General features: G+C 36.0%; 1 protein-coding gene across 2 annotated transcripts; it reads right to left on the bottom strand.

Moving 5' to 3' along the window:
• Positions 1-128101: 128101 nt before the first annotated feature.
• Positions 128102-130405, bottom strand: LOC101251860 (uncharacterized). 2 transcript variants are annotated; one of them, XM_004252168.4, is made up of 2 exons: positions 130114-130405; positions 128102-129575 (listed from the first exon to the last, which is right to left on the bottom strand). In XM_004252168.4, exons 1-2 carry the CDS (start codon positions 130180-130182, stop codon positions 128475-128477), a joined length of 1170 nt encoding a protein of 389 aa, XP_004252216.1. In that variant the 5' UTR covers positions 130183-130405; the 3' UTR covers positions 128102-128474. The 2 variants fall into 2 exon arrangements, with proteins under 2 accessions (XP_004252216.1, XP_010314170.1); XM_010315868.3 differs by having other exon boundaries at positions 128102-129572; positions 130114-130396.
• Positions 130406-144179: the final 13774 nt, after the last annotated feature.

The raw sequence follows: 144179 nt of genomic DNA, 5'->3' as shown, positions 1-144179 counted from the left end.
CCCATCGTTTCAGATCTTGAGGTTAGACTTCCTACTCTTAATTCTAAGTTTCCTTATCTTTCCAAATGTTACTAGGAGGGGGGATAATGTAACAACCTTAAAAACTTATATGATAAATAATGCTTAATATGCCTAAAATGCATACGATTAGACCGGGTTCACATGGACTGATTCACGTACAACCAGACCTCTGAAACCTTACTACAGCCAAGCAAAATAATTACACTAAATATATAATTAACTAATTAGTTAATAAGGCAGAGGGACATTTTAGAGAGAGAGGGTAGAAAATTATCCCTTAGAGTGAAGTCCTTCTCCACCCGGGTTCGAACCTAGGTGGAAGCAATGAATTACAGTTGTTTTTATTTATGTTGGTAAATTAATTAAATTAATTAATATTATTAGTTTTTTAATGATTTAAAATAAAAGAAGATTAGATTTTTATAATAATTAACTAAACCTTATTTAACAAGGTCCTAAACTAGAATCCTAAGCCTAAGGTAATTCTCTCCTCTCACTCTCATCTTCTATCACGTGTCTATCACTCTCATTCACGTTCTCTCTGCCAAATAACTTGAAAGAACAGTAGGTTAACCAAAGTTCTTCACACTTGAAGAACTCAGAACGAAAAATAAAATCGAACTCTAAGCACAATATGTTAGGCAAAGGGAGGGTTTTCTGTCAAAATTTTGGTGTTGAAAATTTGTTCAAACCCACGACCTCTAGGCAGTAATTGAGAATTAAAAAAACATAAAGTGAGGTTGTGGGGGTTCTATCCCACAACCTCATGGTTAAGTAGAGCTGGTCAAGGAAAACTAACAAAAAAAAGTATTAATAAAAGGGGATGTGGGGGTTCGAACCCACAACCCCCCGGTAAAGGTAGAGAATTTTCAAAGGATAGAAATAAAAAGGAAACGTTGATGTTGGGGCTCTATATAGGGTCCCAATCTCATGTAGATCGAAATTAAATAAAAAAATGTAAATATATGAAACGCTTAAACAAACTATGAATGAAGCCTAGTGGCTTGTATGTGTAGATCCGTAAGTCAATCATACGTTTAAAAATAAGTGAACCTAAGATGTATGCAATGAAATTATGTAACCATAGAAGGGTTAAGTAATAGTGTAAACACACTAAATGCCCAAGTTCATTGGCATACGATAAAATGAATAATATCTATTGAAATGATGAAACCTTAGAAGGGTTAAGTAAGAGTGTGAAACACACAAATGGCCAAGTGCATTGGCATATGATTAAATTAACATTCACGTAAAAGAGGTGTGAGTAATTATCTAAAAAAATTGTGCTAATGTTTATGTATGTTGTGAAAACATGATATAAGGATAATGTAAAAGATGAGAGCAATCTCAAAAATGAGCCTAAGTAAATGTTACCAAAACGTACTCACCTTTGAGAGTGTAAAGTTAATGAAGAGAAGAGTCTCTATGAACACTCTAATGAAAGTATTGAGATTAACACACTTAATACTAATGATGATATGAGAAATGATCTATTGAACTATGATGTCCTTATATTAGCAGCCAACTTCAATGACGTATGAGTTGAATGTAATAGAAATTTATACTAAGCACCGATAGACTAGCTATAAGCGGTGATGCCTTCTTTTGGGAAGGGTGGAGGTTCACGTAACTCTCATAACATGAGACTGTCCGGCATGCTTGGTATGGGTCTTCATATATCTCCTAATCTTCACACCTATACTGCCAATATAGGGATCTGGCGAGGTTCAATTCCCATGTATGCTAGCATGTTTTGGGTCATGTTGGCCGGTGATTCCACCTTTTTTTGTGTGGGGGAGACACTGTATTTCATGATGCTCACATTATCTATGTCGGTTTAAGTTAAAGTTCCCAGTGAATGAATGAGGCCAGCCTCAAATGATCTACATAATGAAATGAATGATAACAAAGGTGGTCGGATTGGATGATCAAGAGGTTAAATAGACTAATGTAATGACTCTGGGTTATTCTTTATCATTGCAGAACAAACCCTATGAGAATCTTAAGCTACTTCATAGGTATAGGTGGAGTTCACACTAGCTTATGAATGAATGAAATGAAGTATGTAAGAATGAATAAAACAAACACTGTGCTTGCTAAAGCAGGCTCCCTAGTTAAGGTACCATATGTTGAGCCCTCATTTTGGAAAATCTTAATGTCAAGATCATGATTCCAAGATTTTATGGCATATGAACGAATGATATACGAAACGTAATGTGTTATATGCATTATGTCATGTGATATGTGCAAGATGTTATGTGTTGTGTGCAATATGATATGTATGATGATGCATGTTACTATCATGGTATGACTTTCCAAATCCAAATTTGGAAATTTCACTCACTTTCTTAATCGAAATTTGGAAAGTTTACTAACTTTCATAATCTCAATTTGGCAAGTCCACTAACTTGACTTTCTATAATCATGTCGTTAAGAAAGATTTGTTCTTACTCATGCGTGCCCTTGGTGTGTGCTTTCATATACCCATACTTAGTACAAGTGTGTACTAATTTTTATACAACTCGATATTTTTAGGTGCAGGCACAGGTTGACGCTAGAGCTCAAAGGTTGACGTTGCAGCAATCCGGACGTGGATCTTTCATCCGGACTAGTTAGGCCTTGATGCTTTCGAGTATGTCTACCGTTATTATATGGCTTAGAAGTAAACTTTAACTAGTGGAGAATGTTCCACTAGTTTTTCTTTCCACTTTCATTTTAGACTTTGTATTGGTGCCGTTTAGGCAAGAATACGTTTAAAGGAATTATGAACTATTTCTTTCATTTGATTATCTCTATATTTTGATAGCTTATTTGTGAACGCCTATGATGTAAAGAAGTATGTATGCATGTATGTTAAGAAAAAAAAGTTCAATTTTTTCGTTAATGTTAATCTAGATGAAGTAGGAATGATGTATGTAGGCTTGTCTGTGAACTCTGAGAGGTCAACGATGCCGGTCTTGTCTAGGGTCTAGATTCTGGTTGTGATAGTGTCGGAGTACAAACCCTGAAGAGGTCAATTTTAAAGTGATTTATAACAAGGAGGTTAAAATCCTAGACAACTGAGAAGGTGATAACCACCTGAGGCAACTTTGTGACCATGGTTTGAACAAGGATGATGTGGAGGGGGGAGACTTTGTTGAAGAGTTGAGGGATCATAACCCCATTTGGAAGGAAATTTATGAGGAGAATGTTACGACCAGGAGGTACCCCCTAGAAGTAATACGAGGTACTCAAATTATCAGAGGTCTTATACAATATCTTAACATTTATTTGTCACATAGTATAAAATGTAGTGCAAAATTTGAAGTTATTAACAATAAAGTCAATAAGGGAACTCTTTTATAAAACATATGAAGAACTAAGTCTCATCAAAAACCACCATAGACACATCTTATTATAATAGGGTCATGACCCTTACTTTGAAAAGAAACTAATGTCTAATACAAAGTCTTAAATGAAAGAAAACTAGCAAGAACATCCATGTCCTCGAACATATGAGGACATACCAGTTATGGAGAGAATTTTACTTCCCAAGTTTCAAGTGTAGGAATCCTCACTTGCCACCATCTACACTTGTAGAAATATAGAAAATATAGAATTAGTACAATTAATCACTAAGTATAATGACCATGAAAGAAATCATGTAAAAAGGGATATTTTAGGGTAAACGTGCTTTTCATGCCGTTTTTGTAAAAATGTCATAAAGAAAGTTCATGATATATCATAGAAGACCATCATCAAAAACATAAGATAATAGTCACATAATTTTCATGATAAGTGCATAATCATTAAGTGACCAATTTAACAATTTAGACCCTCTACCTAAAGTTATCCTAAGACCCACCTAAGTAAGACATGAAGAGACCGCCTATAAAACCTATTCAATACACACCTAATGGTTCATTAAGACTTCTAAAGACAAGGATGTTTCCTTTCCAATACAACCACAACACGTAAACATTCATTTCTAAAGATCCTAAAAGAGACATTCATGCATTTAAGGGACTTCACATAATGGTCATGGAGGACGTAGGGAACTCACTATGGCATCTTCAAATCCTACAAATGCCATGTGTTGATAACATCCAATTTCACTACCTACATGTTGTAGTACCTATCGAATAACTAGAGTGCATATCTCACATGATGAGAACATTAATTAACCGACGTAGACCACAATAGCAAGATATGGAATCCGGTGTCATAAGACCCCACACCATGGAAGGTGTTCTACTTTCCAATGGTAGAACTAGGACACATCCCATGTAGGCACATGGTTTAGGGTATATCAAAAGGTTTCTTTGTACTCTATTCTCATACATTAAGTAAAACTACGACCTTAAGCATATCCACTCGGTGCTTTGTCTTGGATATCATAGAGTAAGTTCATTCACACAATAGTATTTGAGAAGTTACCATCTCTAATTCCTACCAACTCATAATACCATTACCAAATAGGGATCCACAAGGGTTTATCGATCAAGGATCATTATGATAGCTTATGCTTGAAATGGTTACCATGCTAGGTCTATCTTATTAACTTTATTATAAACCTTCTTTTCATATTCAAGGTTTCAAATTCACTTAAGGTTATATACTAATACAGAAGGGACACCATATCAACACATAGAGGCTCCTCGTAGTCTTTCATCATCACATACAAACATTTTAAGTAAACATTATTTCACTCACATTATTACATAGCTTTATTCAAGTTTACCTTATCTTCTTATCACAACTTCAAAATATTCCTATCTCCTAACTAACAACATAAACAACCTTCAATTAACATCAGAGCCATCAAGATCCCAATCATATAAGAACAATAAGTAAGAACCTCCATTAGAAATGGATAAGACTATACAAGAGCAATTCCACATAAACTAGAATAATTTAGGTCAACTTAGCCTTCATCCAAAATGTGATCATCCGTTATCAATTCTCAAACAATTAATCATATTTAAGCATGAATATACATAGAGAAAAGTACTACAACAAACTGTAAACACAATTGTAACAATATCCAATCACATTCAACAAACCTACTATGTAACAAAATTTAGGAGATTTGAAAAAACATGGGTTCTTCAAGGAATTCCATTTAAATTATATTAAAAACCTTAATTCAACATTAATACATCAATATAATGACTTAGAGAACTTTTTAACAATTATGCCATATATAGAATAGAAGTTTGGACAATAGATCATTGATTCACTTTTGAAAACCTTTGAATCAGACTTCTTGAATGAGCGGTTATTGAAGAATGAAGGAACACCATATCTTATTAGTAGAAATATCATGAAAACTGCTGAAGAATTCACTTGAAACCTTTTCTCCTAGCTTGAACACCACTAGAAAACATGCCAATAATAACAATTACTTAGCAACCAATTAAATGAGTGTTACAATAGATGCTAATTCTCAACGGTTATAACCATTTCAATAGACAACTGGACCTAATTAAATACTTTAAGAATTAAATCATTTTATTAGTACTACAACCGTTTCCATAGTATCTTTATATTGCAATGGTTCTTACAAATCGTCGCCTTAGACACCCTTTGGCAACGATTCTGCGAATTATTTTCCCTAAATTATTTCCCTCATGTTATTTTACTACACTGGCAAAAATTTGTATTTTTTTAATTAATTGTAGAAGTAAATGAAAAGGTAAATATCACATTAGTTTATTTTTTTCGTATGTAACGACGCTATTCAATTATTTTAAACCACCATCATAATTTTGATCAGCCCGATTGAATCTTGTGTCAACTTTTTGAAGATAGCTTAAACATAATGCCATACATTCATTTTCAATTTATCCCTATGAAATATAACCTTTATGACTTGCTTTATTACCAATGAGACATTTTTAAAAAAATAACCATCGTTTTGCAGGATACATCCACTGGTAATGAATTGGTCCAGCAATCTTAACTTCATTGGCAAAATGGATAGGTAAGTGCTCAATGACATCATAAAATGATGGAGGGAATACCTTTTCTAACATGTAAAATATTATGGGTATTTTCGATTCAATATGTTCCAAGTTATCAATTCTCAACTTGTTTTATCCTAGTAAACTAAAAAATATACTTAATTCAATAAGTGTTTAACACGCTTCTTTTGAGAACATACCCGGAAGTGGACGAGGGAATAGATGTTGCAAGAGAACATGATAATCGTGACTTTTCAGTCAAGATATCTTGTGATATTTCAAGTTCATACATTTAGAAATATTATATGAGAAATCATCACGAACCTTTAGTTTCTTTAAATTAAAGGCATAACTTGTTGTTATCTTCTAGAGGCAATGTGTAGCATGCTGTTGGGCCTTAAATCTTCTCCCCCTTTTTGATGGGGTGCAATTCCCGCCTAATGTGCATCTCTTCCAAATCTAGCCGAGTTTGAATTGTATCCTTGGTATTTCCTTTGATATTCATGATTGTCCCATCATATTAACACATATATTATTTTCAATATGCATAAAATACAAATTATGTCGCAACAAGAGAGATTTCTAATATGGAAGTGCAAAAAAGATACTTTTCTTGTTCCAATTATCCTTTCGATTTTCATGTGATGTCTTCTTTCTTTTCTTATGATCCTTTGATAATTGTAATCCTTCAAGATCTTCTACTTGATTAAGTATCTCAATAACTAAACATATTTTTGTGGTGGCCTTTTTGCAATTGTATAATCTAATGAGTCCTTATCATTTCTCCATTTGTGATTCTCAGATAGAAAACATTAATGACCCATAAACACTCCTTGTTACAATTTCTCTATCGAATTGAGGAAGTGTCTTTATTGTAACATGGGCATGTAATTTTTACCTTTGTACTCCATTTAGATAAATTTCCATTTGCTAGAAATTCATTGATTGTCCACAATAATAAAGAGGCATGTAATTTAAAATATGTCTTAGTAGATGCATCATAAATCTCAATACCAACATTGTATAATTCGTTCAATTTTTCGATTAAAGGCTAAAGAGAGGTATGGAGTGTTTCATAAAAAACTAAGATGGTAAATTATATGGAATAAGACTAATATACCAGACGCTATGTAAGGTTTTTTATCTTCAAAATGATTGAAATCCATCATTAGCTAGCCCAAGTCGAACATTTACGAGGATCATTCGCAAAAGAAGGATGAATTTCATCAAATGGCTTCCTTTCCATTGAATCAGCTGGATGTCTCATAATTCAATCATCAACTCTTTTATCCTTTTGACATGTCATTAGAGTAGATGTCTTTCTAGACATAAACAACCTTTAAAGTCTAGGCTTTAAAGGAAAATAGTGTATGCTCTTTAACCTATCTTCTTATCTTTTTAATTCTTTGTTTCCTCACTATGTGTATTTATTTTTAATCTTAATTCACCAAAAACATTGAAAGAATCAATTAATCTATCCTACTTGTATTATAACATGCAATCATTAGTACAAACATCAATCTTGTTGTATGAAAGCCCGAGTTTTGTAATTATCTTCTTTGCCTCGTAATATGAGTTTGGCAAATCGGCTCTATGAGGCTACAACTCCTGTTTCAACATTTTCATTAACATACTAAATGATGAATTACTCCAATAACCCATACTTTGATGTGAAGAAATTTTATCAAAGCAGAAATCTTTGATGCTTTTGAATTTTGTATAATGGCAGCTCCATATGCTTCGATACGTTGTAAAAAAATTTTGCTACATCATTTGGTTCATCCTCAAGTAAATCATCACACTCACTATGTGTAGTTCCTCCATCAAGATCAGGATATAAATCTTTCAACAATTCTTCTACTTTATCTTCACTCTCACATTCTTCTACTTTATCACCATTTCATCTTCTGATGTATATTCAGATTCTGATACTAATTCTGACAATGGCTCACACAAACTTTCTCCATGGTGATACAAAAAAAATCTAATTGAATATTATTTCACATACTATCAAATGTGTCTCTCAATTATTTTACGTGTTCCTAAAGTTGTATTGTAATATTTAGGAGATGGACATCGTATTTTATATTTTTCTCATGTTTTGTGGAAAGCATAGTCCAAGAACTTTTGCAAATCATTAAGTAGATTTCATCGGGACGATTATCAACAAGATTCATCCACTGCTTACTAGGTGACATAACCTTTAAGATTACATATAAAATATTTTAAATATAAAGAATAACAAAAATATTAAGATGTAAATAACTTGTTAAGATCAGATACACACAATAGGGTTGAACTCTAAAGATAGAAAGAAAGAACTAAGAAAATTAAAAATCGCAATATCCACCAAAACTATATATTACAACCTAGAGAGGAAATTAGAAAAGAGAATGTTACTAAATAATTGATTTACTTGAATCCTCAAGCAATACATAAAGAAAGAACTAAGAAAATTACAAATCACAATTTCACACGAGAACTATATGTTAAAAGCTACAGGAGTAAACAAAAAAGAGAATGTTATCGTATATTCATATACAAGCTACAAGCTTTTTGTACTTTCTCCAACACATAATCGCTAGAACCCCATATACAGTACGCCCCACAAATTCATACGCAATACTTTCTATAAAACAAAAGTGCCTAATAGAAAATCAAACCAATAAGTCATTCACTGATTTACATAAGAAAACATATCAAATTAAGAAACTTTTAAACTATCGAATGCTAGAAAACAAGTAAAACAAGAAGAAGAGTAAATTAAATAAAACAATAAAAATCCATCAATATAGTTTATGGAATTCTAAACAATAGAAACTTTATGAGATGAAGAAGAAACCCAGTAAGATCTCTTTCAGGTGCAGCTGAGCAACAACTATACGATGTACAAGACAGAACTCCAATCCAAACAAATTTGTTTTTAAGATTAGGTTGATCGGACTATGTGTATAGTTTTGAAGAACAACGATTGATGGGTCAAACTCTATCGGAAGTCGCAACCAGCAGCCAAATTTTTTTTCCTTTTTACGTTTAGTTAACTATCGATTCGACATGAAATGAGGGAAATATTAAAGGACAAACGTGAGAACATACATGCTCGAAGCTTATGCAAGTGATGTTAGAAAGTAATTTGTTGTGTTCACTTGGTTGTATAAGAAAATAACTTCATACAGCAAAAACAATAAAATGAGAATGTTCATTCTACAAGCAGTAAGGCTAGCTATTTGTTCAGATTCTCAAATGTTTTACATATTAAATATGCAGAGTTCTAAAATAACTAGTATATAAATATCACATGCACATATTTCTCTTACTTAATAAGTTATATGGAAAAAGTATTGTATGAACATTGTTTAGTTGTTTATTTTTGGCCAATCATTACCCCTGCTTGAAGGACGTGTCTTAAATATGGTGATCTCAAGACGCTTTCCAATTAACTACCATTTAGGGCTTATGTGCCTTTAGTTTGGTATATATATACATTTTGAACTCTTTCAAATGTGAAATTCTATTTTTCTGGTCCTGGTTTCAATTCAGGAACACATTAACTTAGCAAGCGAAAATGTTTATAATGATCTTGTGCTGCTGAAGAAGGGGAAAATTGTTTGTAACCAGTTGTTGCATCTTCCTAAGCAAGTGTCTAGAATTTCGATTGCTGGTAGACAAGATTATAACTTAGGTTAAATATGAATGTGACTGATGGACTATTACTTTGCAGGGTTTTAGTTTTAATGATTCTACAAGTGGAATGGTTTTTCTTCTAATGCTTTTCACAATACCTCTAATACTACGTGTAATGACTTACTGCTCAATAGAGAACTTCTGAAATCAATTGATCTTATTATTTCTTTGAAAAATCTCTACACCCGCCACCTCAAAAAGTTAAAGGTGGAAAATGAGAATGACTATAGAAATTTCTCTAAGAAATTATAGTTGAAACGTACAAAATGATTTGGAAAATTTTATAAATTCAAATATATTTATTGTTTGATACTGAAAACTGCAATAGGTTAAGTAACTACCGTCGTAATGCATAAAAAACCTTATGATACCATAAATTTGTTTTTGTGTCTCGCCTCCCTACTTAACATAAGCATTACAGATATGTAAGTATATCTTACTTTAAAATTTACATGTAATAGGTCCAGTTCTTATTTCACTCTCACAATATCAACAGCAAAGACAAAATATGGAATCTTTACAAAAATATGCACTCTATAGAAAAGATGAATCTTCATTAGGCGCATACAACATAACCAAGTACAGTAATTATTAGAAACTCAACCCAATAAGTGATTCTCTGACTGTACATTAGAAAACTGATCAAATTAAAAAATATTTAACCTATCTAATGTTAAAAAAGAGGAAGAACAAGAAGAGGAGTAACTTAATTAAAGAATAAAAATCCATAAATATAGTTTATGCAATTTAAAATAATAGAAAGTTTAGGAGAAAGAGAAGCACCTACACGTACGATCTGTTTTACGAGAAGTTGAGCAGAAACATGTACGATCTGTTTCTCGATCAACTGAGAAGCAACTATACAATTAACAAGAAACAAATACGATTGAAATTATTTTGATGTTTAGCTTTGGTCGATCGGACGCTGTATATATTTTTCAAAAACAAAGATTGATGGGTTGGAGTTGTTTGAAGATGCAACCACTACTTAAAGGGTTTTTCCTTTTTACATTTGAAACTTACTTTTACAAAACTGAAGGTTTTTGCCTTTTTGGCTAAAAAACCTGGAGCCTAAATTTGGTAAAAAACTAGATGTTATTTTTAATATTTTCGTACAAATTTTTGGCTGAATGTGGCGCTTTATTTTTAAATAGAATTCGGGACTAGTAAGTATGTTATTTCGGGACCGCATTAAGTAGCTTCACAAAAGAATATACAAATAAAGGCCGCAATATAATCTTGTCCCAATACATATATCTTAAGAAACAAAATAAATAGCTTCTTCCTAAATGTTGTCTTAAATAAGTATTTTTCTTGTACTGGATCATCAATATGTAAAGTCATCATATGCATATAATTTACTTTATAAGAGCATAAGAACATAAAAACATCCTTCTAGGACTTCCCTCAAGTCCAACTAGTGCAATGTATAAGTATAGTCTCATACCCCTAAATAGACTAAGTCAAACCCCTTAAGTCATCTTTGTTAGAGTTCTCCTAATTATTTCATTTTTACTTTAAGGAACAGTTGCCTTACTGACATAGGCCACATGAGCTAATGTTGAACCTAGTGTCATGAAACCCTACACTGAAAGAATGTGGACTACTTTCAAGGGTAGTACCAAATCACGAACATAGCATCTTGATGCATCCACTAGCTAGTATTCCTATGGGTGTAACATAGTTCAAGAACTAGGAGACATTTTGACACCCTCATTATGTATTTGGCGTTGTAATATCTATCTCATGAATACAATAGTGAACCTATCTTCCCTACTTGAGAAGAGACACTCCTTACTACTAGTTAACTCGGTGCTAAGCTATGGTCCCTTTCGACATTCTTTCTTTGATAATCATAACTTCATTTAGGTCATAGGAGACTAATTCCTTGTATATTCATAGCCATTATCTAAATAGAAATTGCATGAGAACATCCTGTCAATACAACCCTCATATTTGAGTACATTAACATCATTATATCATGGTAAGTCACATAGGTACTTCATAACCAACCTTATACCATAACATCTTAAATCATAATATAACAATCCACATAACTAAGAAAGTTTAATTGCATCATTATTCCAATTCTGAAGGAACCCATTGGGGAAAATAATCCCAAAGGTGAAGGTTCTCATACCTTGATATTACATGAAGATTGATGGAGAAAAGTTGACTTCTTTCTGACCTAGAACCCTTATAAAATTCACTTCAATGGAGTCTTCTTTAGTAGAGAGAATGTAGAGTAATTTGAGTGTGGGAAAAATGAGGTGTTATGTTGGGTTTAGGTGTAGGGTAGTTTATATAATTGATTAAGTAACCTAATTAACCACCCCCTAATCCTTAAATAAACACCTAACGAACTAACTTAATTAAATAAATGGTTTAAGAACTGAACAGAAAGGTTGTAGGCCTGACCTACGAGACCCCGACCTATGGCTTGTAGCTAAATCGACGGCCATGACCCACACCATCCTGCATGTTCATAATCTTGATCAAAGAGTGTGCTATTTTTCCTTTCTAGAAAAATATCTAACTCATCAGAACATACCATATACAGAAATAAGTGCATTTCTAACAAAAGAGCATATTCCACAAAAACTCATTTTGTCATAAAACATTTACCATATATATGCTTATCTTTGCAAACAAATCAAAATCAAATTAACTCATTATTTTCATCATTAATAGGAACAACTAACATTATTTATCAAATACATGAGGATAATGGGACTTCATTGTCGACCTCTGCCTCCTATGTTACTCCCTAAACTAGGTGGTTTCTCCATAGGATTTTTATGGAGGCGACCTCCTTGTTACTCAATTTCTTCACTTGACTATCAATTATATCCACTGGAACCTTCTCATAGGAGAGGTTCTAATCCACACCTTGACCATCAATTGGAACAATCGACCCGGAATCACCTATACACTTCTTAAGTATGGAGACATGGAACACCAGATAAACCGAAGCTAGTTCACTAGGTAATCTTAACTCGTATGCAACATTAGCAACCCCTTGCAAAATTTTGTAGGGACCCACGTAACGGGACTCAACTTCCATTTCTTTCCAAACCTCATCACCCTTTTCATGGGTCAAATTTTTTAATAGACCTTATCACCTTCTTCAGATTCTAGTACACTTCTCCTAATGTCGGCATAAAACTTTTATCGACTGTAGGCCGCCTTCAACCTATCCCTTATGACACAAAATTTCTCCAAAGTACCATATACCATTTCGGGACCAAGGAGTGAAGACTCACAAACATCAAACCACCCAAAAGGAGGTCTACATATCCTACTTTATAGAGCCTCAACAGGAATAATGGATATGATCGAATTGTAACTATTGTTATAAGATATCACAATCAAATGAAAAAATTTCATCCTAACTTCCTTTGAAGTCGATAACACAAGTCCTAAGCATATCCTCAAAGGTTTGAATAGTACGCTCTACTTCACCATCCGATTGGGGATGAAAAATGGTGCTCAACTTTACTTTGTACCCAATCCTTTTTGGAAGGACCTCAACAATTTAGATGTTAATTGTGAACCTCTATCTGATATAATGGATGACGGAATACCTTGACGACACACAATCTTATCTATGAAGATCCTTGCATAATCCTCTGCCGAGTGAGTGGACTTGACTAGAATAAAATGAGTGGAGTTTGTCAATCTATCCACCACCACTCAAATAGAGTCATTTTTCCTTCTAGTACGAGGCAAACCCACTTCAAAGTCCATTTTAATGTCTTCCCTCTTCCAAGTGGGAACTTGCATTGCTTAGAGTAATCCAGGTGACTTTTGGTGCTCGGCTTTCACTTGTTCGCAATTTGGACACCTTGCAACAAATTCCGCTATATCCCTTTGTAATCATCCCACCAAAACACTTCTGTAAGGTCATGATACTTCTTAGTAGAGCCCCAATAAATAGAATAATTGGAACCATGAGCTTCCTCAAGAATCTGGTCTCATAAATCATCAACATTAGGCACATAAAACCATTCTTGATACCTCAAAACAACATCCCTCCTAAGGAGAATGACTCATAAACAGGGACACCGCACAAGCAATACCTACATATTTTCAATTCAAATTCAACGACCACTAAAATAAGATCATTAGTTTGATAATTTTCTCATGCATCTTATGCTTTTTAGAAGAGTAGGCTACTACTTTACAATGTTGCATTAGGAGACACCCTAATCCAACTCAGGATCCATCAAAATACAACATAAAGCCCCTGGTACCCTGCGGTAAAGTCAACACCGGAGCGGAGGTAAGCCTATCTTTAAAATTTTGAAGCTTCTTTCACATGCCTCTGACAACTCAAATTTCACACTCTTTTTGGTCAAGATTGTAACACCTTGAAAATCCAAGAAATGTCGTAAAGCCTAACATAGGTGTTATAATGTCTAAGTACTGTTTCTAAGTCCACTCTTAATGAATATAGGTCATTTAGGAGGTTGAAGAACCAAAATGTCCAAGAATGTCCATGATGTCCGGGAAGTTGGTTCAAAGGGGTTTTAGTGTGCCTAAGCCTATTTGACTAACTTTTAGCAGTTGCAAATGTACAAGAATTGGTGAAAGACTAGGTTATAGGTGTTTGAGTTGTTTCATGGTTCAAAAATCTGGGTACGAATCTTCATGGACCAACCAAGGGTCCTTCAGGCACTAGCATTTGAAGCAACACTGCCTGGCAGTACAGTTCTACGATACAAAAAACAACCTGTGTGTGGCCCAAGGGGGAATCGATGCCACCATATTCCCACACTTAGGCTTGTTGAGAATGTCCCATCACCCTCATAACCTTTTCACTCATTGATGGAGGCAAAGGTGCAGGCTACGGTCCGTGTGTGGATCAACGGTGTGTTGATGCCACCGTCATCCCATACTTAGCCAATGGATGGAAGCCCCTCGCCTACACAGTCTTTGAACTCATAGACAGAGTACTCAACCCATACTTAGCCAATGGATGGAAGCCCCTTGCCTGCACAGTCTTTGAACTCATTGATGGTGTATAGTACGGAGGGGTGAGGTACCATCAATTCACAGACAGCCCATCGATCAGGGTCTCGTCTGTGAGGGTCTAGTTTTCTAATTTATTTAAATTTGTTTCATTCAATTAGATAGGGGGTTAAATGATTAATTAGGCAGTTAAATGATTTTAATTATGTTGAACAAAATCCAAATATAAATACCCTCAACCCTTTTTAATAGAAATACAATTCACAAATAAACTCTCTTCCTTCTCTTTTCTTTCTCTCTCTACTTTAATTCACCATTAAAGACTAGCAAGGATTAGGGTTTGGGCGCTGGAAAGAGACAAATTCGCCCTCGAATTCTTTTCAAACGTTAAGGTATGGGATATAATTCACCTTTTAGACTCTTTCCTCAAAGGGTTCCTTCAAAATAAATTTTAAAAGTTGAGTTTTCTTATGGGTTTCATCCAATTACAAAATTGAAGTTATGAATTAAGTTGTTGATGATTTCTTTAGGTCATATTGGACATATTAACATGAATTTCAACTTGATTATGATAAATTGTTATTGGTTTGGTATAAATTGAAGAATATGATCCTACATCCCTAACCCTTGGTTGTGATCTTGACATGTATTGTATTGTGATCATTCAGTTGAGTTTGTTATTGATTAGATTAATATACTATGTTGTTATTATGATTAAACTAAGAAGAATTATAGGCTTATCATGGTAGTTTTTGAGATTTAATCATAATAACACCATCCTATAGTGTTATTATGATTAAATTAAGGAACATTATAGGCCTATCAGGCTAGTTATTGAGATTTGGTTTATGTTATGAATTGTATTATGAAATTAGCCAAAGGATTTTGTCTTGAGTTATAATCTAGTTTTGAATTATTTTATAGAGATTTAATTGGCCCTCTTAACTTATTTGTTATCATTGTGTGATGATGTTACCCCCCCCCCCCAAAAAAAAGTTGGGTTGAATTGTGGGTCGATTGTAAGACCTTGATGATAGACTATGAGGAAGACTTGGTAAGTCTTAGAATCTCTATCTTTATTTCCGAATGTGATTAATTGTTGTTAAGTGATGATATTACATTGGAGTATGCCTTATGCAAGGATTATAGGGTGGTTTGATTTTGAATTGAAATGTCTTAACTATGTTGTGAGGTTGATTAAGGCAAATTTGATATAAGGATGGTGAAAACTATCATGTACCTTGATATGTTGTGAAATGCTAATGTGTTAACCTCACTTATATGAATTGTGATGAAAGGACTTATACTAATACAATTCTTATTGAGATATTGATGATGATTATTATACATGGGGTAGACCCTATGACTTAAACAAAGCTATGATTGATGATTAAGGCTTAAAGACATTTCACAAAGGGACTCTAGCGTAGCACAGAGTGCACAAGATTGAGAAATATCCTTTCCCACATAAGGAAGGTAGGAACACTACATTACTCTTGAGATCTTATCATTTATGATGCATAAATAGGGTCCTAACTATATCTCCTCTTTCATGTACTATGTTTCCCTTATAGAAATACTAGATAGTGGATCGACGTACTTGCTATGTTTCATGTTTTCGTACTGCCTTGGAGAGTATTCCGCCTTATTTTGTTGTAGGGTCTGATTACAATGGATTCCACAGTAGCTCATATGGTCTATGTCGGTTAGGGAAAGATGTTCGTCGGTTAGGGAAAGATGTTCGTAAAGGTAAAACGAATTAAAGGATGTGAATTCTAACTTGGATAACCTAAGGGGTCTATGTTAGTCTAGGTAGGGTTATGGGACTCTACCTAAATATTGCCCTAGTTAACCTTGAGGGGAGTCTTAGGAGGAGGTTCTAATATATGTTTATGTTATGATAATAAATGATGTATATATGATAACCATGGCACATTGTGGATACTATATGTTGATTAGTTCATTTATGAATATGTCTTAGGTTACAATGTTAATATATGATGAAATGTAAACCTAAATGCGATGATATGTAAAGTTGGACATTTGTGATTTTTTCTTGTTGAGGATACATGATTGAGTAAGGTTAGGGCTTTGCTTGATCATTGCACTTGTTGACTTGATAAGGACTTGTGAGTAGTTGTCTTGCTTGTCCTGATATGATTGACTTTTATTCATTCTTGTGATGTTATTCCTTGATGTTAGGGTTTTAGCGAATCACGATTTTTCAAGCATGTTGGGATAGGTATTACAAGTTGAGTTAGTAAGCATGTTTGGTTTATTGATATGACTTTCTTGGCTTTGCACTAGGTCCCTAAAAGGGTAAAATGGAATGTTTTGACTAAAAGGTCCATTTTCTCATGTTTTACTTGTATATGAGCATAAGGTCTCATATTAGTACATGTGGAATACTAACCCCTTTTTCTTCTCCTTTTCGCAAACATTTTAGATTCTGATCATTGAAGAGTTTTGGAGGCGGCACTGTAGAAGATTTGGATTCTTCCTTCCATTCAAAAGGGGTAGGTCCTCAACTTCTCAGGGCAATGCCATCATCTAGATTACAGACTTGTTATGAGATTAATGACTCTTTCATTTCTTTGCTTTTCAATTATGTATTACACTTTATGACCAATATGTGGTCTTGATAGATTGATGTAAGGGATATGCCAATATTGTTATAATAATTTAGATGATATGAGATGAAATAATCATTGAGACTATTTTGTATATTTTATAGATATGTATGTGCAATAAAAGTAGAAGGCTATGTAAACTTTTTATACGAAGGGTCTATGTTTACTTGATATGAATATATATTATGTGTATGTAGAGGTCTATGTAAACCTCCAAGTATTGATAATGAATGTTTTAAATTTTTACACTTTTTTTTAACCTTTGAATGTTATGACATGAGACTAAGAGGCTAGTCTTAGTCTTTGAAAAGGACGACTATGCCAGTTACGTCTAGGGGTAAACCCAGATGTGACAAAGATAGTCAAGGGGGAAGTAATGGACGCAAACCATCGACAAACCTCCTGTATTACCCTGCTAGACACAAGAAACTTCTAATGTCGGTTGGAGTCAATTGTCTAGGCTTATTTTAACCGCATTGGTTTTCATTGGATCAACCTCAATTATCCTACTAGGGATGATATGACAAAGAAACACCACTGGTCTCAACCAGAATGCACATTTACTATACTTGGCAAATAATTGGTGTTCTGTAAGCACATGGAACAACACTCTCAAGTGGTCCATCTATTCACCGTTATTTTTTAAATATACCTAGATGTCGTCAATGAAGACAATGAGAAATGAATCTAGGCAACTTTGAAACACCCTATTAATTAGGTCCATAAAAGTCGTTAGGGAATTAGTCAGACAAAAGGACATTACTAGGAACTCGTAGTGACCATATCTAGTTCAAAATGTTGTTTTAGGTATATCCTTACCTCTTACCATAAGTTTGTGATACTGTGATCTCAACTCAGTCTTAGAAATGTAGCTTGCACTTTGAGTTATCAAATAAGTCATCAATCTGAGGGAGAGGATACTTGTTCTTACTGGTGACTTTAATGAGTTGTTGATAATCACTGCACATTCGAAGGGACTCATCACTCTTCTTTAAAAACAATTCGGTGCACCCCATTGAGAAATACTAGGTATAATGAATACTTGGTCTAATAAATCCTTGAGTTGAGCCTTCCACTCTTTCAATTCGCCCAGAGCCATCTGATAAGGAGGAATTGGAATGAGGTTTGTATCCGGTAGCAAGTTAATATAAAAATCAATTTCCCGTTATGGAGGGATTCAAGGAAGATTATTAGAGAAGACCTCCAAAAATTCCTTAAGTAAGGGGACTAATTCAATAGGAGGGTTTTCGGAGTCAAAATCTTTGACTCATACAATATGGTACAAACACCCTTTAGAAAACATCTTACAATCCTTTAGACATGAAATGATATGACCCCTAGGAATTGAATTACCCCCTTCAATTCTAAAATGGGTTCATTGGGAAAATTGAACTTGAAAATTCTTGTCCTACAATCTATGGAAGCAAAACAATCATGCAACCAATCAATCCCCATAATAAAATAAAAATCAACCATATCATGTTCTACTAATTCAACATGAGTAACTCTATTAGGAAACATTTCGGGACAATTTTTATATACCCTCTTTGCAACCACCGAATAACCTACTGGGGTAGTTACCATAAAAGGTTCAATTAGGATATTGGAAAAAAGTATCAAACTTCATAGCTATCAAAGGAGTAACAAAGGATAGCACCCATATAACGTAAAGCATATACATCATTACAGAAGACTTGTAAAATATTTTGTCACAAACCCTTTAACGATCGGAACCTAAAATGTTTTGGGAAAAGGGTGAAATAAGGGTTAGTACATTACTTGTACTATGTATAAAAACATATGCATACACAACTTAGAAATCACGCTAAAGGGACATTTGCTCAAACACCATGACATGTTGCTTGAAAAGCCTTATGCACAACAAAGAACACATATAAGACATTAATCATATACTCCTTAAAACAATAACATATTCAACACAACATCAACATCATCAAATATAACCAAGTAGACATGTGAATAAGCATCTTTGAGTACATGATCAATACAACTCCAACATCATGTTATAAAAGCAAAGAATATAAAAGAGTTCATAAAATTTAAACATATACAGGACCTTTACGAATAACATATCACATCCCAAGAGCACACTGTAGAAGGTATGGCACTCTTTGAGCATGACATGGCATACTTGACCTCTCAAAGGTCTTGTAAAAGCCCTTTGACATCATTCATTGCATATGTGTCTGAAAAGTGGTGTGGAATTTAAAAAATTTCACGCGAAACATCTTAAAATATTGTTCATATTAATATCATAGAAAACACTATGTCTCAACATATGCCAATCTTAGACTCAAGAATATTTGTGTCACATCTCAAAACCACACCCTAGAAGATAGGGGCAATGTCAGATTGCAATCGGCGTACTAGACCTCTCGGAGGTCATGCACAAGCCTTTACATATCATTCATCATATAAATATAAATAAAAGTAGTACGAAATTATAACCTTTCATAAAAATATCATAGTCTTTAAAAATCTCTTTCATATAAAGTCATAGGAAATACAAAGTCTCAATTTCATCAAACTTAAGACGTAAGAATACTTGAGACACGACCCATACTTCAAAATATAGAAATACTAAGTCTGTTACAATTCTTCAAATGAAAACATAAAAGACATATATTCCCTCGAGTCAAATGAGGAAATACTTCAACTTCTCTTGAACGATGATATAGACCAATTCTTCCTTCCCAAAAGCTCCTCACCTAGCAAAAACTATAGAGATGGATAAAAGCATGGAGTAAGTACAACCACATGTACTAAGCATGGCATAATGCATAAAATTCATGAAAACGGACATTTGTTAGAATTATGAAACGTTTCATTTCAAAAAAATCTAAATTTAATCATAAGAGTAACATTAAACAACTTAAAAACACATAAGATAACATTTAGCCAATTATTCACATTTTTTAGTGAAGTTCTTCTCCTTCTTTCTTAACAGTTCTTAACATGTAGTATTCTCACTAAAAGTTATTCTATGACCCACATAAGAAACACAAAGAGAGACCACCCATAAAACCTCCATAGGCATACCTAAATGACCCTCAAGAACACTTATAATAAGTCACATACACAATACAAGACATCAAACATATCAACATATAGATAATATGATATTTCCTCATCAAAGGCTATAAAAAGACTTACTTAAGTTGATAAAGAAGATAAAATCCATGATTCATAACTTCAAGACTACCTTAATTATCCTTAAGACTTACTAAGTTCTAACCCAGTCCACACAATAAACATCTCCCCTAACTAGAATCATTCTTAAGACTCATCTAAGGAAGATACGAAGTGACCATTTCCATGCCCCCTTCACACCTTAACTAGACAAACCTTAAATATTCTAGATAAGTACTTATTCCATTTACATACTTCATAACATAAGTCATTAGTTCATTAGTTCATTGAGACTCATGCATAACTACAATAATATTCAAGTAGTGGTCATGGACAAAACCTAGGAACTCCTAATAACAACTTAAAAGCCCAGTGTAGAATGACTAGGTAGCATACCATGCCACAACCTATACTTCATAGAACTTTTTAAATGCTAATAGGTATTACATATGATTAGAATAGGGAATAACCTATATAGACCATGATAGCTAGCCATGGAATCCGGAGTTCTAACCTACTCCGATGAAGGTGTTAACTTTCCAAGGATAGAATTAGGATACATCCCATACAGTCACATGGTTAAAGAATGTGAGGGGGTTTTATGCAGTCTAGTCTCATTCTCAAGTAGAGCTACATTGTACTCTAGTCTCATTCTTAAGTAGTGTTACTTCCCATATCATAATTACTTGGTGCTAGTCTTGGTTCTGATAGAGTAATTGACACTAAAGGATCATATGAAGAGGTTCCTTATCTAGTTCATAACCCAATCACATTCACCCTACCAAAGAGGTCCACTAAGAGTACCTTTCAATGCAGACTTATCTTATTATTACTTTCCTAAGGATTAATATGATGTTGTTCAACCATACGAACCTTTAGTCAACCATTTCTTAAGAAGAAGCATACCATTTCGGCTCTCGACTTAACCATTAATAATATAATACCACGTACATGATCTTCTTAAAATCCTTTAAGGTCTGATATATCTTTCATTCATACATGACAAGGATGCACTAACCCTACCTAGTCAAGACATATCATAATCTTATACATACATCAAGTAAGGGACACAAGTTTACCGGATAAGACACTACATTCTATCACCTTATCACATATAGCATATCATTCTTTAAAGCACATAGAATGACCCTTATCATCATTATTTCACCCTATAAATTACTTCAACATTATCGATATAATATTATAGACTCACATAGTCCAGTGGTAACAATCATGCATTAAATCTAAGACTACACATATAAACACATAGTCATACTCTAACATGATCTCCTAATATACATAAAACATTCACATTACTAGCATGTAGGTGGATAGATAATACTTAACATAATAAACTACACAATTACCTTATTACTTGAAGTAGTTTGCCGAGAAGGCCATGATCATCATAATACATAAAGGAACGCCGAGAAGGTCACGCCAATTGGAAGTAAAAAACATAACACCGCCACCATAAGTGTACCTTACCATTCACAATATAATTGAAGTCTTATTAACATAAAAATAAAGAAAACAGGGAATCTTAACACAACAACATCTTCAATTGGAAACAGAGCATCTTAACACAACAACATCCTCAACACCTCAATTCGACGCTAGATCATCCAATTCAATACCATAAGGCCCTTACCAATGGCCATGAACAATAATTCAATATAGAAACTATGATAAGCAATGAAACTGGGTCATTTAAATTAATATTCTTCAATATAATATACAAACTTGAATTAGTGCTCCTTGATGAAGAGAGTTTCAAGGATCAAAATTCATACCTTGATGAAGCTAATTATTCACTTTGATGATGAATATCCACTAATTTTTTCACACCAAGAACTTCCTTGACTTTGGACTTGAATGTAGTCTTAAGGAACTTCTATGGGATTTGGGGTTTTAAATAGGAAGAATGAAATATCCTAAGTATTAAAAACTTATATTTATATTTAAAATATTCAAAATACCCCTCAAAGTTGGGTGAAATTACAACTTCACCCCTAAACTTACAGGGAAGATGCGTGCAAGACATAGTGGAATCGACGGACACAAACCAACGGGCCATCGCTTGACCTACGGACCGTCCTATTGGTCCGTGGTCTGGGACTGAGGCTTGCCCCTAGTCCCTCTCCTCCCTTTTCTAAGTCCAAATCGACGAGACCCAATAAAGGGGGTGTCTTGGGCAGCTTTGACACCATGTTGGGGTGCTCCCTCAATCACCCTTGTGTGTCCTTCGGGATGTTTAACTGGATGTTTCAAATAATAAAATGATCATATATGAGCTTAGAACCTATGACATGTATTTCATCCAAAACGAATACGTAAAACTCAACGAAACATTCTTGGACACACAAGGTCGTTTCAAGTCAACATTTTGAACGTCATGGACGTTCTTGGACGTTGACCCTCCAAACTCCACGAAACGGACACACTGCCTATATATGCTATGTTAACTCAGTTGAAGACCTTAAAACCTCATTAATCACACATAAAAACATAAAATAACATATGAGGCATATGGGTGACTTAATCGTCGACGTTCCTAAATAGGTCTTTTATATGGTATTCTCCTCCCAAAGATTATCAAAAGTCCTAATTAAGTAATTCAAGAAGAGAATTCACATACACACTCTCCAAGATTACCTAAATAATCCTTACGACTACCTAAGTTTAGATAATGTCTACTTATTCATTTTACTTCTCTATCTAGAGTAAATATTAAGATTTCCCTACGTAATAGTGACAATTCCTATGCACCCTTCACACCCTAACTAAGCAACCCTTAAGCTACTCTAGGGAAGTCCTTATTCATTTAACATGTTTTCTAACTTAATTCTTTCTCTTCATTAGTTCACTTGAGAGAAATTTAACATATGAGGACATTCAAGTAATAATCTTGGAGAAGACCTAGGGACTCACTTATTAACATCTTCAAAGCCTAGCGTGCAATCTCAAGATAGGATCTCATACCACCATCTAAATTTCATAGAACTTCTCCAACACTAATAGGTATCCCATATGATTAAAATAGGAAACAACCAACATAGACCTTTGTAGCTAAGCATGGAATCCGGAGTCAACCCTACTCCGATAAAGGGGTTTCTACTTTTCAATAGTAAAACTAGGACAAATCCCATGTAAGCACAATGTTATGAAATATGAAGGGTTTCATTTTTACTCTAATGTCATCTTATCTTAGAGAAACTACCCTAACCATACACTATGTGTTAGCCTTTGTTCTCATAGAGTTATTTACATGAATAGGTTCCATATCTAGTTCACAACCTAATCACATTACACCTTACCAAAAAGGGTCCACTTATACGGCCTATAATGGTCAAGAGGATATCCAACCAACCTTAAGTACACAATTCACATAAGAAGGATACCATTACGACTTTCAACTTCAAGGATATCATATACTTATATCTAGGATGAAGGTTCAACATACGGGACCTTCTAATCACTGTTTATGGTCAAATGTCAATCACACATACAAGACTTAGAAGATTTAGAATACTAAATAAAGAAGTAATATTCATATAATACATGTATCAAGTAAGGAACACAAGTATAGCAAAATTAAGACACACACATACTTCACATATAGCTTATCGTTCTAGGCGCACATAGATATAACCAATATCATCTGTTGGGCACCCTATTTACAATTAAATAATCATAAATATAATTCTCACAAGAATCATATAATCTATCAACACACATCGTACTTCAGTATCAAGTAGTCCACCTAATGACTACATTATAGTCTACTAAAGACACATATCACAAACTAGAAAAACTCACATTTTGATTCCACATTAAAGCATAGTCCATCATGAAATTCATAGTATCAATATAATAAAGTTATGAAATGATAAATACCTAATACATTAATAAATACCAACGAGGCCACATCATTCACAATTTATAATGTAATGCTGACAAGACCGCAATAGTCACAAGTATAGCTCATAAGCACGTCTACCATAAGTGGACCATACCAAACATCATTACTATCTAAGGACTATACTACACAATACAAATAATATTAGGTGAACATACCATTGATCTAACCTCATAACTTGAATCCATAGAAAATTTATCCAACAAAATATTCCAAGACCCTTACCAATGACCATAGTTTACAATTCAACCCAATAATCACAATACATATTGAATCAAAGACAATACAACATGGTTTTATGAACCTAAGGATGATCACTATTAATTCAAACATGATTCTATAAAAATTCAATAGCCCTAATCAAACTACATAAGAATTCAATAACATTAAGAGATAATGAAATCATCCATAAAGTAGTCACATTTAGGATTGCATGAATAGCATGTGTTTATAGAGTTTTTAATTTATCATCATATAATTAAATCAATTTAATCAATATATAATCAATCACAATTCTTTATGCAAGAATCCTTGGATAGATATCGAAATTGGACAAGTTCATCTTTGAAAGATTTAGAAATCAATTTGATGTTTGGCTCCTTTAAGAAAATAGATTAAAGGATGAAGAAACATATTTAAATTGATACGATACCAAATATTTTATGAATAATTTACTTAGAATCACCAACCAATCTTCAATCCAAGATGTATCTTTAGCTTTTACTCCAATGGAGTTCTAGAGAGTTCATTACAGAATTTGGGTTTTGATTATAAAAAGTGAATTCTTCTAAGTGTTTTACACATACAAAAATATTCATAATACACAAAATATCCTTAGGAAACTACCCTTTTATTTATTTGGATGTGGAGTGAATTTACCAGTCACCCTATCACTTTATAGTGAGCTGCGTGCAGGTGCACAGCACCATCAAGGGTTGCCCATCGACGAGGCATTGGTCCCTTGACGGGCCATGCTTTCTGACCATCAATAAGATCATAGAATCCCAAAATGAGGCTTAATACCCCACTAAAATTTCCTAACCTACGCCCCTCATCGACGGGGCGTCGACTGCCTTCGTCATTTGAGGCCTATTTTTGGCAGCTTGGGTCACATGATGGGTCCTTCCTCAAGGACCCTTTGTTGATCCTTGGGGACTTTTTCCCAAATGTTTTCAACCCTAATATGCTCATATATTTGTGTAAGTACTCTCACTTCAATTTCATCAAAAACGAGCACGTTGGAGACACACTAATACACATAAGGTCGTTTCAAGGCCACCTTTCAAACGTCATGGACTTTTGACCTCCAAACTTCATGAAAATTAAACCAATGCCTTATAAACTCATTGTAACCCATTTTAGAACTTAAAAAAATTAAGACACAATAATTAGTCTCTAGTCTCACCAAAGTCATTTTAGAGGTGTTACAGTATCGTCCAATAGGACGACATTCATCCTCGAATGACACTTCCTTCATTTTAGGTACTTTCAAGAGACAAGAAACACAATACTAGCAGCAAATAACCATAGCACACAATACACAATTTCATAGGAAGACCAATTTCTCAAAATCAAGAGACTCACAACACAACATGAAGCTAGAAACTAATCTACAACTCATTATGTCATAAGACTCACATTCTTCATTTCCAATAGAAATAACTCCTTATACATTCATTATCATGCTCATATACATCAATTAAATACAGATTAAAACCATCTTCAATAAAAGCATAACTTAGCCAATATTTGGAAAATCTTACAATAAATTGCCAAGCAACACAATGAACCATGCTTAAATTTAAAAAAATACAACTCTTAGGAAATTGATGATAAAAGCATGAAAATATAATGGATAAAACCATATAAAGTCAATTTACAACGTAATTAAAAATTTCATCAAAATGCACAATGCAAGGAATTATTGAAATTCAATTCCAACATGACTCCTAAACAAAATGAATTAGTGCCTCGTGCTACTATAACATTCTAACTCTCAAACATTAGTTGAATAGAAGAGATGAGATAATCAATATAAACTATGCTACTCACCATAATCCTTCACTTAGAAGGAACTCAAAACGACTAGAATGAGAAATACAAAAACATGCCAACATCAGCATCCAATGTATTAAGAGAAACTTGCTTGCCCTTCCTCCTCTAGCCGCACTAGTGTGACAATCCCTCACCTTATGACCATGTTCACCACAACCATAACAAACTCTGGTACCATCTAGACACTTCTAGATATCCTTCTCCAAACAAGTAACACAAGTAGACTTAACAATTTGAGAACCACCACCTATCTCAAGTTTGACCTTTCTTGAACCAAGGTTTATTTTTTTTACTTGATCCAATCCTCTTTGAATTTCTAGAAATCCTACTAAGATTGGAATCCTCAATATATAGAGAATACATATAATTCTAAACAATTTCATATAGCCATGAAACATGGTCGTACGACACTCTTCTCTCACAAGGTTGGTAATAAGTTACAAAACTACTCATATCATCCCTAGGGTTAGACACCAAGGATGTAAATACCTATACAACGCAGTTAACTTCAAGGAATACTCCTCAAAACTTATATTGCCTTGCTTTAGATCAATGACCTCTTCAACTTGCACCTCCCTCCTTTCACGGGGAAAGTACTTCCCTAAGAAATCCTCCATAAATGTCACATCCCGAAACCACATCTTAGAAGTTAGATGTGATCTCAGATCTTAACCAGCGTACTTAACCTCTCAAATGTCTCGTAGAATCCCTTACATATCATTCATCAATCTCATAAAAAATTACTACAGAAGAATACTTCGGACACGGCCCATATACAATACTAATATTGAAATACTAAATCTATTACAAAACATCTAATGGAAACATAAAGACATCTATGCCCTCAAACCAAATGAGGAAATACTTTTAAATCACTTGAATAATGATACAGTCCAAGTCTTCACTTTCCAAAAGCTCCTACTATAGAGATAGATAAAAGAATTGATTAGTACAACCACATGTACTAAGTTTGTCATGATGCATAAATATCATGAAAATGGAAATTTAGTACAAATATGAATCTTTTAATATAAAAATCAAATTATAATAATATGAAAAACATTTAACAACTTAAAAACAGTTAAGTTAACATTTAAACAAATATCATAATTTTTGAGTCAATTTACAGTGAACCCATTTCACTGTACAGTGAAGTTCTTCTCTGTTATTGTGAAATGCTTTCTTTTCCATTTTAACACGTCTTAGCATGTATTCTCCTCACTTAAAATATACTAAGACCCACTTAAGCAGCAAAAGGAAGTACCGCCCATACAACCTCCCTAAGCATAACTAAATGACCCTCAAGAACACTTATAATAAGTTATATGCGCATTTACAAGACATCAAAGTATCAACACATAGATAATATGACATTTACTCATCTAAGGATATTTAAAAGACTTACTTAAGTAGATCTATAAGATAACATCCATGATTGACTTCTTCATGACTACCTAAATAATCCTTAAGACTTCCTAAGTTTTGATTATGTCCAGATATTGAACATCTTCCCTAACTAAATTCATTATTAAGACTCATCTAGGGATGATATGAAGTGACCAAACCTATGCCCCCTTCACACCTTAACTAGTAACTAATCTAGATAAGTACTTATTCCATTAACATACTTTCTTTCTGAACTTAAGTCATTATATTCATTAGTTCATTTAGGAGACATTCAACACATAAATGAAATTCATGTAATGGTCTTGGACAAGACGTATGGACTCTAACTAACACCTTCAAAGCCTATGGTTCAATGTCTAGATAGCGTCTCATATTACTACCTAAACTTCATCAAACTTCTCTAATGCTAGTAAGTAAGTCCTCTTGTTGCATCCCTCATTTTGTTGAATTTTGATCTAGTAATTGAAAAAATATACTTATTTATTTATTTAAAAAAATGCTAGTAAGTATCCCAAATTATGAGAATAGGCAATTACCGACATAGACAATGATACCTAGTCATGGAATACGGAGTTCAAACCAACTCCAATGAGGGTTTTTTACTTGCCAATGGTAGAACTTAGACATATCTGATGTGGGCACATAATTAAGGAATAAGAAGGGCATGCTTTGTAATTTATTCTCATTATTAACTAGAACTACTTCCCTTATCATTATCACTTGGTGCTAGCTTTCGTTCTCATAAAGTAATTCACACTTAAGGTTCACATAAAAAGGTTCCATAAGAAGTTCATCACTCTATTACATTTTCCCTGACAAAGAGGTCCTCTTAAGGCTACCTTCCAATGGTGACAAGAAGCTCATGATGACTTTCCTAATGATTAATTTTATTCTGTTCCATCAATTAACCATAAGTCCATCATTCCTTTACTTTGAAGGATACAATTACAGCTTACGACTTTAACATTCATAACCTTACCGCTAGTTTCAAGAGTTCACATAAAAGACCCTCTTAATTTCATTTTAAGGTCACATATCATTCGTACATCAAAGACTAAGGAATTTAACATCCTATGTAAATACATCACATATCCATGATCATATATACATCAAGTAGGGGATACATGTAACAATCCTTAAAACGACTATGCTAAATAATGCTTAATGTGCCTACAATGCCTATGATTAGACCGAGTTCACACGAATTGATGCGTGTAGAATCAGACCTCTGAACCCTTAATACATTCAAGCTAAATAACTTAAGAAGTTAGTTGAGCTAGGAAAGATTGGGTCCAGCCATATAAGACTCCCGAATATGATGATTTACTCGGATGAGTCTTTATCGGACTTAAAAATGGGAAATCTTATGTTAAGAGGTTCTAGGGTAATAATGGTATTTTTTTTAGGGTAAGGGTAGTATCATAATTACCCTAAATGTATAATTAATTATTTAATTAACAAGGTGAAGGGGCATTTCTGGGAGAGAGGGCAAACAATTGTCCCTTAGAGTGAAGTCTTGCTCCACCCGGGATTGAACCTAGGTGGAAGCAATCAATTAAAGGTATTTTTATTTTAATTTTTAAATTAATGAAATTAATTAATTTTACTATTTATTTACTGATTCAAAATGAAAGGGGAATCATATTTTTAAAATAATCAACTAAACCTTGTTTGACTAATTCCTAAACTAGACTCCTAAGCCTAAGGTAACTCTCTCCTCTCACGCTCATCTCTCTCTCTCACGTCTCTCTCACTTTCATTCACGTTCTCTATGAAAAATAACGTACAGAAACAGTAGGTAAACAAAAGTTCTTCACACTTGAAGATCTCACAATGAAAACAAAATTAAACGCTAAGAAAAATACGTTAGGCAAAGGGAGGGTTTTCTGTCAAAAGTTTGGTGTTGAAAATTGGTTTTGGACGTGAGTGTTTGGAGAAGGTTTGGGCAGAAATTTCAATGTTTGAACGTCATAAAAGGTATGGGTTCTCATATTTCTTGGTTCCTTTCCCAAGAGACCCCTTAAGGTTCAACATATTTACTCCGAAAACTAGGTTGTTCCCCGTTGCATGTCCCTGTCACTAACTCCCAATTATTTTTAGGTTGGGTATGTTTGCTTGTAGATATTAGACTTGTGTTATGTTTTCATGATGAATATGTTTATGTTTGTGTGTTTAATATCGTATGAATTACAACCTATGTATTTTCGAAATTATGTGTATGTGTGTGCAAGGATGTGACCGTGACTAATGTTCTCGGATTGATGCTCAAAAATTTTAATGTTATGGTTGTTATTTTACGTGCATTAATCTATGTAAATAGTGATGTTCATGTAATATTAAATGTGGCTGATTTCAGTTATAATCTCTTTGTTAAACAAATCTATGAAAAATGCATCCTAAAACGTGTTAAATTGTATACGAATTACTTTATAAGTTCAGGTTACAATGTTGAAGAAAGTGAGCTGAAATGTGACAAAATTTCCATCAACTTACAAGTTTTGTTTTGACTAAACGTAGATGACCAAATCTGAAAAATAAATTGAGTGTAAATCAGTTGAGGTCACTAGAATTCGAACACGCGACCTCACCCGTGAGATACACTCTAAACGTGAAAAGAAGTGGGGGTTAAGGGGATTCGATCTCGGGTGTATTTGGCTGGCAAATAAAATAAAAATTAAGAATGATAGGAGTTTGATTCTAACCCAAAACCTCTCGGTCAGAACGTAAGAATAACTAACCTAAAATAAATGTGAGGCGTGGGAATCGAACACACGACCTCTAGGCAGTAAAGGAGAATTAAAAGAAACATAAAGTGTTGTTGTGAGTGTTCGATCCCACAACCCCTCGGCCAAGGAAGAGAATTTTCTAAGGATAGAAATAAAAAGGAAATGTTGATGTTGGGGCTCGATCTAGGGTCCCAATGTCATGTGGATCGAAATTAAATAAAAATAAAAATGTAAGGTGTTGTCCAAGGGATTTGAAAACTGGGTTCCCTTGCGCAAAATACATAAATCATAACTGAATTGAATGTTCAAGAATAATGTTGTCTACTTATATCGAAATAGAGATCTTGGTATACACACAAGATGCATAAGTCTTGTACCACATAATCTTAGGATTATATGAATCGCTTAAACGAACTGTGAGTGAAGCCTCATAGCTTGTATGTATAGATCCATAAGTCTATCATACGTTCAAAAATAATTTAAACTAAGATGTATCTAATGAAATGATGTAACCCTAGAAGGGTTTAATAAGAGTATAAAACACACTAAATGAAAAAGTGCATTGACATACAATGAAATGAATATTCTGTAATGAAATGATGAAACACTAGAAGGGTTAACTAATTGTGTGAAACACATAAATGTCCAAGTGCATTGACATATGATGAAATGAAAATTGATGTAAAAAGGGGTAAGTAATTATGAAGAATAAATGTGCTAATGTTAATAAATGTGGTGACAACATGATATGAGGCTAATGTAAAGGATGAGAGAAATGTCAAATGAGCCTAAGTAAATGTTAGCAAAATGTACTCACCTATGAGAGTGTAAAGTTAATGAAGAAACCGGTGTCTATGAACACTCTAATGAAAGTATTCAACTTAACACACTTTAATACTTATGATAAAATAAGAAATCAACTGTTGAGCTATGATGTCCTCATACTAGAAGCCAACTTCCATGATGTATGAGTTGAATGTAGTGGAACATTTTACTAAGCATCGATAGACTAGTTATGAGCAATGATACCTTCTTTTGAGAAAGGGCAGAGGTTCACGTAACTCTCATGTGCTGAGACTGTCTGGCATGTCAGGTGTCAATCTCCTTATATCTCCTAGTCTTCGAACCTATACTGTCAATATAGGGATATGGCAGTGTTCAATTATCATGCACGCTAGCATGTTTTGGGTAAGTTTGGCTGGTTATTCCTTCTCTTTTTATTATGACAGAGGCACTGTATTTCATGATGCTCACATGACCTATGTCGGTTAAAGTTAAAGCTCCAAATAAATGAATGATGCTAGCCTCAAATGATGCACATAACGAAATGAACGATACTAAAGGTTTTAGGATAGGATAATCAAGAGGTGAGATAGACTCAATTAAAGACACTAGGTTATTCTTGATCATCCCATTGCAAACCCGATGAGGGTCTTAAACTACATCCTACGTATATATGTTTTTTACACTAGCTTATGAATGAATGAAAAGAAGTACGTATGAATTATTGAAACAGACTCTATATTAGTTAAACAAGGCTCCCTAGTTGAGGTCCCATATGTTGAGTCCTCATTTTGTGAATTCTTAATGTAAAGTCCATAATTCCACGGTCTCATGGCATATGAAAGAATAATATGAAAGATGTTATGTGATACATGCAATATGATATGTGCTATGTGTAAGGTGTTATGTGTTGTGTGCAATATTACAAGTATGATGATGCATGTTACTCTCATGGCATGACTTGAATTCGAAAGAGCGGGGTCTTACTTTTTCAGGGGCCAAATCTAAATTTGGGTAGCTCACTAACTTTCCTAATCCCAATTTGGCAAGTCCACTAAATTGATATTCCATAACCATGTTTTTAGGAAACATCTATTATTACTCATGAATGTCCTTGGTGTGTGTTGGCATATACCCATACTTAGTACAAGTGTGTACTAACCATATACACCTCTACAATTTTAGGTGCAGGCACAGGCGAATGCTAGAGCTACAGGTTGGCATTGAAGCTATCCGGAGGTGGAGAATTCATTCAGACTTGGTGGGCACTCATACTTTCGAGGAGACTTGCCATTGTATTCTATGTTAGTTATAGGATTGGGCTAATAGAGTATGCTCCACTAGTGTTTCTTTCGGCTTTTGTTCAGACATTAAATTGGTGCCATTTTGGCAAGTATACATTTAATGCTATATTAAGCTATTTCTTTCATTTGATTATCTTAATTTTGCATGGTCAATGGTGAACAATTATGAATCCAATAGAATAAGTAGTGTGTATGTTAAGAAACAAAAAGTTTTAAAATTTTCCGCTAAAATTAACCTATATTAAATAAGAATGACGTAAGTAGGCTTGTCTGCAACCTCTAAGAGGTCAATGACACTAGTCTCGTCCGGGGTCTAGGATCCAATCGTGACAAAGTTGGTATCAGAGCACTAGGTTAAGTTCTGAGGATTATAAGTTCACATCAACCACACAGAGTAGTTCATAAATCATGGTAGTTAAGTGCACAACTATCCTTAATTAGAGACTGCATGATGCGCCTGAAAATTTCCCTTCTTCTAATCTTATCGTGCTTTTTTATAATGTCTGATTTCTTGATGATATGAGTTTGTCTAACATCACTCCTTGTTTTTTTTGAGAAAATGAATACTAGGAGAACCGTTTGTCAAAGAAGAGGAGGAGAAGTTGATGGTGACAATTAGGTTCCACCCCAGACTCCAGTCGAAGGAGTGCCTATGCCGCTTAACCCTGCTGGGTTGACTGATGCTGAGGTTAGAGCATCTGTGGCCCAGATGGCACAACCCATCACTATGAAGGCCTAGACCATGACCAGTATGGCTGAGAGACTTTACAAGGATGAATCCACTTATTTTCACAAGGTCTAACACTTTGGCAAATCCTTAAGAGTTTGTGGATGATGTGAGTAAGATCTTGGTGGGTATGGGGGACACATATACAAAGAAAGCAAAGTTAGCTTCTCATAACCTCAAGGATGTTTCAAAGACTTGGCGCAAGATATAGTTGATAGCCGAGTTTTAGGCAGAGTTCCGATCACTTGGGAGTTTTTTAAGATAGCCAGTTTTGAGATATTCTTTCCCAAACAGATTAGGGAAGCCAAGGTTGACGCATTTATTAACCTTAAGCAAGGATACATGACAATCAGGGAGTATTCCCTACGGTTTGTTAAGCTTTCCAGGTATGATACTTCCCTTGTATCTATAAGCAGGGATGAGATGAGAAGGTTCCTCACAGGAATCAATGGAGATATGGAGGAGGACTGTCGGTCGTCGATGCTCCATGATAACATTGACCTCTCAAGGATGATTGTGCATGTCCAGCAGGTAGAAGACAACCTCAAGAAGAGAGGCGTTTGTGATGCTAGGAAGTCTAAGCCTCAAGATCAGGCAGGTCCCAGCCATGGAGGCCACAGAAACAATTTTGGCGTCCGTGAGCAGCCAACGTTCAAAAAGGGGCAAAAGAGTTCAGGGAACTCTAACTCTCAGAGAAGTACAACAACTAGATGAGGCACACCCGAGCCCAGGAAGGGAAATAGAGGTGACATGCAGTGTCCTATAAAGGGTTGTGCTAAGTGTGGTGGTGCTCAGAGTGGAGTGTGCAGATAGGGCACTAAGGCCTTCATTGGTTGCGGTAAGAGCGGGCACATGATTAAGGATTGCCCACAGAAAAAGAGGTCATGATGGAGGTAATGCTCAGCCTAGGCCTAATCAACAGGATGCAGCAGCACCCGAGCCTCCTAAGAGGAACAGGTTCTACGCCCTGAAGGGTAGGGAGGAGTAGGAGAAGTCCGCTTATGTGGTCACAAGTATGCTGAAAGTATTCTCAACGTCTGTTTATTATTTACTTGACCCAGGGTCTATGTTTTCCTTTGTAACTTCTTTGCATACTCTTAGATTGGAGATATTGCCTGAAGTTCTACATGATCCTATAGTGGTTAGTATACCTTTATGAGAAAATGTAAGAACTAATACAGTATACAAATATTTCCCAATAGTTGTATGTGGTAAGACTATGTGTGTAGACTTGGTTGAGTTACCAATGCATGATTTTGATGTTATTCTTGGCATGAACTGGCTTCATAGTTTTTATGCTTGCGTGTATTACCGTAATAGGGTTGTGAGATTTCATTTCCCTAATGAAGAAGAGCTAGTTTGGCAGGGGTACAAAAAGAGTCATCCTAATCCCTTGATTTCAAACCTTAAAGCTAATAAAATTATGTCGAAGTGGTTATTATGTCATCTTGCAAGTGTTAATAATTTAGTTCATGACATTCCTCCCATGGACTCAGTGTCAGTAGTTAATGAGTTCAAAGATGTATTTCTTCATGATTTGCCTAGAGTTCCTCCCCCTCGAGTGATTGATTTTGGTATCGACTTAGAAGCCTATACTAAACAAATTGCAATTCCTCATTACAGAATGGGTCCCTCAGAACTCAAAGAGTTAAGTTGCAGTTAAAAGATTGTACTGATGGATTTCCCCTTGGGGCGCTCCAGTGTTATTTGTGAAAAATAAAGATGGAACCCTTTGAATGTGTATCGATTATCGATAGCTCAACAAAGTCACTATCAAGAATAAGTATCTACTTCCAAGAATAGATGACTAGTTCAACAAACTCCAAGGGTCTATTTTCTTCTCGAATATTGATCTTCTTTCAGCGTACCATCAACTCAGAATTAGGGATGAAGATGTTCAAAAGACAGCCTTTCGTACTCGTTATGGTCATTAAGAGTTTTTAGTTCTATCATTTGGTCTCACGAATGCACCTGCTGAATTTATGGATCTCATGAACAGAGTCTTTCATGAATTCCTTAACTCTTTAATCGAAGTATTCATTGATGATATTCTCATCTACTCTAATACAAACAAGGAGCATAAACAACATCTGAGTTTGACCTTGCAGGTACTTAAACAACATCATTTGCATGCCAAATTAAGCAAGTGTGAATTCAGGATTAGATTAGTGACCTTCCTAGGTCATGTTGTGTCTGACAAAGGTAAGGAGATAGATCCCAAGAAGACTGGGGTTGTTTAAAACTAGCCAAAACCTCTTACTCCCATAGATATATGTAGCTTCTTAGGATTGTCTGGTCACTACCTAATGTTTATGAAGAATTTTTCTTCCACTGCTGTCTCACTGACAACTTTGACTAACAAGAAGGCCAAGTTTGAATGGACGGAGGCTTGTGAGAAGAGTTTTGAGGAGCTCAAAGATACACTCCTTCAGCCCAGGTGCTTACCATACCTAAGTGTGGTGAGAGTTACACTATGTATTGTGATACATCTAGGATTGGTTTGGGTTGTGTTTTTATGAAGGGTGGTAAGGTGCTAGCGTATGCGTCAAGAGAGCTCAAGGTTAATGAGAAGAAATATCCCACTCATGACATGGAGTTGGCAGCTTTGGTGTTTGCACGTAAGCTGTGAACGCACTACTTGTTTGGGGTGCATGTGGATGTGTTCAACCACAGGAGTCTCAAGTATGTCGCAACACAGAGAGAGTGTAATCTACATCAGCGGAGATGGTTAGAGTTATTAAAGGACTATGACATGAATTTCCACTACCATCCAGGTAAAGCTAATGTTGTAGCTGATGCTTCAAGTATGATGAGAATTGGAAGTACAACCAACGTTGAGGATGGGAAGAAGGAATTGGTGAAAGATATACATTGACTTGACAGACTGGGTGTGCGGTTGGTTGACTCTACCAGTGGCGTTGTTTTAGTTTGTCCTAGTTCTGAATCATCCTTAGTAGTTGATGTCAAGGAGGGTTTGCATTTTGATCCTGTGTTGATGGAACTGAAGGACTAAGTGTAGGTTAAGATGAATGAGTCTTTTATTGTGGGAGATAACAGCATACTGAGGTACAACCACAGGCTGTGTGTACCAGAAGTGGATGATTTGCGAAACATGATCATTGCAGAGGCCTATGGTTCCAGATACTCCATACATCCAGGTACCACCAAGATGTATCATGATCCTAAACAGATCTATTGGTTGGATGGACTAAAGAAGGACATTGAAGAATATGTGGCCAAGTATCCTAATTGTTAAAAGGTTAAGGCGGAACATCTTAAACCTGGCGGTCGTACTCAGATTATTGAGGATCCAACTTGGAAATGAGAGCCCATTAATATGGACTTCGTGGTTGGTCTTCCGAAGACTAGGAGACAACATGACTCCATATGGTTTATTATGGACATGATGATTAAGTGTGCCCACTTTATCCCTATAAAGTCTACTTACAGAGTCGAGGATCATGCAAAACTCTACATTGATGAAATTGTGAGTTGGCACGGGATTCCTTTATCCATCATTTTAGATAAAGAGGCTCAGTTCACTTCACACCTTTGGAGATCCTTCTAGAAGAGCTTAGGCACGCAGGTGAAGCTTAGTACTGCCTTTCATCCTCAGACTGATAGGAAGGCAAATCGCACCATTCAGACATTGGAGGACAAGTTGAGGGCGTGCGTGATTGACTTCAAGGATAGTTGGGATGACCATATGCCTTTGATAGAGTTCTCGTATAATAATAGCTATTACTCCACCATTGGGATGGCACTATTTCAGCCATTGTATGGTAGGAGGTTAAGGTCTCTAATTGGGTGGTTCGAGGGGAAAGCAAACAATTTTGGGTCCAGAGATCATCCATGAGGACTTACATAAGGTTAGAGTGATAAGGGATAGGTTGGCTACTGCTTTCAGTCGGTGGAAGTCTTATGCAGACAACAATAAATGTCCGTTAGAGTTTGATGTTGGTGACCAAGTCTATTTGAAGATATAAACTATGAAGGGGGTGATGAGGTTTGGCAAGAAAGAAAAGTTGAGTCTGAGGTATGTTAGGCCATATGAGATCCTACAGCGTGTGGGAGAGGTGTCCTATGAGTTGGAATAGCCTGTGGAACTAGGTTCTGTTCATCTAGTCTTTGTTTTCTCTATGTTAAAGAAGTGTCTGGGCGATCCAGCATCGATTCTACTAGTTGAAGGTTTGGGGGTTGATGAAAATTTGTCCTATGAGGAGGTACCTGTTGAGATTTTATGCGGACAGGTCAAGCGACTGAGGAACAAGGAGATTGCCACAGTGAAGGTATTGTGGAGGAATCATTTTGTTGAGAATGCTACATGGGAGGCCGAGGCCGATATAAGATCCATCTACCCATTCTTTTCAGCTCTTGAGGTTAGACTTCCTACTCTTAAGTCTATGTTTTCTTATATGTCCATTTTTTGTTGTTATTGCTTGATTGTTTATAGTAACTATGTTATGATATGATTTGCATTATGAGAAATAGTTAGTAGTTTCATTCAGGGATGAATGTTCTGAAGAGGAAGATAATATAAAAACACTAAAAACGGCTATGCTAAATAATGCTTAATGTGCCTTCAATGCCTAAGATTAGACCGGGTTCACACAGATTGATGCGCGTAGAACTAGACCTCTGAACCCTTACCACAACCAAGAAAACTAACTTGGGTAGTTAGTTGAGCTACAAAAGGTTGGGTCAAACAATGTATGGCTCTCGAATATGAAGATTTTGTCGAATGAGTTTTTACCGAACTTAAAAAGAGAAATTCATAGTTTTGGAGGGCCTAGGGGTAAAATGGTGATTTTCCAGGCTAAGGGTAGTATCGTAATTACCCTAAATATATAAGTAATTATTTAATTAATAAGGTTGAGGGATATTTTGGGGAGAGGGCCAAATATTGACTCTTGAAATGAAGTCTTCCTCCACCAATGTTTGAACCTAGGTGTAATCAATGAATTAAAGTTTGTTTTATTTATGGTTGTAAATTAATGAAATTAAATAATATTATTATTTATTTAAAGATTTAAAATAAAAGGTAAATCAGATTTATATAATAATTAACTAAACCTTATTTGACTATGATCTAAACTAGACTCCTAAGTCTAAGGTAACCTCTCCTCTCACGCTCATCTCTCTTTCACGTCTCTATCACTCTCATTCATGTTCTCTCTGCCAAATACTGTACATGTAAAGTAGGTAAGCAAAGTTCTTCACACTTGAAGAACTCACAACGAAAAATAAAATCAAAGGTTAAGCAAAATACAATAGGCAAAGAGAGGGTTTTCTTTCAAAACTTTGGTGTTAAAAATTTGTTTTGGACGTGAGTGTTTGAGAAGGTTTGGGCAGAAACTTCAAGGTTTGGACATCATAAAAGGTATGGGTTCTCTTCTCTCTTTATCCCTTTCCCAAGAGACCCCATAAGGTTCCGAATATTCAGTTCGAAAACTAGGGTTGTTCCCCGTTGCATGTCCATGTCACTACCTCCCAATGATTCTTAGGTTGGGTATGTTTGGTGGTAGATATTAGGCGTGTGTGATGTTTTCGTAATGAATATGTTCATGTTTGTGTGTTTGAAATTGTATGAATGACAACCTATGTATTTTTGAAATTATGTGCATGTGTGTGCAAGGATGTGACCATGACTAATGTTCTAGGATTGATGCTCCAAAATTTTAATGCTATGGTTGTTTGTTATGTGCATAAACCTTTGTAAATCGTGATGTTCATCTAAGATGAAATGTGGATGATTTGAGTGAAAATCTCTTGGCTAAACGAATCTATGAAAAATGTACCCCAAAAGGTGTTAAATGGTACGAATTACCCTATGAGTTCAATTGAAAATTTTGAAGAGAGTGAGCTAAAATGTGACCAAATTTTTAGCAACTTACGAGTTTGGTTTTGACTAAACATAGATAAAAAAATCTGGAAATTAGTTGAGTGTAAATTAGGTGAGATCACTAGAATTTGAACCCGCGACTTCACTCGTGAGATACACAAAAAATGTGAAAGAAATGGCGCTCAAGGGGATTTGATCTCGGGTGTATTTGGCTGGAAAATAAAATACAAAATTAAGAATAAGAGGAGTAGGATTCGTACCCACAACCTCTAGGTAAGAACGTCAGAAAAACTAAAATAAAATAAATGTGAAGCGTGGGAATCGATTGCCTGACCTCTAGGCAGTAAAGGAAAATTAAGATAAACATAAAGTGAGGCTATGGGGGTTCGATCCCACAACCTCATGGTTAACTAAAGATATTCATGGACAACTAAATAAAAAAACAAAAGGGATTTGGGGGTTCAAACCCACAACTCCTCGGCCAAGGAAAAGAATTTTTAAAGGATAGAAATAAAAAGGAAATGTCGATGTTGGGGGTTGATCTATGGTCCCAATTTAATGTGGATCAAAATTAAATAAAAAGAAAAATGTAAAGTGTTGTCCAATGGATTTGAAAACCGCGTTCTCTTGCCCAACATTCTGTATTGATATATAAATCATACGTGAATTAAATATACAAGAATAACGTTGTCTACTTATATCAAAATTGAGATCTTGTCATACAAACAAGATGCATAATTCTTGTACCACATAATCTGAGAAGATATGAATCACTTAAACTAGTGAAGCCTTACGACTTGTATTATTAGATCCATAAGTCTATCATACGTTTAAAAATAAGTGAACCTATGATGTATCTAATCAAATGATGTAACCCTAGATGGGTTAAATAAGAGTGTAAAACAAACTAAATGTCCAAATGCATTGGCATACGATGAAATGAATATTATGTAATGAAATGTTGAAACCCTAGAAGGGTTAAGTAAGAGTGTGAAGCACACAAATTGCCAAGTGCATTGGCATATGATGAAATGAACATTCACGTGAAAAGGGGTGAGTAATTATGAAGAACAAATGTGCTAATATTAATGAATATGGTGAAAAAATAATATGAGGTTAATGTAAAGTATGAGAGAAACATCAAATAAGCCTAAGTAAATGTTACCAAAACGTACTCACCTATGAAAGTGTAAAGTTAATAAATAGGCTAGTCTCTATGAACACTCTAATGAAACTACTGATATTAACACACTTAATACTAATGATGAGATAACAAATCATATATTGAACTAATATGCGCTCATACTAGAAGCCAACTTCCATGAAGTATGAGTTGAATGTAATGGAACTTTATATTGAACACTGATGGACTAGCTATAAGAGGTGATGCCTTCTTTAGGGAAGGGCGGAGGTTCACGTAACTCTCATCAGATGAGACTGTCCCGCATGCCGGGTGTGGGTCTCCTTATACCTCATAGTCTTCGAACCTATACTGCCAATATAGGGATCTGGCGAGGTTAAATTCCAATTTATGCTAGCATGTTTTTTGTTACTTTTGTTGGTGATTCCACCACTTTTCGATGTAGGGGAAACACTATTTCATGATGCTCACATGATCTATGTCGGTTAAAGTTAAAGTTCCTAATGAATGAAAGAGGCCAACCTCAAATGATGCACATAATGAAATGAATGATACCAAAGGTGTTAGGATAGAAAAATCAAGAGGTGAGCTAGATATAAGTAATAACACTAGGTTATTCTTGATCATTGCACAGAAAATCCGATAAGCATCTTAAACTATATCCTAAGTATAGTTGTTGTTTACACTAGATTATGAATGAATAAAATAAAGTACGTATGAATGAATGAAGCAGACTCTTTTTTAAAGAAGAATCCCTAATTGAGGTTCCATATTTTGTGCCCTCATTTTGGGAAGTCTTAATGTCAAGTCCATAATTCCAAGGTCTCATGCCATATGAATGAATGATATGAAAGATGTTATGTGCTATATGCATTATAATATGTGTTATGTGTAAAGTGGTTTATTTAGTGTGCAATATAATAAATATGATGATGCATGTCATTCTTATGGCATCACTTTCCTAATCGAAATTTGGGAAGCTCACTAACATTCCTAATCTTAATTTGGCAAGTCTAATAAATTTACTTCCCATAATCATGTTGTTAGAAAAGAGTTATTCTTACTCATGCATGTAATTGTGTGTGCTTGAATATACCTATACTTAGTACAAGTGTGTACTAACCCTCTACAACTATATAATTTTAGTTGCACGAATAGGCGGACGCTAGAGCTACAGGTTGACGCTAAAGCTATCCGGACGTGGAGAATTCATCAGGACTTGTTAGGCCCTCATGCTTTAGAGGATGCTTGCCAATTATATTCTAGCATTGTTATAGGATTGAGCTAGTGGAATATGTTCCACTAGCGTTTCTTTCCAGTTGTGTTCAGACATTGTATTGGTGCCATTTTTGAAAGTATACATTTGATGCTATCTTAAATTATTTCTTTCATTTGATGATCTTAATGTTTGATGGTTGATGTGAACAATTATGAATCTAATAGAATGATTAGTGTGTATGTAAGAAAAAAAAAGTTTAAAAATGTTTGCTGAAATTAACCCAGATGAAGTAAGAGTGACGTAAGTAAGCTTGTCAGCGACCTGTGAGTGGTCAACGACGTCGGTCTCTTCTAGGGTCTAGGCTCCGGTCGTGACAACACAAGTCAACCAAGATAAGACACCACATACTTCACTTTATCTCATAATACATGTAATTCTACAAACACATAAATATACACATATCATCTTCAAGTCATCTGAAACTCTATCATAACATCATCATTGTGATCAACATAGACTCATATAGTTACCACCTACGGAGCTTGTGAAGGTCCGTCGAGATTGTGACGGTCTATACGTGGCATCGTAGTGAAGATGCTGAAGAAAGATGCGGATGTCTGACCTAAGTGTGGGAGTACGAAGTTCATGATGGACCGTCAAAGCCACGACGGTCCATCCTGCTGGACCGTCGTGCTTTAAACGGTCCGTCATGCCTGTTCATCGAGTGTAGTGAAGAAAGCAGTAGAAGGATTTGTAAGGTATAGGATGACGGAGGCCATGATGGCCCATCGTACCACGACAACCCTTCATGAGGTCCGTCGACTCGGACTCATTTTGACAGATTTTCAATAATTAGAGTCCTTATTTTATTAGGTTTTTTTTTTTTTAAATAGTTGGAAAAATCTCGTTTTGGTGGTTAGACTCTTTGTTGTTAGACTCTTTGTTGTTAGACTCTTAGATATTAGACTTTGTGATTGTTATACTATTGGAGAATCTTTAGTCCTCAATTAATTTAGTAGTTGATACACGTTTGCTGGAATTGATTGTTGGTGCTTTTGTTGATTAATCAAGTGAACTTCTTGATTTTATTCTTTCTCATTGAAGTAAGTGCATGAATTGTTATATTACATATATGAATATTGTGATTATGACTATGGCTAAATAAACTCCATAACTAAGGTTGTGGGAACCATGGGTGAATAATAAGGTAAAATCTAACTGAAATAACAATTCTAGAATAGTGTCTTGCATGTATTGATAATTCTTTCGTTTATAAGTCTTTTTAATGGATGGCCAACGTTAGAACTCACCTTAATGCTACTTTCCGGACCAAGGAGGTAGATTATATCAAAAGAAATATTAACATAGATTTAGTGTATATTATCTAATAGGCTAGTATTGATTGGTACGAGGTAATGACTTAGTCAAATATCAAATACAATGCTTAATATGAGGTAAAGGTAAGGGTTAGTATAGCAACACACGTAGCCGAACCAAAGTGCGGAGTGAAATTTTCTAGATGCCGGACCAAGGATTTAGAAATACATAATGTATCACTTTTCATACAAGATACTAGGAAAGAATTGTTATAGTTAGAATTATCAAGTTAGGAACATGTGGGGAACACTTAACACTAGTTACTTCTATTAATTCACTAAACTCCAAGATTTGAATCTGTTAGTTGTTTACATTAATATAGGTAGTTATTTTCATTAATTTAGAAATAAAAAACCCCTTTTATTCTCTTTTGTTTTCTAATGAAATAATTGACTAAATAATATTAATAATTGATTAAAGTTAAGTCAGAACAATTTTTCTCGTGGGAACGATTTGAACCTCATTAGTTGTGTTCTTTACTTGATATGACCGCTTTCCTTCTTATTTGAGAACTAAGTTTGAGCATATCAGATTTTGGCGCCTCTGTCGGGGAAAGTAGATTTTAGATTGACTTAAACTTATTACTAGAGTTTAGTCAACATTTTCTTGATTTTACTTTTCTATTATTTTTTATTCTTGTAGAACTATCTTCCTTGTATGCCAAATACACGGAGAGGAAGAGAACCCTTGTTTCCCTATGATCACGAATTAGAGCGCATACTATGCAATATGAATAGAAACTTGGGTATTAATGATGATGATCCAAACTAGAACATCCGAGCTCTGGTTGATGTTCGTGGTCAGCTATTACCCGATGATCCGGGTGAAAATCAACAAAAGGGATATAATCCCGCTCAACGCCCTCAAGAATACTACAGAGGTTATGATAATATAGCATAGTGTGACGGGCCACTTGTCTTAAACCCTCTACCACCAGGACACACCTTTGTGTTAACTAGTAGTCAGATGCAAGTGCCCACTGCCAGAGGATGGTTTTCAAGGCTACCTTCTGAGGACACACATGCCCATATAGCTAAGATAAGGGCAGTGTGTAAAAGTTGTGTAGGAAGGCCTGATTTGGATTTGGATGTAATATGGCTAAGAGTATTTCCTCTCTCACTAACGAGAAAGGCTGCTATTTGGTTCACTGAGCTCCCTTATAACTCAATTTTAACTTGGAACCAACTAAGGGACATTTTCTTAGCACATTACTACCCCGTATCCAAGAAATAAAACAACAAAGACAGAGTGAACAACTTTGGGGAACTACCAGGAGAGTTAGTTAGTAGTTTTTGGGATAGATTTACCTCATTTTTTAGAAGCGTCCCCTATCACCGCATAGATGATGAGTCATTGAAAGAATACTTCTATCGGGGACAGGATGATAATAATAAAGAGGTGTTGGATACTATAGCGGGTGGTTCTTATGGGGTATGTCCTTACGCTGAGATTGCCAAAAAGTTAGAGAAAATCTCCTGGAACAATAAATCTTGGAGTATTAGGAAATCATATACTGGGATAAATACCTTCGCAGTGCAATCCACTCACAACCCAGCCACTGATTTGATTCGTGAAGAGATGGCTCAGATGAGAACTTAGCTTGGGTTGGTATTAAAACATATCACTGGGGTGCATAAAGGATAAATGCAGTTAACTACTTTTCTAAACATCACCACCAAATGATAAATGCTATTATGAGGAGAATTCCTATGCAGTAAATGAATAGGAGGGGGTTTCTGACCGAGTGCCCAAGGCTCAAATCAGGAGAACTGGTGCCAAGGTCAAGGATACCAAGGTCGGATCTACGGTAACTATAACCGTGAGGGTCATTATGTTCGAGATGGAAACCACAACCGCGACAACAACTTCAACAGGGGTAAGTATGGAAACAGAAATGATAGGAATAGGCTTTATGTCCCTCCTCAAAATCGTGAAGTTACTCCTAGGGATGGTGGAGATAGTATGGCGTGAGTTAAGGATAAGTTGCAGAAAATGATGAGGAGGTTTGATGCTAGTGATGATCCCATTAAAGAGTTAAGGAGTGTTTTAGCAGGTATTCGGCAGAAAGTCGATACAGATGCAATATCGATTAATCAGATTGAGTTGCAAATGTCCCAATTATCTGTGACTGTGAACACACGGCAACTGGTCATTCTTCCTAGCAACATTGTCCAAAATCTGAAAAATGATGGACACTATATTGCAATCACTATTCAGGTTGGTAAGCAAACCATTGACCCATATGTGTCGTCTAATAAGTAAAAGGTGATAAAAAAATAATGATAAAGTGGTAGAGGTTAGTGGTGAAGTAGAATATAGAACTGGAAAAGATGTTGATGTTCATAATGAGGTAACTCCCATGCCTAACCACCACCACCCATTCCTCAAAGATTAGTGAAAAAGACCGAGGATTGTAAGTATCTCCGTTTTATAACAATGTTGAAGCAACTTTCTATCAATGTCCCTTTGGTAGAAGCTCTAGAAAAAATTTCCGGTTATTCCAAGTTTATGAATCTGGTTACAAATAAAAGATCGGTCACTTTCGAGGATGATGATAGAATGAAGCATTGTAGTGCTATTGCTACAAGATCTCTAGTACAAAAGAAAGGAGATCTGGGTGCTTTCACTATTCCTTGTATAGTCGGGTCATTACATTTTGCAAAAGCATTTTGTGATCTAGGGGAAAGCATAAATCTCATGCCCCTCTTGATTTACAAGAATTTGGGTTTGGGTGATCCACAGCCCACTGCATTGCGAATATTGATGGCCGATCGAAAAGTAAAAAGACCTATAGGGATACTCCACGATGTGCTAGTAAAAGTGGAGTCATTCATATTTCCCGCAGAATATGTTATTCTTGATTAAGAAGTCGATGTTGAAGTGCCTATTATTCTTGGGAGGCAATTCCTTTTTACGGGTAGAGACTTAGTTGATATGGAAAAGGGGCAGATGAAATTTCGGTTGAACAATGAAGAAGTGACCTTCAAAATTTTTATGTCCATGAGAAAGAGTGCTGAGCTCCAATCGGTATCTGCTATGTCTTACATTTAAAAGACGAAGAATCACCATTACCTAAAAATTAAAAATTGAGAGTTTATGGTTGGCGATTTGGTGTTTTTACACAATTCTAGCTTTCATTTGTTTCCAGGCAAGCTCAAGTCCAAATGTATTGGCCTTTACTTGGTTACCCAACTATTCCCTCATGGAGCAGTTGAGTTAAAAAGCAAGGAGGGTGTGCAGTTTAATGTGAATGGACAATGCATAAGACTCTATTTTGGGCATGTTGAATCACCTTATGAAGTGATCGAGGCATACCATCTTGATGAAGGCTGAGTAATCAAGTGTCCTCAGTCGTGTCGCGATGTTGTTGTGGGAGTCAGTTGTTGTGGTTCTGTTCTTGATCAACAAGTACCTCCCTTTCTTATTTTTCTCCTCTTTTGAAGTATGTGTGTCTGATCTCTATCCATTTACATTGCATTTTAGTTTTTTAATTTGTATTAGCCTATTTCTTTTTTGTGGGTATTCATTCTTTGATCCGATTTTGTCTGACCTAGGTTTAGAATCCTCAAATTGCATTGCTAAAAATCTAGAAATAGGTGCTTTAGCATTGCCAGTTTGCTAGGTATTTTGGTTGGAAACATGTCGGTTAATGCTAAGAATTCCATTTGAGATATAGGAGATGATTGTGGCATCCCCAGCTCTGTCATTGAATGACAGAATGAGACCACGATGACAGACCGTCGTACCCACGATGGACCGTCATAGGGTCTGTTCCAACACCCGACTGTTCATTTTCTTTATGTGTCCACCAACAGATACATGCGACGAACCGTCATTACCACGACGGTCAGTCCTGCACAACGATTCTCGTTGTTAAGACCCTCTTCCTAAGGGTCTCCAACTTTTTCTAAGTGTCCTTTAACGGACATCTAAGATGAACTGTCATACCCTCGATGGTCTATCCTACACAACCGTCATGACTGTAAAAGACCAATCTCCTGAGGGTCTCCATACTTTTTCTAAGTGTCCTCTGATAGACATCTATGAAAGACTGTCATTCCCTCGATGGTCCGTCCTGCACAACCGTCATGATGGTGAGAGACCCATCTCTTGAGGGTCTCCATACTTTTTCCAAGTTACATCAGACAGACATCTACGACGGACCATCATACGCTTGACGGTACGTCCTGCACAATCGTCGTGACGTTAAGAGACCCCTCTCCTAAGGGTCTCCGTACCTTTTCCTAAGAACCCCATGAGAAACATCGACGATGGACCGTCATTATCACGATGGTCCATCCTTCTTAGATATCGTAACTGTAAGAGACTTTCCTTCAGGGGTCTCGACCTAAACATAGTGAAATTAAGACATGATGTACTCAATGACGGTCTGTCATACTCACGACGAGCCATCACTAGGTCCGTCGTGTTTTACTATTACTATAGAGATATCATTATAGTTTTGCTCTTATATTTATTTTGCGTCGTTTTTGCTTGTCTTGTTTGCTCCTTCTGGTACTAACATTGATTATTTATAGGTACTATATCTAATGAAACCAAAACAAGATCGAGTTTATGCACGTGGGCGTTCAAAGTTTATCGCCTTGTCTGCCCCGACTTTTTATTGACTCTGATGATGAGCATGATCCCAAGTGCGTGCTCCCAGGCACTACCACTGCATGACGAACTACACGGTCAACTAAATTTATGCCCAAAAAGGTGGTGTCTGTCATAGTCACTGCATCCAAGTCTGATGAGGAGCGCACACTGACCGATACACCTTCTGGGTCAGCTACACATGAAGAAGGAGCGTCTGGTTCCTTAGGAGTTCATTGTCGTAGGAAGCCTCCAGGTCTTCAGAAGTGCTTGCACCCGCCACAGCTGCACAGTCTACCTCATCTAATGAGGCTGACAGTCCTGATTCCACTCCAGGCTCACCGACTGGTGCTCTCACCCAGTTGCCGACCAGCTCAACCAGTTGTGTGTCGACGGGCAATATCAAGTGTATTCAGATGCCAAGTTTCTAAATGATAAAGGCGTCATGACACGGACCCTTACACTGGAGAGGCGGGTCCTTACGGGAAGTCACCCCTCCATGCCATAGATCCACAATCTCTTCACCAAACACCGGCTAGTGCTTTGGGCCGCTATAGTGAGGAGATGGTCAGAGAGTTTTATTCCTCTTATGTGGCTACTCTCCGATCATAGATACATAGACGGGCTGCCTCCGCCAAACAGGCCCCACTTTAGCGTGTCCGAGTATGCGGTGTACAGGTTGATATTTCACTACTATCCATCTGCCAGTATCTGTACGGCGAGGATGTTGATGCCAACAACACCCCTCTCACCGACGAGTTCGACTTTTGGTGGAAAATTGTAAAAGATGGCGAATTCTTACATGATCCATCACTGAGAAAGACCATCAAGTAGTGGATAGCCCTACACTTGTCTATTGATAGAGAGGGTGCAGATTGGGTAACACAGCCAAAGGGAGCCACCAAGAAGGCTAACTTGATCTTCACGGCTAAGTTCTTATGGTTGATTGTCCTCCACTGCCTTTCCCTCATGGCTGCTGATAATATTGTCACATGGGATCGCACAGTTCTGTTGGCGGCGATGATAGCCGGGTTTGAGGTGGACTTCTCTTAGCTTCCATAGGTGGTCATGCACAAGAGGGCTTTCAATGTCACAACTACTAACCCTTTTCCGTGCATAATATTATCTTTATGCAGGTCCGCAGGTGTGCCAATCTGGCACATTAATCAGCTCAAGACTCCACTGGGTACTATTGATATCGGCCTCATCAGGGATTAGGCCAATGAGTTGGCTCCACGCAGAGGTCCCCATCTAGAGTTTCCTCCACTTGATGAAAATCTGCATGATACGGTATCACATGCTCTAACGGCTAAGCAGGCTGCTTCCGAAACCACAGACACTACACCGGTCGAGTCTATCCCGGGTTGTAGCACTACCCGTAGCTCCTCTCGCTCAGCCTTTTCCCCCGCTCTGATCCCTCTTGATAGGGTCAAGAAACTAGAGGCACAGATGAATACACTTCTTCATCATATCAAGCCTTGGATGAAGAGGTCGATTTGTGAGACAGAAGAGCGCTTGGAGAGTAAAATGGTCCAGCACACAAAGCGGATGATCGTTGTGGTTGATCAGCGCTTGGACATTTTTGAGTTGCAGGTGCTATCCCGGCCAGCCCCTCAAGTGGACTTGTTGTACCCTCAGTCTGCTGTTGAGAGTCTTCGAGCGGAAATTGATATGATCCTAGATTCTAGGGTGCCTGAGTTTAAGGTTCTTTCTGTAAAGCCTGCTAAGGAAACAGTGATGGCGGCCTAAATCGGCACCTCTTAGATTCCACCACCTCCTCCTCGAGAGAATTCCAAGAGGTGAAAGGGTCGAGAGGAGGATTAGGATAGAGCACGGAAGAAGGAGAGCCGTGAGATGGAGGCTGCGAGGAGAGCCTCGCTTGCTGAAGAGGAGGCGCGTCGGATCAGGGCTGTAGAGTCAGTTGCTAGGGAATATAGCTCCAGAGATATAGAGACCGCGGAAGGCAATACTTACACAGTTGTTGCTAATGATGACACTACTTAGGGTGTCCAGACTACAGAGGTAGTAGGTTTAAAGGAACCGTACCAACCAGCTTGCTGATCGTTGACTCTTTGTGCCCTAGGTTGTCTTCACCTACCACTCTCCTATTACAGTTTTTTTATGTATTGTGGACAATTGCATATACTTTTGTTATGGGTGGGGTAAATGGAAAGCAAGTGCTAGGGTCAAGTCTGAGTGTCCTTATTCACTATCCTCTTTTGGGGTTTTCTTGCCTGTGTTCTTTTCCCTAAGAGACGGATTATTTTTATTGTTGAAACGGCATTTCTATATCTTGTGTACATAGTATAACTCTGAAGCATGATGGCTTAAAAAATGATATCCTGATGTGACGAAAATGATGCATGACTAGGCATAGTAATTGATAAAGGTGTGGCTCTAAGCATGACATAGAGATACACAACTACATGACCCTAAGTCTAATATTAGAACTTGGTTTCTGATAATCTGGTAGAGTGATGAGATTTCAAGTGAGTGTGAGGAAGATTTGAATAGTCCACTATTTGTACTCAGCTAGAACTTGCCTTGTTAGTCCTTTTGAAAGTAAGTTGTAATAAACAATTAGGAAAGGATCATAGGTCCTTGTTCAATATAGACAATTTTTAGTCTACATAAAAAAAAGAATGAAACTAATCCCTCTTTGATCAAAATGATTTGATCTTAAACTAGACCTTCATTTTTCACCCCAACTGATCTTTTCTAGAAATACTGAGTTGGCCTGGTACCTCCTTGGACATGTTCACCTCAGCTTATGCCAAAAGCATAAGTTAAAGGTGGCTAATGCATTAAACAACCTTTTCATGGCCCTGAACCAACTGTGGGTATTGTGTACTTTGACTCATGTCAAAGAAATGAGTTGAGGCTGGCTATTATGAGGAATGCTCTGGAAACTGGGGTTGAAAGAACAAATAGAGGGAAAGAACAAAAGTAAAGTGACTAAAAAAACCCAGTTGAAAGAAAAGTGAAATAAATAAATAAATAAATATATATATATATATATATATATATATATATATATATATATCCATGAAAAGAAAAGATTCACTTACACAAATGAAGAAAGAAGGGAAAATAGCAAGCTGAAAGAACATGAGAAATTGGGTGAAATAAAATAATAAAAAGTGGTAGGTTTAGCCGATATGTCAAGGAGGTCAAAAAGTCACTAAAGTGTACCTAAATATACCCTACCTAACCCTGAGCCTATGTTACAAGCTAAGAAAGTCCCATCGTGATCCTAAGACCTGTATGGCGAACTTAAAACAGTGAAAATAATGGCAAGCTTATGGCAATATGTGTGAATGAGTTGTGAATTTGTTTAGAGAAAGAGTGTTGAAAAGAAATCCATATAATCAAACTGAAATCATTGTGTGAAAAATGAGGATGTTTTTTTGAAGTGAGGACACTAGTTTCAATACCGAAAATATTAGCACCTCGGTGAGAAATTGAAGAGGATAGGTGTCGGTGCATGGTGAGCTGTGTCATGGTATGACTCCACATAATTCAAGCCTAGTAGTGATAACATGCATAAACATGATGATACTGATCGGGATTGATAGCCAAATGATTGTGAAAGCAAAAACATGGATACTACTGTACAAATATTTTGTAGTGAGTCATAGTGCGTCACTTGAGGACAAACAACTAATTTAAGTTGAGGGTGTTTTTATACCGTGGTTTCACGGTATTTTAATACTTTTTCCTTAATTTTAGTATGTGTCCAAAAGACATTTTTATTGGCTTTTATGTAAGTTTCGCGTTACTTGCAGGAAATTTATCTAAAGATGAACGCAAATGTTTTTGAGCAGGAAATGCAGAAAAGTTACAACCTATAGAGTTTGTGATGGTCTGTCGATCTTGTGACGGTCCGTAGGTGGCCTCGAAGTGAAGCTGCTGAAGGAAGATGGGGAAGTCTGGCCTAAGTGTGGGATTACAAAGTTCATGACGGACCGTCATAGCCACGATGGTCTGTCCTGCTTGTTTGTCATGATGATCAGAGAGTAGTCCCGGAACCCAAATTCTAAGAAGTTTAAGTGTTATGGAATGGAGACCCTCGACGGACCGTCGTGCTTGAAACGGTCCTTCATACCTGTTCGTCGAGGGTAATGAACGATGGCCCATCGTGACCATGATGGCCCGTCACGAGCTCTGTCGACTCAGACGCGTTTGGACAGATTTTCAGCAATTAGAGTCCTTCTTTAAGTAGGTTTTTGTTTTTTATAAATAGTTGGAAAAACCTAGTTTTGGGGGTTAGACTCTTTTTATTAGACTCTTGGATATCATACTTTGTGATTGTTATACTTTTGGAGAATCTGTAGCCCTCGATTAATTTCACTAATTGATACAATTTTTCTGGATAATCTTTGGAACCTTTTAATCCATCTTTCTCTGAAAATTTTATGTTGATTCATGGAGTAATTCGGGTGACATTTTTACAGCAACATTACCCTAATATGAACATCACAACTTTAACATTTTCATATATGAAAAAAACACATTTATAACACACAAACTTAAGGCAGCTACATAGTTAATTTATAGCATACCCATGTTGAAACATTTGACATAAAACACTTTTCCAGAATACTTCTGTCCTTCCTTACATAATTTCATAATAGACATTCAATACATAACCACAACCAGACCGAAAAGTATCTACTAGAATACATACCAACACTTGCTTTGAATCTTTCAAAGGATTTATTGACAGGGGCATGCAACGAGGAAAACCTTAGTTTTTCAATCGCGATTAACTGAACATTAAGGATCTTTTGGGAAAGGGACAAAGAGAGAAGAAACCCCATACCTTAATGTCTTTAAACACTTATTTCAATGCTGCCTATTCCCATGACACGACTGCCTCACCACAAAATTCCAAACCTCAATCCGTCGAGAAAAATATTGTTGATTTTCGTGTTTATCTTAGCTTTTCGTTTGAGTTTTTGGGTGTAAGTTCTTCAACAGTGAATAATTATTATATTCAGATCTTTTGCTGATGAAAAATGTGGGAATAAGAGGATTAGAATTAAGAGAGTTAGGTGAAGACTGAGTCAAACTAGGACTCCCCATTATTTTTGTTATTTTATTATTCTAATTATTATTATAATTGTTATTATTATTATTATTATTATTTAATAAAAATATGATTTTCCTTTAATTAAATCAGATAATTAAATATTAATTAATATAACAAATTCACTAAATACAATAAATCAATTAAATCATTGCTTCTACCAAGGCTCGAAACCGGGTGGAAAAAGATTTTTCTTTAAAGGGTCAATTTCGGAAACCTCTACCCAAATGACCCCTAAACCATATTTATTATTTAATTAATTAATTAATTAGGAAAATTAAAATAATACCTTTAGACTGGAAAAGACCATTTTACCCCTAAACCCTCCAACATTAAGATTATCCATTTTTAAGTCCAGTTAAGACTCATACGTGTAAATCTTCATATTCGGGTGCCCTACATGGGTAGACCCAACCATTCCTATCTCAACTAACTCATCAAGTTAGATGGCTTGGCTTTTGCAGAGGTTCAGACTTCTTGTTCTACACGCATCAATCCTGAACCCGATCTAATCTAGGCATTCTAGATATGTTAGACATTACTTAGCATAGTCATTTTTAGGGTTGTTACATAATCCCCCCCCCCCCTTTTAGGAACATTCATCCGCAAATGACACTACACATCATTTTTAAATAAACACGGTGATTTTCAAAAATATGTTAACGTACTTGAGACTTTACTCTTAGTGAATTTCCATTCAAACTTACTCAGGATAGTGCATATTACTAAAGCTTATATGAACCTTCATATTTGAGATTGAGGAACTTCCTTCTCAATCGCACTTAACTTGATTCACCTCACAACTCATGCAACACACAATAAAATCATGTACACAATATACAAAAACAACAACATGACACGCAAACATGAATTCATTTAAACTCACATAGTGCAGTTATTACACATACGTTTTTAGACTTACAACACCAAAGTCAACTATTGCACTTAAACATAGAGTTTCTTATACTAAAAATACTTAGGAGGAGTATATCTAACCCCTTAATAAGATTTAAAATTATATACCTTTGCTGGATTGGTCGACGCCCTTTCCATTTATACCCTATCTCATTTGGAAACTGAAACCTCACTACCCTGGTTTGATAGTCGATGGTAGCTTAACAGTTATGGAGAAAATCCATACCTAATCTATTAAATGCTTTTTATTACCGAATATATATTTTGCATATTAGTAGGTTGGTGGACATCCTTATAACCTACTAGAAGCTTCGCATTAATAGACTAAGGAACTCTTTCCTAAACTAGTCTCATAAAAGTATACAACATAAATAAATACATAAGTCACCTAAGTCAGCAACCAACATGATGACACCAGCATATTAACTTCATACTAGAGAATAAAACCATACACATGAAAAACAAAATTAAGTTACACACCTGAGACACCACCAGAGATGTCTTCCCCTACACCCCTAGGCTTGAGTGTGAAGAATCGTTACCTCTTAAGAGCCTCTTCACTTAGACCATTCTTTTGAACTTTCTCCTTCCCTTTTTCTCGACCTCCCATATACGGACTATACTTCATCATGTGACCCGGTTTTCCACAACTAGCAAGCGTTAGATACCCTCCTACACTTTCCTCCATGAAGTTTGCCACACATCCTACAAGGTGGCCTTTCCTAAGGTGTATCTACTTCACTGTTTCTCTTAACTCTGGGCTCGAAATCCATATAATTCCGACCCTTGGATGGACTTGAATCCCCTTGGTGGGAGAGTCCCTTCTTAAATCTGAGCTAATCTTTGATTTCAGTACTACTCTTTCTTGAAAAATTCTTCTCAGCTTGCCTTGACCTGTTCCGTGCCCTAATATTTTTCCTCTTCCTTCTTTTCTCCATTTGTTGGACATGGTGCTGGCAGGTGGATTCTTTTTGGGACCACCTTGTTTCTTTTTCTGGGCTGTCATAGCCTGAGCTTGTAAGCTGATGGATTGGGACATCTGTACAAGGGTCGTCCTTACTTCTCCATCTTTCAACACAGTTGGGTTAACCAACATCTCCATTCCAATAGCTAGAGCTTGGGCAGGAACTTGATTTAACCTAGCAGCCGCTCCTTCAAGCTCGCCTCCTCCATTTCTCCTCCTATTCATCTTTTTGAATCTCAAGAGTTGATGTTAGATATACTCTTAACACCAAGAAATCATACATTAGAGAAGGCACAATAAAATTAAAAGAAGGAAAATTTTCCTATGCATCATGCAATCTCTTATTCACGATAGTGGTGCAATTCACTACCATGTCTTAGAAACTACTTGATGTGGTTGATGTGAACTTTTTATATACGAAATTAATCCAAGTGCTCTGATACCAACTTTATCAGGACCGGAGTCTATACACCATACAAGACCGGCATCGTTGACCTCTCAGGGGTCGCAGATAATCCTACATACGTCATCGTTACTTGATCTAGGTTAGTTTAAGAAGAAAATTTGAACTTTTGTTTACTTACCCTTTAAAGTGACCAATATTGAACTAGCATAACACTATTTACATAAACTCATAATCGTTCACAACAACCATCTAATACCAAGATAATCAAATGAAAGACATAGTCAATATCTGTATCAAATATAGAGTTGCCAAAATGGCACCAATACAATATCTGAAATAACTGGGAAAGAAACACAAGTGGAACATACTCCACTAGCTAATTCCTACGTCTAATGATAGAATAAGATAGTAAGCATCCTCGAAAGGATGAGGGCCTACCAAATTCGCATGAAAGCTTCACGTGCGTATAACTTCAGCGTCGATTCGTAAATCTAGCGTCCAGCTGCACCAACACCTCAAAAGTACAGAGTTGTAAGGGATTAGTACACACTTGTACTAAGTATGGGTATATGCAAGAAAAAACCAAGTACATGCATGATTAAGAAAATCTCTCTCCTAACGATAGAATTTTGGAATGTCAAGTCAGTGGACTTGCAAAAATCGGATTAGAAAAGTCATGCTATGAGAGTAACATGCATCATTATATGTAACATATTGCACACAGCACATAATATATTTCTTATTAGCACATAACATATTTTTTATATCATTTGTCCATATGGAATGAGACCTTAGAATCATGGATTTGACATTAGGATTTCCCTAAATGAGGGCTCAACATATGGGACCTCAACTAGGGATCCTTCTTTAGCAAACACTGAGTCTGCTTCATTCATTCATACGTACTTTATTTGCGTTTGTTCGTAAGCTAGTGTAAACACCATCCATACCAAGGATGGTGTTTAAGACTTTCATTGGGTTCGCTGTGCAATGACAATGAATGACCTAGTGTCCTTAGTTATGTCTAGATCACCTCTTGATTATCCTATCCTAACACCATTGATATCGTTCATTTCATTATGTGCATTACTTGAGGATGGTCTCAATCTTTCTTTGTGACATTTAACCTTAAACGACATAGATCATGTGAGCATCATGAAATCCAGTGTTTAACTCCATACCAAAAAGAGGTAGAATCATCGCGCAATGCGACCAAAAACATGCTAGCCTTTATAAGGAATCGAACTCTGCTGGAACTCTATATTAGCAGTATTATTTCAAAGACTAGGAGATATAAGGAGAACCATACCCATCTGGATGGATAGTCTTATCTCATGAGAATTACACGGACCTCTACCTTCTGGTAAAGAACGAATTGCTACTCATATCTAGCCTATGGATGCTCTATATAAATTTCCATTACATTCATCTCATACTTTATAGAAGTTGGATTCTAGCATGAGGGCATCATATCTCATTAGATGATTTGTACTCTCCTTATTTGTATTAAATACACACTAATTTCAACACATTCATTGGAGTGTTCATAGATATTGGTCTCTTCATTAACTTTACACTCTTATAGGTGAGTACGTCTTGATAACATTTACTTAGGCTCATTTGAGATTCCTCACACTTTTCGCTTTAGCCTCTTATCATATTGTCACCACATTCTTTGACTTTAGCATACTAACTCTTCATAATTACTCACCGCTTTACATGAATGTTCATTTCATCGTACATCAATGTCCTTGCCACTTTAGTGTGTGTCACACTCTTTCTTAACCCACTGGGGTTTCATTATTTCAGCACATAACATCTTAGGTTTACTTACTTTTAAATGTATGATATACTTATGAGTCCACACATACAAGCCATGAGGCCTCATTCATAGTTTGTCTAAGTGATTCATATTTATCCAAAATTATGTGGTACAAGACTTATGCATCATATAGATATGCCAACATATTGATTTCTATAACTGGAGGCAGAATCCATAAAATATTTTTCACGTATGAGTTATGTATCAATACGAAATTGGGAAAGGGAACCCTATTTGGAATCCCTTGAGCAACACTTATTATTTTATTAAACTTGGTACATGCATTTTTCAGATTTTGGGGGACCCTAGGTCGATTCCCATCACCCCCATAATATTTTCTTTCTCTTGCCTCCTTTTTTTCTTGTTTAAGACAAACAGGATGTGGGATCAATGCCCCACAAGATCATTAATTTTCTCTTAATTTTTCACTTAACTTTCTCATCTATTAAAGTGGTTGTGGATTCAATTCACACTCACCTCATTTTACTTTTCTCCTAACTCTCTAATCTATTCAAGAGGTTGCGGGTTCAATCCCCACTCACCACATTTGTTTTTCCTTTCGTTTTTCACATGAAATATTTATTAAATTTTCATTTGGTGAGGTATTGGGTTCAATTCCCAATGACATCACAATTTTTTTTAAAAAAAAACATAGCTCACTTTTAAAAATTTTGGCCAAGACCAACATTTCCAACAAACTAGAAATTGTGTCTCTCTCAATCCATCATTCTCTCAATTTTTTATGTTGATTCTTTGAGTAATTCGGGTGACATATTTCTAGCAGCATTACCCTTATATGAACATCACACTTTTTAAATTTTCAAATACAAAAACACAACATTTATAACACCTAAATTCCAGGCAACAACATAGTTAACTTACAGCACACCCATGCTCAAACAATTAACGTCAAACACTTTCCCGGATCACATTTGTCATTCCTTACATAATTTCCAAATACACATTCAGTACATAACCACAACCGGACCTAAAATTATCTACCAGAAGACATAACAACACATGCTTTAAAAATCTTTCAAGGAATCTAATGACAGGGGCATGCAAAGCGGACAACCTTAGTTTTTCAATTGCGATTAAACTGAACCTTAAGGGTCTCTTGGGAAAGGGACCAAGAGAGAAGAAAGTATGTACCATAATGTAGTTCAACACTTGTTTCAATGCTACCTTTTCCCACGACACTGCTGCCTCACCACCAAAATCCTAAACCCAATCTGTAGAGAAGAATCTTGTTGATTTTTGTTTTTATCTTACCTTTTCTTTTGAGATTTTGTGTGTAAGTTCTTCAAGAGTGAAGAACTATTATTTTTAGTTCTTTTTCTGATGAAAAATGTCAGAATGACAGTGAGAGAATTAGGATTAGAAGAGTTAGGTGGAGACTTAGTCAAACTAGGACTCCCCATTATTTATTATTATTATTATTATTATTATTATTATTATTATTATTTCATTAAAAACTGATTTTCCATTAATTAAATCTGAAAATTAAATAATAATTAATTTAACTAATTCACTAAATACAATAAATCAATTAAATCATTGCTTTCACCAAGGCTCGAACCGGGGTGGAGAAATATTTTGCTTAAAGAAATATTCTTGGACATTTGACCTCCAAAATCCATAAAACTTGACACACTGACTACACATGCTATAATAATTCATTTAAAGACCTTATAACCTCATGAATCACACATAAGCACATAAAACCACATATGAGGCACATATGTGACTTAATCGTCAAACGTCTTAGTCGTCCCTTGATATTTGACTTCCAATTAACCTAAACTAGTAGACACTGCCTCAATACCATATAATAGACATATTTAGGACCTTATACCATCAATATCTACATGTTAGGCTCTATTTAATCTATGTTATATTTGGGGTCTTACATTCTCCCACACTTGGACAATGTTCATCCTCGAATAACACTTGCCACTCTCCTAACACTTCCAAGAGTAGAGATTTAACTAGAAGATAATGACCATACCAAACAACACATAACCAAGAACAAAAAGAATCAATTTTACATAGTCAAAAGATCCTCAACACAAAAGGAAACTAGAAGACAATACTATAACTCGTCATGCTAGAAAACTCACATGCTTCATTCCAAATAACAAAAACTCATTTTATATTCAATATCAAACTCATATAAATCAGATCTAATCACATTACAACAATCTTAGTCCAAATAATCAATTAGTCAATTTCTCAGAACTATAACTGTGAGTAGTTTTCCAATCAACAATGATTTTGAGCAATTTTTTTCAAAAAATGAAACTTTTATACAACTCATGATATGAACATGATAGTTTGAAAGGTAAAATTATATAAACACATCATAAAGCATGATCATAACTTCATAAATCAAAGAATGCAAGAAGTTAATGAAATTCAATTTCAACAAAACTCCTAAACATCATGCACATATAACAGACATCTAGTAACTTGTATCCCATCTTCTAACTATACCCTGTCACATAGAAAGAACTCGTATCTCTAAAATGAAATGCAAGGAATTACCCTCATCATCACCAACATCCTAATCCAACCCTGATCCTCTAGTCCGGAGTGCATAGAAATGCCTCTCTGTTTGAGCATCATCCTTTGGAGCAGTAGGAGCAACTTGTTTACCCTCGCTTCCTCTAGAGGCAATCATAGGTCAATCTCTCACCTTATGTCCTTCCTTACAACAACCATAGAAATTCCTTATACCCAATAGACACTCGCCATAATGTTTCTTGACAAAGTGACACATGTGGTTTGACATTTTGAGAACCACCTCCTTTCTCCAATTTAACCTTAACACTCTTAGGTTCTTCTTGGCCTTGGGCCCTCTTCTTAAACCTAGGTTGCCCTTGGTCACTAGCACCACTCCTTTTGAAGATCCTTACCATCATCCTAAGTTTAGACTCTTAAATTGATTGTGCATACACCATGAATCTATCAAGGGTTATGTCATTATGTAATATAGTAGTACGATATTCCTCCCTCACTAAGTCCGCCACACCCGTCCCACAAAATGACTCATTTATCCCTTGGATTAGACAAAAGAGAAGGGTCATATCTAGATAACATTGAGAACTTCACAGAGTATTCCTCAATACTCATATTGCCTTGTTTGAGATTGATAAACTCCACCTCCTTAACTTCTCTTTTCTCCCAGGGAAAGTACTTTCGAAGAAACCTTCCTTAAATTCTTCCCATTAAATAGGACCCGATTTCTCCGGTCTACTATCCTTCTATTGAGTGTACCATATTTGAGAAACATCCCTTAATTGGTACAGAGCCAACTCCTCCTTCTCCCTAGATGTAACTCCCATAGAACTCAACACCTTGTACACTCCATCAAGTAATTCATGGGGATCCTCTCCCACCTTAGAGCCAAGACAGATAGGAGGATTGATCCTCACAAAATCTCTTAACCTAGACGTCATATTGCTCTCTTCAACATTTACCCTTGGCACCGTACTAAAATTCACTAAAGTAGTCCTGGCTTGGACTAAAGGAAGCAAAGACTTTCTAATATCTCTGTTACTCAATTCCGGGACATCATCACCTCCACCTAGAATAGGGACTTGATCACCTTGAGCACTTTGAGGTACTTGATTAACTTCCTCAACTTTAGGAGGAATCTCCTCTTGTTCCTCATTTTTTTCAACTCTCCTTGTCGGAATCCTTCTCGTATTAATCTTCTTTGAAACACAAGGAGAACCATAAGAAAAGAGTACGCCCATAGATGAGTCGCAACTGAAACCGATGGTCAAGACTTTACTAGACGTGACTTTATGAGACTTCTTGTCTCCTAATATTACTTTCACAACCTATATTTCAATACCAAGCTTGTCAAATCCCGAAACCACACCCTAGAAGTTATGGTCAATCTCGGATTTAAACCGGCACACTTGACCTCTCAGAGGTCTCGTACAAGCCCTTACAAATTATTCATCGCATAAACATAGTGAAAAGTAGTGCGGAATTAAAACTTTTCACAAATATCATAGTCTTTAAAAAATCTTTTATATAAAGTCATATGAAATACTAAGTCTCAATTTCATCAAGCATAAGACACAGAATACTTGGGAAAACCGCCAATATACAATATTAATACAAAAATACTTAGTCTATTACAAAACTTCAAATGGAAAAATAAAAGACATCTATGCCCTGGAATCTAATAGGGACAAACTTCGAATTTTCTTGAACGATGCTACGGTCCAAGTCTTCACTTTCCAAAAGCTCCTCATCCACCAAGAACTATCGAGATAGATAAAAAAATTTATTTGTACAACCACATGTACGACGTATGTCATAATGCATAAAAATCATGAAAATGGACATTTAGTGGAAATATGCATCTTTTCATTTAAAAATTTTATTATAATAATAAGAACAACATTTAATAACTTAGAAATACATAAGATAACATTTAAGCGAAATATCATAATTTTGTATAACTTTACTGTGAACCCATTTCACTGTACACTGAAGTTCTTCACTGTTACATTGAAATGCTTCCTTTTCCATTTTGAAACCTCTTAGCATGTATTCTCATCACTAGAAGCTACCCTAAGACCCAATTAAGAAACACAAGTGAGACCGACCATATAACCTCCCTAAACATACAAAAATGAACCTTAAGAACACTTACAATAAGTCAAATACATATTTACAAGACATTAAAGTATCAACACATAAATAATATGACATTTCCTTGTAAAGAATATCAAAAAACTTACCTAAGTAGATCAAGATGATAATGTGCATGATTGACCTTTTTAGGACTACCTAAATAATCCTTAAGACTTCCAAAGTTTAAATCATGTCCACATAATAAACATGTTCCCTAACTAGATTCATTCTTTAGACTCATCTAGGTAAGATACGAAGTGACCATTCCTATGCCCCCTTCACACCTTAACTAGACAACCCTTAACTACTCAAGATAAGTAATTATTCCATTAACATACTTTGTTATTTAAATTAAATCATTACATTCATTAGTTCATTTTAGAGACATCAAACAAATAAAGGAAATTCTAGTAATGGGCTTGGACATGACTTAGGGACACTAAGTAACAACTTCAAAGCCTATTGTGCAACATCTAGATAGCGTCACATACCCCCACCTAAACTTCTTAGAACTTATCTAATTCTAGTAAGTATCCCACATGATGAGAATAGGCAATAACCAATATAGACCATGATACCTAGACATGGAATCCGAAGTTCTAACCACGCCGACGAGGGTGTTCTACTTGCCAATGGTAGAACATAGACACAGCCCATGTAGGCAAGGAATATGAGGGGAATGCTTTGTAATCTAGTCTTATTCTTAAGTAGAACTACTTCCCTTACCATATTCGCTCGATGCTATCCTTTTTTCTCATAGAGTAATTCACACTTAAGGTTCACATAAAAGGGTTACATAACAAGTTCATAACCCTATTATATTTACCCTACCAAAGAGGTCCTCTTAAGACTACCTTCCAATGGCAACAAGAATCTCATGATGACTTTCCTAAGGATTAATATAAAGGCGATCCATCCAGTTAACCTTACGTCCGTCATTCCTTTATTTTGAAGGATACTATTACTGCATACTACATCAACATTCATAACCTTACGACTAGGTTCAAGGTTTCACATAAAAGAACCTTTTAACTTCATTTAACGTTACATGTCATTTATACATTCAAGAAGATCTTTCACATCCTATGTCAAGACATCACATATCCGTAGTAATATATACATCAAGTAAGGGACACAAGTTAACCAAGACAAGACACCACATACTTCACTTTAAATCATAATAAATATCATTCTAGAAACACATAAATAAAGCCATATCATCTTCCATTAATACTATACACTATCATAAAATCATCAATGTGACCAACACAAAATCATATTGTCAAGTAGGAATAACCAATACTAACCCTAAGACTATACACACAAGGTCAAAGTCATAGTGTAACACGATCACCTACTTAACATAAATATAACACATCTACTTTCACATTTATTAACATTTAGATAGATATTATCACATAATAAACTACACATATATCCAAATTACTTCAATTAGTGCCAAAAAGGCCATGATCATCATATTTCTTAAAGTAACACCGACAAGGCCACGTCAATTGCAAGTCAAACACATAACACCGCCACCATAAGTGGAGCATACCAATCACAACATCATCGAAGTATCAACAACAACAAAATAAATGGAATAGGGTATCTTACAACCACAACGTCCTCAATACCTCAATTCGATGCTAAATCATCCAATTCAATACCATAAGACACTTATCAATGGCCATGAACAATAATTCAACATAAAAATCATGATAATCAATGAAACTACATAAATTAAATAAAGATTCATCCATATAATATAATTTATATATCAACTGAATACAATTATTACAGCATGAGGTAGCCCATAGAAATCTAAAATATAATTCATATACATTACGCCAATATCAAGTAACCCACAATTTAGTAAAAAACTAGGGTTCATCCAATTCATATATTCATAGGTAATTTAGGTTAAAATCATTAATATAATATCAGTTAAATCATTACTCAATGTTTAGAAATTATTAATGCAAGAACCCATGGTAGAATCATGAAATTTGGACAATTCAACTTAAAAACTTTAGAAAAAATCTTGAGAATTGGGACTCCTTGATAAAGAGAGTTTCAAGGATAAAATCGATAACTTGATGAAGCTAATTCTTCAATTTAATGAAGAATCTCCACTCGATTTGTCACACCATGCTCTTCTTTGACTTTTGACTCCAATGGAGTTCTAGAGAAAATTCTAAGGGAATTGGGCTTTTGATTTGGCAGAATGAGATATTCTAAGTGTTAAACACTTAAATACATGTTTAAAATATCCAAAATACCCCTTAATAACCGACAACCTTCTATTTGGAAGTGGGTTGAAATTACAACTTCACCCCTTAAGTTATATTGAAGTTGTGTGCAGGACACAGTAGCATCGACGGACCCCATCCAATGAGTCGTCCATTGACCTACGGACCATCCTATTGGTCCGTGGTCTAGGACAGGGGATTTCCCTTGATCCCTTTCCTCGCTATTATAGGTCCCAATCGACTAGATCCAATCAACTGGGCGTCGATTGACCAATTGGGTGTTGACTGCCTCCATGGTTTGGGATGTCTTGGGCAGCCTTGACACCAAGTTTGGGTGCTCCGTCAAGGACCCTTTGTTGGTCCTTGGGGATGTTTTCCGGGAAGTTTCCAACCCAAACATGATCGTACATGATTTTATCACCTATGGGATGAATTTCACCCAACAATAACAATTAAACTCAATGAAACATGCTTAGACATACAAGGTTGTTTAAAGGCAAACTTTTCTAACGTCATTGATGTTCTTGGACGTTTGACCTTCAAAATCCACGAAACTTGACACACTTACTATACATTCTATAATAACTCATTTAAAGACCTTGTAACCTCATGAATCACAAATAATCACATTAAACCACATATGAGGCACATAGGTGACTTCATGGTCAAACGTCTTAATCGTCCCTTGACATTTGACTTCCAATAAACCTAAACTAGTAGACACTGGCTAAATACCATATAATAGACCTATTTAGGACCTTATACCATCAATATCGACATCTTAGGTTGTATTTAATCTATGTTATTTTCGGGGTCTTACATTCTCCCACACTTGGATAACGTTCGTCCTTGAATGACACTTGCCACTCTCCGAACACTTCCAAGAATAGAGATTTAACTAGAAGATCATGACCATACCAAAAAAAACATAACCACGAATAAAAAAATCAATTTTACATAGTCAAAAGATTCTTGACACAAAAAGAAACTAGAAAACAATTCTATAACTCATCATTCTAGAAAACTCACATGCTTCATTCCAAATAACAGAAACTCATTTTATGTTCAATATCAAACTCATATACATCATATCTAACCACATTAAAACAATTTTAGTCCAAAGAATCAATTAGTCAATATCTAAAAAATTTAATAGTGAGTAGTTTTCCAAGTAACAATGATTTTGAGAAATTTTTTCAAAAATGAAACTTTTATAAAACTCATGATATGAACATGATAGTATGAAAGGTAACATCATATAAACACATCATAAAACATGATCATAACTTCATAAATCAACGAATGCAAGAAGTTAATGAGATTCAATTTCAATAAAACTCCTAAACATCATGCACATACAACATACTTTTAGGTATTTGTATCCCATCTTCTAACCATACTCCTTCACATAGAAGGAACTTGTATATCTAAAAATAAATGCAAGGAATTACCCTCATCATCACCAACATCTTAATCCGGCCCTGATCCTCTAGTCCGGAGTGCATAGAAATGCCTCTTTATTGGAGCATCATCTTTTGGAGTATTGGGAGCAACTTGTTTACCCTCGCTTCCTGTAGAAGGAATCATAGGGTTATCTCTCACCTTATGTCCTTCCTTACCACAACCCTAGAAACTCCTGGTGCCCAATAGACACTCACCATAATGTTTCTTGCCAAAAGTGGCACATGTGGTTTCACATTTTGAGAACCACCTCCTTTCTCAAATTAAAACTTAACACTCTTAGGTTCTTCTTGACCTTGGGCCCTCTTCTTAAAACTAGGTTGCCCTTGATCACTAGCACCACTCCTTTTAAATATCCTTACCATTCTCTTAATTTTAGACTCTTCAATTGATTGTGCATACACCATGAATCTAGCAAGGGTCATATCATCATGTAACATAGCAGTACGACATTCCTCCCTCACTAAGTCGGCCACACCCGTCACAAAATGACTCACTTATCCCTTTGATTAGACAAAAGAGAAGGGGCATATCTAGATAACATTGAGAACTTCAAATATTATTTCTCAACACTCTTATTGCCTTGTTTGATGTTGATAAACTCCACCTCCTTAACTTCTCTTTTCTCCCAGGGAAAGTACTTACCAAGAAAGCTTCCTTAAATTCTTCCCATTCAATAAGACCTGATTCCTCCGGTCTATTATCCTTCCATTGAGTGTACCATATTTGAGAAACATCCCTTAATTGGTACGAAGCCAACTCCTCCTTCTCCATAGATGTAACTCCCATAGCACTCAATGTTAGGTTGTGGAGCTTGATTAATATTTGATGCACTGTCATATATGATTGTTTATTCTCCATTTATTCTCTGTAACGAAAAATAATCTTATTTATTAATTTATATACCCACCGCCGTGGAAGTCTACTCACGGGGTGTTACCACGATATATTGATTTCTGTCTTTCTCTCTCTAGATCTCTCATCTCATTTTCTTGAAAGTTCTTATGTTCTTAATTCATCAAGTGTGTGTGTGTGTGGATTCGATCCTAACAACTGTTATCAGATCTAAAGAGATTCAACACGATCACTGAAGATAGATAGTTCAAAACTTGGAATCGAGAAGTTTGATAGATCCAATTTCAGTTTCTGGAAGATGCAGATCGAAGATTATCTGTACCAAAAATATCTTCACGAACCATTGACCGGGGTGAAGACGGAATCCATGACGGAGAAGAAGTGGAGGCTCAAGGATCGGCAGGCTCTAGGGGTTATCCGGTTGACTTTGTCAAGAAACGTGGTGTTCAACATCGTGAAGGAGAAGACTACATCCGTTCTGTTGAAGGCATTGTCAAACATGTATGAAAAACCATCCGCGATGAACAAGGTATATTTGATGCATAGATTGTTCAATTTACAGATGTCTGAGAATGGATCAGTTTCTGATCATATAAAAGAGTTCAATATGATTGTGAGTCAACTTAATTCTATGGATATTAATTTCAAAGATGAAATTAAGGCATTGATTTGATGTCATCTCTGCTCGAGTCTTGGGATACTATTGTTTCTGAGATAAGTAGTTCCCGTGGATATGAGAAACTGAAGTTTGATGAAATCTGTGATGTTGTTCTTAGAGAAAGTATTCGCAAATGAGAAGTGGGAGATTCATCGGGCAGTGCTCTCAGCAGTGACTGAAGGGGGAGAAGTAAGACGAAAATCCAAAATCAACATGGTTGATTAAAATCAAAGAATCGAGGAAAATCTCCTAACAGATCAAACGTGACTTATTGGAACTATGGAGAAAAAAGGGAACTTTCAGACAAATTGTACAAAGCCAAGGAAGAAACAGAATCAGAAATCTAGAGATGACAATGATTCTGTAAATTAAGTGGAGGACATTGGGGATTCTCTAATCCTTAGTGTAAACAACTCGGGCTAATCATGGATTTTGGATTCTGGTGCATCTTTCCATTCGTCTCCAAGCAAGATGTTATTCCAAAATTTCAAATCTGGAAATTTTGGAAAGGTGTTTCTTGCTGACAATAAAGCCTTAGAGATTGAGGAAGGGTGATGTTTGCATAAAGACCACCTCGGGAAACCAGTGGACACAGGAGGATGTCAGATATATTTCTGGGCTCAAGAAAAATCTGATCTTTATTGGTCAGTTGGATAGCACGGGATATGCAGCGGAGTGTGGAAAAGGTTCGTGGAAGATTGTGAAAGGTGCTATAGTAGTAGCTCGTGGAACCTAATATGGAACCTTATACAGCACTGTAGGGTGTAACATGGCCATTGTTGCTGAAGGTGCTTCCAGTTCATGTCTGTGGCACAACAGACTTGGACACATGAGTGCTAAAGGAATGAAGATGTTGCTTACAAAAGGAGCATTATAGGGTTTGAAGTCTGTTGATATGGGTCTTTGCGAGAGCTATGTTATGGGAAAACATAAAAGAGTAAGCTTCACAAAGACTCCCAGAGAGACAAAGAAAGTGCAGTTGGAAATGGTCCATACAGATGTTTGGGGACCATCTCCAGTATCATCACTTCGAGGATCCAGATTCTATGTTACCTTCATTGATTATTTCAGCAGGAAGGTATGGGTTTACTTCTTGAAGCATAAGTCAGATGTTTTTGCAACTTTCAAGAAGTGAAAAGCTGAAGTTGAGAATCAGACCGGTTTGAAAGTCAAATACCTAAGGTCTAACAATGGAGGAGAGTATGACAAATCAGAGTTCAAGGCATTATATGCAGCTGAGGGAATCAGATTGATGAGAACAGTTCCTGGTAAGGCAAAGCAGAATGGAATTGCTGAGAGAATGAACAGAACATTCAATGAGCGTGCAAGGAGTATGAGGATACACTGTGGGCTGCCCAAAAGATTTTAGGTGGATACTGTGAGCACAACTGCATACTTGATCAACAGGGGACCATCAGTTCCTTTAGGGTTCAAGATTCCAGAGGAGGTTTGGACAGGAAAAGAACTCAAGTACTCACACTTGAGGACTTTTGGTTCATGTCAATCCAGAAAACAGAGATAAGCTTGATGCAAAGGATGCGCAGTGTTACTTCATAGGATATGGTTCTGATTTGTTTGGTTACAGGTTTTGGGATAATAAGAACAAAAAGATTTTGATACATTGTGACGTGACATTTGATGAGTCTTTCTTGTACATGGACAAGAGCAGAAGGTTCTAGAGATTACAAAGCAAATGGGAGTTGAGGTTGAGTTGGAGAAGAGTAAACCTGGAAATGTCAAACCAGATACTCAACCAACTCCTACTGAAGAATCTGAAGTGGAGCAAGTTACACTTGAGCAGGTGTTAAGGAGCTCATCAAGAACAATCAAGGCACCATATATCTATTCACCTTCATTACACTATCTATTGTTGACTGATGAGGGGGAACCAGAGTCTTTTGATGAGGCCCTACAGGTGGAGGATTCGATCATATGGCAGAAAGACATGGATGATGAGATGAGGTCACTTTAGAAGAACGACACATGGGTGTTGACTGAGTTACCTGCAGGTAAGAGAGCTTTGCTGAAAAAGTGGGTGTTCAGAATCAAGACTGAACCAGATGGCAAAAGAAGGTTTAAGGCTCGTTTAGTGGTTAAACAATATTCACAAAGGAAAGGTATTGATTATGCTGATATATTTTCTCATGTTGTGAAGTTAACCTCTATTCGAATTCTATTAAGTATTGTTGCATCGGAGAATTTGAGAGCAAATGGATGTAAAAATAGTGTTTTTACATGGAGATATGGACAAAGAGATCTATATGCAACAACCAGAAGGATTTGTGGTTCCAGGTAGGGAATACATGGTGTGCAAGCTCACCTGGAACTTGTATAGACTAAAGCAAGCACCAAGGCAGTGGTACAAGAAGTTTGACTCCTTCATGACCAAGAGTGGATTCTGCAAAGCTGAAAAGGATCCTTGTTGTTACTTCAAGAAATACACTGATTCATATGTCTTTCTACTCTTGTATGTGGATGATAAGTTGATTGCAGGATCTAGAATGAGGGAGATTAACAATCTGAAGACAAGGTTGTCTGCAACATTTGAGATGATAGATTTGGGTCCAGTGAAGCAAATTTTGGGAATGAAGATTTCTCGGGATAGATCTGTTGGCACATTAAATCTATCTCAAGAGTTGTACATTGAAAAGGTGCTGAGCATATTCAGGGTTAATGATGCTAAACCCAGGACTACTCCATTGGCAAATCACTTTAAATTGTCAAAGGAGCAGTCACCCAAGACTGTCGAGGAGCATGATCATATGGCACTTGTTCCATATGCTTCAGCAGTTGGGAGTTTGATGTATGCTATGGTCTGTATAGACCTCATATAGCACATGCAGTGGGAGTTGTTAGCATGTACATGGCGAACCCGGGGAAAGAGCATTGGGAAGCTGTGAAGTGGCTTCGGAGATATCTAAGAGGTACATCCAGTACTTCACTTTGTTTTGGAAAAGGCAAGGTGACTCTACAAGGTTTTGTGGATGGTGATCTTGGTGAGGATGTGGACTCGAGCGAGAGTACATCCGGGTACATTTACACCATAGGTGGAACAGCAGTGAGTTGGATGTCCAGGCTTCTGAAGTGTGTTTCTCTTTCATCTACTGAAGCTGAGTTTGTGGCAATAGTTGAAGCTGGGAAAGAGATGATATGTCTGGCAGATTATCTGGAGGAATCGAGCAAGAAGCAGAGTAAGAAGATTCTTTACTCAAATAGCCAGAGTGACATACAGTTTGTTGAAAATCCAGTCTATCATTAGAAGACAAAGCACATCAGAAAGCGATACCATTTCACTCGCATAGCAGTGGAGGATGGTGATATGTGCTTGGAGAAGATAGAGGGTGCAAAGAACTCGGCAGACATGTTGATGAAATGTGTTTATGTTGGGAAACTAGGGTTATGCAAAACCTCGGTTGGTCTTCTATAGTTGTTACTACAGATGTTGTGATATGGTAAAGATGTTGATGCCGAAGATTTTTTTTTTTTTGAGAATATAATTTTTGGATGACTGAATCAGTCTCCAAGTGGGAGAATTGTTAGGTTTTGGAGCCTGATAAATATTTGATGTACTATCCTATATTACTGTTTATTTTCCATTTATTCTCTGTAACAAAAAGAATCAAACTTATTAATATATATACCCCACCGCCGTGGAAGTTTACGCACGGGGTGTTACCACGAAATATTGATTTCTCTCTTTCTCTCTCTAGATCTTTCATATTTTTCTCTTGAAAGTTCTTGTGTTGTTAATTCATCAAGTGTGTGTGTGGATTGGATCCTAACACTCAACACCTTGTACACTCCATCAAGGAACTCTTGGGGATCCTCTCCCACCTTAGAGCCAAGAAAGATAGGAGATTTATCCTCACAAAATCTTGTAACCTAGAAGTCATAGTGCTCTCCACAACATTTACCCTTGGCACCATACTAATTCACTAAAGTAAACCTGGCTAAGGATAAAGAAAGCAAAGCATCTCTAATATCCCTATTACTCGATTTTATGACATAATCACCTACACCCAGAATAGGGACTTCATCACCTTGAGCACTTTGAGGTTCTTGCTCAACTTTAGGCGGAATCTCCTCTTGTTTCTCAATTTCTTCAACTCTCCTAGTCGTAATCCTCCTCGTATTCATCTTCCCTGAAACACAAGGAGAACCATAAGAAAAGAGTACTCATGACTTTTACCCTATGGCACGACATAGGAATATAAAAGAAGGTAAACTCTATCGTCCTATAGCCTCTCGCCCATAGATGTGTCGCGCTAAAACCGATGGTCAAGACTCTACTAGACGTGACTTGATAATCATCATATTGCTTAAAGTAACCGACAAGCCACGTTAATTGCCAGTAAAACACATAACACCGCCACCATAAGTGGACCATATCAATCAAAAAATAATTAAAGTATAAAAAACATCAAAAAAAGGGAATAGGGAATTTTACCACCACAATGTCCTCAACACCTCAATTTGATGCTAAATTATCCAATTCAAACAATAAGGCCCTTACCAATGGCCATGAAAAATAATTCAACATAAAAATTATGATAATCAATGAATATAGGACAATTAAATAAATATTCATCAATATAATACAATCTAGGTATCAATTGAATACAATTATTACATCATTAGGTAGCCCATAGAAATCTACAACATAATTTAATACAATAGGTCAATATCAAGTAACCCATAATTTAGTCAACAGCTAGGGTTCATCCAATTAATGGGTTCATAGGTGATTTAGGTTAAAATAATCAATAGAATATCAATAAATCATTATTCAATTTTAAGAAATCATTAATGCAATAACCCATGGTAGAATCATGAAATCAGACAATTCTACTTGAAAATATTCAAAAACATCTTGAGAATTGGGGCTCCTTGATGAAGAGAGTTTCACAAACCAAAATCCATACCTTTATGAAGCTAATTCTTCAATTTGATGAATAATCTCCACTCAATTCGTCGCACCAAGCTCTGACTTTTGACTCCAAAAGAGTTCTAGAGAAAATTCTAAGGGATTTAGGGTTTTGATTTTGAAGAATGAAATATTCTAAGTGTTAAACACTTATATACATGTTTAAAATACCAAAAATACCCCTTAAGAATCTCTAAACATTTTATTTGGAAGTGGGATGAAATTACAACTTCACCCCTAAACTTACAGTGAAGTTGCGTATAGGACACAGTGGCATCGACGGACACCAACCAACGTGCTGTCCCTTGACCTACGAACTGTCATGTTGGTCCGTGGTCTGGGAATTAGTCTGTCACTTGGTTCTATCCTCCCCATTCTATGCCCAGATTGATGAGACCCAATCAACGGGGTGTTGATTGACCCACTGGGCGTCGACTGCCTCCGTGGTATGGGCTGTCTTGGGAAGCCTTAACACAATGTTTTGGTCTTCCCTCAAGGATCCTTGGTTGGTGCTTGGTGTTGTTTTCCCAGACGTTTTCAGCCTAAACATGATTCTATATGAGTTTATCACCTCTCATATGAATTTCATCCATCACGAACACGTAAAAGTCGACGAAACATGCTTAGACACACAAGGTCGTTTCAAGGCAGACCTTTCGAACGTCATGGACGTTCTTGGATGTTTGACCTCAAAACTCCACGAAACTTGACACCCTGAAAATATATGATGTAATAACTCATTTAAAGACCTTATAACCTCATGTATCATACATCAGCACATAAAACAACATATGAGCCACATAAATGACTTAGTCGTCGAACGTCTTAGTCGTCCCTTGACGTTTGACTTCCAATGCAACTAAACTCTTAGACACTGCCTCAACACCATATAATAGACATATTTAGTACCTTAGACCATCAAAACCAACATGTTAGTCTCAAGTTAACCTAAGTCATTTTTGGGGTCTTACATTAAACTATTCCCAATCTATAGGACCCAACTCAACCATCCTATTATCCTTCAATTGAGTGTACCACACTTGATCAACCTCCCTCAGTTTGAATGAATCTAACTCCGCCTTCTCCCTAGAATTCACCCCCATGGCACTCAATACATTGTACACACCATCTAGGAACTCTTGGAAATATTCTCCCACCCTACAGCCAAGAAAGATAGGAGGATTCATCCTCACAAATTCCCCCAATCAAGAGGTCATGGTACTCTCGATAGCATTCAATCTTGGCTCAACACCCCTACTACCTGAATTGTTATGACTCGATGTAGAGCAAGGATATCCTCTCTAATATCCCCATTGTTCATGTCTGGGGTAACAACCGGAACCTCATTACTTTGACCCAATATAGGAACTTGAACACCTCGTGGAGGAATTTACTCATTCACGCTCCTTTTTTCAATTTTTATTGTAGACATCATTCAAGTAGTTACCTTCCTATAAACACAAAAATAAAAGTATTGAGAAATACATACCTTTTAACTCTATGGAAAGACACAATAATAGAGAAAGAAGTGAAACTCTATCATTATATAGCCTCTCGCCCATAGATTTGTTGCAACTCACACCGTTGATCCAGACTCTACTAGACATGAACTTAAGAGAATTTTTTATTCCTAAGACAACTTTCATAACCTATGATTTGATACAAGATTTTTCACATCTCGAGATCACACCCTAGAAAATATGGCACTCTTGGAGCATGACATGGCCTATTCGACCTCTCACATGTCTTGTATAAGCCCTTTGACATCATTCATTGCATACATGTATGAAAAGTAGTGCAGAATTTGAAGCATTTCACACGAAATATTGTAACATTTTTCATATTAAAATCATATAGAACACTAAGTCAACAACATGTTAAAGATTACATCTACATACTTAAAGAATAGAAAACAAGGATAACTAGGGAAGGGGACGTTCAACAATATCAGTGGGAACAACCCTAGTTTTAAAAATTCATTAATTCAAACGTCTGAAAAGTCTCTTGGAGAAAGAATTCCATGAGAGAAAACCCATAACTTATGTAGAATTAAATCTACGAAGATCACCATGCACTAAACCTTGAATAAAACCTTCAAATCGTCTAAGAGAAATCGAGAGAAAGTTTTTTGCTTCTCTTTTGTCCGTTTACTGCTTTGCTTCATCAATTTCTTAGTGTTTGATCATGCGTCTAAGTCTTAGGAACTGATCTTTCTTCATTCAACTTAGGCTAGTTAAGTAAATTAATAAATTAATTAACTAATTTTTAAAAAGTCACTCCTAGATTGACTAAAAATAGGAAAACATAACCCTTACTAAAATCTGAAATTTCTCTTTAGAATATCAGCCTTGCTTTTTAATATTTCCTTAATTAATTAATTTATTAATTTAATTAATTAAGGGACCTATGGTTCATACCAAATTACCCCTAAGTCATTGAAACCATAACTAATCGTTTTGGACCATTTTAGGTTAAGTACTAGGGATGTTTCTTGAGTTATACTAGGTTAGTGTAAGGATTACGATTTTACTATTTAAATTAATTAATTTAATTTCTAATTTAATTTATTGGGTGACCTAGGGTAATTAATAAAGTACCCTTAAGTCGTTATGACCATAAGTAATCTTTTGGACCATCCTATGTTAGGTACTAGGTTGTCTCTTTAACTAGTTACTAGGTTAGTGTCACCCAATTAAGTCTTAGGTTGTCGAGTGTACTAAAATTTATTTTTGTTTGTCCTAGGTTAGTTAACTAGTTAGGTCATTTATTTAGATTCTAGAGTTAATTAGAGATCTAGGCCCCACATGGTGGAACCCTTGTGCATTCCTGCCCCTAACTATCCTTACCGAATTCGGTTAGGGTGGTCCCCTTCTTGGCCGTTTCTCCCGATGTGATTACACATGGGCTTTCACATGTGTTGCTTGTGCTTTCCTAACTAACTATTCTTGATTGTTCATTTGGAATTTTTACTTATTATCCCAGGGATCCTCACTATGTACTTGGGTAATGCTTAATCTATATGCCCATTTTAAGTCGTCATGTGTTATGGTGCCTAGGCTTGACACATGGATTCCTAGCACCTATTGTGTAAATGTTGGAAAATCTATATCTTTAGCTTAGGGTCTTCATTGCAAGTACATTTCTTAAAAAATCTCATTAGTACTTATAAATATTGGCTCATAGAAATATTGGCTACTACCCTTTGAGCCAATATATTTTAGTATGCCCAATATTTCGCTTATTTTGGTATTACATAGAAATTAGTTAATACCCCTCGAACAATTTTCTATACTATGCCCAATATTTCTCAATATTGGGCATCGGAATGCCTATGTATCCCCAATATGCATTCTTAAAGACCTATTGAAATCTTCACTAGACATGTAATTTTCAGGAATTTTTACATTATTCCCTCCTTAGGAACATTTGTTGCCGAATGACACTACACATCATTTTTAAAATGAAGATAGTGATTTACGAAAACACTTTAACATGCTTGAAATATTAGTCTTTGTGAATCTCTGGTTCACATTTACTCTAGATGATGCATATTACTCAAAGCTTATCTGAAGCTTTATATTTGACATTGAGGAACTTCCTTCTCAATCACAATTAACTTAACGCACATCATAACTCATTCAACACAAAAATCATGTCTGTGCTACATAAAAAGAGCAACATGAATTCAAGGATGTACTCATTTTAACTCATATAGTGAAAGCATAAGACACACGATTATTGACTTAAAACATTAAATCGACTAATGCACTAATAACTCAAAGTTTCTTAAGCAAAAACAAGACTTAGGAAGAGTATATCTATCCCTAACTGAACAATTGAGGGTAACGGGATCTCACATCTTCCTCGGCCTCCCATGTTGCTCTCTCAACAAGGTGGTTCCTCCATAACACCATAACAGTGGCAAACTCCTTGTTCCTCAACCCTTCCACTTGGTGATCTAAATTTTCAACGGAAACCTCTTTGTAAGAAAGGTTCTCATCGGCTCCTAACCGAGGTTGAGCATATGTCTTGTCCTGATTCCTCATCTGTGGGCATTCCCCAACCATATGCCCACTCTTGCTGCACCTATAGCAGATATTAGTACCTACCAGGCACTCACCTCCATGCAACCGAACACACTTATCACCCGACTTTCTATCATGCTAGGCATTTCTATCATTGCCCTCATTTGCATTAGTGTTCTTATAAGGAGTACGATTACCTAAGTGCTTGTTCCACTTCATGAAATTGGGCCTATCCCTAAATCCAAACAAATTATTACCATTGCTTGAACTGGACTGGTCCAAGGTCCTAGATTTCTTCCTTCCTCGGTCTCTCTTTTTCCGACTACTCTCCTCAACCTACTGTGCATGTACCATTAACCTACAAAGTTCAACATGGCTTCCCAACATTCCACCTACAAATCCTCCAACACACTAGTAACAAACCTGCTCATCTCATTTCTGCTATTGGACGCCAGAGAATAAGCATATTTTGAAAGCTTAACAAACTTCGAGGAGTATTTCCTAACTAACATAACTCCCTTTTGTAAGTTGATGAATTCTTCAACCTTAGCCTCTCTATTTTCTCTGCGAAAGAACATCTCTAGAAGTGATGTCTTAAGAACATCCCAGGTAATAGGAATTTCTCCTGTTGTTTGGCAATCTCTCCGCATCTTGTGCCACACCTTAACCACATCTTTAAGTTGGTAAGCAGCCAACTCAGCCATTTCCTCTTCATAAAACCCATAGCACAGAGAATCTTATGAACCTCATCCCCAAACTCTTGGGGATCCTCATTAGTCTTGGACCCGTAGTAGACTAGAGGATTCATTATAGTGAATTCCCTCAGTCTTCAAGCCATGGTACTAGCATATGGGTTCTCCCTGGGAGAACCCTCTCTAGTGTCCTGGGTTGTGATAGCCATTGGTCGAGTAGTGATGGCTTGGTCAATCTGAACTAGTGCTTCTCTTACCTCTCCAACAGTTGGGGCATGAGGAAGAGCTTGGTTTCCCCCAACAACTGCTTCACCAACTCTTCTGCTTGCATTTCTCCTTGTGTTAATTTTCTACACGCACACACAATAAGGAAGTTTAATGTTAAAATGACAAAAAATGTCAAAGCTCTACACGGCACGGTAAAGACTAGAAGAAGGGAAGATTCCAAACATCACTTAGTCTCTAAGTCATAATTGTAACGTGCTTCACAACTATAAGTTAGAAACTATGTAACATGGTTGTTTTGATATTTAGTTCCTAGGAAATTTAACCTCATGCTCTGATACCAAGTTTGTCACGACCCGGATTTTGGAATTTGAATCGAACCGGCATCATCAACCTGTCAGGGGTCGTAGTCAAGTCTCTTCTTAACTTTCATTCCATTCATATAGTTAAATTTGAGGAAAATTTAAAATTTTTAAAATATAACGAAGTACCCAATACTTCGTATATTTTCTACATAGATTAATATTCAACAAAGCTCAAATCAAAACAACCATCTACAATTGATGAATCAATTCAAATCAAAAGATCAATATATAATGTAATACTTTTCCAAAACGGCCTTAGTACAAATCTTCAAAATAAACATCTAAAAAGACACACTAGGGACAACATCCACTAGCTATGTATAAATTAGTAGGCTAGATAGATAAGTGTAACATCCTTGAACATCAAGAGGACCTACCAAAGTCTGGAGATCGACAGTCCAAACAGTTTCGATGAGTCTTCAACCTTCTCTCTGACCTGCACCTATGAAGATAATAATAGCATAGGGTTAGTATACACTTGTACTAAGTATGGGCCTATGCACACATACCCATAAGAACTTTATATTATTGGCATAATATATGAAGTCATTATAAGCCAATTTTATTTGGCTTTGATCGTTTTCATACAAAAAAAAGTCATTATTCGCTATGCCCATTATTTGATGAAAATTTCATTCTTATCAAACACTGATGATTGATATTCTTAAGCTCTTACTTAATTAGCTCACTTTTAGCATACATCTCTTCTTCTTTATTTATTACTTTATTAAGGACATCTGTAGAATTAAGATCATGCGAGCTAACATGAAATCCAGTGTCTGCCCACGCCAAAAAGGGGTGATTCACCGATCAAAGTGAATCTAGATCATTTGAGCTAACATGAAATCAATTGTCTGCCCCATATCAAAAAGGGGTGGTTCATCGTCTAAAGTGAAACCAAGTTTAGTGTTCTCCCCACACCGAAAAGAGGTGGTTCACAGCTAAAGTGAACTGAATACATTCTTTATCATTTAACCGACATAAAACATGTGATATAAACATGAAATCCGGTGTATTTCCCACATCGAAAAGAGGTGGAATCACCGGCCAAAGTGAAATCACATTGTACCTAGCTCTCTTAGGTGGAATCCAATGGCTAGTTCCTATGCTGGAAACATAGTTCGAAGACTAGGAGACATACACAGACTATTTATTCACATTGGCGGTAGCCTCATCTCATGAGGCTTACATATGCTGGCACAAGCTCATTGCTAGTCTATCAGTCCTTTGCTCAACCTCTTTTTCATTACATCTTTAAGAGTTGACTAAAACATTATGGAAGCTTGCTTCTAGTTATGAGGTTTATTTAAATCTTTGGATAACCGGTCATCCCTTTATTTACTTGATGAAATGTGAAATTTAACCATACATTATCATATTGGTGTTAATGAGATTTGTCTTACAATTATTAACACCAAATTTTGTGAGTATCTTTAACATAGTTATCTTAGTTGAAGTGAGACTTGTATCACTTCCTTTAACATCCCATTCTGGTCACTGTCATAATTTTAAGACTTTTAATTATGTTATTATTAACTTTAAATCGTTTCATGTCTTTTGGTAGCTTTATAACATTCTTTATAAACTTTAAGAACTTTGTTAAATGTAGTTAATGTGTTCAAGTTCATTTGGAAAGGGTATGTTGAGACTTGTCCCAATGATTGGCATACCCTGTGTTATGAATTCCAAAGTTACCTTAGTTATACTTAGTTGGGTTTACATTATCCACTGGACATTCTTCCCATGATTCTCTTAAAGCAAAATTTTAAGCCACTTTCACTTAGATAACATTCATTATGTTATCACTAACCACATCAATTAATTTCATGAATGTTATATAGTGATTCCTCAACATGAACCAGTCTAAAACTCAACATTGTAACAGTAACTAAATTCCATAACGATGCATAGTAACTTCATAATCGACTTTTAACACACTTCATATTCTCGAACACAATTATGTATTACATCATTCTTTATTTAATATTACTAATCTCCTAATCATATGAGTCAAGTATATATATGCCTCATTAGTCATTAACAAATCAAGAACCTATACTTAATCATCAGTTAGCACCACATTCCAATAACATTTTCAAGATTACATCTATATAATTAAAGAATAGAAAACAAGGATATCTAGGGAGATGGACGTTCAACAATACCATTGGGGAACAACCCTAGTTTAAAAATTTATCAATTCAAACGTTTGAAAAGTCTCTTGAAGAAAGAATTCCACGAGAGAAAACCCATACTTACGTAGAACTAAATTTACGAATATCACCTTTCACGTAACCTTAAAGAAAACCTTAAATTTGTCTAAGAGAAATCGAGAGAAACTTTTCTGCTTTTCTTTCGTTCATTTACTATTTTCCTTCATGAATTTCTTAGTGTTTGAGCGTGATTCTAAAACTTCGGAACTGATCTTGACTCATTAAATAAATTAATCAATTAATTATTGAAAAGCCCCTCCTAGATTGACTAAAAATAGGAAAACGTAACACTTAGTCAAATATGAAATTTTTCCTTTGAAGTTCGGCCTTGCTTCTGAATTTTTCCTTAATTAATAAATTAATTAGTTTAATTATATAAGGGACCTATGGTATTTACAAAATTACCCCTAAGTCATTGGTAACTAACCCTTTTGGACCATCCTACGTTAAGTACTAGGATGTTTTTTGAGTTATACTAGGTTAGTGTAAGGATTTCGGTTTGACCATTCAATTTCATTAATTAAGTTGCTAGTTTAATTAATTAGGTGACCTAGGATAATTAATAAATTACCTTTAAGTCGTTAGGACCATAACTTACCCTTTGGACTATCCTAGGTTAGGTACTAGGTTGTCTCTTTAACTAGTTGCTATGTGTCACTCAATTAAGTCTTGGATTTTCGGGTGTACTAGATTACTTATTTTTGTTTGTCCTAGGTTACTTAGCTAGTTAGGTCACATGGTTAGATTCATGTGTAAGTTAGAGATCTAGGACCCACATGGTTTAACCCTTGTGCATGCCTCCCCCCTAACTACCCTAATCAAATTCGGTTAGGGTGGTCCCCTCCTTGGTAATTTTTCCCAATGTGCTTACACATGGGCTTGCACATGTGTTAATTGTACTTCGCTAACTTACAATGTTTGATGGTTAATTTGGAATTTTTACTTATTGTCTCAAGGATCCTCACTATGTACTTAGGCACTGCTTAATCTACATGCCCATTTTAAGTCGTCATGTGCTATGGTACCTAGGCTTGACACATGGATGCCTAGCACCTATTGTGTAAATTTCAGAAAATCTATGTTTTTAGCTTAGAGTCTTCATTCAAGGTACATTTGTTAAACAAGATCATTAATACTTAGAAAAATTGGTTAATACCCTTTAAGCCAATATTTTCTAGTATGCCTAATATTTTTCTTATTTGGGTATTATATAGAAATTGGCTAATACCCCTTAGCCAATTTTTTATACTATATCCAATATTTCTTAATATTGGGCGTTGGAATGCCTATGTATCCCCAATACACATTCTTAAAGGCCTATTGGGATCTTCACTACACATGTAATTTTCCAGAATTTTACAAATTCCCTACCTAGAGTCATTGTTAAGACATCCCTAGGTAATATATGAAGTCACCATTCATATGCCCCCTTCGCATCTTAACTAGTCAACCCTTAAACTACTCTAGGTAAGTACTTATTCATTTAACATGCTTTCTGAGTTAAGTCATTATCTTCATTAGTTCACTTACGAAACATTCAACATATAAGGGCATTCAAGTAATGATCTTGGAGAAGACCTAGGGACTCACTTACTAAAATCTTTAAAGCTTAATCGTGCAATGTCTAGATGGCGTCCCATACCACCATCTAAACTACATAGAACTTCTCTATTACTGGTAGGTATCCCATATTACGAGAATATGCAATAACCGACATAGACAATGGTAGCTAAGAATGAAATCCAGAGTCAACCCTACTCCGATAAAGGGTGTTCTACTGGCCAATTGTAAAACTAGGACACATCCCATGTAGGCACATATTTAAAGATATTAAGGGTTTCTTTATTCTCTAATGTCATCTTATCATAGAGTCACTTCCCTAACCATACTCACTCTATTCTAGCCTTTTTTATCATAGAGTAATTCACATGAAGGAGTAAATGAAGAGGTTTCATATCTAGTTCACAACCCAATCACATTACACCTTACAAAAGAGGGTTCACTAAGGCTAGTTAAAATGGTCAAGAGGATAGCTCAATGACTTTCCTAAGGATGATTTAATGTTGTTCCAGCCAACAAACCTTAAGACCACCATTCATACAACAAGGATACCATTACGACTTTCAACTTCAAGAATAACATAACCTTACATCTAGGATGAAGATTCCATATAAGGGACCATTTTATCAATGTTCAAAGTCATATATCAATCATACATAAAATACTAAGACGCTTTAGCAAACTAAGTCAAGAACTCATATTCACATTCTACATACATCAAGTGAGGGACAAAAGTTTACCAAAGCGAGACATGCACAACCTTCACACATGGCTTATCATTATAAGAGCACATAGGTATAATTAATATCATCTATAGGTGACCCTATTCACTATTACATAATAATCAATTTAATTATAACAATTATCATATCATCTATTAAGACACATCATACTTCACATAAAGTAATCAACATAATGACTACATTATAGTCTACTAGAGACATATATCACCAACTTGAAGAACCAATGCTTTTGAGTCTACATAAAAACATAAGCCATCATGACATTCATATTATACACATAATAAAGTTATAACATGAGAAATCCATAATACTATAAGTAATGTCGATGATGCCACATCACTCACAATTCATAAAGTAATGTCGACGAGGTAACCTTAGTCACAAGTATAGCATATAAGCACCACCACATAAGTGGAAAATACCAAACATAATTACCATCTAAAGCATATACTACACAATTTAGAGAAAGTTGGGTCGACATACCATTAATCCAAAATCATAACTTCAATCCATAGCCAATTCATCCAACACAATCTACTAAGGCCCTTACCAATGGCTATAGTTTAAAATTCAACCCAATAATCACAATAAATAATTAATAAAAGACAATAAAACACGGATTTATGAATTTAGGGAAGATTAATAGCAATTCTAACATTATTCTATCATAATTCAATAGCCCTAATAAAACTACATAAGAATTAAATAGCATTAAGACATAATCAAATCAACAACAAAATTGTCAAATCTAGGGTTGCATGAATTGCATGGGTTCATAGATTTTTTATTTAAAATAATCTAATTAAAATCAATTTAATCAATCTATAATGACTCAAAACTCTTTATGCAATAACCCATGGATAGATATCAAAATTGAAGAAGTTCATCTTCGAAAGACTTTAGAAATCAATTTAAAGTTTTTCTCCTCAAGAAAAGGAATTCAAGGATGAATTACCATACCTAAATTTATACTAGACCACGAATTTTATGAAAAAATTGATGAGGAATCACCTACCAATCTTCAATTCAAGCTCTATCTTGAGTTTTGACTCCAGTGGAGTTCTAGAGAGTTCTTTAGGGAATTTGGATTTTGATCTTGAAAAGTGAATTCACCTAAGTGTTTTAGAATTATAAAACTATTTATAATACCAAAAATAACCTTATTAAAAACCCATTTTAATTGTTTGGACGTGGGGTGAATTTAAAAATTAACCTCTAACTTTACGGTGAGCTGCGTGCAGGTGCAGACCACCATCAACGGTTGCCCATCGACGGGAGTTGGTCCCTTGACGGGCCATCCTATCTTGTTGTCGATGGGATCAGAGACTCCCAACTAGAGGATTAATCCCCCACCACCAAGTGCCAACCTACACCCCTCATCGACAGGGCGTTGACCAGCCTACTGGCGTTACCCGCCTCCGTCGTTTGAGGCTGGTTTTTGAAAGCTTGGCTCCCATGATGGGTCCTTTCTCAAGGACCATTGGTTGGTCCTTGGGGACTTTTGCCTGCACGTTTCAAAACTGAATATGCTTGTATATGAGTTTAATAACTCTCACATAAATTTCATCCAAAACAAACATGTAAAACATAACGAAACACACTAAGCGACACAAGGTCATTTCAACGCATACGTTTCGAAGTCATGGACATTCTTGGATGTTTGACCTCCAAGTTCATGAAACTTTAACCACTACCTACAAACCTCATTATAATTGATTTTAGGATTTCAAAACATCAAGACACGAGCGTTAGTATCTAGTCTCACCTATGTCATTTTAGAGGTGTTACATAACCCACCATTAAGTCTACAAGTGCAATTACCACGCAAAATCCCATAACCTTACTCGACCAAGTAAACCCAACAAAGTCTCATAAGAAATAACTAAAATCACATAACAAAGCATCAACAGTAGTATCATCATATTTAGCAATATAGACTAATAACATGTTCATACATGAAACTAACATCATATAGAATCATCAACATGTAAAGTCAACATATACAGATCATTTGCATTATAAGTTCATAAGAACATGAGAACATTCTTCTAAGACTTCCATCAAGTACAATTAGTGAGATTTATAGGTGGAGTTCCATACCCCTACAAAAGACTAAGTAAAACCGCTTAAGTCATCTTAGTTAGAGTTCACCTTATTACTTCATTTTTACTTTTAGGAACTCTTGCCTTAATCGACATACACCACATGAGCTAATGTGAAATCGGGGGTCATAAAACCTCACAGTGAAAAAAAGGAATACTTGCCAAAGTAGTACAAAAACATGAACATAGAATCTAGGTTGATCCACTGGCTAGTATTACTATGAGGGCAACATAGTTTATGAACTATGAGACATGTTTGAAACTCTTTTTACGCCTTTGGCAGTGTAATCTATTTCTCATGAGTACAATACTGAACCTACCTTCCCTACATGGGAAGGACATTCCTCAATACTACTTCACTCGGTGCTAAGCAAGAGTCCCTTTTGAAATGTCTTTCCTTAATAATCATAACTTAGTTTAGGTCATAGGAGAATAACTCCTTGTATAGTCATTTTCATTAGCTCAATAGCAATTACATGAGAACATCCTTTCAATACAACCCTCTTATGTGATAACACATTAACATCATCATATCATAGTAAGGAACATAGGTACTTCATAACCAACCTTATATTACTAATCTTAAATCATGATATAACAACCACATAATCAAGACATTTAAATTTCACCATCATACCAATACCTACTTAACCCAATTACAAGATATACTTCAATTGAGTTTCATCACCAAGTACAACCAACATAATTTAAGTAAAAGTTAAGATCACAAAAGCTTACCCAATCCCCTTCATAAGCCATCATCTGTGTCTTACAATAACCAAACAATTTCATCCAATACTAGGTGTAGTAACATCATAAAATACTAATTAACAAAATAACTAAGTCAATTGCACCATTACAATTAAATTTAAACACTTGTTCGTAACCTAGGATAGAAAATTGGGGTCAGTTCATCACCTCCTACACAATACTAGGTTTCGCATCAAGAACTACCCTAAATGAATAGCAATACATCATAATAACAAATAGAAATCAAAAACAACATAATTTGAAGAGATAAATCTCGGATTAGAAAGAAACCTATATGAAATTCATTTTTTTGAAACCAATTTTGAAAGAACCCTTTGGGGAAAGGAATCCCAAAGGTGAAGAGTTCCGATAACTTGATATTACTTGAGATTAATGGGGAAAATTTGACTTCTTTCAGACAGACCGTCGTCGTGGAATCGTCGTGTCATTAATGAGGCATACCCGACCCGACCCAGCTGGGGTTTTTTAAAAAAATCAACATTTAAAACCCCCAACCCTTCATTTCACCCCATTCCTTCACTTTTCCTCCTATTCCCCTCCCTTTTCAACTTCCAAACATCAACCGATCATTTTCCCCATATTTTCCAAAATCCTAAAATCCATAATCTACTAGTCGGAGAGCTGCTGTTCTGGGTGTCTACGTGATCATCAAGTACCTTTTCCTCTGGTTTTCCTCAAATTCTCAAGTATGTGTCTCAAATTTGTACTCATTTATATTGCATTTCTGTTTATCAATTATTATTAGCCTAGTTCTTCTTGAGATGTTCATTTGTTTTATATAAAATTCTGTCTAACCTAGGTTAAAACTCTTCGAAATAGCCATTTTTAAAACCCTAGAAATAGGTGCTTTAGCATTGCTAGTTTACTAGGTATTTGGGTTAGAAAAATGTAGGTTTAAACACTATCAATTCAATTAGGGTCATAGGGATGAACGGCACCCCCAGTTCTATCACTGATTTATAGAACGAGACACCGATGACAGACCATCATACCCACAACATACCATCGTTGGGTCCGTTCCAAAAGTCCTAACACCCCACTGTCCAATTTTATGCAAGTGTCCTCCAACAGACACATGCGACGGACCGTCATCCCCACGACGGTCCGTCCTGCACAACCATTTTGGTTGTCAGAGACCCTATCCCTGAGGTTCTCTCCTTTTTTCTAAGTGTCCTCCAACGCACACATGTTACAGCCCATCATACCTACGACGGCCCATCCTGCACAACCATTTTGGTTGTTAGATACCTTGTTCCTAAGAGTCTCTCTCTATTTTCTTAAGTGTCCTCAAACAGACAAGTAAGACGAACCATCATACCCACAACAGTCCGTCCTGCATGACCGTTATGATGGTCAGAGACCCCTCTCCTAAGGGTCTCCATATTTTTTCAACTGTCCTCTGACGGACACCTATGATGGACCGTTGTACCTGTGACGGTCCCTCCTGCACATACCGTCATACATGTCAGAGACTCCACTTCAGTGTTCTCCATATAAACAAAGTCTAAGTAAGATACGACGGACCCCATGACGGTCCGTCATTGTCACGACGAGTCGTCACCTGGCCCGTCGTGTTTATTTGTTACTATAGAAATGTCATTTTAGTTTAACTTTTTTTTGTATGGTTTTACTTGTTTTGTTTGCTACTTCTAGTACTAATATAGATCCTTTAAAGGTACTTTCTATTATTGCACTAAAACAAGATCGAGTCTATGCACACGGGCGATCGAATTCTGTTGCCCCGTCTGCCCGCCTAGTCATTGGCTCTGATGATGAGTGTGACCCCGACTATGTGCCCTTAGGCACTTCCACCCCTTCCCGTGTTGCACGTGCTGCCAGAGCCACACCCAAAAAGGTGGCGTCCGGCGTAGTCACTGCATCCCAGTCTGATGAGGAGCGCGCACTGACCGGCACACCTTCTAGGTCAGTCATCAATGAAGTAGGAGCGTCTGTCTCCTTAGGAGTTTCATGGTCGGAGGAAGCCTCCAGATCTGCTGAGGTTCCCGCACCCGCCACCGCTGCAGCGTCGTCCTCGTCTGATCAGGCTGACAGTTCGGAATCCACACTCGATTCTCTTGCTCATGCTCTCACCCTGGCTACTGACCAGCCCAACCGGTGGTGTGTCGACGGGCAATTTTAAGTCTACTCCGACATAAAGTTCCTGAATGACAAAGGATTTATGACTCGAACACTCACATAGGAGCGGTGGGTCCTTACAGGGAGTCTCTCGACAATTCCTGAGATCCACAATCTCTTAACCTGACATTGACTGGAGTGGATAGCACGTCCATTGGGACGTTATAGTAAAGAGTTGGTCCGAGAGTTCTATGCATCCTACGTAGTGACTCGGCGATCACAGATTTATAGGTAGGCTGCCCCCGCCAAACAGGCCCCACTAGAGCAGGTCCGAGTACGGGGCGTTCAGGTCGATATCTCCGTGCCTGCCATCCACCGGTTTCTATACGGTGAGGGTGTTGATTCTAATTGGACCCCTCTCACTGCCGAGTTTGACTACCGATGGCAGCTTGTTAAAGATGACCAATTCCTGCGCGACCCATCGCTGAGAGAGACCACCAAGAGGTGGATGGCCCTGCACTTGTCAGTTGATGGAGAGGGTGCCGACTAGGTGACCGATCCGAAGGGGGACATCAAGAAGGACAACCTGACTTTTACGGTGAAGTTTTTGTTGTTGATTGTCCGCCACTTTCTTTCCCCCATAGCCGCTGATAATATCATCACATGGGATCGAGCAATATTGATGGCAGCGATGATAGTCTTGTTCGAGGTGGATTTTGCGTGGCTTCTAATACAAGCGGTCATGCACGAGAAAGCTTTTAAGGTCACAACTACTTTCCCTTTCCCGTGCATGATATTTTCTTTCTGCAGGTCCGCAGGTGTGCCTATATGGCACGTTGATCAGCTCAAGACCCCTCTGGGCATTGTTGATCTCGGCCTCATCAGAGATGAGGCCAATGAGTGGGCTCCACGCAGAGGCACCAATCCAGAGATGCCCCCACTTGCTGACGATTTGGATGATACGGTAGCCCAGGCCCGCACGGCTATGCAGGCGGCTGCCACTGACACTACCCCGCTCGAGTCTATCCCGGGTAGTAGCACTGCCCCGAGCTTCTCTCGTGCAGCCCTTTTACCCGCTCAGGTCCCGCTTGCTAGGGTCCAAAAATTAGAGGCACAAATGGCTACACTTCTGCATCATATTCAGTCGTGGATGCAGAGGTCTATTACCGAGGCAGAAGAGCGCTAGGAGCGGAAAATGGTCCCGCACACAGAGCGCAAGATCGCTGAGGTTCACCAGTGTTTGGACGTTTTAGAGTTGTGGGTGCTAGCCCGGCCAGCTCCTCCGGTGGATGTGTCGACCCTTCCGGCTACGGTTGACCGTCTTCGCGCCGATATTGACATGATCTTAGAGGGTAGGGTGCCTGAGTCTGAGGCCCCTTCTGTCAAGCCTGCTGAAGACACAGTGTTGGCGGCCCTATTCGCCACCTTAGAGATTCGACCACCTCCCCGTTAAGAGAATACCAAGAGGAGTAGGGGTCGAGCGGAGGATGAGGCGCGAGCACGGAAGAACGAGCATTGTGATATGGAGGTTGCAAGGAGAGCCTCGCTTGCTGATGAGGAGACTCTCCAGATGAGAGCAGGAGAGTAAGCGGCTAGGGCGTCTAGATCCCGAACTGTGGATATAGCAGGAGGCATTGTTGATAGTGTTGTTGTTGCTGAGGACACCACTGAGGGTGTCCAGATTACAGAGGAAGTGGGTTCCAGGGAACCGGACCCACCATCTTGCTAATCGTCAGCGCTTTGCGCCCCAGGTTTGCTTCACCTACCACTCTAGTATTTTAATTTTTTATGCATTGCGGACAATTGCATGTCTTTTCGTTGGGGGTGGGTTAAATGGAAAGTGAGTGCTAGGGTGAAGTCTGAGTATCTCAATTCACTATCCTCTTTTGGGGTTTTCTTGCCTGTGTTATTTTTCCCCAAGAGACTAATTACTTTTTCTGTTTTACTGGCACGTCTATATCTTGTGTACATAGTTTAATTCTGGAAGCATGATGACTAAAATGATATCCTGATAAATTGGAAAATGATGCATGACTAGGCATAGTAATTGATAAATGTGTGGCTCTAAGCATGATATAGAGGTACACCACTACATTACCCTAAGTCTAAATTTTGAACTAGGTGTCTGATAATCTGGTATAGTGATGAGATGTCAAGTGAGTGTGAGGAAGATTTGAATAGTCCACTATTTGTACTGAGCTAGAACTTGTCTGGTTAGTCCTGCTTAAAGTAAGTTGTAATAGACAATTAGGAAAGGATCATAGGCTCCTATTCAATATAGCCCATTTTTAGCCTAAATAAAAGAAAACCAAATGAAATTTATCCTTCTTTGATACAAATGATCTGAGCTTAAATTAGACCTTTCTTTTCACCCCAACTGATCTTTTCTGGGAATAATGTGTTGGCCCTGGTCCCTCCTTGGACATGTGCACCTCAGCTTATGCCAAAAGCATAAGTTGAGGGTGGCTAATGCAGTAAACAACCTTTGTTATGGCCCTGACCCAACTTTGGGTATTGTGTACTTTGACTCATGGCAAAGCCATGAGTTGAGGATGGATATTATGAGGAATGCTCTGGAAAGGGGGCTTTAAAGAACAAAGAGAGAAAGAAAAAAAGTAAAGTGACTCAAGAATTATTTGAAAGAAAAGTAAAGAAAAAGAAAAAAAAATACAAGATATACAAGTAAGAAAAAAAAGAGTCACTTACACAAATGAAAAAAAAAAGGGAAAATAGCAAGGTGAAAGAATGTGGGAAACTGGGCAAAATAAAATGATAGAAAATGGTATGTTTAGCCGATATGTCAAGGAGGGCAAAAAGTCACTAAAGTATACCTAAATATACCCTACCTAACCCAGAGCCTATGTTACAAGCTAAGAAAGTCCTATCGTGATCCTAAGGGTTGTATAGCAAACTTAAAGCAGTGAAAATAAGGGCAAGCTTATGGCAATACGTATGAATGAGTGTGAATTTGTTCTGAGAGTGAGTGTTGAAAAGTAATCCTTATACTCAAACTGAAATCATTGTGTGAAAAATGAGGATTTTGTTTTGAAGTGAGGACACTAGTTGCATTACCGGAAATATTAGCACCTCGGTGACAAATTGAAGAGGATAGGTGTTAGTGCATGGTGAGTCTGTGTCATGGTCTGATTCCACATAATTGAAGCCTAATAGTGATAGCATGCATAAATATGATGAGATTAATCGGGATTGATAGCCAAATGATTGCAAAAGATAAAACATGGATACTATTGTACAAAGATTGTGTATTGAGTCATAGTGCGTCACTTGAGGACAAACAACGAATTTAAGTTAAGGGTGTGCCAAAATTTTGATACGCTCAAACTTACTTCTCAAATAAGAAGTAAAGCGGTCGTGTCAAGTAAATAACCCAACTAGTGAGGTTAGGATCGTTCCCATGAGGAAAATAGTTTAGACTTAACTTCAATCTACTATTACTATTGTTTAGTCAATTACTTCCTTGGAAAGCAAAAACAATAAAAGGGGGGTTTTCTGTTTCTAAATAAATGAAACTAACTAGCAAAATTGGAAGAGACACTTAACAGCTTTGAATGTTGGAGGTTAATCAATTAATCAAAGTAAGTAGGGTTTACGTGTTCCCCACAGGTTCATAACTTGATAATTCTAACTATAACAATTCTTTCCTAGTCTCTTGCATGCAAAGTGATAAGTTATGTATTTCTAAATCCTTGGTCCGGCATCTTGAAAATTTCACTCCGCACCTTGGTCCGGCTACATGTGTTTCTATCCTAACCCTTATCTTTACCTCATATTAAGCATCGTATTCGATGTTTGACTAAGTTATTAGCTCATACCAATCAATACTAGACTATCAGATAGTGTACACTAAATCTATGTTGATAATTCTTTTCCTATTATCTACCTCCTTGGTTCGGCAAGTAGCATTAAGGCGAGCTCTAACGTTGGCCATCCGTTAAAAAGACTTCTAAGCAAAAGAATTATTAATACATGCAAGATACTATTCTAGAATTGTTATTTTAGTTAGGTTTTACCTCATTATTTGCCTATGGTTCCCACAACCCTAGTTATGCAGCTTAGTTTCCCATAGTCATAATCACAATATTCAAATATATGAAATAAAAATTCATGTACTTACTTCAATGAGAAAGAGTAAAATCCGATAATCAAGAATCTCAAAGTAATCAACAATCTCACAAAAAGTCTAATGATTATCAAGAATCTCACACTAATACACAAAGTCTAATAATATGATGTCTAACAATCCAGAGTCTAACCTCAAAAACGAGGTTTTTCGAACTATTTTTAAAAAATATAAACCCAATTTAAAAAACAAGGACTCTATTTGCTGGAAATCTGCCAAAACGCCGCTGGGTCGACGGACCTCGCGACAGATCGTCATGGTCACGACGGACCGTCATGGACTCCGTCATCCCATACTTATGCAATTTCTTCTGCTTCTCTTCTTCATTACCCTCGACGGCAAGTATGACAGACCGTCATAGACACAACGGTCCGTCGAGGGCCTTCGTTTCAAGACACTTCAACTCTTGGACTATAGGTACTAGGATCACTTCTCTGAACTTCATGACGAACCTGCAGGACGGACCGTCACAAGCTTCATAACCCCACACTTGGTCAGACTTCCCCATCTTCCTTCAGAAGCTGCACTACGCTGCCACCTACGGACCATCACAAGCATGATGGACCGTCATAAGCTCCGTAGGGGGTCTCTTCTGCATTTCTTCACTTTAAAACCTCCGCATTCATCTTTGGCCAAATTTCCTGCAAATAAGGACAAAATTTATATAAAAATTAGCACAAAAAGACTTTTGGACACACTAAACTTAAGGGAAAAGTATTAATAATACCGTGAAGCCACGGTATATCACTTTCTTCCACCGAACCCTTAGAACTTTTCCTTCAATGGAGTCTTCTATGGGAGAGAGAAAGTAAAGAGGAGGTAGAGCAATTTATGTTTGGGAAAAGTGAAGTGTTAATTGGGTTTAGTCTTAGGGTAGTTTATATAGTTGCTTAACAAACCTAATTAACCACACCTAATTCTTAATTAAACCCATAATTAACTACTATAATTAAATGAACTCTTTAAAAACTTAACAAAAAAGTTGATTGCCTGACCTACGAGACCCCAACATAGGGGCTCTAGGTCAGTCGATGACCATGACCCCCACCGTCGTGCACGTCCATAGTCTTTGTCAGAGACTGTGCAATTTGGTATTTTTGGCAAAATGTATAAGTCCTCAACAACAGAGGCATCAATTCCCCATAGTCCAGGCTACGCCCTATCGATGGCAAGGTAGGCAGCCACTATCTTTAACATTTTTTTGGCAAAAATGAAAGGGTTCTCCTCATGGAACCTTAGGTTGTCCTTGAAGAGTTGTACCCTGAATTTTCTAACCTAAACCTACTCTTATACGAATTCAACACCATTACACAAAATTTCCTAAAAATCTGACTCCTAAAACCCCATGAAATAAGCAAAGGCACAAAAGTACCTCTTTCACTAGTCTCCGGACGTCATAGATGTTCCTTGACATTTTGACTATAAAACTTACTAAGTGACTTATATAAATTATTTTTTACCTTAAAACAGTGTTACAAACCTTCTAGATTAGGGGTTATGGACTTTTGGAGTGTTATAGGGTGGTCCTTGTGGATTCGTATCCAGACATTATGACCTTAAACAAGACAATATAGATTCTAGGGTCACCTACCATAATTATAGACTCAATATGACACACTAAAACACATACTACATGCAAGAGCACGCTAGAACACAAAATATTAGTTTTTGAATTTCTTGATCATTCCTTGATACTTGAATTCAAGACCCTCATCCCTGCCCTTGGATGCTATTTCTCATTAATTTATCAATTTAACAAATCAATAAACTCATGTGAAGCTTTCGTTCATATTAGTTCATTTTGAGGGCTGTAACCAAGAAGTACAAGTACATTTTACCCCACGAGTGTCAAAAGTCCAATGAAACTGAGGTTGAGGGGTCTTATATAATTTTGAAAGATATGAAGGAAGATGTATCGACCGTTATCCAGACGATCAGTTCCCATACTCTATCTATCAAACAGTTGGAGACTTATATACCGTGGTTTCACGGTACTTTTAATGTTTTTTACTTAAGTTTAGTGTGTGTCCAAATGCCTTTTTATATTGATTTTTATGTAACTTTCTCCTTATTTGCAGGAAATCTGTCCAAAGATGAATGCGGAAGTTTTTGAGCGAAGAAATGCAGAAGAGACCACCTACGAAGCTCATGACGGTCCGTCGAGCCTCTAATGGTCCGTAGGTGGAATCGTAATGAAGCTGCTAAAGGAAGATGGGGAAGTCTGACTTAGTGTGGGATTATGGAAGTCCAAGATGGACTGTAATAGCCATGACGGTCCTTTCGGTTGGTTCGTCGCAATGATCAGAGAGTAGTTCCAGTAACCAAATTCTAAGAAGTTTAAGTATTATAGAACGAAGACCCTCGACGTACCGTCATTCTTGGAATGGTCTGTCATACCTTCCATTGAGGGTAATGAAGAAAGCATAAGAAGAATTTGTGAAGTATGAGACAATGGAGGCCATGACGGCCCATCGTGATTACGACGGTCCGTCACAAGGTCCATCGACTCAGACGCGTTTTGACAGATTTTAAGTAATTAGAATCCTTCTTTTATTAGGTTTTTTTTTATTATAAATAGTTCAAAAAACCTCGTATTTGGGTTAGACTCTTTGATATTAGACTATTTGATAGTTTTTAGTTCACTTGTTCAAGTATTGAAGGATTAATTTCAGTAAATGATACACTTTTCTGGAATTGATTGTTGGTGTTTTTGTTGATTAATCAAGTGAATTTCTAGATTTTATTCTTTCTCATTAAAAGTAAGTGCATGAATTCTTATATTAGATATATGAGTTGTGTGATTATGACCACGGGTAACTAAACTCCATAACTACGGTTGTGGGAACCATGGGTGAATAATGAGGTAAAAACTAACTAAAATACCAACTCTAGAATAGTTTTTTTCATGTATTGATAATTCTTTCATTTAGAAGTCTTTTTAACGGATGGCCAACGTTAGAACTCGCCTTAATACTACTTGTCGGACCAAAGAGGTAGATAATAGGAAAAGAATTAACAACATAGATTTAGTGTATACTATCTAATAGGCTAGTGTCGATTGGTATGAGGTAATAACTTAGTAAAATATCGAATACAATGCTTAATATGAGGTAAAGGTAAGGGTTAGTATAGCAACACACGTAGCCGGACCAAGGTGCGGAGTAAAATTTTCTTGGTACCGGACCAAGGAATTAGAGATACATAACTTATCACTTTACACGCAAAATGCTAGGAAAGAATTGTTATAGTTAGAATTATCAAGTTAGGAACCTGTGGGGAACACTTAAGCCCTAGTTACTTCTATTAATTGATTAAGCTTTAAGATTTCAATCTGGTAGTTTTTTACTTTAATCTAGTTAATTAGTTTCACTAATTTAGAAATAAAAACCCCAATTTACTGTCTATTGTGTTCTAGGAAAATAATTGACTAAATAATAGTAATAATAGAATAAATGTCTGGAATATTTTCCTCATGGGAACGAACCCAACCTCATTAGTTGGGTTCTTTACTTGATAAGACCGCTTTACTTCTTATTTGAGAAGTAAGTTTGAGCAAATCAAATTTTTGCCCGCTGCTGGAGAAAGTAACTTTTAGATTATTTTATAATTATTACTATAGTTTAGTCAATATTTTCTCAATTTTACTTTTCTATTGTTTTTTATTCGTGCAGAACTAGAGCGTACACTATGCAATATGATTACAAACTTATGTATTAACAATGATGATCCAAACCAGAATATCCCAACTCCAGTTGATGTTCATGGTCAGTTATTACCCGATGATTTGGGTGAAAATCAATAAAGGGGACCAAAACCCGCTCCACGTCCTCAAGAAAACTACTGTGGCTATGATAATATTGCAGACTCTGATGGGCCACTTGTCTTTCCCCCTCTACCACAAGGTCACACCTTTGTGGTAACTAGTAGTCTGATGCAAATGCTCACTGCTAGAGGTCTGTTTTAAGGGCTATCTTCTAAGGACCCACATGCCCATATAGCTAAGGTAAGGGCAGTGTGTAAAAGTTGTGTAGGGTGGCCTGATTTTTATTTGGATGTAATAGGGCTAAGAGTATTTCCTCTCTCACTGATGGGAGAAGATGCTATTTGGTTACCTAAGCTCTATTATAACTCAATTTTCACTTGGAACCAACTAAGGGACGTTTTCTTAGCACGTTACTACACGATATCCAAGAAGCTAAATCACAAAGACAGAGTGAACAAATTTGTGGCACTACAAGGAGAATCAGTTAGCAGTTCTTGGAATAGATTCACTTCATTTTTTAGAAGTGTCCTCAATCACCGCATAGATGATGCGTCACTGAAGGAATACTTATATCGGGGAAAGGATGATAATAATAAAGCGGTATTGGATACTATAGTGGGTGGTTCTTATAGGGAGTGTCCTTATTTCAAGATCGCTAAAAAGTTAGAGAAAATCTCCTGGAATAATAAATCTTTGAGTACTAGGAAGTCCGATACTGGAAGAAATACCTTCCCAGTGCAATCCACACACAATCCATCAACAGATGAGATTCGTGAAGAGATGGCTCAGATGAGAACTGAGCTTGGGTTAGTATTAAAACATATCACTGGGGGTGCAGAAAAGATAAATGCAGTTAACAACTTGTCTAAACCACCACCACCAAATCATGAATGCTATTATGAGGAGAATTCCTATGACGTAAATGAGCAGTTGGAGGGTTTTCAACCGAGTACCCAAGGCTCAAATCAATAGAATTGGCACCAAGGTCAAGAAAACCAAGGTCGGATCTATGCTAACTATAACTGTGAGGGTCATTATGTCCGAGATGGAAACTACAACCGCGACAACAACTTCAACAAGGGTAACATGGTAACAGAAATGATAGGAATGGGCCCTATGTCCCTCCTCACAATTATGAAGTTACTCCTAAAGATGGTGGAGATAGTATGGCGCGAGTTGAGGATATGTTGTACAAAATGATGAAGAGGTTCAATGCTAGTTATGATCACATTAACGGGTTAAGGAGTTATTTAGCGGGTATTGGGCATAAAGTCAATACACATGCAATATCGATTAAGCAACTTGAGTTGCAAATGGCCTAATTATCTGTGACTGTGAACACACGGCAAGCGGGAACTCTTCCTAGCAACATTGTCCAAAATCCAAAAAATGATGGACACCGTATGGCAATCACTACTCGGGGTTGTAAGCAAACCATTGACCCACGTATGCCGTCTAATGAGGAAAAGGTGATAAAAGATAATGATAAAGTGGTAGAGGTTAGCGGTGAAGTAGAAGATAACGCTGGAAAAGATACTGAAGTGCCTACAAAGGTGTCTCACATGCCTAGAACACCACCACCCCCCCTTTCCTCAAAGATTAGTTAAAAAGACCGAGGATGGTAAATATCGGCGTTTTATAACAATGTTGAAGCAGCTTCCTATCAATGTCCCTTTGGTAGAAGCTCTAGAACAAATGCCCGGTTATGCCAAGTTTATGAAAGATTTGGTTACAAAGAAAATATCGGTCATGTTTGAGGATGATGATAGAATGCAGCATTGTAGTGCTATTTCTACAAGATCTCTATTACAAAAGAGAGAAGATCCGGGTGCGTTCACTATTCCTAGTACAGTCGGGTCATTACAATTTGTGAAAGCATTATGTGATCTTGGGGCAAGCATAATGTCATGCCCCTCTCGATTCAGAAGAAGTTGGGTTTGGGTGATCCAAAGCTCACTGCGATGCAGCTACCGATGGTCGATTCAAAGTAAAAAGTCCTATAGGTATACTCCATGATGTACTAGTAAAAGTGGAGTGTTCATATTTCTGGCAGATTTTGTTATTCTTGATTGTGACGTCAATTTTGAAGTGCCTATTATTCTTAGAAGGCCATTCGTCTCTACGGGTAGAGCCTTAGTTGATATGGAAAAGAGGCAGATGAAATTTTGGTTGAACAATGAAGAAGTGACCTTCAACATTTGTAGGTCCATGAGGCAGAGTGGTGAGCTCCAATCGGTATCTGCTATATCCTACAAAGAGAAGTTGAAGAAGCACCATGACCTAAAAATAGAAAAATGAGAGTTTATGGTTGGGGATTTGGTGCTTTTATAAATTCTAGGTTGCGTTTGTTTCCGGGCAAGCTCAAGTCCAAATGGATTGTCCCTTACTTGATTACCCAAATATTACCTCATGGAGCGGTTAAGTTAGAAACTAAGGAGGGTGTGCGGTTTAAGGTGAATGGACAAAGAATAAAAATCTATTTTGGCTATGATGAATCGGCAAATGAAGTGATCGAGGCAGACCATCTTAATGAAGTCTTAGTAATTAAGTGTCTTCACTCGTGCCGCAACGTTAAATCAGGCGCTCGTTAGGAGGCAAACCAATACTTATAGTTTTCTTTCTAGTAATGGTAGCATTTTCTACTAATGGATTTTAAATTTGCAGGTAGCACATCACCACAAAATTTTGCAGAAAATCACTTTGAAATAGTCACTGACGGATACATCGACGGACCATCACGCATGCGACGGACCATCACTCATGCGACGGACCGTCGCATGAATCCGTCGTGCCAGGTACGTCTTTCATTTATTTTCAAAATTAAGGCACATTTGACGGAACCCATGACGGACCGTGGTCGGGGAATCGTTGCATCATTAACCAGCATACCCGACCCGACCCGGCTGGGGAATTTACAAATTTATCAACATTTAATAAAACCCACCCCTTCATTTCAACCATTTCCTTCCCATTTACTCCCATTTCCCTCCCTTTCAAACTTCCAACTTTCTACCTCTCTTCTCTATCAACTGATCACTTCCCCAAAATCCCCAATTCTGGATATCTCCTTTCTACTGGTCGGAGTCCTCTGACTGTGGTTCTACTCTTGATAATCAAATGCCTCACTTGCTTGTTTGGTATGTGTCTCTGATCTCTACCCATTACATTGTATTTTTGTTTTTCAATTAGTATTAGCCTATTTCTTTTTGGTGGGTCTTCATGTGATCCAATTTTTTCTGACTTAGGTTGAGAATCCTCGAATCGCCTTGTTAAAACTCGAGAAATTGGTGCTTTAGAATTTCTAGTTTCCTAGGTATTTAGGTTAGAAACATGTAGGTTAACACTAAGTATTCCATTTGAGTCGTAGGGGATGATTGTGGCATCCGCAGTTCTGTCACTGGATGACAGAACAAGACCCCGATGACGGACCGTCATTGTGTCTGTTTCAGCACCCTACTATTTGTTTTCTCTAAGTGTCCACCAACAGACACATGCAACAGACCGTCGTTCCCACGACCGTCTGTCCTGCACAACCATCATGGTTGTCAGAGACCCTTTTCCTACGGGTCTCCATTTCTTTTTCAAGTGTCCTCTAACAAACTTCTAGATGGACTGTCATACCCTCAATAGTCCGTCCTGCACAACCATTTTTGTTGTCAAAGACCCTATTCCTAAGGGTCTCCAACTTTTTTTAAGTGTCCTCTAACGGACATCTAAGACGGACCGTCCTGCAAAACCATTATGGTTGTCAGAGACCCTTGTCCTAAGGGTCACCATTTTTTTCCAAGTGTCCTCTGACGGACTTCTACGATGGACCGTCATACACTCGACGGTCTGTCCTGCACAGCCGTCATGACAATCAGAGACCCCTCTCCTAAGGGCCTCCATACTTTTTCTAAGTGCCCCACGATGGATATCAACGATGGACCATCATTGTAACGACGGTCCGTCCTTCTTATCCATCATAACTTTCATAGACTTCCCTTTAGGGGTATCCACATAATAATAGTTGAAGTAAGACATGACGGACCCCATGAAGGTCCGTCATACTCACGACGAGCCGTAACCTGGTCCATCGTGTTTCACTTTTACTACAGAGATGTCATTACAACTTTGATCTTATGTTTATTTGTGACATTCTTGCTTGTCTTGTTTTCTCCTTCTAGTACTAATAATGATTCTTTACAGGTATTATCTCTAATGGCACCAAAACAAGATCGACTTTACACACGTGGGCGTTCAAAGTCTATCGCCATGTCTGCCCTACTGGTTATAGTCTCTAATGATGAGCATGATCCCGAATACGTGCCCCTAGGCACTCCCACTCCAACACGAGTAGCATGTGCAACTAGACAATGCTCAAAAAGGTGGCATCCGGCGTAGTCACTGCCTCCCAGTTTGATGAGGAGCACACACTGACCGGCACACCTTCTGGTTCATCTACACATGAAGAAGGAGCGTATGGTTCCCTAGGAGTTTCGTGGTCGGAGGAAGCCTTCGGGTCCATAGAAGTCCCTACACCAGCCAAAGATGCACAGTCAGCCTCGTCTAATGAGGATGACAGTCCTGATTCCACTCGGGGCTCACCGATTGGTGCTCTTACCTCGATTTTTGACCAGCCCAACCAGTGGTGTGTCGACGGGAAATACCAAGTCTATTTAGATGCCAAGTTTCTAAATGATAAAGGCGTCATGACACGGATCCTTACATTGGAGAGGCGGGTCCTTACGGGAAGTCTCCCCACTATGCCCGATATCCACAATCTCTTCACAAGACACCGGCTAGAGTGGACAGCTCGTTCTTTGGGCCCCTACAGTGAGGAGTTGGTCTGAGAGTTTTATGCCTCTTATGTGGCTACTCTCCGATCACAGATCGATAGGCGGGTTGCCCCCACAAAATAGGCCCCACTTGAGCACGTTCGAGTACACGGCATACAGGCTGACATCTCCTTGCCCGCCATCTGCCGGTATCGGTACAGCTATGATGTTGATGCCACTAGGACCCCTCTGACCATCGAGTTTGACTACCGTTGGCAAATTGTAAAAGATGGACAATTCTTGCGTGAGCCATCACTGAGAGAGACCACCAAGAGGTGGATGGACCTGCACTTGTCTATTGATGGTGAGAGTGTCGACTGGGTTATGGAGTCGAATGGATCCATCAAGAAGGCTAACTTGACATTCACGGCTATGTTTTTATGGTTGATTATCCGCCATTGCCTTTTATCCAAGACTGCAGATAATATAGTTACATGGGATTGCACAGTTCTGATGGCGTCTATGATAGTCGGGTTTGAGGTAGACTTCGCTTGGCTTCTACAGGAGGCCATGCACGAGAGGACTTTCAAGGTCACCACTACTTACCCTTTTCTGTGTATGATACTTTTCTTATGCAAGTCCGCAGGGGTGTCCATCTGGCACATTGATCAGCTCAAGACTCCGTTGGGCACTGTTGATATCGGCTTCATCAGGGATGAGGCCAATGTGTTGGCTCCACACAGAGGGCCCCGTCCATAGGTGCCTCCACTTGGTGAGAATCTGGTTGACACTGTAGCACATGCTCGAACGTCTAAGCAGGCTGCTTCCGAAACCACTGACACTACCCCGGTCGAGTCTATCCCATGTAGTAGCACTGCCCCTATCTCCTCTCGTTCAGCCCCTTTCCCCACTCTAGTCCCGCTTGCTAGGGTCCAGAAACTAGAGGCTCAGAAGGCCACACTTCTGCATCACATCTATCCTTGGATGCAGAGTTCTATTGCTGAGGCAGAGCAGTGCTTGGAGCATAAGATGGACCAGCACACAAAGCGGAAGATCGTTGAGGTTCATTAGTGCTTAGATGCTTTAGAGTTGCGGGTGCTAGCCCGAAAATCCCCTCAGGTGGACGTGTCGACGCTTCAGGCTGCGGTTGAGAGTCTGCGAGCTGATATTGATATGATCCTAGATGCTAGAGTGCCTGAGTCTGAGGCCCCTTCTGCAGAGCCTAGTGAGGACACAGTGTTGGCGGCTTTATTCGCCACTTCTGAGATTCCACCACCTCCCCTAGAGAGAATGCCAAGAGGCGTAGGGGTTGAGAGGAGGACGAGCTAGAGCACGGAAGAAGGAGCGTCGTGAGATAGAGGCTACAAGGAGAGCCTCGCTTGCTGATGAGGAGGCGTGTCGGATCAGGGTCGTAGAGTCAGCTACTGCGGCATTTAGCTCTAGAGATGTGGAGAAAGCGGGAGTCACTTCGGATAGTGATGTTGCCGATAAGGACACTACTGAGAGTGTCCAGACTACGTAGGACACTACATAGGGTGTCCATATTGTTGATCGTCGGCGCTTTGCGCCTTAGGTTTGCTTCACCTACCCCTCTCGTATTTTAATTTTTTTTATGCATTGTGGACGATTGAATATATTTTTGTTGGGGTGGGGTAAATGGAAAGCAAGTGCTAGGGTCAAGTCTGAATATCCTTATTCAATATCCTCTTTTGGGGTTTTCTTGCCTGTGTTCTTTTTCCCTAAGAGACTGATTATTTTTGTTGTTGAACCGGCATGTCTATATCTTGTGTACATAGTATAACTCTGAAGCATGATGGCTAAAAAAAAATGATATCCTAATGTAATGAAAATGATGCATGACTAGGCATAGTAATTGATAAATGTGTGGCTCTAAGCATGACATAGAGATACACCACTGCATGACCCTAAGTCTAAAATTAGAACTAGGTTTCTGATAATCTAGTAGACTTATGAGATGTCAAGTTAGTGTGAGGAAGATTTGAATAATCCACTATTTGTACTGAGCTAGAACTTGCCTTGTTAATCCTGCTAAAAGTAAGCTGTAATAGACAATTAGGAAAGGATCATAGGCCCTTGTTCAATATAGCCAACTTTTAGCCTACATAAAAAAATAAAACTAATCCCTCTTTGATCCAAATGATTTTCTCTTAAACTAGACCTTTCTTTTTCACCCCAACTGATCTTTTCTGGAAATAATGAGCTGGACATGTTCACCTCAGCTTATGCAAAAAGCATAAGTTGAGGGTGGCTAATGCATTAAACAACCTTTTTATGGCCCTGAACCAACTGTGGTCATTGTATAATTTGACTCATGTCAAAGTCATGAGTTGAGGGTGGCTATTATGAGGAATGTTCTGGAAAGTGGGGTTGAAAGAACAAATAGAGAGAACGAACAAAAGTAAAGTGACAAAAAAAACAATTGAAAGAAAAGTGAAATATATATATATATATATATATATATAATAAATAAAAGCAAGAAAAGAAGAGAGTCACTTACACAAATGAAGAAAGAAGGGAAAATAGCAAGGTGAAAGAACATGACAAATTGGGCGAAATAAAATAATAAAAAGTGGTATATTTAGCCGATATATCAAGGAGGTCAATAATTCACTAAATTATACCTAAATATACCCTACCTAACCCTGAGCCTATGTTACAAGATAAGAAAGTCCTATCGTGATCATAAGAGTTGTATGGCGAACTTAAAAACAATGAAAATAAAGGCAAACTTATGGCAAAATGTAAGAATGAGTTGTGAATTTGTTCTGAGAGTGAGAGTTTAAAATAAATCCTTACACTCAAACTGAAATCATTGTGTGAAAAATGAGGATGTTGTTTTGAAGTGAGGACACTAGTTTCAATATCGAAAATATTAGCACCTCGGTGAGAAATTAAAGAGGATAAGTGTCAATGCATGGTGAGTCTGTGTCATGGTCTGATTCCACATAATTAAAGCCTAATAGTGATAAAGAGCATAAACATGATGATACTGATCAGAATTGATAGACAAATGATTGTGAAATCTAAAACATGGATACTATTGTACAGAGATTTTGTAGTGAGTCATAGTGCATCACTTGAGGACAAACAACGAATTTAAGTTGAGGATGTTGATATACCGTGGTTTCACGGTATTTTCTTTTTCCTTATATATATATATATATAAAAAAGTTTAGTGTGTGTCCAAAAGTCATTTTTTATTGATTTTTATGTAAGTTTCTCCTTATTTGTAGGAAATTTGTCCAAAGATGAATGCGGAAGTTTTTGAGTGAAGAAATGCAAAATAGACCACCTACGAAGCTCATGACATTCCGTCGAGCCTGTGATGGTCCATAGGTTGCATCGTAGTGAAGCTGCTGAAGGAAGATGGGGAAGTTTGACTTAGTGTGGGATTATGGAAGTTCATGATGGACCGTCATAGCCACGAGTATCCTTCCTGCTGGTTTATCACAATGACCAGAGAGTAGTCCCAGTACCCAAATTCCAAGAAGTTTAAGTATTATGGAACGGAGACCCTCGACAGACCGTCGTTCTTTGAACGGTCCATCATACCTACCGTTGAGGGTAATGAAAAAAGTAGCAGAAGAATTTGTGAAGTATGGGACGACGGAGGCCATGACGGCCCGTCGTGACTACGACGGTCCGTCACGAGGTCCGTCGACTCAGACGCGTTTTGACAGATTTTCAGTAATTAGAATCCTTCTTTTATTTGGTTTTTGTTTTTATAATAAATAGTTTGAAAAACCTCGTTTTTGGGTTAGACTCTTTGATATTAGACTGTTTGATAGTTTTTAGTTCTTTTGTTCATGTATTGAAGGATAATTTCAGTAAATGATACACTTTTTCTGGATTTGATTGTTAATGAATTTTTTGATTAATCAAGTGAATTTCTGGATTTCATTCTTTCTCATTAAAGTAAGTGCATGAATTCTTACATTAAATATATGAATAGTGTGATTATGACCATGGGTAACTAAACTCTAGAAATAGGGTTGTGGGAATCATGGGTGAATAATGAGGTAAAAACTAACTAAAATAGCAATTCTAGAATAGTGTCTTTCATGTATTGATAATTCTTTAGTTTAGAAGTCTTTTTAACGGATGGCCAACGTTAGAACTTGCCTTAATGATACTTGCCGGACCAAGGAGGTAGATAATAGGAAAAGAATTATCAACATAGATTTAGTGTGTACTATCTAATAGGCTAGTGTCGATTGGTACAAGGTAATAACTTAGTCAAATATCGAATACAATGCTTAATTTGAGGTAAAGGTAAGGGTTAGTATAGCAACACACATAGCCAGACCAAGGTGCGGAGTGAAATTTTCTAGATGCCGGACCAAGAATTTAGAGATACATAACTTATCACTTTACATGCAAGATACTAGGAAAGAATTGTTATGTACAATAATGTTGCCCAATAGAGTATCTTATGTTGACCTAGTAGAACTTGATATGCTTGATTTTCTTATTATATTACGTATGGATTGGTTTTCTGCATGTTTTGCCTCCATTGGTTGTAGGACAAGTGTGGTGAGTTTTTCCCAAACGAACCTGTTGTTGAGTGGAAGGGGCAAAATTCTATTCCTAGAGTTTGTATTATTTGTTGTCTAAAAGCATGCAAAATGATCTAAAAAGTTTGTCTATATCATATAGTAAGAGTCCAAGATCTAGACTCTGAAGTTTCTCCCATTGAGTTGGTACCCATAGTGAGTGAGTTTCTGGAGGTCTATTTAATGACCTTCCCGATATTCCTCCCGAACTGGATATAGACTTTGGGATTGATTTGTTACATGATACAAATACCATATCAATTCCTCCTTATCGGATGGCTCCAGCTGAGTTGAAGGAGTTGAAGTCTCAACTCAAGGATTTAATAGATTAGATTTTTATAAGGCCTAGCATTTCTCCGTTGGGTGCTCCGATTTTTTTGTGAAGAAGAAAGCTGGGACCTTGAAAATGTATATTGATTACCACCAACTCAACAAGGTCGCTATTAAGAATAAGTAACCTTTCTCTGAGATTGATGACTTGTTTGATTAACTCCAAGGGGCGAGCTACTTTTCAAAGATAGACTTGAGGTTGGGCTTAGCACCAACTTAGGGTGAGATGTGAGGATATACCAAAGACGGCCATTCGGATTAGGTATGGTCACTATGAGTTCTTGGTCATATCTTTCAGTCTAACTAATGCTCTAGCGGCATTTATGGACCTAATGAATAGTGTTTTTAGAAATTACCTAGATTCATTTGTCATTGTCTTCATTAATAATATGTTGGTTTATTCGAAGAATGAGGGTGATCATATGTGTCATTTGAGGGTTGTATTGCACACCCTTAAAGAACATAAATTATATGCCAAATATAGTAAGTGTGAGTTTTGGTTGAGGTCGGTGACATTTCTTTGGCACATCATATCTAGTGAGGGAGTTGAGGTAGAATCAAGGAAAACGGAGGCGGTGAAAATTGGCCTAGACCATTGACACCAATTGACATTAGGAGTTTCTTGGCTCTATAGGGTTATTATAAGAGATTCATAGATGGTTTTGCGTCTATTGCATCTCCTTTGACTACTTTGACCCAAAATAGTACGAAGTTTGACTGGTCGGAGGCATATGAGAAAAGCTTCTAATTGTTGAAAGATAGGCTTTCTTCCGCTCTCGTGTTTACTTTAATAGAGGGCACAAAGGGTTTTGTTGTGTATTGTGACACGTCCCGAGTGGGATTGGGGTGTGTACTTATCCAACATGGGAAAGTGATAGCCTATGACTCTAGGCAAGTTAAGGTACATAAGAGAAACTATCCCAACTCATGACCTTGAGTTAGCGGCTGTGGTGTTTGCTTTGAAAATTTTGAGGCATTACTTGTATAGGGTTTATGTTGATATCTTTACCAATCATAAGAGTCTCCAATATGTGTTTACCCAGAAAGAGTTGAATCTCTGACAAACAAGGTGGCTAGCCTCCATTTACCTTTGGTGGAGTTTGCCTATAATAATATTTTTCATTCATCCATTTCTATGGCTCCCTATGAAGCCTTGTGTGGTAGGAGGTGTAGGTATCCTATTGGATGGTTTGAAGTGGGTGAGCCAACGCTTCATGATCCCGAGTTGATTTATAAGACTTTGGAAAAGGTTCATATCATAAGGAACTGGTTGCAAACTCCCTATAGTCGGCAAAAGTCTTGTGTCGATCATAGGAGAAGGGATTTGGAGTTTGAAGAAGGTCATAAGGTGTATTTTAAAATTTCACCATTGAAAGGGCTGGTTAGATTCGGCAAGAAAGGGAAATTGATTCCTCGTTATGTGAGTCCCTATGAAATCTTTCAGAGGGTTGGTAAGGTTTCCTATGAATTAAAACTTCCTAGTGAATTTCCTTTGGTTCATATGGTTTTCCATGTTTCTATGTTGAAAGAGTGTAGCGGTGATCCCGAGTCCATTCTTCATCTTGAGGGTCTTGGTGTAAAGGATAACCTCTCTTATGAGGAAGTCCCGGTTCAAATTCTTGATAGGCAAGTAAAGAAGTTAAGGAATAAAGAAGTGGTTTGCGTAAAGGTGTTATGGAAGAATCATCTTGTTAAGGGTGCAACATGGGAGGCCGAGGTCTACATGAAGTTTCATTACCCTCATATTTTTGAGAATTAAGGTTATTCATTCCTTTTAATAATATAAATATGACTAGAAGTTAAGGTTTCTTGATTTTGGGTGAAGTTTTGCAAATTATGCATTTTTGAAAACTTTACAGAGAAGTTACTGTAATATTTCTTTTGAAAACTTGAAATTTTTCTTTTTGCTTATTTTGAGTTATGTTGTGCATTTTTATATGGTTACTTTTTATGAAATGATATGTAGCATGTTCTTAAGTTGAACTTTGTGCTAATTTACTCATGCAATGTATGTTGACCTCATATGTGTTGAGAGGAGGAAATGCCTCATGATGAGGTTTTTTGAGCCTTATGTGTGATAATATGAGTTTTGATATTTGCCTTGTTGAAATGATAGGTTTATGTTGATTGGTTGGGCTACTAGTCTTGAGTTTATTCCTTCCTTCAAAAGAGCTTTTTGTGTCATTCGGGGATGAATGTTCATAAGGATGGGAGGGAATAATGTAACACCTTGAAAATTCAAGACATATTTTAAAGCCTAACATAGGTGTTATAAGCATTAAGTATTGTTTTTAAGTCCAATGAATGTAGGTCATTTAGGACGATTAAGAACCAAAAGGTCCAAGAACGTCTATGACGTTCGGGAAGTTGGTTCAAAAGGGTGTTAGTGTGCCTTAGACTATTTGACTAACTTTTAGGAGTCAGAAATGTATGAAAATTGGTGGAAGAGTAGATAATAGGTGTTTTGAGTTGTTTCATAGCTGAAACGTCCGGGTACGACTCCCCAAGGACCAACTAAGGGCTCTTGAGGAGGACCCTAGCGTTTGAAGCAATACTGTCTTGCAGTGTGTATCGACAGGACGGAAGACGGACTGTGTGTGGATCAACGGGGCATCAATGCAACCGTCATCCCACAATTAGGCTGGTTGATAAGGTCCATTCACCCGCACAACCTCTGAAATCATCAACGGAGTGCAGAGGTGCAGGCTACGGTCCGTGTGTGGACCGACGGGGCATCGATGATACCATTATTCCACACTTTGCCAATGAATGGAATCCCCTCGCTTGCACAGTCTTTAAACTCATCGACGGAGGGCAGGACGGAGGGGTGAGGGATGGTCGACCCATGGATATCCCGTCGATCGGGTTCTCATCTGTGAGGGTCGAAGTATTCTCATTTATATAAGTTAGTTCAATAGAATTAGTTAGGGGGTTAGGTGGTTAATTAGGGGTTTAAGGGAGTATAATTAAGTTTATTGAGACCCAGTATAAATTCCCTCAACCCTCATAAATCTAAAGACAACTCATAAATAAACTCTTTTCCTTCTCTCTTCTTTCTCTCTCTACTTGAACTCACCATTGAAAACTAGCAAGGATTAGGGTTTTGGGGCTTGAAAGGGACGAATTCTCCATCAAATTGTTGTCAAACGTTAAGGTATAGGATCTAATTCACCTTTGAGAATCTTTCCTCAAAGGGTTCCTCAAAAATAGGTATCAAAAGTTGAGTTTTCTTATGGGTTTCATCATTACAAAATTGAAGTTATGAATTGAGTTTTTGATGATTTATTTAGGTTATATTGGATAGATTAACATGAATTTCAACTTTATTATGGTACTTTGTTAGTGGTTTGGTATAAATTGAAGAATATGATCCTCGATCCCTAACCCTAGGTTATGATCTTGACCTATATTGTATATTGATCATTAAATTGACTTGGTTATCTATTATATTACTATCCTATGTCTTTATTATGATTAAATTAAGATAAATTATAATCCTATCAAGCTAGTTCTTGAGATGTGATTTAGGTTATGAATTGTAATGTGAAATTAGCATATGTATCTTGTCTTAAGTTGTGATCTAGTGTTGAATTATGTTATAGAGATTAAATTGACCTTGTTATATTATTGGTTATAATTGTGTGATGATGTTACTCCCCAAATTGGATTGAGTTATGGGTTGATGGTAAGACCTTAATGATAGACTATGAGGAAGACTTGGTAAGTCTTAGAATCTCTATCTTTATTTTCGATTGTGATTAATTGTTGTTAAGTCATGATATTACATTTGAGTATGTCTTATACTAGGATTATATGGTGATATGATGTGGAATTGAAATGTCTTAACTATGTTGTGAGGTTGATTAAGGTGTATGTGATATAAGGATGGTGAAAACTATCAATGTTCCTTGATATGCTAAGAAATGCTAATGTGTTAACCTCACTTATATGAATTGTGCTTAAAGGACTTATACTTATACAATTCTTATTGAGCTATTGATGATGATGATTATACAAGGGGTAGACCATATGACCTAAACTAAGCTATGATTGATAATGAAAGGCTTAAAGAGATTTCAAAAAGGGTCTCTAGCTTAGCACCGAGTGAACTAGATTTAGGAGTGTGCCTTCCCATATAGGGAAGGTAGGAACACTAAATTATTCTTGAGATTGGAGACTATAATGCATGGCGCATAAAGAGGGTCTCAACTGTATCTCCTAGTTCTTGAACTATGTTTCCCCCGTAGAAATACTAGCTAGTGGATCCATGTAGTTGCTAAGTTTCATGTTCTGGTACTACCTTTGCAAGTAGTCCGCCTTTTTTTGGAGTAGGATTTTATGACAACGGATTCCACACCACCTCATGTGGTATATGTTGGTTAGGTAAAGATGTTCCCAATTGGTTAAATGAATTAAAGGACTTTAACTCTAACTTGGATAACCTAAGGTGTCTAGCTTAATCTAGGTAAAGGGTAAGAGACTCTACCTAAACATTGCACTAGTTAGCCTTGAGGGGAGTCTCAGGTGGAGGTTCTTATATATGTTTATGTTATGATAATATATGATGTATGTATGACGACCATGGCACATTGTTGATACTATATGTTGATTAGTTCATTTATGAATATTCCTTTGGTTGTAATGTTAATATATGATGAAATGTATACCTAAATGCCATGATATATAAAGTTGGACATTGGTCATGTTTTCTTGTTGAGTATACTCTATTGAGTAAGGTTATGGGGCTTTGCTTATTCATTGCACTTGTTGACTTGATAAGGTCTTGTGAGTAGTTTTCTTGCTTGTCATGATATTATTGACTCTTATTAATTCTTGTGATTTTATTCCTTGATGTTAAGCTTATATTGAATCATGGTTTTCAAGCATTTTGGGATAGGTATTACTTGTTGAGTTAGTAAGCATGTTTGGTTGATTGGTATAACTTGCTTGGCTTTGCACTAGGTCCCTGAAGGGGGAAAATGGCATGTTTTGACTAAAAAGTCCCTCTTAGAATGTTTTGCTTGTATATACGGATAAGGTCTCATACTTAGTACATGTTGAGTACAAACCCCATTTTCTTCCATTTTAGGTTCCAGTCATTGAAGAGCTTGGAAGGCGACTTTGTTGAAGGCTTGGATTCTTCCTTTAATCCAAGTGGGGTAGGTCCTCAACTTCTGAGGGCAATGTCATCATCTAGCTTATGAACTTGTTATGGGATTAATGACTCTTATTTCTTTCCTTTTCAATTGAGTACTATACTTTTGTATGACCTATATGTGTCTTGTTGGATTGATATAAGGGCTATGCCCATATTGTGATAATAGTTTAGATGGTATGATATGAGACAATAGTTGAGACTATTTTTATATTTTACATATATGTATTTTAAATAAAAGTAGAAGGCTATGCAACCTTCCTATACGAAGGGTCTATGTATACTCGATATAAATATATATTATGTGTATGTAGAGGTCTATGTAAATCTCCAAATAGTGATAATGAAAGTTTTAAATTTTTCTGCATTTTTCAACCTATGAATGTAGTTACGTGAGACTAAAAGGCTAGTCTTAGCCTTTGAAAAGGGCGACGATGTCGGTTGCATCTAGGGGGTAAACCCGAATGTGACAGAATCATGCTAGAATTGTAAGTAGGTTGATCTAAATTTGTGATTTCATATTGTATTATCTTTGATTCATGGCATATTGTGATTATTGGGTTGAATTTTTAAGTATGGCTATTGGTAAGAGCCTTTGTATATTGAGTTGGCTTAATTGGCTATGTATGGAATTGTGAGGTTGGATTGATGGTATGTTGAACTAACCTTCTCTATATTGTGAAGTATAGGTCTTAGATAATGATGATGTTTTGTATTTTGCATTTATGGTGGCGTTGCTTAAGTGTTATATATGTGAATAATGTGGTCTTGTCGGCAATAATTTATGAATTGTGAAATAACATGGCCTCGTCGGCATTACTTTATGAAGTATGTATTCATCATGTTATAACATGAATAGATGAGTATTGTGAAGGTCTTAATGACTTATGTGTATATGTAGTGTCAAAGCTTGAGTTGTTCTAGTTGATGATGTGCGTTTCTAGTATTCCCTAATGAAGTCATTTCGTGGATTACTTCATGTAGAAGCATGATGATTCCATATGAATTATATCAAACTTGTGATAACTTAGATTAATTATACTATAGTAGTAATAGGGTGACTTATAGATGACATTGGTTATTCCTATGTTATTCTTGAATGATATGCTACATGTGGTATAGTGAATTATCCGTGTGTCTTGTTTTGGTTGAATTGTATCCCTTACTTGATACATGTGAGATGTGAATATGAGTTCTTAACTTAGTATAATAAAGCTTCTTAGTCTTGTATGTTGGATTAACATATGACCTTGAATATAGTTAAGAAGGTCATTTATGTGGAACCTTCATTGTAGATGGAAGGTTATGATATTCTTGAAGTTGGAAGCCGTAATAGTATCCTTCTTGTGTGAATGGTGGACTTAGGGTTGATTGAATAGAACAACATAATATCATCCTAAGGAAAGTCATTGAGTTTTCCTCTTAGCCATTGTATGTAACCTTAGTGGACCTTCTTTGGTAAGGTGTAATGTGATTGGGTTGTGAACTAGTTATGTAACATCTTCATGTACTCATTCATTGAAATACTCTATGAGAAAAAAGACTAGCACCGAATGAGTATTCTTGGGAAATTGCTCTAATTAAGATATGATTAGAGAACGAAGAAACCCTCGATATTCGTTAACCATGTGCCTACATGGGATGTGTCCTAGTTATACCATTGGCAAGTAGAGCACCCTCCATTGCAGTAGGCTTATAAATTCAGATTCTATGTGTAGCTAGTCTATGTCGGTTATTGTCTATTCTCATCATATAGGATACCTACTAGTATTGGAGAAGTTCTATGAAGTTTAGGTAGTGGTATGAGACCCTATGTATACAACTGCACGTTAGTCTTTGAAGATGTTACTGTGTGAGTCCCTAGGTCTTTTCCAAGACGATTACTTTAATGTCCTTGAGTGTTGAATGTCTCTTAATGAAATAATGAAGATAATGACTTATGTTATACAGAATGTTAATGAATAAGTACTTACCTATAGTAGTTTTAAGGATTTCTTAGTTAATGTGTGGAGGGGGAATATGAATGGTCTCTTCATGTCTTACCTAGGGAAGTCTTAAGAATAATTTTTGTTTAACATCCCGAAGATGACTTAGGTGAATTAGAGACTAATATGGTTTTCATGATGGTATAAGGTCCTAAAGTGGTCTAAGATATTGTATTGAGACGGTGTCTAGTAGTTTAGGTGCATTGGAAGTCAAACGTCAAGGGACGACCAAGACGTTCGACAACTAAGTCACCTATGTGCCTCATGTGGTTCTATGTTTTTATGTGTGATACATGAGTTTATTATTTGATTAAATGATTTATTATGATGTATATAGGTAGTGTGTCAAGTTTCGTGAAGTTTGGAGGTCAAACGTCCAAGAACGTCCATAACGTTTGAAAGTTTTGCCATGAAACAACCTTCTATGTCTAAGCATGTTTTGTCAAGTTTTAGGTGTTTGTTTTCAGTAAAATTCAATTGATAGATCGTAAACTCATATGAAAGCATGTTTGGGTTTGAAACATGTGGGAAAACATCCCCAAGGACCATTTAAGGCTCCTTGAGAAAGGACGCAATGTTGGTGTCAAAGAGTGCCTAAGACAGCCTACCAACGGACAACAATCGATGCCCAGTGGGGCAATCGATGCCCCGTTGGTGGTGTCTCGTAAATTGGGACTTATTATTGGGAGAGAATAGACCAATATTGAGTCTCTGAACCAACCGATGGAAGGACGGGACGGTCTGTTTGTGGATAGACGGTCCGTTGAGTTTCAACCGTCAATGGGCACTGTCCCTGCGTGCAGTTCATGCCAAGTAAGAGGTGAACTTGTAAATGCACCCCACTTAAAAATAAGGATATTGGACGTTCCTTAAGGGTCTTTTGGGTATTTTAACTATGTGTATAAGCCTAAAACACTTAGAAGATTTCATTCTTCAAAATCAAAACCCAAATTCCCTTAGAAATTTCCATAGAACTCTATTGGAGCCAAAACTCAAGAAAGGTCTTGGATTTGAGAATTGAGTGTGGATTCTTCATCAAACTGAATAATAAGATTCATTGAGCTATGGTTTTTTATCCTTTAAACTCTCTTCATCAAGGAGCCAAACTTTCAAACAGGTTTTGTAAAGATTTCAAAGTTGAATTGTCCAATTTCATGATCTATACATGAGTTCTTGCATTAATGGTTTTTAAACAATGAATAAATATTTTTATTTTATTGATGATTTTAAACTAAATAACCTATGAACCCATGAATTGGATAAACATAGTTTTAGACTAAGTTATGGGCTACTTGATGTTGAAGTAATGTGTATGAATTCTGATGTAGTTTCATATAGGCTATTGATTGATGCAATAATTGTAGTAAATTTATATTTAGGTTAAATTAGATTGATTAATATGTAGTAAATTGACCTAGTTTCATCAATATTGTTATAATTATATAATAAAGTGTTGGTTATGCCCATGGGTAAGGGTTTTGTGATATCGAATTGGGTGGTTTGGCATTGGATTGAGGTATTGGGAATGGAGTAGTGGTAAGATGACCTATTTACTTTATTTTATGATTATTAGACTTCAATTATGTGGTTATTGGTATGGTCCCCTTATGTTGGCTGCTTTACTTGCAATTGATGTGGCCTTGTCAGCGTTATTTTAAGTAATATGATGATCATGGCCTTGTCGGCAAACAATTTGAAGTAATGTGATTATTTGTGTAGTTGATTATGTGACGTATGATAAAATATACCTATATGATGAGTAATGTGAAAGTATATGTGATCTTCTATTGAGGTTATTTTAGGTAATCAAGTTAGACAATAACTTTGACTTTGTGTGTATAGTCTTAGGGTTGATGTATGCTTATCATTAATTGACTATATGAGTCTACGATTGACATATTTATGATGATACGATAGTTTATAGGATTACTTAGAAAGGATATGGTTATGTTTATGTGTTTGTAGAATGACATGTAATATGTGCTAAAGTGGAGTATGTGGTGTCTTGTCTTGGTTGACTTATGTCCCTTACTTGATGCATGTATGAAAGTGAATATGTGATGCCTTGACTTAGGATGCTAAAGTATCTTAGTCTTGAATGTATGAATGACGTGTGACATTAAATGATGTAAGAGGGTTTTTTATGTGAAACCTTGAATTTAGTTGTAAGGTTATGAATGTTGAAGTTGTAATTCGTAATGGTATCCTTCAAGTAAAGGGCATATATATAGATGTCTTGCATGTTTATTATAAAAAAAATGGTAATAGACTAAGTATTTCTATATTATTATTGTGTACAGGTTGTGTCCCAAAAGTATTCTCATGTCTTAAGTTTGATGAGATTGAGACTTAGTATTTCCTATGACTTTATATGAAAGAGATTTTCAAAGAGCATGAAATATTCTGTGAAAAGTTTTAATTTCGCACTACATTTCATTATGTATACGCGATGAATGATATGTAGGGGCTTGTAAAATATTTGAGAGGTCAAGTACGCCGGTTGAAATCTAAGATAGATCCTAACATTAATGGTTTGGTTTCGGGATGTGACATGTAGATAAGAAAGTTGACTAATGAAATGGAAATGATCTTATTGTATGCAGTCCAAAGGCTCTCTTTGGTGTGTGAGAAGGGATTATACAGGCGGTCGTTTCATAGCTCACTCAAGTGAGCCTTAGAATCATTTTTGGTTGGAGGATCTCATGTTTATGTGTTTTTATGTGATCTTGATGCTACCATGTGACAAATGAGCATATGTGAAGTTACTGTGAAGTCATTGTGAGGTTAATGTAAGTTTACATTAAATTCATATAAAATTAGATATGAGTTGGAAATGTGTTCTAAATGTGACATTGGTGTTTAAATGTGATTTTTATACTTTTAATATGAAGTTTTAATCAAAAAGAGCATGTTTCTCATAAATTTCTTTTTCTCATGATATTATGCATTATGCCATTCTTAGTACATGCATTATAGAATTTCCATACATTTTATCTATATCTAAATATGTAGGTTGAAGGTGAGTGACATCTTGAAGCAAAGCCTAGAAACTAGGACTCTTACAAGAAAAGTTGAGGTATGTCCTCAATTAATTCGATGACATTAGTATTTTTAGACTTCTTTTATTCAAAGTATTGTATTATACTAAGTTTCAATATTCGTATTGTATGGGTCGTGTCCCAAGTATTCTTGAGTCTAAGGATGCCATATGTTGAGACTTAGTATTTTTCCTATGGTTTTATAGGACAAATGTTTTAAGATATTGTTCGTGTGAAAATTTTAAATTTCACACTACTTCACATACATATATGCATTGAATGATGTCTAAGGACTTGTACAAGACCTCCAAGAGGTCAAGTACGCCGAGTCGCACTCCTAGAGGGCCCTATCTTCTCGGGTGTGACAAAACATTGTATCAAAGCATAAGTGATGAAAGTGGTCTTAGGAATCAAAGTATATATTCAACATAAAAGGTTGTTTTTTTTTAACCCCAAACTTATATTTGGCGATTTCGACTCCTTTGCAATTGTTTGATCTTACTGATGTGAGTAAGGCCTCTCTGAAACCATGAATGTTCATTTGTTTCTCGATTTTTAATTTAAATATCTTATTTATGGCCTAATTATTCATTTCACGATTTTAGTCTTTTAAAATTGATCCAAATTATTGTGTTGTGTTATATTGTTGTTTGCTCTAGCGGGTGAAGTATAAGTATCCCATAATAGTGCTTAATGATGCAGTTTTCCTGATGATTGAGCATTTGATGTCATTCCCAAGGGTGTAAGTCGTCAATTAGCTAACTTTGGCCAAACTGGGAAAAGTATGAGTATATCGGGGCAATGTGTCTAATGGTTCTAAGTCTAATTATTCTAATGTATGATTTGATTTTGTTTCGAAGTCTACCGGGCTGATTTCTGGAGTTGGGGTGAAAATAGTCATGTCGGGTAGTTTAGCGAGCTTGATCGAGATCACCGAACAACTCGGAGGTTCGCTGAAATCCCTTAGATTGCCTTTATTTTCATGTGAATTTTGAGTTAGGTTTTGTAACTTTCGGCTAGAAGTATGAGTTCACCAAAGTGCACACGTGGACTCATCGAAAGTCTTCTTTGATATCCTTTTATGTGCCACTAACCCTTCAAATACAATATAAGTTTTTATAGGCTAATCCTTGCTCGCTGAATGTTGTCGTCGATTTGCCAAAATTCCTTTCCATCACCCATATGCCAATTTTTCTGTGAATTTTTTAGGCAATCGTTTCGGCGAGCCTGTTCTAGCTCGCCGAAGTTATTTGGCGAATCACCAATTTTTTCGGTGAGTCTTTCTACAACTATTTTCTTTGACCTTTCTTGAAATGAATTTAACAATTTTTGATATTTATACAGATATAGGTAGAACCGACCTCGATGTGTGACCCTGTAAAAGAGTAAAGGGCATAGTGAGAAATGAAGGGGCAGGGAATACTCCTAAAACGGAAAGGACAAAGCCTCTAAAAGGGAGGTAAGGTCAAGGGAGAAGGCCCATGGCTAAGGTTCTAGAGAACAACTCCAGCACTGAGGGAGAGTCCTTTGACTCCCAGCCTGCACTATTCAAACCAGATTACTACCAGCCACTACATTCCACGTAAGCATAGATCTGTGTTAGGTCTCGTCCTTACTCATTGAGAGCTCCAGTAGCCACTCCTCCTACAATGAATACAATGCTTTCTCCAACATTAAATGTGGCCCTAGTGCCACCAATAAATGTTCCTTGTCCCTGCCTGCTCAATAGATAAAAGTCGATGGGTTGAGGATAAATCTAGAGGATAAACTGCTATCCATAGATGGCTTAGTCGGTAGATACTCCCATGTGAGGGACACACTACAATTTCACCGGTTTGAGCAGTTCCCAGGCCCTGAGGTCCTTATATTACTATATAAGTCCGGGAGGTAAGCATAGAATATAGTGAGTTGGTGCTTAAGGGAAAGAAAAAGGCTAGTGCCTTTATACCGGTGAAGTCTTTCATGATCCAGGGAAAGGATGTAGGGTGTAGTAGTGATCACATTAATATTGTACTCGACGAGGCTCTAGGTGCTACACTTGCATATGAGGTCTTTCCTTTTACTCAATCCTTGGATTTCATAAGGGTTTCCTTCTACCTTTTATTTATGATACAACCCCGGGGTGGATCAAGGTAGGAGGACCCATCAAGAAGAAGAACTTGAATATTTGTGGTAGTTATCGGTTGAGTTTTATTAACAACTCCATCATATTGTCCCAGATCGAGTCCATCCTCCACCACCCTAAGGAAAACTACCTTTGGTCGATCATATATAAAAGGAGCATTAACATGGCACTCAATATAGAGCAGGATATGGACATGAGGGCCAAAAAATCTAGACGTCACTTTCATTCCCTGTTTTGATTATAGAGTTATGTCTGCATGGTGGAGTTCCTCATGATGGGATGAGGGACTTGAAGGTAACTCCTACATCCTCCACAGATATCTGGCGTATAGAGGTCTACTACAATCGAGAGGAGGCAAACAGGAGTTGAGCGACTTTGGTGGAAACATCCATAGAGATTGATGTAAGGATGATTTCTATAGAGGAACCTTTGCCTATTCCGACCTCCGGGCCTTTAGGTACGCATTCTCCCACTTCTTCCTCCTAGGATCCTGGCAATTCTAACACTTCCTAGCTCGCCATAATTACTCATGTTTATGATCTCAAAGATGTTGCACTTAGCCCATTCGGTAGATGTGAGGGCGATAAGATTAGAGGTTATGGTACCGTGGATGATCGATAGTGATATCATTGTTTAATTGACACCCCAATGTACATATATTAATGATTTGACGGTTAGATTCATGACTTGTGAGCATCGACATGGAGTGTCTTTTAAGGTGATGACTTAGAAAGCCGAGGTTGTAGATTTGGGAATGATGTGGACTACGTAAAGTCCATTGACTTCAAATCAGAATTCGAGGCAGTAAATGAATTGGATGCCCTACCTGGTTCATATATTCCTCCATTCACCACCAGAGATATGCCAATGGATGATGTTTCAGTTGATGAGTCGAAGGTAGAGACCAACGAGGAGCATATTCATGTGATGGAGGAGAGCATCTATAGAGACCTTTCACATCTAGAGATTATTATTGTATAATTTTTCATTCAGACATCGTTTACATAAACATCCAGGGTAGGCCCGAGTCGATTGAGTGTTGTTACTGATACACTGGGAACTGATGCCTTCACAGATGGAGGAACTGGTTAGACAAGACCTTTATTTACCAACCCCTTTTTCATTTTTATTGATTTTTAGTGTTTGTATTCCATTTGAGTACAAAGTTCTTTTTATTATTGGTGCATGAGGCATTTCCATACCTACATTTTATGATTATTGTTTTTGTTTATACTGTGGGTTTTGTGTTGTAAACAACGTTTTGGCATAGTTTTGTGGATGTTTGAGCTTGTAATTCCATATTTTGAATGAAAATGGTTTTTCACCCCTTTTGAAAATTTTGTGCCACCGCTTGATTTTTTTAATGTGGTGGTTGTTGTTGTTGTTGTTGTTGTTGTTGTTGTTGTTGTTGTCGTTGTTGTTGTTGTTGTTATTATTATTATTATTATTATTATTATTGTTATTATTATTATTGTTATTATTGTTATTATTGTCATTATTGTTATTGTTATTATTATTATTATTATTATTGTTGTTGTTGTTATTATTATTATTATTGTTATTGTTATTGTTATTGTTATTATCATTATTGTTATTATTATTATTATTATTATTATCATTATTATTATTAATATTATTATCGTTATTGTTGTTGTTGTTGTTGTTGTTGTTGTTGTTATTATTATTATTATTATTATTATAAAAATGGAGAATCCAATGATTGATGAAATAGATTAAACAACATTCATGACTATGGGAGATTCAGACGCTGAAGATGCTTAAAACTCTGAGGTTAGTTTTATTGATCTTTAAAAAATTGAATCTATTTCAAAAATTAAATTAATCAGATTGTTGAATAGGTTAATTGATGACTTTGAATAATTAGCATGTGAAAGAGATCATCTATTTAAAGTCTTTGTAGACGAAAAGTTTAAGTATATGAAACTCAAAGATGACAAAATTGTATCTGATAAATAAAACAGTTGTTTAATGAAACATATTGGAAAACTTGAGTCATGTAACCTAGATTTGAGTCTTAAATTTTAAGGATGACAATTACTGAAAAAGGAAATTGAAAAATTAGAACTAAAGAAAACTTGAATTTTTTTTTGATAAAAATGCAAAAATGACTATTCTTTTGAAAAAGAAAAGGGGAGGAAGTTAAATATTAAAATCTCAGATAAAAGTAAAGCTTAAGAAGGCAAATATATGGATTCACTCATCTACAATTGTCAATCAATTGAGTGAGAGAAATCACAATGAGAGAGCAGACATTGGTTTTCATAATGACAAGGCTCTTGCAACTGACTTGTGCTACATTTGTGATAAAACTGGTCATCCATCTACAGAGTGTTCAGTTGCTAATGATGTTAGTAAAAGAAATACTAAATTGACAAATGAAAATAGATTTATACTTGTTGGCAGAAGCAGGTCCATCAACTTGTTTCCTAGATGAGCGAGAAAAAATTTGATTCACCCTTTTGATTATAAGAAATGACCCAAGTTTGTCTGGGTTCCTAAGACTAATCCTTAACCTATTTTGTAGGTGAACATGAAAAAAGCAAGTGATTTAATTCATAAATTTCTTTCGCTCACTTCACAAAAAGGGGAATGTGTCATTTTTAAAAAATGAAGCTAATGCATGTCTAAGGGGGAAGGAAGTGATATTATTTTCAAAAAAAAACTGTGAGGATTAAAGTGAAACTGATGAGAGTGCATTGGAACATGTTAACCACATGTTTTCTTCGTTTGACAGACTAAGGGCATATTGATAGGGGAACAATGAATCTTGAAACTGATTTATCCATAAAAGTATGTGGTTGCTTAATCATGTTGTTCTTTGTCAAACAACAATTGATGGATTTTGACACTAAGTAGGGAGCATTATGAAAAGAATAGGTTAGACTTGGGGATGATTAAGATTGTATGAACTTCCCTCAATGATTGGCTTGAATAATTGTTCTCCTTAAATTTATGAGCTAAAATTTTATTCAAATCATCCTTACACATTTAGTTGTGTGTCCCAATTCCAAATCCTTGACTTGTTTTAACCTAATTTCGTATTAGATTGTGCAGAGAAACGGTGAAAACAAGCAATGATGATCACAAAATTGCTTTTATCAGGTATGTTATATATTGATGGAGGTTAATATTGTATAAAGTGAAAAAGTTGAACACTCATGTTCCATGTATTAATTGTTCTAATACAGAATAAAATAATCGTCCAAGTGCAAGAGTCTCATTCTTTCAAATTGTTCTCTCTCACTTTGTCTTCTTGGATTTTTTTGCAAGTTTAAAGCATAAAGTTTCTCATTTTCAATTTATAAGGAAGAATCAACTCCTGAAGCACATTTTTTTCCTTTTCCACTTTGAACTCTCATCTAGAAATCAAAAGTGTCAACAAGATGCCATTTAAAAAGAAGATTTTAGAGCTAGCATGAAAAAATGATAACATGATGTCCCATCGTAAGTTTGAGGAATACTCAATTCCAATTCATGCATGAACTCTCCAAACAAAAAAAAGTTATTGAATAGATGAACCATGTTGATCTACATGCTCCAATGAGGAAAATTGGCACTCCAATGAAAAGGTTGAAGTAATATTTTCACTGATAAGATTGTTGAACTGGAGGTTGGTCATATTGCTAATAAAATAATCAGGTATGAATTTAAGCTCCACAAACTTATCTTGATAAAGAAAGGGTTGAATATGCTACAATTATTTTTTGGTTGACACTATTATCTCCATTTGTTCCATTCTTCTCTTCACTTCCAATGTTAGTGCCTCTGACTTTAATCTACTCATGTCAAGTATTAGTTTTTTTATTAGTGCTAAATAGTTTCTGCTTAATTCAGTATGACTTCGATCTTACATAGAACGTTGTATGAAATTTTAATGAAATGGTTATCTATTGATTTAATGACTCATGTTCTTGCTCTCTATAATACATTATTATGTTGATTCAACTTGTTATCTGATTGTATTGGTGATAGGCAGTGGTCATGAATAGTTTAACTGATCAATCTAGCTCGTGTATTATAGGATTGAGCTAGCTTTACAATAATGCCAAAAGGGGAAAGATAAGAGTTGTGCATTGTTTATAACCCATTGACTAACTTGTTTCATGTTAGTATTTCATGTTTCAGTGCCTACAAATAAAATTGTTTTCAATGCACAAAGAAAAGAGGTGTGTCATCATCTAAAAGGGAGAATTTTTTGGGATTTATGCAGTTTTGATGATTGACAAAAAAAGATGAAACACGTCAGTCAACATGGTCCAGAAGTGCACTGTCACGAACCGTTGAATGCGAGAAAGTTGTTGAATGAATAAAGACAAGAGTGCAGAAATAAAGAAATGGATAATGTTAATTTAATGAGAAAATCAAGTGGAAATAGACATCTGATTAACTGAAGAATCAATGAGTTTGATAACAATATTTTGAGATGATAACAAGCATAAGATGATAACAATATTTTGAGAAACCCGAATTAATCAAAAAGGAAAAAATATTCAGAGAAACCCTTATTAACCAAAATGTTATCTATTTACTACCTTATTATGTTTCTATTCATTACTTGGAAAAACTCTTCAACTATAAACAATGTTGATCTTCGTTTATTTTGAATATAAGAAAATAGAGAGTGCATAAAAATTAGTCAAAGAGAGGGTGTTTATTAGTAGAAGGGAGGTCTTCTTTCTGTGTAGCGTTGAATTCAACTCTTGTCCAAAGTTTATTGAGTTATACTTTGTAATAATGTTGTTGTATCTTGGAGGGGATAGGTCAACGACTACTAGTTGACCGGTAAAAAATATTTTGTTACAGTGGGTTTGAATCTCCTTATTAGAGAAAGCAAGATATATGTGTCTCAACTTGAACTAATTTTATTTTCAATTGTAATTTGTAATCTTGTAAACAAACATCATTATCATAGAATTTTTTTGGAAAATATTTTCTATTCACCAACTAAACATGAGAAAATGAATCATAAATTCACTTATTTTCAGGAAAACATTTTCCTTCGTACCAAACAACTCCTAAATTGAATAAATTTCTATAGGTATCACGAGTGCAAACTAAATGTCAATGTTTAGGGTCTTCATGAGAGAACTTGGAGAAGAAACCCTTAAAGAATTTGTGAGTTTAAGTGGGCGTTTGGTATGGAGGATAAGATTAATTTTTCATCTTTGGTTGACTTAAATGCTCGGAAAATGTTTTACAAATCAACTTTTTTCTTTAAATTTAAAGAAAATGATTTTCCTACCAAAATAAGGAAAATATTGTCCAAAATTCTGTTTTATCCTTTAATTTTTTTCTTACCTTATTGATAGCAGTACCCAACCCTCTCCATTCCAAAAATAAATAAAATAAAATTTTCTTATTTTTAAATTTTCAAATATATTTTTATCCCTACCACCACATCATCCCCTTCTGCAACAAAAAATAAAAAATATTATTGTTGTAGATGTAATGTATTGAATGGTATAAGCAGTCGTGCAATATATTGATATTATATTAGTTTATAATTATGTATAGATATGATGCATTATATGTATTAATATTATATATACATTTATATACATTCCATAAATAGATTATGTAATGTATTATTGTATAGTTGTGTATAAATGTGTATATATGACATACATACTGTATGTGTGGATAGTTTACAATAAAAAAGAACATTTGTATTTTTTATGTATTGATAGTCTATATATGATGTATAATCATATATCGGTGATACATACATAATACCATCTTTAGAAGATGAAAATTCTTTTTAAGCCATCCTTTAATAAAGTCACAACGATTACAGACTGATCATGTATCACTGAAAGGTGAAATTCCATGATAAGCTTTTGAATCATGGAGAATGAATTACAGTACAACTCAACAAGTATCTAAATTAATCTCCTTTTTAATTTAACCACTAAATTTGAATGATATCTCTCATAATTATTAGACTAGAACACACCAACTTAAAATCAAGCTTTCAAATAATTTAGTAAATGAAAGCTTATAATTTTACGGGTTCAAGTTTAATCTTAATCTTTTACATGTTATAATAGACGTGATAGAACATTATCTATTAAGATACTTTCTTTAAAGTTACTGAATATTCAAGATTGTAAATGAAAATAGTTCAATCAAAACTAATATATTTTTTTTGCATGTTTCCTGATTGATCTTTAAAAAATAACATTTTAAGTCATTATCTATTAGATTAATACAACTTAATGGAAAAATAAATTTATTTTTATGAATTTTATTTTTAGAATCAAACTTAATTGGAAAAGAAAAAAATTAAAAAATATATGCCAGGCTGGTGAAAATGGAAAAAAAATATATTTTCCATAACAGATTATATTTTATGGGTTAAGCTCAACCCGTCCGATACCTCTCCACTGCCATTCCTAATCCTACATAATTTTTCCTTAAAATTTCTTAGCCAAATTTTTACTCCTATCTCCTTACGAATCCATCTTTAGTTTAGTTGGTTTGTTTGTCCATGCTCAAAAGCAACTTTTTTTCATTCGCATTTCATAAGATTCATTGACTAAACTATTTACTACAAAAAGAAATGGGCCCTCCGGCCTTCTTTATTGCAGCTCAAGTGCAAGTCCAATACTTGCTGTTGTGATTCATGTCCATCCCTTTACTGTTGATGCATTCATTTTTTCCCACAATTTTTTCTAAAAGAAAAATAATACTATTCTGTTTTGGTTGGCTAATTTGATGATGAAATTAGATGTTAATTGTGTGTGTACATATAGGGGAGAGGTAAATAAAATGGAGGATAAATCTAGTAGAAGAAAAAAAATGAAATTTGATGTGCAATAAACGTGAATTGTTTAACTAAATAATTTATTAAAAACTTAAAATATCGTGAGACAGTCATATCTAAAATTTTGAAACGATTCAAGAGAGGTTTGAGTTAATCAAGATTGAAAAACGAGAACAACTTCCAATGTATAAATATTATATAAACAAAGTGTATCAATATATATACAAATTTGATATATAGTTATACATCATATATACATAGGTATACACTCTTTATACAATATAATGAATTACACAGCTATTATATAATTTTACATGTACATGCAATTTATTTTGACTTTTGATTACCTATGCAGTTATGTAAGAATTTTTTAAGAAAATGAATTAATTAACCAAAATTTTATTGTTTTTAATTAGTGATAGATCAGGTCAGTATATGATCACTAATTCAATCATGGGAAAAATTTTAAAATGTCAATATTTTGATATTTAATATGATTCATTGTCAATACTTTTAATATTTAGTAAAATATCAACAAAAGAAGTTTGTTAAAAACAGAAAGAAAATATTAAGGGGAGAGAAAAATATTAGAAAAAAACAATTGCTTAAAAGTCTTATGAGTTACAAAAATTCAAAAACAAAGAACTAATTGACAATTTATCAAAATACAACAACTTCCATCTCTTTCTTCTTCTTTCACCATGTTCTAAAAAACACGCCTATCATCATTGTTCTAAAAGTTCAATATTCAATTTTGTCAAAAAAAAATTTGAAGCAATTTATTCTACTAAGGCATATTTTGAGGTTATGAAATTATAATTTATCTTTAAAAATATCTGAAATTTTATGAAGTTATTTGGCTATCATGTTAAGGTTATGAAGTTTATGTATCTCATCTTAAGAAATTTTCCAGTATTCAGAATACAATGTTCATGTAGTCATGATATAGGTATTCATCCATCTTACATATGTACTTTATTTTGCTTATTTTCAATATTACTTTGTATACCAAATAGTTTGTATTTAGATTTGATTTCGTATTCGTCCTAATGTATATCAGAAAGTTTTGTATTTATATTTTGATTTCGTATTCATTCTCAACTACAAATAGCCAAAATACAGTTTATTTATATATTCATTATATGTGTATTCATCCTAATTGCATCAGTCAAATAGTTTTGTATTTTATTTTGCTCATTATATGTTTATACCAACTAGTTTATTTTTTATTTCGTATTCATTCACAATTTTAAATAATCAAAATACAAGTTTGTATTTATATTATCACTTTGTAAACATAAATTTGACTACAAACTATAGAATGTTCAAAATGTTTTCAAATATTTTTGTGAAACAACTAAATACCTAAATGATAATGTGGATTCTACTAAATTTGAAATATAAAAACAAATCATAAAGATCGACAAAAATTATTTTAAATACTAAAAATCTGAAATACATAAATATTTGATGAGTAAGTTAACAAACTCACATAAAAATAAAAAATGACGAAAAATCCTCAATACATACAATCCGAAAATTCAATATAATTTGTGATTTTGAAAACAAATCTGGCCAAATAAATGATGAATTCAAAAATATCTTTAGCAATCGAGAGATTTCTTGATTAATCTATAGATCTAAACAACTTGTTACGAACTTGAATAATTAGTTCTTCAACAATGAAGAGAATTATGGTGAAATTTTGATGAAAGAAAAAAGAAAGAAAAGTGAAGATGGAGATGGTGAAAACTGAAAGTTGACGAAAGAGGAAAAAACTTGAAAAGTAAAAGATGAAAAATAAATTTAATGGTACTAAAGCTGAACTGTAAATGGGTAATGGAGGTAGAATTTGATTCAAAGTTGGACTGTTTTGAGAAATAAAATTTGAATACAAATTATTTTCTAAAATATTGACATTTTAACATTTTCAATAATTATTTTAAAGTGTAAATATTTTTACTAATTAAGTTGAGAATTGTGAATAATTTGATAATTTTTCCTTCAATTATAACATCCAAAAGTCTGATCTGAAATTTACTAATGGTATTGTATATATAACTTGAAAAGGGCTTTTAATTGTAATTTACTTGTAGAAGTGTTCTAATCTATAAAAAGAAGTTTTTATGTGATATATAGAGACTAAATATTATAGTTGTTATGAGTGTATATATTAATAAGAGTAACTTTCATATTTAGTAAACATAAAAATCATATTTGTATGTTTGTTATAGAGTATCAGATTGTATTAATCGTTGGGGGCATCAGATTTGTATAAAATCTTTGCACCCTCTCTAGTTTGTATAGATCGATGACAGTCTCTCAATACAATTTTATGTGTTTGTATATCGGCATAAAATTTGAGTTTGTATATAATTGAATTGAAATAAGACATTTGCATATCAAATATCTTTCTCGCTTTATACAAACATAAATTATACATTGTATTTTGTATAATTTGTGTATGTATGAAACGAGAAAAAGAGAAAGACAAAAGAGAATTGGGCAAAGGAAGATTTATATTGTATAACTATAAGTGTATAGGACGGAGATATATGTATTTGGATGTATATATACAATTTTCTCTCGCTTTTTACAAATAGGAACACAATTTGTATATATTTGTTTGTATAAAGTGAGAGAGGCGAGAGAGACTGACGAGCGAGAGAGGGAGACTGACAAGCAAGAATTTCATGGGAGATAGGCAAATAACAACAGTTTGCTACGTGTTACAGTTAAATCATTTGAATTAATAGTTTGCTATTATATACAATTTCCCTTCACAAGAATAATATAATAGTATTGAGAAGGGAAAAAAATTGTGTTTTAGAGAGTAAAATGGAGAATTGGGTTGAAGTTGGCCACCCTAAATCACTTTTTAAATATTTTCATACTATGAAAAAAGGCCTAAAATACCCTTGAAATATCATAAATGATACAAAATTACCCTCCATCCACCTATTGGTTCCAAAATGCTCTTATCATCCACCTATTGGCTCCAAAATACCATTCTCATCCATCTTTGGATTCAAAATTGACCACTTATTTAGCGATTTTAAATTTAAACTATTTAAATATTTTAATACATGACTCTCAACTATTTGTTATAATTTAACTTGTTAATATAATTTATAAATCAATCTACTACCCACCGTTACTAATTAAACCACACTCAATTAATAAACCTGACTCATTACTAATGCAACAACAGAAAAACTACTGCTAATACTAAAATTATGAGGTGAAAATGTCTATAGAAGTAGATTATCTTACATAGAAGTCCTCAATCAAAACATATTATAATTCAAGTGTCTAATTAAAAATTACCGATAAATTTAAAAGTCTGACTATGTTCATCTTAATTATTCACCCGTCTCAATTATGTTATCTTACTTAATAGATAATTTTTTAAAAATAATGTATTAAAGTTTTAATATTTAAAACAAATAATAAATATTTATTAAATTATATTAAAAAAATACATGAATTAATTCAGAATGTACTACTTCTTTACCTTTAATCATAAAATTCAAATTTAAGCTTGAAAGAGAATCATATTGAAAATATCCTCCTAAATAAGCGGTTCAACCGAAATTAAATTGGACTTTCAATTCAGACTCGAATAATTTTGAATGTCATTTTCAGGAATCTGTAATTTCGTCGTGTTTTTTAATAGCATTTAGGGCGATTTTGATATTAGAGTTGATTTATTAATTGGGTGAGGTTTAATTAGTAATGGATGGGTAGAAGTTGGTTTATAAATGATATTAATAAATTAAATTATATCAAATTGTTGAACAACAAGTATTTTATAAAATTATTCAAATGGTTTAATTGGTCAATTTTGAACCCAAAGGTGGATGACAAGGGTATTTGGAGCCAATAGGTGCGTGAAAATGTCATTTTGAAGCCAATAGGTGGATGAAGAATACTTTTGTACCATCTCCAATACTTCGAGGATATTTTAAATCCTTTTCCGTTAATATTATTTCATTATAGAACACTTTTAATTTAACATTCTATAAATTGTATGTTTTTAATGAAATCTCTTATATACTTAATTACTTTTTGTAATAGTAATTTTATATATAAAAGTTAGCGGTATGAATTAATTTTCTTACGTATGATTTTTTAAAATATGATTTATGTTAATTGTAGAATAAATTATACTATATCCCCAGAAATCAGAGAATGAGTTTACTGTGTGTGAAATCAGAAATGTCAAGTGTGATATATTATGGTGCATCCAGTTTTGCTTTCACTGTCCCAGCAAAGAGAGTGATTTCTGTTGATTACAATGCACAGAAATACAAAAGCAAAAGAAAACAACAATTCACACACATACACACATATATCATAATTTATATAGCATCAAATACTGGTATATACATACAACACAAAAACATTTAGTTGTCAATAAGAAAACAAAATTCTCATATTAAATCTATAGTGACTCCAAAGATCTCCCTTGTTCACCTGATTCATGAGAACTAGGACAGAAAATGCTACCAATTTATGCATTATATTTGTAAATCATAGAAGCATCAAACCTCAATTTGAACCAACGATAGAGAGAACATATGTGACAACTAAACTTTGGTAATCACAGAATATCGATATTATGTGAAAAACCTGGATCCGTCTCTACTTCTAACTTGTGCTCCCGAGACTGTTCAAATTGCATCACCAGGCGAATAATTAGAGAAAGAGCAATATGCTTGCCTTGAATACCCTAAATATTAGACTCAGTCTAGTAGGCAAACAACACCTAAAGAAGGCATTACAATGATCAATGCAACTCCCTTATGGACTACAAACAACAAACACAACACAAATGCATTATCATTCTCCAAAACAGATTGACGACGTATTTTCTTCTCCCAAGACTAGCTCTAACAAGATGGGAAACGGATCATTCAACAGTTTCACAACTTCTCTTCATATCTCCCCTATTACTAGGTATTAAAATCACAGAAGTTGCAATATCTGATTCCAAAACAACTTTCACTTCTCATAAATAACATAGTAGCTATTAAAGTATGTTGTAGCAGTAAAAGAAGATAGTAGTACACCACCCGTAAGCAATGTATATTGCTACAACCAAAAGAAAAACGAATCAGGTGGTCAAGATCATATCAATGAAATTCAAGGAAAGCGCCATTTATAGTAAATATGAGAATTAAATTACTCTTCAAGAGAAGAGAAAGAACATAAAATCCATTAAAAAAAAATGTCTGACTATTATCATTCAAAAAAGTTGTATAATCTCAGGGTAATGCAATACAGATGGAAACAATAATGAATTTACCCAAAGCTTCATGTCCTCCTCCCCTAAATTGAATCTTCACTATGGCGAATGAATTTACCGCTCTCTCACAAAAAAATCCCTCCCAGGATTACCTCAACATTTCTGCACACAAGGTATAACCGTATTTAATACTGCTACACCACAGTTACCACTTATCCGATTAAAGCAATAGAGCCCCTCAAGGTGCAACCAAAAACCTGCCCCTGAGCACCTCCTTTGTTGAGAAGACGTTGCCAACTGTCGTAAGACCTAGCCATTTTCTCTTTTGCAATTCCCGGGCAAAAGATATTTGTACTTGTCTGGATTTTCAAACAGATAAGAAGGAAGATCAATTGCTGAGTACGAATGGGGGATAGGCCCCATGTTGCCGATAATATCCTTGAACGTGTACTCCTCAGGAAGCATGTCATATAAATCAGCTCCTTTACAAATGACATCCTGAATCCTTGTAGGGTTCAGATAATGTGAAAACCTCACTCTATCACTGTGGCTGTAAGCTTTCATCTTGAATATAAAATCACTAATGTGGCGGAAACAAAAGCTACAATGCCAACCTGCATCCGCCAAAATGTAATCACTCTGACGATAGTGTGCATATCTAGTCTTACCACTCTGATACCTGTGGACTGAAGCTCTCCAGCTTCTGTGCTTAATCTGAAATTCAAATGAGTACAGGTAATTCTTCAGATGAAGGTGAAGGACATGAGGAATGTCATCGCACCACCTCAAAAGATTAATAGTACGAGCGCTAGGAATCTCATCTACGTCGGACATAATGAGCAAATCATCATCCTCAATACCAGCAAGTTTCAGAAGTTGGTCCAATGCTACTCTCTGATATGCCTCTTCAACAAATGGATTTTCACCTTTTTTATCTCTTCCGGCAATGTTTCCATATGCCAAGCGAGGCTCAATGAACTTAAATTGGTCCCTATTAAGTGCAAAATTGTGGAGTTTAGCCAAACCCGTAAATGTTGAGTTTGACTCAAGAAGCACAATCTGAGTGATGTAAGGATACAACTCCTTCCATCTGATTTTAAGCATATCGACTTCATTACTGAAGAGAACAGCATCAAAGACACGCCTAGGATATTCACGAATTCCCCATCCATGTAGCTTACAAATATCCTCCATTGGTACATTCTCATGGTAGTAATGAGTAATTTCAATAAAGGGCTTCGGAGGAGATTGCCAGAGAGGACGGAGGAAGTAAGTAATTTTCTGGCCATGCAAGTATGCACCAACTATGAACATTGGCACAAACACAACCAAAAAAATGAGAGCCTTCAAATCTAATCCTCGAAGCATACACCGTAGTCTTGACATGCTTAATGTAGTGGGTGAATCCTGCTGCACATTAAAACACTAACTTCCTAAGTACACAACCAAAAGTAGTAAATCTTTTCCTCTTCCCTTTCCAAAGACAAATTTATTAACCAAAGAAACACACAGTTTTTCCTTCTTGAAAAATATATATACAAATAGTTTTCTCGTGTATCCTTCAAGATAGAGAAACAAATTAATTTACTGTGCTATGTATACAACCATAAGACTTGAAATTCCAAACAGCAAAACAAAGGTTCAAAAACAGTGCAATCAGAGGAAGCAGGGAATTTCAATCCTTGATCTGCTGATACAAAACAATTGGAACATACACAATTGTCACCATTAAAAAAATTATTTTGCAATTTTTTATTTTATTTTAGAAAAGAAAAACTCTGGCTACAACTATTTTCCCATCAATTCAGTATTCTGGGTTTACAGATAAACCATTCTAGGAAAAAAAAAACAGCACATTCTAGAAAGAGAGAAACATGTGATCTTGGCAGAATTTGAATTGAAAAAAAAAACAGAGAGGAAAAATAAAGTGTGCAATTGTGATTATTACCTGTCCACAAACATCTGGGCAAATATCATCACTCTTCTTCGAAGTGTAATAGTAACCATCAGACATCATTAGAACCAATCTATTGAACAAATGCTTGTTAATTGATACCCCTCTTTCCTGCAGTCAAAGATCGTTAATGGAGGAACTGCAAACATTCACCCACAAGGCTTCTCTAATCGACAATTCACAACATAATAATAGTCGTTTTCTGGGTTCTGACGGATATATATAGAGAGACAGAGAAGCCTAGTTGTAGATAGACAAGGGATAGAGAAAAATAAATTTATGGACCTACTTCTAATTTTTGCATAATATCGAGGGCATAATACATAAATACTTCGTCCGTCCACTTCTAACTATCATAATTTTTATTTTTAAAGTTAAATTATATAATTTTTTATTAATATTTTAAGATGATTTTTCATCATACTTATATGGAAAAAATTACAATTTATAGTATTTTTCATGTAATTTTTGAATATCTATTTTCTTAATTTAAAATATCAAATTATTATATTTTAATTTAACTTTAAAGATTAGTAAAATTGACTTTCAAAAATACAACATAACAAATAAAACTGAACAGAAGGATTATAAATCTTAGATTGGCTATTACCTTTAATTTCGATGTACATAAAATATCACTTAAATTTGTACAAATTGAACAAATAGACACACATTCGTCTTACATACCAATTTTATAATTTACGTGACCTCCTACATCTAATATGATACAACATATGTGTATCTGCTTATTTAATTTTATACTAATTTAGATATTGTCTTATCTGCTCAAGTTAAATCAAGAATTAAGTTTATATATTATGCTCTTTCATATTGATTGCGGGGGGGGGGGGGGGGGGGGGAGGGGGCTGGTGTAATTAATTATATTTTGCTAATCCAAAAAGAAAAGGCCTTTCACATTCCTAATTTAAACATAAGATTGATTTGATTTCCAGATCGTTAACATATTAATCACTCAATTTAACTTTTACTCTTAACGATTAAGTATTCCATATATATATATATATATATATATATATATATATATAAAGGGTCAAAAATATTGTTCAACTTTATTTTTTTTATTATTATGCTCTTGTCGTTAAAATGAAGGTACTTTTATCCCGACCGTCACTAATTTCATTAAATATGCCCCTCAATTGGATGGAAAGACCCAAATCAGTCCAAATTAATCAAAACGACCCATTCCCCGTGTTAAACCCATTACTCGACCTCTCTAAGACCCATTTAACATTTTATCCATTTTCATAACCCATTTTCTTAAAAAAATCTCAAAACCCACAACTCAAGAACTAATAAATTATTTACTGTTTCAGAAGTAATAATTCAGATGCAGATGCAAAATTGTCTCCGAAATTATTGATTGTTACTGTGTTGAATGGAAATGATGGATTTGAGACAGAGTTTGTTACTAAAATGTTTCCATTTCTTGGGTTTTATGCTGTTGCTACTAGGATATTTCAAATAAAATCGAGATAGAACCAAAATGGTGAACAAGGGAAGATGAAAATTATAATTTGTTGCTCAACGCATCGCCTTATGTAAGCTCTGCAAGATTATTGTTGTCTTATTTGACTCTGAGCAAATCAACAAAGTTTGGAGTTCGATTTTATCCTTAAAAACAACATTCTTAGACTAATATTGCTTTCCATTCCGATGCTTTGAATGAATACAAAAATAGGAAATATCTCCGAGATAAAAAAAAACTCAGATCTGTAACAGTTGTAGGGAATACATATATAAGAAGGACAAAAAAAAGAGGAAAGAAGAAAGCATAGAGGGGAATGCATAGTTTTTTTAAATCAGTAGCTTTCACAGATCATAAGTCTCCAGTACGTGTTCACACTAAGGGAGTTGAATCTACGTTAGCGGAGATGGTTGGAGTTGTTGAAGTATTATGACATGAATGTGCACTACCATCCAGGTAAGGCTAATGTTGTGGATGATGCTTTGAGTAGGATGAGCATGGGGAGTACAACCCACATTGAGGACGAGAAAAAAGAGTTGGCAAAAGAGGTACACAGACTGTCCAGACTGGGTGTGCGATTGGTTGACCCTACTAATGGGGGTGTTTCAGTTAAACCTAGTTCTGAATCATCCTTGGTAGTTGAAGTCAAGGAGGGTCAGCATCTTGATCTTGTATTGATAGAGCTGAAGAACTAAGTGTTGTTAAAAATGAATGAGTCTTTCGCTTTGGGAGGTGATGGCATACTTAGGTATCGGGACATGCTGTGTACAGATGTGGATGATTTGTGAACCAGGACTGTGGCAGAGGCCTATGGTTCCAGATATTCCATACTTCCAGGTTCCACCAAGATGTATCATGATCTTAAACAGATCTATTGGTTGGATGGCATGAAGAAGGACATTGCTGAATATGTGGCTAAGTGTCTTAATTGTTAGCAAGTTAAGGTAGAGAATCTTAATCCTGATGGTCTAACTCAGATTATTGAGGTTCCGACTTGGAAGTGGGAATCCATTAAGTAGGAAAACATGAATCCATGTGGGTCATTGTGGACAGGTTGACTAAGTACTCCAAGCTTTATTATTTTGGGAGATTTTCTCTAACTTTTCGACAATCTCAGCAAAAAAGTACTCCCTAAAAAACCACCCTCTATAGTATCCAATACCACATTATTATTATCATCCTGTCCTTGATAGAAGTATTCCTTCAGTGACTCATCATCTATGTGGTGATTGGGGACGCTTCTAAAAAATGAGGTGAATCTATCCTAAGAACTGCTAACTGTCTCTCCTGGTAGTGTCACAAAGTTGTTCACTCTGTCTTTGTGGTTTAGTTTTTTAGAGACCGGGTAGTAACGTGCTAAGAAAATGTCCCTTAGTTTGTTCCAAGTGAAAATTGAGTTATAAGGGAGCTCAGTGAACCAAATAGCATTCTCTCCCGTCAGTGAGAGAGGAAAGACACTTAGCCCTATTACATCCAAATCCAAATCAGGCCTCCCTACACATCTTTTACACACTGCCCTTACCTTAGCTATATGGGCATGTGGATCCTCAGAATGTAGCCGTGAAAACAAACTTCTGGCAGAGAGCATTTGCATCAGACTACTAGTTACCACAAAGGTGTGGCCTTTTGGTAAAGGGGGAAAGAGAAGTGGCTCATCAGAGTCTTCTATATTATCATAGCCTCTGTAGTATTCTTGAGGATGTGGAGCGGGATTTTTTTCCCGTTGTTGATTTTCACCCGGATCATCGGGTAATAACTGACCATGAACATCAATCGGAGCTGGGATGTTCTGGTTTGAATCATCATCATTAATGCCCAAGTTTCGATTCATGTCGCGTAGTGTACGCTCTAATTCGTTATCATAGGGAAACCAGGTTTCTCTTCCTCTCCGTGTATTTTGCATACAAGGAAGATAGTTCTGCAAGAATAAAAAACAATAAACAAATTAAAATTAAGAAAATATCGACTAAACTATAGTAATAAGTTTATGTTAATCTAAAAGGTATTTTCCCTGGCAGCGGTGCCAAATTTGATACGCTCAAACTTACTTCTCAAATAAGAAGTAAAGTGGTCGTATCAAGTAATGAACCCAACTAATGAAGTTGGGATCGTTCCCACGAGGAAAATAGTTTAGACTTAACTTTTAGCTATTATTACTATTGTTCAGTCAATTATTTCCTTAGAAAGCAAAAGACAATAAAAGGGGGGTTTTGCTTTCTAAGGAAATAATTGACTAAAAAATAGTAATAATAGATTAAAGTTAAGTCTGAACTATTTTCCTCGTGGGAACGATCCCAATCTCATTAGTTGGGTTCTTTACTTGATACGACCGTTTTACTTCTTATTTGAGAAATAAGTTTGAGCGTATCACCTTTCATCCTCAGATTGATGGGCAGGCAGAGCGCACCATTTAGACGTTGGAGGACATGTTGAGGGCGTGTGTAATTGACTTCAGAGATAGCTGGGATGACCATCTGCCTTTGATAGATTTCTCGTATAATAATAGCTATCACTCTAGCATTGGGATGGCACCGTTTGAGGCAATGTATGGTAGGAGGTGTAGATCTCCAATTGGGTGGTTCTTGGTTGGAGAGTCATCCATTTTGGGTCCAATGATCATTCATGAGGTCTTAGAGAAGGTCAGAGTGATTAGGGATAGGTTGGCTACTTCTTACTGCCGGCAGAAGTCATATGCACACAACAGAGAGCGGCCTTGAGAATTTGATGTTGGTGATCAGGTTTACTTAAAAATATCACATATGAAAAGGGTGATAAGATTTGGTAGAAAAGGGAAGCTGAGTCCGAGGTATGTTGGGCCATATGATATCCTAGAACGTGTGGGTGAGGTGCCTATGAGTTAGCATTGCCTGCGGAGCTAGCTTCTGTCCATCCAGTCTTTCATGTCTCTATGTTAAAGAAGTGCTCAGGTGATCTAGCATCGACTCTACCTGTGGAAGGTTTGGGGGTTGATGAAGACTTGTCTTATGAGGAGGTACCCTGTTGAGATCTTAGACAGACATGCCAAGTGGCTGAGGAACAAGGAGATTACCACAATGAAGGTATTGTGGAGAAATCATCTTGTTGAGAGTGTTACATGGGAGGATGAGGCCGACATGAGATCCCGCTACCCTCATCTTTTCAACTCATGAGGTTAGACTTCCTACTCTTAAGTCTACGTTTCCTTATCTCTCCGTATTTTGTTGCTATTGCTTGACTGTGCATAGTGATTATGTTATGATCTGATTGGCATTACGATGTGTAGTGGTAGTGGTAGTGTCATTCGGGGATGAATGTTCCTAAGGTGTGGGGGGGGGGGGTAATAATGTAACAACCCTAAAAAATAAATAAGATAAATGCTTAAGGTGTCAAGAATGCTTGCGATTAGACCCAGGGTTAACACGGATTGACGCACAGAACTAGACCTCAAACCCTTACTAAGGCCAAGCCAACTAACTTGGGGAGTTATTTGAGCTTGGAAAGGTTGGAACCAACCATGCATGTCTCTCAAAAACGAAGATTTAATCGAAAGAGTCTTTACCGGACTTAAAAGAGGAAATTTTAAGTTTTGAGAGTCCAGGGGTAAAATGGTCTTTTCCAGTAAAAGGGTAATATCGTAATTACCCTAAGGATTTAATAAGGTAATTTAATTAAAGAACCAATTAGGATCAGGTTGACCTGAAATGGTCCATTTTGCAAGGGTCACTCCACCCGAGTTCGAGTCCCAAGGAAGCAACGTATTGATGATTTAATTATGTTTTATAATCTGATTTTTAAGGCATAATGTTCCTTTCACTAAGATAATTAAATTAGGTTTTTATTTAAATTAATAAGGAGTCCTAGTTTGACTAATTTCCCAAACTAAAACTCCTAATATTAGACTACTCTCTCACGATCTCTCTCTCACGTTTCATCATCTCTCTCATGTTGGTTTCTGCCAAAACAAATAAAAGAACAGAAATAATATTAATATATATTCACACTTGAAGAACTCACATGAAATTTTAAGAAACAAAAACAATAAGGCAAAGAGTAGTTGTCGAGTGGTGTGGACGTTGAGGAAGCTTGGACTAATTTTGGAGAGGGTTTTAGGCAGAAACTTCAATGTTTGGACAATCAAATAAGGTATGTATTCCTTTCCTCTTGGTCCCTTTACCAAGAGACCCCCTAAGTTCAGTCATTCAGTCCGAAAACTAGGATTGTTTTTCCCGTTGCATGTCCCTATCACTAGCTCCCAATGATTCGTAGGTTGGGTATGTTTGCTGGTAGATTTAGGTATGTGTGATGTTTTTTTTGTTGAATGTGAATATGTTTATGTACGTGAAATCATGAAAATGACAATCAATGTATGTTTGAAGTTATGTGCAAGTGTTTGCAAGTATGTGACTTTGGCAAGGGTCCCGTCTTGATGCTCAAAATTTGATAAAGTTGTAGTTGTTGTTTTTATGTGCATAAATCCATGAAAAATCACGATGTTCATTTAACGAAATGTGGATGATTTAGTGACAATCTTTTATCCATATAAACTCATGAAAGATGCGCCTAAAGATGTGTTAAAATGGTATATGAATACGCCCTAAGAACTAACATGAAAAGGTTGGTGAAAGGAAGCTAAAAATAATGAATCAATTCCCGGCTTGGTGTACCTTAATTTCGTTCAAAAATAAGGTTGGAATCTATAAATTTAATACATTTTAAAGAGGTGAGGCCACTAGGATTCGAACCTGTGACCTCACCCTATGACTACTGAAATTTGCAAAAAAAAAAAGAAAAAGAAAAAAGGGCTGGGGGGAATCGAAACTTGGTCCGCTGGTTTAGGAAGAAGACAACAAGAATTAAAATAAATAAATGGGAGGAGTGGAAATCGAACCCACGACCTCCAGGAAGCGAGTGAAGAAGAGAAATTAAAGAAAAGAGAACGGGAGGTGTGGGAATCAAACCCACAACCTCAAGGCTGGAAAGGAGAAAGCGAAATTAATTAAAGAAATAAAGTGAGGCTGTGGGGGTACCATCCCACAACCTCACTGCCGCACGTCTAACTTAGTGAATTTTTAATGAAAAATAAATATAGGAGGTTGTGGGGGTTCGAACCCACAACCTCACAGCCCCTAGCAAAATTAAAATTTAAATAAGGAGGCTGTGGGGGTTTGAACCCACAACCTCCCAATTCCCAGCGAAAATTAAGAATAAATAAAAGAGGCTGTGGGGGTTTGATCCCACAACCTCTTGGTTTAGGCAAAATTGGGCAACAAAATGATTAATGAAAAATAAAAAGGGGTTGTGGGGGTTTGAACCCACAACCCTTCGACCAACCTAAGAGGAAAGCCAAGTAGAAAATTAAAGATACAATGTTAATGATGGGGTTCAATCTAGAGTCCCAATATCATAAAGATTAAAAATAAAATCAATGAAAAATGTAAATGTTAACCATGTGATTCGAACTTGGGTTTCCTTTCCCAAACTTCCATATTGATACATAAGTCATATGTGAACAAATATCCAAAAATAATGCCACCTACTTAGATCGAAATCAAGATCTTGGCATATATACAAGATACATAAGTCTTGTACTACATAATCTTAGGAATGTATGAATCACTTAACGAACTATGAATGGAGCCCCATGGCTTGTGTGTATAGACTCATAAGTCTAGCATACGTTCAAAAGTAAGTGAACCTAAGATGTATGTAATGAAATAGTGAACCCTAGAAGGGTTAAGTATAAGTGTAAGATACACTAAATGGCGAAGTGCATTGACATTAGATGAGATGAAAAATGAAATGATTAAATGAACAATGAAATGATGAAACCCTAGAAGGGTTAAGTAAGGGTGTGAGACACACTGAATGGCCAAGCGCATTGGCATATGATTAAATGAACATTCTGTAATAAGAGGTGAGTAACTATGAAAATCAAAGGTGCTAATGATAATGAATGTGGTGACAACATGATATGAGGCTAATGTAAATGATGAGAGCAATCTCAAATGAGCCTAAGTAAATGTTACCAAAACGTACTTACCTATGAGAGTGTAAGATAATGAAGAAACCAGTCTCTATGAACACTCTAATGAAAGCATTGAGCTTAATACACTTAATACTAATGATGAGATGAGAAATCATCTAATGAGATATGATGTCCTCATACTAGAATCAAACTTCCATGACATATGAGATGAATGTAATAGAACTTTATACTGTGCACCGATAGGCTAGCTATGAGCGGTGATGCCTTCTTTCGGGAAGGGCGAAGGTTCACGTAACTCTCATGAGATGAGACTGTCTGTCTTGCCGGGTATGGGTCTCCTTATATCTCTTAGTCTTCGAACCTTTACAACTAATACAGGGATCTGGCGGTGTTAAATTCTCATGTATGCTAGCATGTTATAGGTCACTTTTGCCGGTGATTCCACCTCTTTTCAGTGTGGGGAAGACACTAGATTACATGATTCTCACATGATCTATGTCGGTTAAAGTTAAAGTTCCCAATGAATGAATGAGGTCAGCCTCAAATGATGCACATAATGAAATGAATGATACCAAAGGTGTTAGGATAGGATGATCAAAAAGTGAGTTAGATTCAAGTAATGACATTAGGTCATTCTTGGTCATTTCACAACAAATCTAATGAAAGTCTTAAACTACATCCTAGGTATATATGGTGTTTACACTAGCCTATGAATGAAATAAAATGGAGTACGTATGAATGAACGAAGCAGACTTTGTGTTTGCTAATGAAGACTCCCTAGTTGAGGCCCCATCTGTTGAGCCCTTATTTTTGGGATGTCTTGATGTTAAGTCCATGATTCAAAGTCTCATGTCATATGAATAAATGAAATTAAAGAAGTTATGTGCTACATGCAAAATGTGTTGTATGCTATATGATATGTGCTATGTGTAAATGTTATGTGTTTTGTGCAAATGTGAAAAGTATGATGATGTATGTTATTCATATGGCATAGCTTTCCTATTCCAAATCTAGAAATCTCACTAACTTTCCTAATTCAAATTTGGAAAGTTCATTGACTTTCCTAATCCAAATTTAAAGACTTTCCTAATCTCAATTTGGCAAGTCTACTGACTTGACTTCAAAAAATCATGTTGTTAGGAAAGAGATATTCTTTCTCATGCATGTCCTTGGTGTGTGCTTGCATATACTCATACTTAGTACAAGTGTGTACTAACCCTATACAAACTCTACTATTTTTGGTGCAGGCACAGGTGGACGATAGAGCTATAGGATCATCGCTGCAGTTATCCGGACGTTTTGCATTCATTCGATTTTGATAGGTCCTCATGCTTTTGAGGATGCTGATGTTTTATATTCTAGCTTAGTTTTAGAGTTGAGCTAGTGGAGCATGTTCTACTAGCGTTTCTTTCTTGTTTTTATTCAGTCTACGTATCGGTGCCATTTTGGCAATTATACACTCAATAAGAATTGAACTATTTCTTTTAGCTTCTTATCTCTTAATGTTAGATGGTTTATGGTGACAATTACATATTAATGAGAATGTTTTTATAAGTATGTTAATAAACAAAAAAGTTTCAAATTTTCTGCCAAAATTAACTTATTTAAAGTAAGAATGACGTAAGTAGGCTTATCTGCGACCTCTGAGAGGTCAACGACATCGATCTCGTCTAGGGTCTAGATTCCACTCGTGACATTTGTATTACCGTCTAGTTAGGGTGACTGATATAGATTTTGGGACGCCTACTCTTGAGTCGGTCCCCATTATTAATGAGTTTCCAGTTGATTTACCTGGTACTCCTACGAAAAGGTAAATAAACTTCGGTATTTATCTTCTCCCAGATGCACAACCTATCTCTAACCCTCCTTATCGTATGGCCCCAATAGAACTTAAGGAATTAAAGGAGCAATTGAAATATTTGTTAGTTAAGAGTTCATCGGACCAAGTATCTCTCCATGGGTGCCTTAGTTTTATTTGTTTGAAAGAAAGATTGTTTGTTTAATATATGTATTGACTTCCTACAATTGAACAAGGTAACCATTAAGAATAAATATCCTCTTTCGAGGATAAATGGCTTGTTTGGCCAACTTCAAGGGCAAGCTGTTTTTCCAAGATTGACCTTCGGTCAGGTTATCACCAATCGAGGGTGAAGGATGATGCCATTCCAAAGATGAATTTTCGAACTCAGTATGATCATTTTGAATTTTTAGTAATTTCGTATGGTTTAACTAATGCTTTGGCTACATTTATGGATTTGATGAATATGGTGTTTAGACAATACCTTGACATGTTTGTTATTGTGTTCATTCATGACACGTTGATCTATTCGAGAAGTGAAGACGAGCATACCAATTATATGAGGATTGTGTTGCAAATTCTCAAGAACCAACAAATCTTTGTAAAGTTTAGTGCATGTGAGTTTTGGCTAAGGTCTATAGCTTTTGTTGGGGATATTTTCTTCGGTAAACGTAATGGGGTAGATCCTAAGAAGAAGGATGTGGTCAAAAAGTTGACCCAGACCTCTAACTCCTTTGAATATTAGGAGTTTCTTGGGTCTAGCCAATATCTTTAGAAGGTTTGTTGAAGGGTTTTATTTGATTGCTTCTCCGTTGAAGGCATTGACACAAAAGAAGGTTAAGTTCATATGGTCCAAATAGTTTGAAAAGAGTTTTCAAGAATTGAAAGGTAGATTTACTTCCAGTCGGATGTTGGTTTTAGAAATCCTTTGGTCAAAAATAGTGGGCTATTAAATTTTTAATCAACAATCACGTAATGATACAAAATTGAATATGAAATGAGTTTTTTAATAGTATCATGAGTTTTTTCAATAATATAAGTCAATTTGCATATTGATTTTATTATCGAAGGTTGTTGTTGGCTTAATTTGGTTTTGAGTTGGGAATTTGTTTTACGGTTGTCAAATTATGATTCAAGTGTTAACATATTGATATATGTAATAAAGTATTAGGTTTATTGTATTATATTAAAAATATTAGATTTATATTATTAGAGATATTGAAACTTAACTCTAGGCTTAAATTTAGGAATATGAGACTTGACATATTAGCTGACATCAAAATTTAAGAACTTGATTACAAATTTGGGTGAGCCTTAGGACTAGTGTAGACATATAAAAATATGGATATCTATGAACTTGTTTTCTTATAGAGTGTGTTTGGTACGAAGGAAAATATTTTCTGGAAAATGTTTTCCAATTATCTCATGTTTGGTTGGGACAAAAGTCTTGGAAAATGTTTTCCAAATCAACTCATTTTCCTCAAAATTAAGGAAAATGACTTCCCTTAAAAAATTAAGGAAAACATTTTTCAAAACTTTCCTCCAACTTCAAATTACATTTTTTTGGCCAAAACATCATTAAAATATATTTTCATTTCAAAATTTTATTTTTCACCCGGTCCCTGACGCCCAACCCCACCCACCCACCACCGGTCAGCACCCCCACCCCCACTCCCTCCCAAATAAATTTGAGTTTGTTATTAAAAATATTTTCATTTTAAAAGTCCTACCTCCCCCCAAGCTCCCCTACCCACCCCCTGCCAGCACCCCCCCTCCCCCCCCCCCCCCCCCCAACTCTGAAAAAAATTAATTTTATTTTTTAAAAAATATTTTCAACTTTAAAAATTATTATTTCACCTACCCCTGCCTCCGCCAGCCCCCCACCTTACCCTGGACCCACCCCACCCCACCCCAACTCCAAAAAAAATTAATTTTGTTTTTAAAAAATATTTTCAACTTCAAATTTTTATTTTTTCACCTATCCCTGCACCCCCTACCCCCATACAAACACACTCTCTGACACCCCACCCCCAACCCCCCCAAAATAAATAAAAATAAAATTTGTTTCTAAAAAATATTTTCAATTTCATAATTATATTCTACTCTAGTAAAAATAAATAATGTTTCTCAAAAAACATTTTTCATTGATATATCAAACACTAAAATCATTTCTGGAAAATATTTTCCACTCACTAACCAAACATGAGAAAATAAATCTAAAATTTACTTGTTTTCCAGGAAAACATTTTCTAGGAAAACATTTTCCATGGAAAATATTTTCCTTCGTTCCAAGCACACCCATAGATATAACATATTTGATATATTGGGAAAGTTCTGAAGCTTTTCACAAAAGGGGAAGACTGAAGTCACAGAGTGATTGTTGGATTACCTGAAAAGAAAGTAAATTTTTGGCCCTTTTTAAGTATATAAAATCTTTTACTTTTTATTGTATATGTTGAAAAACAATAAGACTTGGTGATGGGTTGACTTATTCATATTGAGTAATCCTAATAATGAAAAATGGGTAATAAAGGAAACTTGATTATTTATAGGTGTGTGATATGTGGAGATTTATAGGAAAGGTTAATTGATTCATTATTGACGTTGTATCACAATTGCATTATTGTAAATTGTGCATTATATGAAAATTATCATCTCCTCATTATTTGTGAGAACAAGCTTACTTGCGTAGGTTTTGAACATGATTGTGACTCTAGTTTTGGGGAATTCATGAATTGAGAAATTGATACCTTGATCAAAACCGTAGCTTGAATCTTGCAGAAAGAACTGGGAGCTTGGATCCTTGTTCTTGCCTTGGGAGAGAAACTTAGAAGAGAATAACTTGAATTTGTGAGAATGGACTGAAGGAGTGGGGGGGGGGGGGGGGTAAGGGTATTTAGGAATCAGTTTTTCCCTCTTAGAATAGGACAAAATATCATAATTTGGATATTAAAAGAGTGAGAAAAGGCTAAAAAGTAGTTGATTAAAAATTGTTGGAGGACATTTACGGGTGTCATCCATTGGTAAGTCAGATTTAGGGGGAAAATGTTGAGGTTCAACTCTACAGACCAGTATATGGACCGTAGAATATAAAATAGTTTGTACATGTGTCCATGAAAGATGAATTCCCTGAGTTCTGAAGTCTCTTTGTATGGACAGTTCCACAGTCCATAAATCATTCCACAACCCATTATGGTCATCCATAGAAGTAGGAGGGTTTTAAGAGTTTCTTAATTTTTAGTAATTTAGTCTATAGACCATATTACGGTCCATAAAAAATTTTCACGAGTTGTATACAAGCCTTTCCGTCATGATAAACCAATTTCTTCCAAGTTGTTGAAGATGGTCTATAACCAGGTCTATAGTTCGTCAAACCTTATATAGACAATAAAACCTCTCGTTAACACGGGTCCTAAAATTTCAACTTTTTATGCCAATCACAGTTGGCATCTACGGTCTGTGAAAACTTGTACGGGCTGAAATTCCTCATGTAAAGTCCATTTCTGTAGGCTTCAATAATATCTTCCTGTAATTTTCTTGATTTAACTACGTTAGGCACTTCTGAGGTATTACATCGAGCTTATAGGGGCATGTTGGGTTTTTGTTTGATTAATTTTGGTATGCTTAGAGAGTATACATATCTTATTCATGACTTCCTTACCTGATTACTTTTAGTAATATGATATCTGCTGAGTTAGTCCATTGAATTTGATACTCGATTTTTTCCGTACGACACCCTATTTCTTGGGGCGCTACATTCATGCTTGCAAGTCTCGACGACTCGATAAACCTTCTTAGCAACATGGTTGACTTCGGTTAGGTTGGCTAGCCCTTTTTTACAAAGTTGTCAGAGTTTTTACTTTAGGCAAAGGGGCTTATTTTAAGCTGACATATACTTGTCTTTTTGTCTTAAATGTATGAGGTTAGTATGAACTATTAGCAAATAGCTCAACAGAATCGGCTCAGGCTTATGTTTTGACAGTAGGTGTCAATTCGTCCCCTTGTGTTTGAGGCGTGACAAAACCAAGAATATCAATTAACAAACAATTCTCTTTATTATAAACTTAAAAATATCACATATACTAAAAATTGTATAGCACTGATGACTACGTAAAATTGCATATAAAGGCTGAAATGAGTTACATAGCCCACAAAATTGCAAAATTAAAGGAGGCTCAAATCAACACCCACCGTGTTAAACTTCACTTCATTTATATTTTGAAGTTGTCGTGATGAAAGTCATATAAGGATATGATTCACGAGCTTAGGTTCACTAAGAAAGACAAGTGAGAGGTGGTGAAATGATGTCATCAATCTCATCCTCCATCTCACCCAAGCTTCTTTCACACCTTTATCAACATTCTCAAATTAGTAACATAAATTGAGAACGAAGGCAGAGACAAAAATAAGGCTTATAGCAAGGAATGTATCAAAAATTGAGCCTAGGATATTATACGGGAAAAAGAAAGTAGGTAATAAAAGAGCAGGACTTTCTTATTTGTTCTAAAAAGCATAGTGGAAGATTGAAGAAACAAGAAATTTCTTACGGCAGAGGTTGAGATAACAATGCTTACAAACTGAAAGAGTATGCATGTAAAACCATGATTATGACTTAGAAAAGTTGCACCTTACTTGAAATTACATACAAGGCTCAAAGACGAAGTGATGGCTTAAAAGGCTAAACTCATATTTAGATCACTAAACTTGTTGGGTTTTTTCCTCAAGTAATTCAATTAAGTTATTTTTCAATTGAATCATTGAACCACCCATAATTTATTCCCTTTTAACACCGATTGATTTTGATATGCTTT

The sequence above is a fragment of the Solanum lycopersicum genome, chromosome 12, assembly GCF_036512215.1.
Source record: "Solanum lycopersicum chromosome 12, SLM_r2.1".
Taxonomy (NCBI): Eukaryota; Viridiplantae; Streptophyta; class Magnoliopsida; order Solanales; family Solanaceae; genus Solanum; species Solanum lycopersicum.
The sequence above is the reverse complement of the archived record's forward strand: the minus strand, read 5'-3'. Positions and strand labels throughout refer to the sequence as shown.

Excerpts from the sequence above, each read along its gene's own strand:
- LOC101251860 (XM_004252168.4), bottom strand. The coding sequence starts at position 130,182 with ATGATGTCTGATGGTTACTATTACACTTCGAAGAAGAGTGATGATATT. Across the intron at positions 129,576-130,113 it reads GCCCAGATGTTTGTGGACAG|CAGGATTCACCCACTACATT; the intron begins GTAATAATCACA and ends TTTAATGTGCAG.